The 120736-nt window shown below is 31.6% G+C and overlaps 11 protein-coding genes and 1 pseudogene across 13 annotated transcripts; 6 read left to right on the top strand and 6 right to left on the bottom strand.

Moving 5' to 3' along the window:
• Positions 1-1988: 1988 nt before the first annotated feature.
• Positions 1989-6406, bottom strand: LOC137818157 (pectinesterase). Its single transcript, XM_068621410.2, has 2 exons — positions 5204-6406; positions 1989-2960 (listed from the first exon to the last, which is right to left on the bottom strand). The coding sequence occupies exons 1-2, from the start codon at positions 6336-6338 to the stop codon at positions 2269-2271; spliced, it is 1827 nt and encodes a 608-aa protein (XP_068477511.2). The 5' UTR covers positions 6339-6406; the 3' UTR covers positions 1989-2268.
• Positions 6407-16456: 10050 nt separating this feature from the next.
• On the bottom strand, positions 16457-29923 carry SEC10 (exocyst complex component sec10). Its single transcript, XM_068621327.2, has 24 exons — positions 29380-29923; positions 29037-29270; positions 28869-28943; positions 28378-28479; positions 28176-28226; positions 27994-28099; positions 27794-27913; positions 26780-26871; positions 25715-25883; positions 25557-25633; positions 25359-25457; positions 25163-25253; positions 24341-24426; positions 21149-21322; positions 20702-20755; positions 20478-20606; positions 20281-20373; positions 20054-20200; positions 19777-19874; positions 19149-19233; positions 18181-18239; positions 17753-17851; positions 17580-17663; positions 16457-16948 (listed from the first exon to the last, which is right to left on the bottom strand). The coding sequence occupies exons 1-24, from the start codon at positions 29470-29472 to the stop codon at positions 16879-16881; spliced, it is 2487 nt and encodes an 828-aa protein (XP_068477428.1). The 5' UTR covers positions 29473-29923; the 3' UTR covers positions 16457-16878.
• A 6270-nt stretch (positions 29924-36193) lies between these two features.
• LOC137818144 (ubiquitin-conjugating enzyme E2 34) lies at positions 36194-40418 on the top strand. The gene is made up of 10 exons (XM_068621396.2): positions 36194-36449; positions 37637-37782; positions 38103-38157; positions 38554-38592; positions 38714-38777; positions 38872-38933; positions 39029-39068; positions 39242-39269; positions 39683-39774; positions 39886-40418. The coding sequence occupies exons 2-10, from the start codon at positions 37726-37728 to the stop codon at positions 40160-40162; spliced, it is 714 nt and encodes a 237-aa protein (XP_068477497.2). The 5' UTR covers positions 36194-36449; positions 37637-37725; the 3' UTR covers positions 40163-40418.
• Positions 40419-47547: 7129 nt separating this feature from the next.
• On the top strand, positions 47548-49339 carry LOC137819534 (uncharacterized). Its single transcript, XM_068623412.2, has 2 exons — positions 47548-48304; positions 48495-49339. The coding sequence occupies exons 1-2, from the start codon at positions 48221-48223 to the stop codon at positions 48909-48911; spliced, it is 501 nt and encodes a 166-aa protein (XP_068479513.2). The 5' UTR covers positions 47548-48220; the 3' UTR covers positions 48912-49339.
• A 1559-nt stretch (positions 49340-50898) lies between these two features.
• LOC137819297 (RING/U-box superfamily protein) lies at positions 50899-52462 on the bottom strand. The gene has a single exon (XM_068623098.2). It carries the CDS (start codon positions 52121-52123, stop codon positions 51176-51178), a length of 948 nt encoding a protein of 315 aa, XP_068479199.2. The 5' UTR covers positions 52124-52462; the 3' UTR covers positions 50899-51175.
• Positions 52463-59266: 6804 nt separating this feature from the next.
• Positions 59267-60042, bottom strand: LOC137818059 (RING-H2 finger protein ATL73). The gene has a single exon (XM_068621280.2). The coding sequence runs from the start codon at positions 59912-59914 to the stop codon at positions 59480-59482; it is 435 nt and encodes a 144-aa protein (XP_068477381.2). The 5' UTR covers positions 59915-60042; the 3' UTR covers positions 59267-59479.
• Positions 60043-74636: 14594 nt separating this feature from the next.
• On the top strand, positions 74637-77627 carry LOC137818514 (O-fucosyltransferase family protein). 2 transcript variants are annotated; one of them, XM_090296660.1, is made up of 4 exons: positions 75275-75407; positions 75520-76029; positions 76473-76722; positions 77222-77627. In XM_090296660.1, exons 2-4 carry the CDS (start codon positions 75635-75637, stop codon positions 77396-77398), a joined length of 822 nt encoding a protein of 273 aa, XP_090152786.1. In that variant the 5' UTR covers positions 75275-75407; positions 75520-75634; the 3' UTR covers positions 77399-77627. The 2 variants fall into 2 exon arrangements, with proteins under 2 accessions (XP_068478085.2, XP_090152786.1); XM_068621984.2 differs by having other exon boundaries at positions 74637-76029.
• Positions 77628-79315: 1688 nt separating this feature from the next.
• LOC137819708 (K+-H+ exchange-like protein) lies at positions 79316-82216 on the top strand. The gene is made up of 8 exons (XM_068623642.2): positions 79316-79600; positions 79677-79741; positions 79820-79918; positions 80347-80394; positions 80506-80575; positions 80696-80767; positions 81458-81589; positions 81864-82216. The coding sequence occupies exons 1-8, from the start codon at positions 79403-79405 to the stop codon at positions 82017-82019; spliced, it is 840 nt and encodes a 279-aa protein (XP_068479743.2). The 5' UTR covers positions 79316-79402; the 3' UTR covers positions 82020-82216.
• Positions 82217-83343: 1127 nt separating this feature from the next.
• On the top strand, positions 83344-87206 carry RPT1A (regulatory particle triple-A 1A). Its single transcript, XM_068623640.2, has 10 exons — positions 83344-83575; positions 84365-84446; positions 84880-84971; positions 85061-85138; positions 85339-85400; positions 85509-85653; positions 85732-85950; positions 86033-86214; positions 86480-86655; positions 86830-87206. The coding sequence occupies exons 1-10, from the start codon at positions 83489-83491 to the stop codon at positions 86985-86987; spliced, it is 1281 nt and encodes a 426-aa protein (XP_068479741.2). The 5' UTR covers positions 83344-83488; the 3' UTR covers positions 86988-87206.
• Positions 87207-88781: 1575 nt separating this feature from the next.
• SRF6 (STRUBBELIG-receptor family 6) lies at positions 88782-96995 on the bottom strand. Its single transcript, XM_068621383.2, has 16 exons — positions 96697-96995; positions 94616-94739; positions 94442-94513; positions 94306-94371; positions 94145-94216; positions 93971-94042; positions 93519-93590; positions 93364-93429; positions 93214-93276; positions 92817-93121; positions 91972-92276; positions 91366-91637; positions 90407-90539; positions 89760-89896; positions 89503-89659; positions 88782-89150 (listed from the first exon to the last, which is right to left on the bottom strand). Exons 1-16 carry the CDS (start codon positions 96782-96784, stop codon positions 88998-89000), a joined length of 2157 nt encoding a protein of 718 aa, XP_068477484.2. The 5' UTR covers positions 96785-96995; the 3' UTR covers positions 88782-88997.
• A 10944-nt stretch (positions 96996-107939) lies between these two features.
• Positions 107940-110229, bottom strand: ARP1 (RNA-binding (RRM/RBD/RNP motifs) family protein). Of its 2 annotated transcripts, none has more exons than XM_068623191.2 (6): positions 109702-110229; positions 109444-109597; positions 109091-109208; positions 108951-108999; positions 108599-108827; positions 107940-108285 (listed from the first exon to the last, which is right to left on the bottom strand). In XM_068623191.2, the coding sequence occupies exons 1-6, from the start codon at positions 109900-109902 to the stop codon at positions 108245-108247; spliced, it is 792 nt and encodes a 263-aa protein (XP_068479292.1). In that variant the 5' UTR covers positions 109903-110229; the 3' UTR covers positions 107940-108244. The 2 variants fall into 2 exon arrangements, with proteins under 2 accessions (XP_068479292.1, XP_068479293.1); XM_068623192.2 differs by having other exon boundaries at positions 107940-108279.
• Positions 110230-112639: 2410 nt separating this feature from the next.
• On the top strand, positions 112640-116320 carry LOC137818058 (protein FAR-RED ELONGATED HYPOCOTYL 3-like; annotated as a pseudogene).
• The last annotated feature ends 4416 nt before the right edge of the window (positions 116321-120736 follow it).

The following is a 120736-nucleotide window of genomic DNA, read 5'->3' as shown; positions in this document are numbered from 1 at the left end:
CATTCTGGATCCACCAATTCGTAATTTAAAATATGCATTTCGGATTCAAAAATCCATAATTGAAAAAAATCATTCCGGATCCACCAATCGATAATAGAAATTAGGCTCTAGATTCAACAATCCGGAAATCAACAATTTATGTAAACTTTGCTTCCAGAACACTCCCTCATCCAAAAAACAGCATGATTCACTTTCGGATTAATAAATCTGTAGCACACTCCCAGATTCCGAATTCAAATAACAGGTGAAGGTCAGTTTCGGAATTTACAAAATTATGGGGGTGCAGAAAGAAAAATGTAGAGGTGCAGGAAGAAATTGCCTAAATTTTATTAGTTTTGTATTTTGGGCCTTTGGACCACGTTTCATTCTTTGGCCCATTAAGTTTCTCCTCACTCTTATTTATTCTTCATCCACGTGTATGCCAAGTGTAGTTTTGAAAACATGAGAAATAATAGAAACTTCTTCTTCTTCCTTAGTGTGTCTGATCCCTTTTTCACCGCCTGTCACCGCTCTGCTCCGCCACCGCCAATCAATACGGTGCAAGAATTCATTAAATGGAATCTCATATGAGTATGGTTACTCATTTTGTTTTTGGATAACTTAATTGCATAAATGTTATCAAACATCATAGTAACTCATTACTTTACAATGTTTTCAAAACTCTTTTCATCTAAAAAGGTTGTTGTTATGAAATCAAGTCCAAGAAATCACACTATTGATGTAATTTTTTTCCAAAATAACACATTTTAACTTTTTTATTCTAATAATATATTGTGTGAAATAATCATCCAAAGAACAATTTGTTATAGTAGTTCAGAATTTAGTTATCAGAAATCGAATTTTAAACGTGATTGGGTATAATTTTACTAGAAAACCTCAAAATTTGGTTTTCAAATAATCGAATTCTGAGTTGTGTTTTAATTTTTTTTAATGAAGGAGAATTTATAATTATAGGTTATCAAAAACAACTGATTTAAAAAATTAATTTATAAAATTAATTATATAGAATGTAATAATTTGGAAAAGTAATTATGTGAAAAAATAATGATTTACAAAATGTGCATTGTTTGGTCTTATAGCTTTAAGGCTTCATTCAAGTTGTTTGAAATGAATGTTATCAACTTCCACTCATTTTTCTTATTTCTGCAACTTAATACCTTCAATACTATTAATCTATTAAATGTTTCACTAATTTATTTATTTTTTTCTAAATAAAAACTTTGTGTAGTCTTAAACTCTTCAAACATCATCTCATCATTGTTAATATATATGAGATTATTTATATAAACACGGTTAATATAATAATTAATTATTTTTTATCATAGTAGTCTTAAATGTTCTTCTTTGTTTTTAAAATAATTATTTTTTCTTATCTCATTTCTTAGTACGCCCCCTCATTTATTTATTTTTTTATATTGCACTGAAAAATAAAATTAGATAGATATGATGCAGTAATTGGTTTTTCAAACAACGCATTTGAGACATGTGATAAAAAAAAGGCTTAGCATTTACGCCGCAGCCCAATTGGGTGTAGTGTTTGGGTATGGGCAAGCACTAAATATTCCATTGGACGATTTCTTCCTGCACCTCCACGCCTTTCTTTCAACACCCATATTTTAAAAAATATCCAAATTACTATCATTTGATATTTTTCATTTAAACATTTTTTTTAATTCTAGAATGTAAAATTTGGAGACTCTCTGAATTTAGAAGTTAAAATTTATAAATTTTTGTATTTTATTAGAATACAAAATTTATATTATGAATTATACAATCCAAAATACAAAATTTATACAATTCATAGTATATATTTATAAAATACACAATCTAGAATGTAAATATGCATTAATTCAAAATACAAATTTTATATTTTTGGTAACTTAGTCCAAGCAATGTGTTTTGCCCAATCAATGCAGATTAATATGACATTAAGGCTTAAATATTTTTCATGTAACACTACCAATAAGCTTATTCTTGATACAATCATAAATAGTTAATATCTCCTAAAATTTATTAAATGGAAACGAAATAATCCAATATCAGAAGGATGAAGACCTTGAAATACACTTATTTTCACCATTATTTAGGCAGTGGGTGATAATAGCCTAAGGTAGAAGAAGATGGTGTGTTCCAAAACTCCTTTTTCTGCATCAATCACTCTCTTTCACCTTTTTCTTTTGTTCTAAATCTTTGGGGTGTGAGCTTTCTTTCTCTCTACCATCACAAACAATAATAGATAACAATTAAAACACTGAATCTCAACCTAATTTACAACCCAAGAGAGAAAGGAAAGCCTGTAGAGCCCAACCAGCTGGAGCCCCCAATGAAGCTTCCGGGGGTAAAAGCCCGGGCCTCACCAGCATCAGTGATGACCTGGAACCCTTTCCAAGAGACCCTACTGGAGGTTCCAGCACCAGGCCCAGTGTTCTGATACTCCCTATAGACCAAAGTGCTCAATGCAAAGTTCCCACTCCACTCATGCCACCCAACAGGGTCAATCACATCACTGATACTACTCTGCATGATCACAGTCCTGGAGTACTCCTTCCATGGCCTCCCAAGATACGTCTTGAAACTCTTCTTCACGGACTCCAAGTCCGAAGTGGCACCAATCCTGCACTTCTGGATCACAATGCCCGTGTTCTGGTTAGGGTCTACTCTTCCTTGAGCCGTCACCATGTTCTTCTGGCCCGAGTCAGGACGCCTCGCGTGGATGTCACAGTCTTGGAACACCACTGCCGAGTTTCCAAAGATGAAATCCACTGTTCCTGCAATCAGGCAATTCACAAAGAATTGACGGTTGTTGTGGACATAGAGGGTGTCTTGGTACGCTAAGATGTCACAGTTGTAGAATGCTGAGAGGTCCCCTCCTACTCTTAGGGCCACAGCTTGGTGCTTTGAGGCCCCTGCAGTGTTTTGGAATGTTATGTCTCTGGCTAGGAAGTTTCCACCCACCACAGCTGCATCACCAAAACAAAGCATAACTTCAAAATTCAAAATTGACTACACAAAAGAATCAAAGAGACAAAAATGAAAAGCCAAAAAGCATCTAACTAGACCCTATGATTGAGGTGCATTCACCTTTGTTTATATACTTTCAAGTCTTAATTTTGTTGGTGAATATTTCAGATTTATCAGAACAGTAAAACTCAATCATAGTATGCTACAGTTTTTTCCTCTAATAAACTATATACTAAGCGTGAAGTCTCTATATATATATATGCTCATTTTGTTTCTAGAAACGTATTTATATAAATAATGAATCTGATATTTAACCATGCAAAGTGGTTATAGCATAAATAGAATAGTATGATATTGAATAGTTTCAAAAGCATGTATGAAAGTTGGATTTTACTTATAATGAATCTTAGTTTGTTGGACGTTTCATAGGCATCACAGAAGATAATGACAGGTTAGCTAAACATATTAAGGAGAAGCAAATAGGTGCTTAGATTGTGTCTGGTGTGTCGTGCAAGGAAGAGGTTATGTATTATATTAGTAAAAAGTGTTATTTTTTAATTAAAGTTAAAGTTTTCATTCTGTAATAAACATAACAAAAAAAATAATGTCTAAATCGATTAGAGAAGAAAGCATGCATGATTGAAGAGAATATATAGGCAGAATGAAACATTGGCATCAAATTTAGGCTTTAAAGTGAAAAAGGAAAATGCCGAGAAAGACAGGATAACTACAATGCGTATATAAAGTCAAAATTATAAAGATGCTGATAAAAAAAAGTTGAATAATTTTTGTGTAGCTGTATCCCAACCCTTTCTCCGTTAAGAAATAATAGCTAAAAGAAAAGGTTTATTTGATAATACTAAAAGACAATCTACAAACATATTATATTATTTTACTTAGGTGTTAAGTGAATGAAGCTGGTGTGTTAAAAAATAAAATGAAAATTTAAAATAATTTTGTATATAAATTAAAATTTTCTCATAGGTAAATGTTAAGTTTTTTTAGATAATTTTTAAAAAAAATTAATTTTAACTTGTTCATAAGTTAATTTAAATTTACGGAAAAGTTTATTTTATCATCTTTTTCTTAAAGTATTTTATGGAGAAGTGCTGCAAACAGGTATAACTTTTGTTACTTTTTAGAAACATGTTTAACTTTTATAAAAAAAATGTAAACCTTTTTTATATTCAGGAAACTTTATCCTTTTAGAAAAAAAACAAATATAAACGCCCATAGAAAGAAGATAGTGTGTCCTTCACTCTGGGCAACCATAGTCCACAGTGCCCTTAGAAAAGTGAACAACACACAGAAACCTTTGAAAATTGGCAAGCTGAAGAAGAAAGCCATTTTGAAAATGTATTTAAAAGGATTTTGAAACAGAAATGAAAATTAAATCAGAATATAAAATGATAGAAAAGCATATGAGTAGAAAACAACAACAAAAAAATAGTTTTTGTGTTGAGTGTGGAAACCGACCCATGTGCATGCTGACCATATATACAGAAAATGATTGTTGAATTTGAAGAAAAAGGTTTCTAAATCATTGTTACAGTGAAAATTTAGGATCTCACCCGGAATTGTTGTTCCTGTTGTCTTCTTGAATTGGGACCTTAATATCCCGAAATTATAGGACTTAACATTGTTTATTTATGTTGTCGTTGGTCTAACCATATTCTAGACCAATCATAACTTATTATTCATTACACATGAATCAACCACTGAAAGAGCTTCACAACATTAATCTCTCTCCACTTAATTTTCAGACAGATACATTAGTACTAAAATAACACTAAACTTTTGCATTAGTTGTCACTTGTCAGAAACCTCACGTTCTGTCACCTTAAAAACTAAGATGTAACAAAAAATATCTTCAAGATCAATGAAAAGAATTTTCTGAGGACAACACGTGTACAATTTTTTTTTTTATTGAAATATGGATAAATGTGAGGAGATTTTTTGTTTTAAAAGGTCGTAAAGAGTAGAATTTATATAATTCTCAAATTAACATTTTTTTCAACAACATGCCAAAAGGACAAAATGAAAGACATTTTAGGATTTATGTTATGAAACATCCTTTTGTAGCCACACCTTTTTACTAATGGTAGGGTCGTTAATTCAAAAACTCACGTTACCGTTAACCCATCGTGTTATTTGAAACAAAGCATATGTTACGAAATAAATTTGTAGGGAAAATAAAAATGCAGTGGATAAAAAAAAATGAATGAAGGTTAGATAAACTCACCGACGGTGGCGGAGTGGAAGGTGGTGCTGCCGTCAACGACATTTCTACTGGCGGTGATGATGGTGCTTGTTCTTCCGTCACCCAAGAACATGATGTTAGTCTTCTTCTTAGGAACTTCCACATTCTCTCTGTAAACTCCAGCCTTTATCCTAATAACAAACCTCTTACTACTCTTCAACGGAGCGGCTTCCACGGCCTCCGACACCGTTTTGAAGTCTCCGCTACCGTCCGCCGCCACCACCACATCGGCATTCACCGCCGCGGCCTGAAGCAGGCGCCTGTCGGCACCAGAAATCCACTCCGGCCAGACAACACCGTCGCCATTGGCATTGCTCTCCTCCGCCAAGAGCTTTCTGTTTTGGCCAGCGTTGTTGTTTCGGAGCTTCGTGGTCTGTTCGAAGTTGGCAATGTCGGTGTCGGTCATGTTCTTGGTCATGGCGAGTGCGTTGCTGCACATGCGTTCCACGTGCACCTGTCCTTCTTCCAGAGCCTTCCGGACGCGCTTATCGGCGTCCTCGTGCGAGAAGCCGTCGAGGCACGTGACCTGGTTGGTTATGGCGGCGCTGATGAGGGTTTTGAGGTCGTCGGCGTGCTGGTACAGAGTTTTCTTGTTGGGGTAGAGCTCGAGATCGTGCTGAGCCTCTCTCAGCTCGTCGAGCGTCTCGTCGATGGTTTCGAGGCAGTCGTGGAGCGCCGTTTTCTCGCGCTTCGTGAGGCCGCCTTTGGTGGAGAGCTTCTTGACGGTGAAGTAGTTGTGCTCCACCGCGCGCGTGGTGATCTTGAGGGAGAGTTGGATGACGTCACGGTGAGAGGTTACTTTGTGGGTGACGTTGGGTTCTGAAGCCACTGCGGAGAAGCAGAGTTCTGAGTAGAATGTGGAGCTGCACGCGCTCTTGATGATCTCGTGGGATTGGTGGGAGAGGGTGAGAGGGGTGCTGCTGCTGCTGTCGGACTTTTGGTTTTTGTTTTTTACTCCGGCGACGATGGCCACGACGGATGCCGCCACCAGGAGGGTGGCGAAGAGTGTGAGGAAAAGCTTCTTCTTCTTGTTGTAGGTTTTTTTAGAGAGGGAAATGTGGTTGCCGGAATCACCGGAATCTCCGATTCCGGCGTAGGGAAGTTTTGGGTTAGTCATGGCTTAGTCTCAGAAGAAGAAAGAGAAGGTGAGAATGCCGAAACACACCGGAGCAACAATTACTTATAACGTTGGATTAGTGTTAATTTTACATTTTTAATTAAATTTTTAGTAATAATGACTATTTAGCATCTCATTTTTGGATATTAAAAAAATAAAATTAGGTGAATGTGGAAAATGATGTAATAAAAAATGAAAAGAAAAAAGGGAAAAGTTTAGAAGAAAGGACGAGTTCCCTTCAAAAGGACGAGTTTCCCTAAATAAGGGCAGGACCTATCACGCACTTCACATTTTTTCTTATCTAAAACAGTAAAAAAAAAACTGTAACTTTTAGAGCTGGTAATCATTGAAAATATTAATAAAAAGAATATTATTACTCTGTATAATTGTATTCGTTTTCTTTTTCTCTTTAATTTTGTTTAAGATTTAAGAATTAATAAGAGCACGACTTTTAAACAAAATAAAATAAAATAACTTTAAAAATTAAAATAATCTATTAAACATATGATTTTATTAAATATTAAAAGAATAAGAAATTAAGGTTGTATAATCAAAACATGAATTCTATTTTAATATAAAAGTTTTATTTTAAAAGCATTTTTTGATGATGATTAAGGAGATTATTTGATGTTAAGGTAGTTTGTGAGAATTGTGTCGTATTCAGTTGTTGAATGGCATGTAGCTGTTATATGTATGAAAAACAAAGAAAATAGAGAGATTCATGATTAGTAGTAAAAAGGAAAAGAAACAAAAAGACAAAAGAGATGAAAAAGAAGAGTTGTGAAAAAAATATTAAAATCCAATAATATTGCGGAATTTGACTTTTTTTCCTTTTAAACAGGAACTTTTAATTAATGGTCAAAATAAAATTAGATAGAGGTCTTGTATACCTATGACAGAGGTTATTATTCTTATATTCTCTAATTCTTTATATAATTATTTTATTCTGTTTATCTGTAAAGCTTTAAAGCAACACAAGTTGCAATACTTAATATGCTTATTTTCACTTTTGTTATTTAGTTAATTCAAATTATAATTGTCATTAATAATATATTCATTTTCTTTCATTTTTTTATATTATAACTGTCAACCTGCGTATTAAATTAGTCTATCAGCATGTTTTTCGAATAATTTTGCTTTCTTCCTCGTAAATAATCCAAAACAATTTAAATCTGTGTTTATGCACTTTCTCTTGGTTTAATTAGGACAAGAATCTCAACTTTTTTTAACACTATTTGTAGACTAATGATATGTCATTTTTAATTCATAATTTCCCATTTTTATTTGAGGTAATCATACCCAAAATTTACTACACAAAAGTTTAGTTAATTAGGATATGTAAACTAAAAAAAAAATTAGGTCAATAATGTATTTAATTTTAGTTATATCAGTTATTAATGTATCATTGTTGATAATTAATGTTAATTTCAATATGGGTATTAAGAAGTGGACTTTAAATCTAACTGAACTCCATACAACCGGTTCATGGGCACACCGAGACTGTCAACTCGTGCGTGGGACTATATATTATGGGTGGTCCGATAGCGGCCTGATAGCGGGTGGTACGATATGCCCAACAAATACTCGTTAAAATAGACTCGAAATGGCTCTGATACCATATAAAGAAGTGGACTTTAAGCCTAACTCAACTCCATAAAACCGGTTCATGAGGTGAGGTTTGCACCCACTTATATACTGTGAAAGACTCTAATCTCTCTCTAGTCGATGTGAGATCTCCAACAATAGAAGATACACATTTTCATCCCAATATAAATGAGATCATTAACATATCAAAATACACATATTATACTACTTTAGTTAAGTGAGGAAGATATTTTATTGATTCATAAGAAAACAAGAAGTAACTATAATTTAAGCTAAAAATAATAAAAGAAAAACAATAAATTAAAAAATGTTAGTATTTAATGATGAGATTATAGTATTATCATAATTTTTTTACATTAGGTTGTTCAACAAAAAAGTTTACGGTGAAAGAAGTAAAAAAAAACGAGTGCATGGGATAATTTAGTACGTTTTGATTTGGTGTTTTACGTTGATACTGATGGGAATGGGATTATACGAATGCAATGAAGTTAGAGTACGAAAAGTACATCTGAAAGGAAGTTACTGAGAACGTGATTATTTGTTGGAAGAGTTTAGGTCCAAACACAGTCTAAGTATATTTGGAGAAGCATCTTCCACGAATCAAACATAAATGGCTTCAATCCAAACTTAACCATTAAACACTTGAAGCAGCAACGTCATCATCTTCATTTTTTCAAACCCTACGTTTAGGTTGCATCACAATATTAATGACTTACTTATCAATTAATAATATCTATTTCAGGAGCATTTTATTAACCATATTTTTAATAATAAACATATATAATTCTTCATTAATATATATAAATATATAAATATAAGTACCACTACAAAAAAAAAAATCATTAAATAATAACCAGAAACAAAAAATAATTAATCACTATATTGAATAAATTAGATACTAATATAGAAAGTAAAAAATTATTGATATCTAATGTGATTGTGATTATTAATAAAATATTTTTAAAATTAGTTATCAAAGTTTTAGCTACTAATATTTTAGATTTTAAATTAGTCTTTAAAAAAAATACTAATAGAGACTAATTTAGAACAAAGTACTTAATAACTAATATTTAGTTACGAAACACTTTTATAATTTTTTATTAATAATATAAATTATTTTAGATATCAATAATTTTTTAGTTCATAAAAATGTCTCTAATTTAATTAGTATAATGACTAATTATTTTAATATATAAAATTATTTTCTATTTAATGATTTTTTTATAATATTCATATTTGTCTATTTAGACGTTTTTAAAAGATTTTTTTTCCATTTATAAGATACAAGTATTCGGTAAAAACTTAAATTGTGTTTATTTTCAAAATGTACAATACAAGAAAACATGAAAATAGAAACCAATTTTAAATAAAAAAATAATTAGTTGTTATAATGACTAAATTAGAGACTATTTTTTTGGTTTTGATATACTTTATATTTAAAGTATATATTATAGCGGATCTTAATTATTTCTTTTAGGAAAGTGAATAATTTCTATCCACAATTGTTTTTCTTTTTTTTTTCAGAAAAACATTTGGCAGGACACATTTTTTCATAAAAATCATTAAAAGAAAATAAAAAATAAAAAATATAATAAGTTTCTTTTAAAAGTTATTAAAACTAGTTTATATACAACAACAAAAAATATATGCTTTTTCTAATTTTTTTTAATTTGTGTACATATTAATTTTAACTTATAGAAAGGTTTGTAATTTTTTCAATAAAATCCTATAAAATTTGTTGAAAAAAACTCTTAAAATGTATTATATAAAGTATAAAAGCCGTTAATGTTATTATTTTTAATTATCAACATTTTTTTTTATCTGCAATGAATTAAATATGATACAGGTTCGATAAAGTATGTGCTAATTACTATAAATATCATATTCAGAATAACTTTTATTTGTTTATAATGGAAAAAAAAATATACTCTAAGAGTATATAAACTTTATTTATTCATTCATTATGCTCTTCTCATTTTAAATTAGAACACAAATTATTCTTTCTATTTGTAATGAAAGTGTTCATCGAAGAGATAAGTATGATGGCTGACAACCCAACTCACCATTATATATATATATATATATATATATATATATTAATTAATTAGAGAGGACCACTAATTGTTAATTTAGGAGTAATTAATATTAACAACCTACCAAGCACGTTGATGTGCAGTAGTAAAGTGAGTTGTTGAATTAACCTAATGCTTCTTTAATGAACAATCACAGTGCTAATTAGCCATGCAAATCTTCCTTAACATAATCATCTACTAATATTTATATAAAGAAGATATGTATATTAATTAGTAACAGATATCTGCACTCTTTCATACAGTTTTCTTTTTTCAACTCTATTATTGTTATCATGTGATTTTGATTTGGATTTCCTTAAATAAAGAGTGAACTCAATTATTTAAACAGTTTAATTGAATATATAATCATTGAGGCTTAATTAATCTCCCATGTTATTAATCCAATTGTAAAACGTGATCAACCACCCTTCAATTTCACTTTATTTTTATTTTCAAATCATTAAGCACTACAAGAAAATCATCAAATAGAAACTAATTTTTAGAGACCAAAATAATTAGTTGCAATAGTAACTAAATTAGAGACTATTTTAGAAACTAAAAAAGATTTTGGTTTCTAAAATAGTTTCTATTATTGTTAAATGGTTTCTAAATTGATATCTTATTAGCTACCAAGGTTTTAACTACCAATTATTTAGATTCTAAATTTGGTAGCAAAAACTTTGGTTGCTAATTAGATACCAATTTAGAAACCAAAAATTTATTTAGTTTATAAAATGCTCTCTAATTTAGTCATTATAGTAACTAATTATTTTTGTCTATAAAATCAGTTTCTATTTCATGATTTTCTTGTAGTGAAAGTTATTCAGAATAATAGAACAATGGGTTAAATATCTTTATGTTCTTACTTTCACGCAAAATTTATTTTTGTCTCTAGTCCGAATTTATGTTTTCGAAATAATTACACTAAAAAAATTATTGAAATAAATTACGTAACTAATGATAATATGAACGATGTTAATTATAATATTATAACATCTACATCAACATGAGTTAACATGAAATATTTTAACATCCTAGTAAAAATTTATTTGTCACATACACCGATAATAACTCATTCCAATAATTTTCTTATTATATATACTCAAAAAATGTTTTTAAGTTTGTATTACAAAAAAAAAAATCAATTTCACGTTATAATAAAAAACGAAAAACATATTTAATCTTATAATAATTCTTATTTAACTACACATAACACGAGTAGCATTTATTTTTCGCCTAATATAGTAAAATTTTCTTTTGTATGGACGTTGAACACAACCAACTGTAATAAAAAGATGAGTTAAGACAGTGAGAGTATTAATAATTAAAATTTATACTATTTTATTGTGTTTATTTTCTTATAGTACATTATTTATTAGCAGTACTTGTTATAATACGACGAAGGGAAATAAATACAAAAGACGATGTAGTTTACATTATTGTATATGTTGCTGTATATATATGTACTAATTTATTTTGGAAAAGCATGCACAACTTAATTGTCTTATTTTTTAAAAATGAACTTCTTGGCATTTATATCGAAGTGGTGTGGAGCTATATATTGCATAAATTTGCGTGATTGAATTTCGTTATTTAGTTAGTAATTAACTAATTATTTGGTAACCGATTAAATAATTTTAATTCGTTAGGTAATTAGTCTATTTTAATTAGTTAAATTTTCCTTAACTCTGTATTGCAACATTTATTTATTTATTTTATATAAGTAAAATGATTTTTGTCTAAAAAAAACAATTGAGAATTTTTAATTTATGGGTAGAATTATATATTTATTGATGATTTGTAATTTAATGAATGGTTATGCTTTTCTGATACTTTTGTCTTTGAAGGTACACTTTGAATATTCAGTTCTTCTTCATACTGTTAACCATGCGTATTCATTTTTTTATTGCACCGACCACGTGTTTAAATGGGCTTTTTAAAGTAATTATATTTCTTATAGAACTTAGTGATGCATAACTTTTACATAATCCAAGTAATACTAGTTAGATTTTTTAAATGAACACTTTATCACTAGATAAAAAAATAAAATAATTTATTTTAAAATGTGTTATCAATGAAAAAGACTATATATATAATAATAAATATATATCAAGTTAAATAAAAAATATAATAAAATAATTAATTATATAATATATATTAAGTTGGAGAATAAATGTCGATGATTCTTGATTTAGCAATGAAACATTTGAAGAAACTAGTATAAAGAACTTTTGTGAATATGTGAGTAAAAATGTGACAAATATATTTATGTTTGGATTTTTTTTATGATGGAAGATGTGTAAGTTACATGATGAATTTGTTATCATGGAACATCTTCATTGTATCAACTACAACTTTAAAATGTTTAAGTAATTCTTATAATAAAATTATTTTCAAATTATACGTGAACTTTTAATTAATTTATATATTATAACTTAATCATATATCATATTGACGTGAAATTTTTAATACATTCTCTTACATTAAAGATATTAAACATTTACATCGAATACATATTTTTTCTTTCCTTTCATGTAAACGGTCTTATCTTGTATCGAAAAGTTTTTAGTGTTATACACCATGTTAAAAAGGACCAATCTTCTTAATAGAGAATTCAGAGTCGATAATAATAAGTTTAAAAAACTTAACTTATGATATATTATTAATAATTCTGATATTACAAGAGATTTTTTTTATTAAATTAAGATATGTGATTTACATCAAACAAAAGAGTATATATAATAACAAATATTCTAAAAATGGAAAAAAATGGTGAATGCACTAACCCTAGTTAGATTTGGAATGGAGACTTAATAATATGGTGGCCATTGTGATGAGATTGAGACAAGTGGTAGTTAAGATCAGAAAGTTGTTGTGGAGAAAAAATATTGAAGTTAACATCTTCTGCACCTTCCTTTTCATTCTCCTACAAAAACAAGAACAATCGGAGATAACATAAAGAGCATTGTTGTGAAAATTTGAAATTGCTTTTGATTGGATGAATGATGCAACATGAATTTAACCAAAAAATAAAGTTAAAATGCAAAGCTTATATGAGACACACGTGTGAGCTGACTTTCACAATTATTAGAAACCAACAACAACGTTATATGTCATGGGCCATAGTATTTGACCTCATCTCTCAATCTATTTGCATACATTGCATCTGAGTGTATATCTGCATAAATAAAATACACACACAACACACAACACATTGTTCACAGATCTGACAGCTTCCAAACTGAAGGTTGGGAATGGCAAGTGTAATGTGTGTGATAAGATAATGGAATCATAAGATGATTCTTATAAGAATGTAAGATGTTTAATTAATTTTTCTATTCTATCACAAACTTTTGTAGTTCATTAAATGAAAGATTAATCTTGTTTACAATACTATGAATTTTCATATCAATAAAAATAAACTGTTAGAAACTTAACTGTGTCAAAACGTATGATATTTAATACTGGTCAACTGTCACTGGACCATCACAAGAAGAATGTATTAAGGTAAATAAAAGATTAACTTAGGATAAGTTGTACGGAAGATTATGTAATACACTCTTAATCATGATACATATCTTAATCTCGGTCCAACAATAAAACGTTCACAAAAACTATATAAATAGGAACAACAATCAAAACAAATTTACTTTGTTATTATAATAATTCATCTGAATACCAAATACTTACTTAAACGTCAGATAAATTTTTACAAATACACTTTAAACGAAGAGCCAAAATCCAAACTCTAGATAAAAGGTTAAAAGAGAATACAGGAATTACTATCTGATTATCTGATTCCCTTTACATGAAAAATTATATAATACACTAACCGATATGTTAACTCATCAGGTACATAGTATAGAGTATAAAATAAATTGAAAGTATAAGTAGATGCCTTAAAAGAGATTAAAGAATAGAGTTTAAAAAGAATCAAGTACAGAGTTATGAATGTAACGGATCTATTTGGTTCAGAGAAAAATACAAAATATAGAAAATATAGAGTAGAACGAATCCAGAACAGATTCTGCAGTGATATTAGAGAGTTTGTGCAGACACAACACATGGAGGATTTGGTATTTGCATATTATTAAATTAGTCCAATGTATTATTTATTGACAATAGAAGATAATGCAGACATAAAAAAAATAACATATATATATATATATATATATATATATATATATATATTCTCAATCAGCCAACTAAGAAGGGTTTTAATTATAGCACCAAAGTTCAATATTGCTTACCAATAATTCAGAACCAAATAAGGAATCAAACACTTATTTCGTTTACCATTAAGCTCCCACTATGCATTGCCATGCTAACAATGGCGCTAATTTCGGCAATCTCTGTCTCTTTCACTTTGGGAGATATATATACACACACACACTTATATATGCACATTAAATTCAAACTATTTTTTTAAGAATCAATTATTTTGGTTTAATTGGTTGAAAATGAAGAAATAAAACCGTGATTTGCGCTTCGTGTGTCTCTCTTTTTGGCACAAAATTAGAAGAAAATGAAATTTGAAGGAGATGATATTGTGAAAGTAAAATAAAATAAGAGTGTGTGCAGTGTTTGTTTCCTATTGGAGACCAGCTAGAAAGAGTAACTTTAATTTGGTGTTGCATTGAGAAAGGACATTGCATTACGTTGGACTAAGATGAGTGGGGCATTTTAATTACTTTCACTTTCACTTTACTCTTCTTCATCAGTGTGTATTAGATACTTTAGTGCTGGTTTTGATTGCTCTAGTAATCAAGCAATTAATCATCAAGTTCTGTTATAGGTAACATCAGCAATGTTTTATAGCTATCATTCAGTCTGCAATAACTTCTTTTCTTTTTTATTTAACCATTTCTAGACCACCCAGTTTTGGGGGAGTTTTACTTATGGGTGAAGTTATTGCACTAGATGTTGTGCTGTAAACAACAAATTCATAAAAAAATTATTTAGTTTACTAGTGTCACTTTATATTTAATAAGATTTTGTTTATATTTTTGTTAGTTATGAATGAGAATCTTTAGTTTCCCTGTGATATGTCAACGTCTGTTGAGGTGTACTATCAACATGGCAGCTTTAACTTTTAAGTGGTTTTTTTGGAAGTAATGATTATGTATGACTTTGATTTCAAAGCTTAATTTTGGCTTGTAACTAGTTTTGCTGCTAGTGTGCCTGCATAATGAGTATTAGAGAAAAAAATTCTACAGTTAGAGATAAATAAAAATTTATGTAAGCAAGAAGAAATCGGTCTGACCAACTGATTTTTCAAGTGCAGATTCATGTAAACAATGTGGCACATGGGTTATTTGAGTGAATATTTATTGAAAATAGGATTTTAAAAAGATGAGGTTGATAAGAATACGAGTAAAAGGAAAGAGGAAAAAGAATAACGAAAGAAAATCTTGTCTTCCAAGAAAGAATCCAATGGAGGTATTTGATTCATTAGTATGGTGGTGAGTATTTCTTCATGCACCCTTATATTTTTCTTTTCTTCTTGCACTTCTACATTTTTTTTGAAATACCAGAATTATCCTTAATAATTTTGAGTGATTCCAAAATAAGAGTTTTGTAAGCAAAGTATATTTTCGGAATAGGAAAGTATATTCTTTCCAGAACACATTTTTTTAATTTCTAAAATGAAAAGGTTATGAAAAGTATGTTTAGGAAATATTTGAGAAAGAGTAATCCAGAAGTACTTTTAAAATGTGTAAAATGATTTTTTAGAATGATTGGGTGCAGGAAGCCATTTGTTGAGAAATACCCTGGTATGGTATGCCCACACTCTGTCCACAAGTAATGCATACCACTTTGCATGTCAACTGTGGTTAAGCAGTTTGCCTGGTTGTAACTTGCATTTTGTTATTAATTCTAGCAACTTCAATCTTGGATAACTATCAAAATTTCTCAGAAATTAAAATTAATTTATATTTAAACTACTTTGTAGAAACTCATTAACTTCTTTAAAAAGTAGTATATAATTTGTATATACACTAATTTAGCTAATGAAAAATTATTTTATTTATTTATTTTTCTAAAAGTATTTCTAAAGTAGTTATCTCATTCATTCTTTAGTTTAGAACGGATTAACCGGTCTAAGCTAGTACACAAACAGCTTCCATGAAAATTGAAGAAAGGATCGAAGTTCATATTCATTTAATGTGAATGAATAATTTTGATTATATGAGATAGATAACATAAACATGAAATGATCCTAGAGTGTTGGACAATCTCTCCTTTACAAAGTCCTATAACAGCCGTTATATCATTCTTATTTTCAGTAATAACGGTTTACTTGAGTATGGGAGTTTTCTCCCTCTTCTACCTTTGGGTTCAATCAGAAATGAGATCTCAAGTCCGAGGTAAATGATTTCAACATACGACTAATTGGTCATCTTCCCCTAAGTTATGATTTGAATGTTCTTCAGAGAAGTCTGATCAACAGATGATACGTTGCATTCCATAAAAAAACTAATTTACACGACGAGTCCAAATATTTGACTATATTTACTCGGTCTAAGCCTGGTCCACTTAGCACCAAATATCAACAACTCCGCAAACAAAAACAAAAAAAATACAACTACATTCACAAAGGAAAACTATGCATAAAAAATAAATTACAAATCTACATGGTCTCCCTTCCTATTCATGCCTCCAAATATTCAGCAAGAAAGAACACTCAATTCTACTAAAACGGTCACTGAATAACCTCCTATGATTTTGTATAGAACAAATTGTTAAATCACTCTTCTAACACCGCCAATGAATTCAGTTCAAGCATCAGTACCCATAGCCAAGAAACAGGTGAATGTAGTCATACCCAGAGATTTTAAGATCAGATCACAAGCTGACTTTTGTTAAGACCACAAGGAACTTAGTTTGGACGCAAGTTTGGCTGCCTTGTAGTCATCCCGAAGTTGAATAAATCTGTTGCACAGCAGAGAAATGAACATTTTCATCACCAAACATACTCAACAACATTAATTAATTTGTTCACTGGGATGTTGTGTGTTGGAGAGGGGGGCTTACTAAAACCACCATCACCACCACCAAGACTTATCTTGACAGGTGGTGTGAACTACATATTCAGTAAACGTCATTAGACTATCAAAAACAAAGTTTTAGTCAAATCATTTAAACAGATAATTTCAACAGTTTTTCCTAACATTGTCCTTTATCACTTTTTATTGAATAATCTTCCATTTGATCCACTTATCTTCCTGGAATCCTTAATATGGTCATCTTAAATAACCAAATTACCGTAAGGCTACCCACAAAGGGTGGCTTCAGTTGTAACCAAGCTTGAATTCAATGGTTAAGTGTGAAGGGACAATCTTCACAATTAATATCCTGATCGGGGATTACTCTCACCCCAAAGACTCTTCATGAAACTATTTAAGAGTGTAAAGGAAATAGAACAGCAACAGGAAAATATATATTTTTTTTATATAAATGTCATTATGAGTCATTTTATACTGATGGTGAGGACAGTATAATAATAACAGCCAACAATAAAACATAAATCATTGCATTATTTACAGATCCAATGTAATTATACCTTTGAGCGTCTTTCCGTATGCTGGGTGTGCCCTCAAACAAAGTTGCAAGGCTCTCAGGAGCAACAATAAATACATTGGCCGTTCTAAAGAAAACCTTCAGAAATTAGTATGTAAAAATGGGAGAGGTGGGGGGTTTGAATTTTAAAAAAAAATTGCATGTCATTCAACTTACATGCCCAACAATTCAAACTTTTCATCAACAGAAGGAGCATTGAAACTACGCAGAAAATCTCCATATTCAGTAATGTCACGCTTCAGTCGCAACCCCCCACTGCAAAGCAATTCATGAGCATACAACAATCAACAGGATATTATAGAACCAGTTGGTGACAAATATAAACTTCATAAATTACTTTCAGCATAAATTTTGAAGTTGGAGACGAAAAGACTTCTCACAAAACCTAAAGTACACAAGTAGACGCGCATAGAGAAAATAATTCAAACATTATAATAAATACATAAGGTGACGAAAGAAAATTCAGAAGGATTAATTTGTGATTAGCTTATGAACATTTTTTTGCCATATCAAAGCAGTACTTGTTACAGTAATATGTATATACAAGCTAGAGAAAATAAGGAATGTAGGACCCAGACAATTACCTTGGATTAAAAGTATACTTCTGCCAATGGTTTTGTAGCACCTTGTGCAACCGATTCCCCTATAATGACAAAATTTATCATGTTATCAATGAAATTAGGACAAAGAGCCCAAGCAACATATAATATGTTACCATAGCCATCTCACAAACTGGTAAAATGGCGATGATGCACAATTAATAAAAATAGCATAATGCAAGTAAGGCAGGTAATAGAACAAACATTGAAGATCATTATTAATGCACAGTTGGCTCAAACAAAATTCTTTATTATTAACCATTTTTTAGTCAAATTTCATTTTATATTTTCTTGCCATATCTTGGTATAATTCTGTCTTGTTCTTACTCCCCAACAAATACATAAGGTCTTGTTTTTTTTCTCTCTAAAAAAGCAGCTCAGCTAAGTGTTATGGGTAGAGTCCATATCATGAATGTGAAAGATAATGTTTAAATGGTCCAGACACAAAAGAAAGCAGCAATCCCAATAACATTAGTGCTAACGAACTGGACAGATTCCAAATTTTGAAATAATTGAGTAATAAATATAAGTAGATGAAAGTATACTGTTGAAAGCAATAAAAAGTTTCAGGCAGAAGCAAATCAGTGTCACTTGCACCAAATTAACCACCCAAGACAGATTGGACTGACGTTACATGAAAGCTGGATCTTCCTTAGAAGCAACAAATGAATCAATAGTATGGCTCCTTCTCCATCAGTAAACATTGATTAGGAACTGAACTATCACAAACAAGTAAACAATCAAAAGAACCACTTTCCCCCAGTGAAAAAACAATGATAGACACTGTCAACTACAAGAAAAGAGACTTTCAACCGATTAAAGTTTGTTTTAAGATCCAAGAACCTTGTGAAAAGATCATCCTCCTAAATGATTCTGTACAAGCAGCCAACTCTTTCATTCAAAAAGTCATCAAATCAATATTATATTCAATGATCAGAAACACCATATCATACCAACTCAGTCAGGAATGCTTGTTTGTTAAGGCCTTCTAGAGCAGTAAATGCAGATTCCAACACACGGGAAAGATAAGCAACAACTCTGACACAGGAAACCAAAGTATACTTGTTAGTTAAGAATACAAAGTTGGAGGAATAAACTAAAAATTAAATGCTGATATCTATTTCAAATAAGATTAAAACTTGGTCCCTTAAATAACATTGACATCGGTAGTGTAGTGTCTGGAATCTATACAGCCTTGCTTGTTTTTCAAACCAACCAGTTTAGAAAGGGAGATCAAGAGTTTATGTTTTGACTAGTCTCTGGTCAACCCTTTAAAAGCAGAAGGTTAGAAACCAGTGAACCAGTGCTTTATTCTACTTGTTTACTAACATACATTATATTTTTATATAATTTCATGTATTCATAGGTATGTATGAAAACAAGCTCAGTTGGACCTTGAATCCTTGAACTGATCCAATTTTTGAAACCATGCTAAATATACATGAAGAATGAAATCATAAAATTTCAAATATTCAACAAAGTAAAAACAGCCTAGTTCACATGCGCAGAGATATAAATTACAGAAAATATCAAAATCATCAGTATTCAGTAGTTTCAGTTCAAGTTTCAAGAAACATCCACCTTGTGCAGGCACTGGTTGCCCGGTGGTCAGGAGCCATTCCATCATCAGGTGATCGATAATCTGTAGCCTTTTGTTCAGCTGAAAGCAACCGCTCCACCTGTCAAGGGGTTTAAAGTGAAATACTTAAGAGTTTAGGAGTTATGATTCCAACTTGAACAGCAAAAGAAAACACACCAGCCCCTTTCTATTAGATGGATAGTATGCAGACAGAGTAGCAATGATGTTTAATGTAGTTGACCACTGGTTATCACTCAAAATATTATAGGTACAACTGACCTCAGCCATGACAGTTTCAATGCACTGTTGTAATCCTTTATAAGCAGCTGCCTCTGCGCTTGACATTGCCGTAGCCATTTCCTCACAAGCAGCAGCATGTGCCCCATCAACAGGGAGCAAAAGCCGAGATATAGAATTAGAAAAATACTGCAGAGAATTACTCATTTCAGTTATAGAATTTGTTAATATCTAAAAATAGTAATTAAAAATCAAGGCTCAAATTGTACTTGTTGAATAATGGCTACACTGCTTCCAGATCGTTGTACAGATATCATGAAAGATCTGAAACTACTTTCACCAGCAGCTGCAGCTGCCTCTGCCTGCATATCAACAAATAAATGTTAAATTGTCTGGTGAAATGTACTCGTATTTTACACTTCTATATATACTTTAACAAGAGCATGCAAAAAGATCATGTATTTACAGCAGATGCAGCTGCAGCAGCCACTCTACGGGTAACACTGGTACCCAGCACAAATCTTTCCCTCAAATTAGCTGCTTCCGTCAGGCTGTCTCTAGCCCGTTCAAGCCCATCTGCTATATATTGACTAACCTGTAAAGTAGAAAGAAAATGACCCCTCAAAATGAACTCGAATGCACTAAAGGTATTATATATCTGAATGCTGACAAAGTGTGAAACTAACTTACTTGGTCTAGCAGGCAAGTAAACACTGCTTTTACATGGTTTGCAAGTGTTGCAGGCTGTAAAAGAATACTTTCAATTATTCATATAAAGGACTAAAATATTGATTTCAGATCAAAATATCAGAGCTTAACTACCTAAACATTGGTAAGTGCCAAACAAAAAACGCATTATTATGAAATGGTGAATTATTAAAAAAATGTTTTGATAAACTATAATATAAAGAAAAATCACATTTAGTATGAGCATAATAAGGCTCTTTGATTTTTATACTGGTCCAAATATGTATTTAGTTTACCAACATGAAATGAATTTGAACAAGCCTACAAAAAACAACCTCATTATGCTTCATTAATCCATATAAACAAAACTTACTTGGCCGAAGGTCCTTACTACAGTTACCCTAAGCAACTACTGCACTGCCCTGTAAAATAAAGCAAACAACTAATTACCTGGGAAGCAAATAGATTGCATCTTGAGATTGCTTCTTCATTCCAACGCACAAACTCGGTTACAACAGTAACAGATATTTGCTGTTGAGAAGAAACTACTGAAGCTCCTTTTGCGCGTCCAATTGACCCAGATGAATCAGAAATCTGCTGACTTTCGGCTCGCAATTCTTCCACCTGTATTTTTTAGGGACATAAATGTTATTGGAGTCCAATTGAATTAGTGTTGCAACATGTGTAAGATTTTTAGTCTCTACATTATTTATTTTTTTGTACAGATTTTATTAGATATATTCCCCTATTAGGGTTTATTGGTATAAATTTCCTTAATTGCAGTAACCAGGTTTGATTTGTCCATAATTCTAGCTTAGTTTTAAGTTCAAGTAGTATAAATTGTGAACTGTGTTTTATACCTTTGAATCATCAGAAAATAGTATTCACTTTCCTTCATAGACACATAAATCCTAGTCTCCACCTTCATTGTGACCAACTTAGGCAGGCTTCCTTGCTGCCATCAGTGCCTAAGTGGCACCTTCAGTTGCACTACAAGTTCTACAACCACTATCCCACCACCTACTTTTAATAGACCAGCAACTTCGACGAATTGACCACTGCCACGAGACTTGTTACTGGAAGCCACGTCACACTCTTTCAAGGACATTTTCCCATATTGTGCATACCACACGATTCCCTATTGGCATTCATTTGCATCACCACTGCCACAGTCAGTCATACCCAATTGCTGAAAGTGGCAGCCTTCAACTCCAACCCTCTCTTCACGTACAAAATGTGCATCATGCTCCTTCACTCCACAATTAATCTTGATTTGATATATAAAGTTACTCAAGATTTGATATGTGTAGTAAACAGTAGCATTCTTTCCTTCCTATTGTGTCATTCAAGATCTTGTCTCAGTGAGAACACATGGAACTGAACATTAATGGGGAAGGCTATACAATCTGCATTGTGTAGAAACAAAAGGCATTGCCAAACTGAATGTGTCCACTCCATGTCATTAGACTAGTTATGAGTTTGTGCCTTCCCAAATTAGACTTCAATGTCAATGTCTAGTGCGTCCTCCTTTAAGTAATCTTAACTCTTCAAGCATTGTTCCTCATATGTTTATTTTAGAGTTCATCGAGTCTTTTAATTGTGATTTACATCTATTTCAAAAAAGCTAATTTGTTGTCAATAATAGAAAAGATGAGCGTTCATTCTCATGTTTGGTTTGGGGGACCAGCTCCTATTTTTTATAATTTCTATTGCAAAATGGTTAGTTTCTTTTGTGAGTGACTAAATTAAGGTTTCATGAATTCACCAGATGAAAGATTGATTGGAGGTGTTTCAACTATTCTTGAACTTCTATTGGAAGATCAATTAAATGATTATGCTTGAACAGTGGAAAGGAATAGCTGAATCAGAATTGTCCTAATTTTCTACAACAAAACCATGTTATTCATAAACTAACATGTGTCAATATCCTACAGCAAAATGAGTCACTCAAACAGAAAAATTGCCTTTTCCTTGAAGTTATCAAGAATTTTCTATTTCAAATGTTTGTTCCAAAATCGTATTGGAGAGAAGTTGTTTCAGCCATACTTAGGTTCTCGATAGTGTTACCCCAATCCATTATGTGACTTCCCTTCTATTTCTATTTTGAAAGTATTTCACATTATGCCTTTGGTTCTGTTGCCTTCTCCATATTCGGAGTCAACATTGTCATGTATTGGATCTTAGGGCAGTCAAAATTTAACCCCTAAAGTTGCCAAATTTTATGTTTTTAATGGTGTTTTTTTGGAGATTCCACATTGACTACAGATAAAAGTCAAATTACAGAATATAATATGGTTGCAAACCTCATATGCTAGTTTTGTAGCATATGAGAATATAAAGTTACTTCCTAATATGATATTAGAATTTATTCTAACGAGGTTTATTAGGCTTGTCATCGGACCATCCATAAATATCTAGTCTCATGCTCGAGATGTCCAGTTTTCAACGTAAGAGGGTTAGTTTAAGATCTCACATCGACTAGAGATAAGACCGAATTACAATATAACTGGATACATATAATAAGTCAATTTTATAAGATTGAATTAGACTTAAAGTTTACTTTCTAATAGATGTCAAGTGTCACATGATAATATCGCTACCCCTTCAACTTCAGCCAGTGTTATTAATCATAGGGGCCTCATGTTGAGCTTTCGGTGAGCCTTTCTCTCTTCCTTATTGCTTTTGCTCATGTGCAGATTTGGCATCTTCCTCTCGCACTAACTACTAACAGCATATCAGAAGCATTTGAAGCAATTCAAAACAAAGCCAACAAGCCATTATTTATACACAATAGAAGGAGAAAACCCAACTAGGCTCAATAGCAACCCCAACTGTCAGGTAAGCACTCCTACTGTAGAGTCTTTAGAAATTATTTTTATTAATTATAATTCTAATACTGAATACTTGCTTGTTACCTTGAGCAAAAAAAAAAAATGTTATGTTAAATATCTGTTTGTGTCTAGTGTCGACTAAACACCTTTTTATGAAACACTACAGTTTTATATCAGCCATTATTCTATTAAGATCGCCAAACCAGTACAAGAAGCCTTAAAACAGGAAAAATGGATTCAAGACATGAATAAAAATCATATTTGATGACCTAGATGCTATGTGAACTATTATTGATAAAAATCATGCTTGGTGACCTTGGAATTATGTATGAAGTATCTATGACGTTGCTTTCTGCAACATCAAAACCATAATTTGGTTCAGATTGATGAGAAAACATGCAGAAATAGACCAGACCTTCATCAAGGAGACAACATATGTTCCTTTTGGAGATCAGTAGGCAGAAGTTCTAACAACAGGGCTACCCAATCAGCGATTACAAGATCTTACTAGCAAGCTATGGCACTAAAATTCCATTAACAAAGCTATGAAGTTTTGTAGCATATAAAGTATGAAGCACGCTGCCCGTGCATTATTTTTCTTCATTTAATTATATTTGCTTCTTTATTTGGAATGATTGGTCAAGGTTTAGTTGTTTACAGTAATCAGGTCTGGTTTGATGTCCATAGCTTAGTTTTTATAATCAAAGCTGTATAACTACAAATAGTGATCTTTATTATACTATTTGAATCATCATAAAATAATTTCCACATATTACAAGTGTAAGGGAAAAGAATTAAAACAATCACAAACCTTCATTTTATATAATTGCCTAAGAGATGCCTGCTCATATTCAGGATATTCGTCCTTGTGGCTTGAAAATAGGGACTCTGTTAGACCTGAATAAAGAGCGAACTTTTTGTTAAGTCACCTAATACTTTTTTTGAATATTCTAATTCAGCACAAAGCACATGTTACCATAAGACACATCAACATTTATTGAAAAACTACTTTATTAGTGGGAATGGAATTAATAATACAAGAATGAAGCATATATGTCATTACCACATATTTCTAAGATGGGTAAAATGCATTAAATTAAGAAAAAGTCAAAAGTCCTAGTTCAAAATTGCCATGAGGCAAGATTAGAGTCATATAATAATTATACTTCTAGGTCTAACACTTATATTGCACATCAATCACAAGTTATTGTCAAAGCAAGCAGAGCAGTATGAAAGCACAATTCAAAAGCATTCGCAATGATCATGCCCATTATATGACTAAGATTATGTTTGCTTAACTCAAATTCTGAATTCCAAGACAAATGCAACATAACTTCACTCTCACGTTGTTCTTCTGTTGAACGGAACCAGGTGAGAATTCAGACAGTCTAAATAATAAAGCCCCAACAACAACTGACACACACTGTATTATATGGTAGACAGATGACCAGCCTCAAGAAATCAAGAAAACATAATTGTCTTTTAAGTTTCACTACAAAACCATGTGTGTAATTGTCAAAAATACATCTAACAAACAAACATAAGTCCTTCTAATATCATTTGCATTTATGTTCCAAACCATTCACCAGATATCAATTAAGAAAATCATGCATATTTAGAGTTAACACATTACCCTCAACATCCAAGTCACCACATCCTACAGCTTGTAGATCTCTTGCTAGTTCTCGGGTCTTTTCATATGCCACTGCCAGCATTCGAAGATACTGAAACCTCAAATCAAATCAAATACAAATCACATTGGCATCAGCCTTCTGTCTAAACTGGCTCTTGGATGATAATAATGAAGGAAGTTGGATAATTGTACTCACTAATAGAAGCCCACCTTCCTCCATGGAAGGTAAATTGACAATAGATGGCTTCTCTAACAGTTTGTCCAAAAGGGCAGTGATTCGCTGCTCTAAAACTCGCTGCATACAGAATTATGAGAACATTGGTTTTTGTGAATACAGTAAACTATATAACCTGTTCAAGACCGCAATATTCATTGAAGACAGTTTTTTGGGTACCTGAACTAAAATTGACATAACTTCACTTGGTGTGGGGAATACAGCTGTGATTGTTGCAGCCTCTTTACGAACAGTATCTGTAAAAAACTACCATCAGTCATTGATTCTGTCAAGAAAATTTTCATTTTACTAACAGCAGCAGAAAGTATATTTCAAACCTGTGATTTCTTTGTACAAGGAGGACAGCCCACGAGCAACATTACTAGGGCTAACTTGGGCACCCTGGTCACCTAGAACCAGCTTAGTGTCTGCATTCATTACTTCAACATCAATGAACATTGGACGTGTTGCCACATAATGTTGCATGGCGCTTGTACCCCTGTTAAACTGCATTACAAATAGTAATTTAGCTAAATAGATGCATCATTTACTAAAAAATCAACATTTGATATGTAAGTAGATGCATTCAAAACCAGTGAATTTACTTATTTCCATTATAAGTAAGTAAAATATACTGCTAGCATAAGAGACAAAGTACAAACATTTGAAAGCAACCATTCAAACAACTACACTGTACAACCATAAATTGAAGCTTGGATTCTATTTAAAATGAGTTAAATTTCAAATACAATTTAATCAATACGCAGACCAACTAAAGTAACATTAAATTCCATTTAGTATTGGCAACTATACAACATCTAGCAAATCACAAAGTACAATGCAATTTAAGCAAAAGGAAGACCGATACACCTTTACTCTTAAATTTAAAATTTTTATTAATTAGTGCTGCAATTAACAAGAGGGAATTATCATAAACAATGGACAAAAGATGCATTTCAATTTGGCGAAAGAGAAGGATGAAAAAGGAAGCATCGTTGAAAATGAGATAATAGAGAAAGTGACAAACGATGACAAAAAAAGAATATCATCAGAGGTATGAGAAACGAGGAAGCAAGCACAGACTCAATTTGATGTACTGCCTATTAGACTGAAATTGATATTGACAAGTAAAACAAGAGATATCCAACTATAGGACTTAAGAATTATAAGCTATATAAAATAAAAACATAACACAAGGCCTCCAAAAACCCATGAACATGAGATATCGATGATATCAGGTACTATTTCTATGACCAACAATTCAGAATTTTTTTTTCTTGGTTTGGTTTTACCAGTAAAACAATCCAAGTTATCTGAATGGAAAATAGTAATATGGGAAAGTGACACGGGGATTATAGGGGAAAGGGAAAGGGATGTAATTATGTAAAACAAAACTTTATTACCTGAGACAAAATTTTGGCACACTCGGCCATGGTGGTCAATTCTCTTTTCTGTGATGCTGCATCAAAACGAGAGAGCAATCTATTCTCCAGTTCTGCAAAAATAGAGAAAGAATTATCAAACATTTATTACTTAAGAAATGCATAACACAGTTTTAACATTCATGGGTTGCCACTAAATATTTTGGTTGTAACCTTATGTAAGGTCAGGTAATCCAGAAATATCAGCATGTTCGTATATTCTAAAAGGCAAGAAGCAAAATTCTGAACATGCACCCTGTTAATGGGGAAAGGTAGAATTGAGCTAGTGTTGAATTGTGTCCCTCGAGGCTAAGTAAAGTCATTTGCTACCGATAATCTTATTGGATGAAAAAAAGGTAGTAAACAAAATTTCCATGCAATTTAAATCCTCAATATTGCTTACATTTGGTTCACATCACACCAAATGGAAGAAAGATAACACTTGATAAAAGCACATGTCCTTAAATGTGGACACTTGCATTCCAAGATAAAGCAGAACACAAAAAGGCAGAAATACCTCTGGAAAATTAAACATGAGCTCCACTCTGTTCAGTAAACTCATTTTGTATTTGGAATTCTAGATGGCCATAGTGACAAATACAGTAAAAGCCAGAAGATCATAAAAAGGTGTTACGTGACCAATAAGCCTAATTAGAGAGACCTTAGATGAAGAAGCTGTTTCATACGTACAGAAATATGTCAACATCATTGATAAATAAATTTGTGTTTTGATTAAGCGTAGTTATTAAGCTTTTAAAGGATGCTGACCATTCTATCTGCAACAAAAGAAAGCAGACATCCTCACAGATCACAAAATTCTTAGATTGAATAATGTATTTTGTCAGTCACAATATTCTTGATGAAAAAAGGACTATAATATTGCAGTTTTAACAAGAAATGCACATAACTATGATTCTCTTAATTATTCTGTTTGACAGAAACATGTGATATTAATAAGCTAACATGTCCCTGTTTTTCATAAAAAAAAATATTTACCATTGCAGTATTCCTGCAAATTAGCAACTGCAACTTCTAAGCCTCTGCTAGCAGTTGCATTTCCCATAGCTGATGGAACAGGTATTCCATGTCTTCCAATATCTTCTTCAGCAAATGACCCTGAAAATAAACATATTAGCATAGCGTTGACATAATTGGGTTAAAGCATCATATAAATTAAAAAGCATCTCAATTCTTACGTAATTTCTGGGCAATTGAAGCAGCCTCAGCAACACGGCTATCATCAGAAAAAAGAGGTGAAAGCTCCATCAGATCACCTGGGCTGCTATTGAACTCCATTAAATACTGCAGAAAAAACCAACCATTGGCAAACTTTCCTAACATGAATAATGGTAAAAACCACATGAATCAACTGAAATACTTTTATCAACTCAATTGTTTGACTGGCTGTTTCCCGCTGAGCATCTGCACTCTGAAAAATTAAACAGTATTGGAAATGAGATTATATTTCAAAGACAAAGGAGGAATTGACTTACCAATAAAACATAAAACATAATAATACAAACAAATGAGACTGCAATCCATCCCATGAAACATAGTCGGACCATGGAAGAACTCTCTACCTGAAGATGATCACCTATCTTTGCAGCTGTCTGCCCAACACTTGAAATTCGCGAATCTAACCTGGCAAAGCTATCAAACAATCCATCCACGCCTTTCTCTAGCTGAAAAGGAAATAAAAAAAAAAAAATGCACAAAATTTAAACATACGATCCCAACAGATCATTCTGACCTAGTTAGATAGCAAGGTATAAAAGATCTTCATTCTGAAAAAAGCAAAATAATAAAGCAGAAAAGAAGGAGCTCAGAACTAACAAATGTAATTTTTAAAAGAAATAATTACTATATTGCAATTTATTTTGGTTTGAGACCATGTTTAATAAGACTAAAGTGAACGATAAAGTTCTTCTTCCTCTGCAACCAAAATATACCTAAGGCTCAAACTGTAGAAGACCAATTAACCTACAACAACCTCACACCCATTGATCCAAATGCTCAGCAGGAACAATTGCAAATTTTAGCTTAACACAAACCAAGTAGATTCGAGACTCACCTCAGAAAGTGTCTTTCGATGCTTAGAGTCTTGAACTGAGACATCTTTCTTAAGATTGTAGAGTCTCCCATCAATCTTCCAACCAAAACACAACAACAATAAAATCAAGACCTCAAACAAATCAAATTCCAAAAAAAAAAAGTTACCAATCGGTAGAGGAAGGAAAACCTGTTTCCGAAGCTCAAGCAGCTCCTTGCAGGAATCCTTGAACAACGACAAGAGCTTCTCAACCTCGGGGAACAACGGACTCGCAAGTGCCTGCGAGGAGTACTTGGCCGCATCGGACGGCGCTCGGATATGCCCGTTCGGCTCGCCGCCGTCCGCTTCCGCTTCCTCCAATTTGAAGGACGGAAGAAGCTCGCCGACGAGGTTCCCGAACAACGCGTCAAACGAGAAGTCTCCCTAACACATAAACAGCAACATCAACATCAAGATCAACAACACGTTCCTTCAATCGAAACCGAAATTCTCTCTAAGCTGAAGGAAATAATCGCTGGAATTACGAACGTACCTTGAAATCGTCGATGTCGAGAATGAGAGGGAAGGTTGTACCCGACGATGAGGTTTTGGAGGGCTTGCTCGCTCCATCAGTAGGCTCTCTCATGACGGAGAAAGCAGTGCGAGTCAATGCGGTTGGATTTGGCGAAACTGCGATAACGGATTGGGAATAGCGATCTTCTTCTTCTTCTTTTTCTTCGGTTGTATCGTTATGTTATGGAGTTGGTTTGTTTGAAAGTGTTACTGGAAAAGTGAAAACCCTGGGTGGAGGGACACGTTGGAATGGATCGATCGATGATGAAGCAGCCACAACCAACACGCACGGTGGAAGGAAGCTCGATGGAATATCGCAACGGCAGAAAATTCTTAAAAAATTAAAATTCCACTATTTTAATCCAATATTTAATTCTTCCAAAAACTTTTATTTTTTTTTAAGTATTGATAATGTAATTTTATTATACACAAATATTTTTTTTTAAATCTATAATTATATTTCAGATTTATGTGCTGAAATCGTAAGAATTGTTCAAACACCCATCATACTTTTCTTGTGAACCAAATTCGAAGTATGACAAAAATTGTTGTTTATGAGGCAATCAATCAAAAGTTAACTTTTTTTTTTATCTCATGTTAGTGGATTATTATTTATTTTGTGGACTGATTAAAAAAAAATATTATGTATCCATTCTTTGTCACACTGATATACAATTTATTTATCAAAATGATACAATTTTGTATTTTGTATGATTTATTAAAATAGTTAAGTTTTTACTTTTCTTTTTGTCATGGATAAATTGTGTTTGAAAACATGCTTTCAAATGTATATCATTTTTTACACGATTATAAAATGTAAAAATCATGCTTTCAAATAGGAAATTTTAAGTCTCTTAATTTTTTTTTTACTGTAATCATATTTAAGCTTGCGATTATGTATAAAAATAATAAGAAGCACAACTTTTTCTAATTTTTTTCTTGAAGTCGTGACTTCAATCACAACTTTAGCATTGATTTTTTATTTATTTTAGTTTTGTTAAAACCGCGCTATCACCATTTTACCTAAATTTTTTACATAGTTAGAACTTATAAATACATAATGAAAAAAAATAATAATAATAATAATATTGAATGGGGTTATTTCAACTTTTAAGTTGGAACAAAAATCAATATATTAAATACACATCTTAATTTCAAATTAAAGTCTAAATATTTATTTTTAAGTTTTCAAATAAATACTACTTAACTTAAAAACAAAACATACATTAAATAAAAAACAATTTACAAAGTAAAGCAAATAAATCATAAACCATTAAATGAAAATTTTAAAAAACACATTTACGTATCAAACAAAAGCAACGTAAAATAAAAACTAAAAACAAAACATCACCACCTGCTACATAACACAATTTAAAAAAAATACTTAAATAATGATCCAAGTCATGGCTTAAAATAAAGAGTGGAGTAGTTATAGAGTAATTATTTTTATTATATTTGCAGTGTCAAATAAATTTTACTAAAAAAATTAAAGTGGTGCCGAGCTTAACGATTTCAATTAAAAAAGGAAGTTGTACTTTAATTTTGGAAAAAAAAATTATACAAAATTATAAGTTTAAGTACGATTTTAGTTAAAAAAAAATTAAAAAAATACAATAAACTGAGAATAAAAGCATCTTAATTGTTATCACACAAAAGCAAATAATATTAGTTTCTGAATCATTGATTAAACTTGAAGTGAACTGTTTATAAAACACAACTCATTAATGCATTACCAAACATGCTAATGCACACATTCAATGTGATTTTTCAAGTCTTTTAGTTCTTAGTTCCACGATTTTGGACTTCATAACGTGATCATCCACTTTATCAAATCATTTCCAACCACACTGTTACATGAGATTTTTAGCAAAATTTCACTTTCTACACTGATAGAATTTTCAGAAAAAAATCAAATCTCAGTACTAATATTCAATATCTTTGTCATCTTTTCAACTTGCTTCAGCAACCCTCATAATTTAACTTCTGAATATGTTCTTTGCTATAAATTTAGCAAATAAACAATCAATAAATTGTTTACTAAAATAACTTGTTTTAGTTTTCCTTTGGGGCTTCTGTTCATCCATGAATTGCATAGGGCAGAGAGAAAACAGAAAAGGAACAGATTTAAGTATATCAGTATGTCATATAAGTGAAGAAGCTTGACTAACAAAATTGTAAAGTAGTAAGCAAACACATGATGATTGGCAATTGATGAGAGACAGTTTTATCTGTAAATTTATCAGAACAATGAAAAACTAAAACTAAAAGTAAGAGAGTGCTAGTTCTGATACTGTTATTGCAGTGCATGCAACTGTATGAGTTACTTGTTTTGGGTTGGATTTGAATTGCTTGGGGGAATTGCTCTGAAGCATGACTCCACCTGCTTTGGAAGATCTCTTCTATGACCCCTCAAATCTTTCAGAGCTTGATGAGAAGGTGACCTTACTCTGAGTGGCAAAGAGGTAACCTCAGCAGTGGCATCTGATGTTGACAGCAGCAACAGTGTGAAAGCAAGAGGTGCCAGTGGCAAGGACCAGCCCTTCATTGTGGCTGAGAGTCTTCAAATCAATGAGGTTCAATTCAAGTGAATCAGTGTTCATCTATGCTTCTTCCTGGTACAGTTTGGAAATGAAATGGTAAAAATCTGAAATTTGGGATTTGATGCCATGGAATCACGTGCTGTTACTGATGTGTGTTGTACTGTGTAGCCTTGGGATTTGGTGAAAAACAGAAAAAAGGAGACAGAAAGTTCAGAGAGGTCATGTGATCAGCCACATGGTGACAAGTGTGTTTTGCATAACTATTTAGTGCATCTTCGGTTCCCCTGTCACAAAGAAAATCAATTTTTCACTTATAAAGACTTGTGTGGTGGTTCCTTCACAATGAAACTATAATTGGTTTTCTTCGGATCCAACTAAACATTATATTTAAAAAACTTTCACTTATCTGAAGTTATTTAAATTATTTGTTTGGACTGAGGGATGCATCCAAGGGAATTGAGAATAAAAGATAAGACTGTTTAAATTTAAAATAAAAATGTAAAAAGTGAAGAATTTTTTTATTGAAATTATGTAAAAGATATGATGGTTGTAATTAATAATTTTTTTAATTAATAAATTGTAAGATTATAATTATTTATTGTGATTAAAAGTAATTTAAAATAAAATTTGATTATTTATTTTCTAAAATGGTATGTGAACTTAATTGAAAAAATATATGAATTATATGGCATTGTGAGTATATGTAAAATTGTTGAAAATAAATTTTGATAAAATTAAATCAAATTGAAATATAAATAATTGTAAAATATTTAAGAGAAATTGTAAATTTGTAAAATTTAATAAAGTAAATCAAAATTGACATAAAAATTAATCACCTGTTTAATATTAAACATAGAACCGGATAATACAACATGTTTGTTAGGTATTACTTGAGGTTTTGTTTGGATTGGAGAAGAGATGTATGAGGATATGAAGAAGTGAATGTAATAATTCGAGAAAAAAGTATGAGGAAAATATAAAGAAATTGAGTGTGTTTAGATTAAGGTATCTTAGAGCAAATTTGTGAGCAAAGTTTATTTAAATCTGTGAGTAATGTGATAGTTATGAGAGTTTTTATTTTTTTTTAAAGATGTAAAATATAAGATTATAAATTTATTTTTATCTTTAAAAAATAGAATAATTAAATAGTAGGTATTTTTGTGTAGATTTGGATGAATTAAAATTATGTAAGTTATTTCCGATAATTAATTTTGAAAAAAAATACGAGTTACTTGACGAAAAATAATTTACATGTAAAATTATAGATATATGTAGAAATTATAAATTATTACATAGAAATAAATAATTAAAATATTCATAAATTTGAAATTATAATTAGAAAAGAATTTTATATTAAATTTAAATGGTATTATTATATTTATAATAATTATTATTATATTATATAATTTGTTTATTATAAATAACTAAATATTTTTGTTTTAATTTTTTTTATGTTATTATCAATTTTATTAATTATTATTATTTCATTTTATTAAAATATTTATGTTAGTTAAATTTATATAATAATTAATATATGTAAAAAGGGTCAAATTGAAAAGCTAACTTTTCCTGACCTTCTTTTGATTTTCAGGAACCAATGATATTTATTATTTACATATATATAATTTCCTTCTTATTGTGTTCATCTGTGATTCACCCTCCCATGTTAATAAACATTGTTGACTTTAATGATTGTTGACTTTAACGATATCAAATATGTTGTAATTAAGTAAATTTTAATATATTATTATTAAAAAAATTATAGAAAATAAAAAATTAATCTAAATGTAAATATGTAATTTACATTTGTTATCTTCCATATTGTCTAATTAAATTAATTGTACAGTTTTAAAAAATTGTTATACATTTTTTAATTTAAAAAAGTTGTACTAATAATATATATAAATTTGTTAAGTTTCATAATAACTAGTTAAATAGTTATGCTAGGATATTTATTAATTAAAGATATAAGAGAATGTATATATTGAGAATTTATGAAACTTGAAGTGATATTTGTTCATATAATAATTTATTATGTGATGGAGATCAATTTAATATTGTATATTTCTACCTTTTAAATCTATATATTAACCTAATTTCTCTTTCACTCTAATCAAATCCAAACACGTCATCTAAATAGACATGTAATCAATTTCACAAATAAGTTCAAAGAATGCTTACTTAGTGATGATAAAAAAAGATGTAGGAAGACCAAAAAACGATTATGACAAGATATCCTAGGTCAAAATGACTAGGTTAATATGAAAGCAAGAAGCTCAATAAAGCAAATACCTATAACATATCACACACATGTACGATGAACCTACTTTGATTTAGACGAGTCTCCAAACTCAACTCAGATAAACTATTATGATTATGGATCCAAATTTCCTTCGGAAGGTGATGTACATGATAAGATTCAACCAAAACTTCAGGCAACAGCTAAAGCAAATCGTGGATGTTCACACCTGGTTCCTTCCTTGCTGGAGCATGCTTGACACACGCTCTGTGAGAAAACATGACTTCCATCAAAAGGTGCAAGAGATGTTGTTGGCTGCTGCAATTATTGATATGGCATTTAAGTACACAATGAAGCTTGCATCAGAAGCACACTTCAGCTTTTCTTTCAGGTTTAGTTTTTCTAAGAAAGTAATAGTAGCTTTTGCACTGTTTGCCACCCAATTTGTTTCATTTAGGCAGACAAAAAGATGCAAGACTCAAAAGTTTCTTATCTTTTTTGCCTAATCATCACCATGAAAATTGAAAATAAAAAAGATCCAATAAAGGAAACACCAGATTTAGACTTTGTTCAGTGTACTGTGGTGAAGGAAGGAGAGGAGATGATTTGCATGGATGTAAAATTGTTTGCTTTGGTTGATTTCTATGAAAATGCATGGAAAGCTTGTGGTCTCAGAGCCAAATTCTCACTCTCAAACTCTCATATTTGGCTGAAAAGTCACTCTAATTTGTGAGCCTTTTCCATCTTTGAACACCACTCATATACCATCTCCTCTGAAAAGGAAAATTCAGAACTTCATTTGGCTTAAGTTAGCATTGGAGTGACTTCAAATTTGAACCCCCAAGTGGAACTTCTCTTCCCCTGCCATTCTTCTCAGTGTGAGACTGCTAGAACTTTCATTTTTCTTTGTTTTTAATAGATTATGATACATAAGTTCATACTTTTCTGCACTTTCTCCATGTTATTCAGATTAAAACTCTTGTTTTTACAAAAGGGTAACTCAAGAACCAGTAAAAATCTGTTGGTTGTTCATAGTTGGATCATATTCTAGAACCTCTTAAGAAATTCGCTATGCCATTGATGTATATGAGTCGTGTAGTACTTATAAACCATCAACGTGTAGGTGTTAACAGTTGGTCGTTATTAGATATATCATCAATGCATTGTCACAGTCACGTAATGCAGAAATAATGGACCATCCTTCATACATAGCCTTCTACAATTTTGTATTTATAATATACTTTTTATGATGATTTCATTCACCACATATTGTGACAAGTAGCAAAGGTTTGTTTATATCTATGCATTTTACCTTCACAAAAGAAAAGAACATTTGCGAGGTGAATTGCTGTTTCTGTTCTATTAGAAGATGGTTGAAACTTGAAATACACCTATTTAATGGCTCACGTGATGTGGTAAATTCTATCACTGTCTTTCTTTGTTATTTCTCACTTTTTTTTTTCTGCAAGAAGTTGCAAGAGTTGGTGTGGAGAATAGGAATTAGGTAGAAATAACAAATCCTTTATTAAAGTAGAGATTTCATTAAACAAATAAACTAAAATATATATAATTTGTTACTAACGTAAAGTGGTTGAAAATTAGTCTGTTATTGACCTAGTCGAGATACCTAATTAAAGGGTCATTAATTTAATCATTTAAATGTTAACATATATAAAATTGATAATATTATAAAAATTATAGCTAAAATAAAAAAAAATTCAAAGTAATTTTAAATTTGGTCTGAATGTTATTAATTAAGTAATTTTTCTGATTTTGATGATATATTTTTCATGCATCGTAATTGGGATTCTATTTCGGAAGAACGCGATCTTAGCCGTTCACGGTCCACTAAAAAAAATGTAACAGTAAAGAGATATCTGAGCCAGAGTCAAATTCTGGTACCACAAATCCTACGGCTAAGAAAATTCCATGAATGGACGGGACATGAAAGTACGGAAACACCCTCGGGTGTGAAAGCGACGTGGGAAGGGTAAAGAGGGATAAAATTGTGAATTAGAGAGGAAGGTTCAGTCTGAAAAATGTGATGGAGAAAGTGTTGTATAACACTCGATCCAGCGGAGCAATAATATAACTATGGAAACGCAGCTTCACGTCCTCTCTCTCTAGACTCTGCTCTAAACGCCGTCGTTTCGGAACTCTGTTCCCTTCGCTTCTCTGTCTTCGTAACCGAAAGGGGGAAAAATAATTAAACGCCGATTTCGTAACCAATTCTTCTGCGTCGAATTGGGACAACTAGAGATTGGATCTCAGGTCAATTTCCTCCCCCACCTCTTTCTCTCGACGCCGACTTACACGAATTAATCAATTCCGGTTTTCGTTTGTTTAATTTGCAGATTTCAATTTCTCGTGTATTCTTTTTATCGATTTATTTTTTTATTTTTTTTTTCATTTTGGGATTTGATCGGGGTTTGATCTTTATCATTTGATTGTGTTGGTTTTATTTATGGATGTATTCTTGATCTTAGAATTCGTGGTGGAAACAATGGGAAGTGCATCGCCCGGAGAATCAATTTATGGTTGTGTGGGTAGAATTAGTTCAGTGACATGGCGTTGAAGTTGTGGAATCGGAGTGGCGTAATATTTAAAGGAGGAATTCTAGGGAGATGCTGTAATTTAGGGTAGGACTTTTTCTGACAGTGATTGGGAGCAGAAATTGTTTGTTTAGCGTGTGCAGGGTTTGTACAATTAGAATTTGCCAATATATAGGTATATCTTGAGAAATAAAGAAATTTTGGTTGCTGTTGTTTGTTGGTTATTAGTGTAATTTACAGGAGCGGTCTGCTTTTAAGAACATATTCATGGGAATTTGGTGATAGTGTAATTCTAAAAGCATTCCTTAAAATTCTCGGGCTAGTGTAGGGGAGTATGTGTTGCTGTGTGTGAATTCAATAGATGCTGTTTTATGTTTCTGAAGGGACAGCCTATAGGCTTGTGAATTGTGATAATTCAAACCTTTTAAGGCTCTTGTATGGTTTTTGTAGAGAGAGAAATATATTTTTGTTCTGGCTCTTATGCGGCATATCTTCCTCCCCTTGTTCTTGCTCTTAGTGGATCTTTAGAGAGAGAAAGTTAGTCATATGACGAAACAGTTTACAAATTAGCGGGCCAATAGTGATGTGTTGAATTCTGTTTAAAAGAGAATTCAATGATTGGCTAGTTTTGTTCAAATTCCACTCCCGGCATCAAATAATAGTTTGATCCTTGAAATTAAATGATGACAGTTTGCAGTGTTTGTGTGTTTCAGTTTGTGCATTTGTGTATGTCAGTACACACGCATGAATGTGCGTCTCCATCCCCATTTTATTTACATAGAATATACTTCTTTTTGTTTTGTGGCGTTTTTTTTTTTTTAATTTTCATTTCTATTTTACAGTGGATTCTTATTGTGTCTTTCTCTATTATATATTCAATTTATTAATATTTATTTTCTTGATCAGTTTTTTCTGGAAACAAAAATTGCATTTGAGCATAAAATAACAGAGCATAGCGTAGGGCCTTGTTCTTGATACCGTGCTTAATTTGTTGGATGGCGGAGAAATCATGCATCAAGCGCCTTCAGAAGGAATATAGAGCTCTTTGTAAAGTACGTGTAGCATCTTTTGTCATTTAAAATTGTGCTTCACTATTTTATTTTGGGTTCAAAGTGTGTATGCTTATTACCTATTCTGTTGCTCGATCCATGTAGTTATTCTTGTCTGTTATGTCACTTCTTCTCCTTCTGTCTCATATTTTTTTTGGCATGATTAGTTAGTCTAAAATGCATAATTTACTATGGTGGATTGTTTGGGTCAGTTTCAATCATTGACATGGAATTTCCTTTTTATTGCAATAAAAAGATAAATAAATTATAGTATTTAAAAATATGTCAAGTGGATAATGCTTAACTTTAAATTGTATATGCAGGAGCCAGTTTCTCATGTTGTGGCTCGTCCTTCACCGAGTGATATTCTTGAGTGGCGTAAGTTTGTTTCACACGCTGCTACATTTCTTATATTAATTTATATTGAGCTTTAATGTTTAGAAAGAAGAAAATAAATGTTGAACCTTTAAGATATGACATCATATATATGTGTTTGGACCTTTGGATAGTTTGGCTACAAGTACTTATAGAAAAAAAGAAGAAGAAAGAAATGAAGTTTCCTCTATGATCTAAAAATAACTTGTGCATAAGATAAATTTAGCTTTTTTCAGAATCTAGATTTTGTTCATGAGAGAAATTTATTTCATTTTTTCTTATTTATTCTTCTTTTAAGTGCTTATTTCCATGCTAATGTCAGCAATTTTATTTTAAGTTGTTTGTTATGAAATGGTTGATACTTGATACTGACCTTATTGTATGCTAATGTATCATCAGATTATGTGTTGGAGGGAAGTGAAGGAACACCTTTTGCAGGTTTGGTTTGATCATTGCATATTGACCATTTCATTATGTGTTTTGTCATTCCGAAATATCCCAATTTAAGTAATCATATCTTCATTTATATAGTATTTATGTTTTTTTGGTCCATTTTTAGGTGGATATTACTATGGAAAAATCAAGTTTCCTCCTGAATATCCATATAAACCTCCTGGAATCAGGTGATCCTTCTTGCCGTAGCATGCTTGTTCATTCTATTTTTCATCTATCTATTTCATTTTAATTTTGACCAAGTTACAACTTTCTCTAATGTAGCATGACTACACCTAATGGACGGTTCATGACACAAAAAAAGATCTGTTTGTCTATGAGCGACTGTAAGTTCTTTTATCTGTTAGATCCCAAAACAAATAATATTACGAGTAACCCATATTACAATTTTATACTTACGTGGTATTTGTTGCGTATGCAGTTCATCCTGAAAGTTGGAATCCCATGTGGTCTGTATCAAGGTCAGAAAGCTCTAGTTATGAAGTTCTAGTTTTGTTTTCTTTTTCATTTTTCCGTTGACTTTTGAAAATGTTTATATATTCTTTTTCATGCAGAATTGATATATCTGTGAATAACAGTAGATGTTGATTTTTAATTATAGTTTTATACTGATGTTTTCAATTTACGAATGCAGCATATTAACAGGACTTCTTTCGTTCATGGTATGTTGTAGTTTCCTTATTGTAATTGAACTTTAGGTTTCTTCCATTTCATGTGGCTGCTTTTTGCTCTGAAGGCATTTCTCTCTTTTTATTGCTGATTTTCTGGGTTTTTTTATGTGGATGGTGGACTGGTGGGTGGGGCTAGAGTTAAACCTGTGACCTTCAACATTGCCATGGACTTATTCTACCACTGACACAAAACTCAAGAGTCCAACAATATCACTCTTTTTTTTGTATATATTGTAGCAAAAAAAAAAGCTAACTCAATTTTCCAATTTTACAAGTGCTAGGTGATCATAGCTAATAAAGTTCATTAGTAGACTCCTATGGTTAATCTGTGCAGTTGATACTTCACCATGTATGCAGTCTCCAGTCAAGAGCTTTTCGATATCTGACAGACTTCTGTTTTGCAGATGGACAACAGTCCAACCACTGGCAGCGTAAACACAACCACAGCTGAGAAGCAACGTCTAGCTAAATCTTCCCTTTCTTTCAACTCTAAGAAGTAAGTATTTTGCACCAGCTACTCAGATGGAACTCAAGATAGAAGTGAGCAATGTCTCTGTAATTTGTGTTTCACAACTGATTCCTGGTGTTTTGATAATTTTCCACGCAGCGCAACATTCAGGAAGATGTTCCCTGAGTATGTGGAGAAGTACAACCAGCAACAACTTTCTGAACAGGCTGCTGAGCGGGTCTCATCAGAGGCTTCTCCTGACAAGAGTTCAAAGTCAGTTTTGGAGAACAAATTAGAATCCTCAGGAGAAGACGTGAGAAGAGTAGATGGTTTGAAGGATATGAGGAAAAACAGAAAACCATTTCCAACATGGATGATGTTATTACTCTTCTCCATCTTTGGGGTTGTAATGGCGTTACCTCTGCTTCAGCTGTGATGATAGGTAAAAAAATCTTTATAGGAGGTAAAAGGGTCCACAAAGTGTTCTCCTGGAACTGGTTCTATATGTTCTGCTTAGGTTGTTCTGTCTAACAGAATTTGTATAGGGAAATGATGGACATGGAGGCTGCGTTTACTATGGGCTGATTTTACTCCTTTGTGTCTATTTTGCCAGCTTCTTGGTGCTGAATGTTAAGAAGTTACATGTTTGCTACTTGTGATTTTCTTCTAAATGTTTTGAGGTTTGTCCCTAAGTCTTTCTCACACTGCACATGCTGCTTGGCTACGTTATGCTTTTTAGAATGCCAAAATTATATCCGATTAAACCATTGACGTATCTAACAAAAACAAAAAGATACGTACAAACGTAATTTGCAGTAAAACTTTGATCCGATTAATGGCAATCTGCATATAAGAATGAAAAGTTAAAGATGAATGTGCCTACTTTTTGTGAAGAAATATGGAATATTAGCATTTTTATTTCTCATTTCTGATTTTGGCCAATTTTAGTAAACAATTTTTCTTCTAAAAGAAATTGGAATAAATTACATTTTTTAAAAAAAATTTGCCACAATAAATTTTAGCATTGGGTTTTATTTCTAATGGTCACGACTTATTTTTATATTTAAACAAGTTTTTGCAAAATGTTGTGGACATAATTTATTTTAATTTCTCAAAGCATACTATTTAAGAAAAAGGTTTAGTTAAAAAGTTGAAAACGAACAACTATAAAATATCATTTTATTTATTAATAATACTACTTTTTAATTATTCGTCATTATAATTATTAAAATAAAAAAGCAAAAGAAATAAAAAATAGTTTATAATCATTGAATGTGCAAAAAAATGGTAGCCCTAATTACAAGTTTTGGTTCTCTTCTCTTGAGATCTTTGCGTGAAAAAAATTGGTAGGTTTTTTTCTTCGGTTTTAACGTTTTCTCCTCTATTCTACCTATGAAATTACCTTCCTTTCTTCCTTCATTATTTACTCATGTCCTTCTTCTTCCTTTTCCCAATCAATCAATCCCTACATCTTTTAAAAGATGTATACAAATTAAAAGTCGTTTTTCAAATTGTCAACAAAGTATTCTTTATATTCCATAACTCTTCCCATATTTGTTAGTTTAAGACAATATATACACCTAAAAAAATTATAATTATATTAACTTTTTATAAGAATCCACTAAGAGAGATTATTATCACTATAACACATGTGACACCATTAAACAATAAACCAAAAATTAATTCTCAATTCTTCAATCAATATTAATCACGAAAAATATTATGTACAAAAGAAAAAAAAAATAATGAAATATGCTTATCTTTTTTTTTTGTCTTGGACGCGTAGATATTCTTAGTCAAATCGTTTCTATCATTTACCACCATTGTCAACCACTTCCCTTGTTCATCTTCACTTTTATCCCATCAAACACCTTTTTAGTTTTCTATTTTCATATTCAAAATATGAGAAGTCGTAGTTTTCTTCTAGAACCACGAAACCAACCAATAAGTGTTGTTTTTCAATTATAAAGTAGAAAGTACAAATGCAATGTCTGAATTTACTTTCATGTTTTGCATTACTTTGTTATTGGTTGTTTACTATCACCTGCAGAATTTTCTTTTTATTTTATTCACTAATCCTTTTCTTCTATATTATGTTATTGACTATTCTTCCTAAAGATACTGAATCTACTTAAGTGCTCTTTATTGTCCAAGACAGCTCTGTCAAATTTCTTCTTCGTAAACAAACCAATCTTGGAGACTCAAGTTTTCGTATCCCTTTCGCTGGATACCTAGTACTCTCCAAATCAAAGTGAAGATGGTTGTGAGAAAATCAAATAGGAAGATATTGTATGCAGAGGGGGCAGAAGATTTTGCCGACTTCCTTTCTAGTATTCTCTCACTTTACCTTTGGGAGGAGTAATGCGATTGTTGAAAACATATTCTTTTATGGGGAGTGTTGATAATTTATATATGTTTTCAACAATCGCATTACTCCTCCCAAAGGTAAAGTGAAAATACTAAAACGGAAGTCGACAAAATCTTTTGACCCCTCAGCAAACAATATCTTTCTATTTGATTTTTCTCACAACTATCTTCACTTTGATTTGGAAAGTACTAGGGTATCCAACAATGGAATAGGAAAACTTGAGTTCTCCAGGATTGGTTTGTTTACGAAGAAGAAATTTGACAGAGTTGTCTTGGACAATAAAGAGCACTTAAGTAGATCCAGTATCTGTAGAAAGAATAGTCAATAACATAATATAGGAGAAAACATTAGTAAATGAGTTAAAAAGAATTTTTTTGCAGGTGATAGTAAACAACCAATAACAAAGTAATGCAAAACATGAAAAATAACTTGCCTCTTGATATGATTAACATTGTTACTAATATGATTAATATTGTCATTATTAACACTAGCAGGAACATAGGCGCTTTCGCACTTGTGTATCCACATTTTTTATTTTTATCATTACAACATATGTGACACCATTAAGAAATAAACCAAAAAGTCATCCTCAATTCTTCAATCAATAGTAATCATGAAAAATATTATATACAAAAGAAAAAAAATAATGAAATATGTTTATCTTTTCTTTGTCTTGGACCTGCAAAGATACTTAGTCAAATCGTTTCTATCCTTTGCCACCACCGTCAACCACTTCCCTTGTCCATCTTCACTTTTATCCCATCAAACACCTTTTTAGTTTTCTATTTTCATATTCAAAATATGAGTAGTCGTAGTTTTCTTTTATAACCACGAAACCAACCAATAAGTGTTGTTTTTCAATTATAAAGTAGAAAGTGCAAATGCAATGTCTGAATTTACATTCCTGTTTTGCATTACTTTGTTATTGGTTGTTTACTATCACCTGCAAAATTTTCTTTTTAATTTATTCACTAATTCTTTTCTTCTATATTATGTTATTGACTATTCTTTCTAAAGATACTGAATCTACTTAAGTTCTCTGTATTGTTCAAGACAACTCTGTCAAATTTCTTCTTCGTAAACAAACCAATCTTGGAGACTCAAGTTTTCATATTCCATTCGTTGGATACCCTAGTACTCTCCAAATCAAAGTGAAGATAGTTGTGAGAAAAATCAAATAGAAAGATATTGTTTGCTGAGGGGTCAAAAGATTTTGTCGACTTCCTTTTTAGTATTCTCACTTTACCTTTGGGAGGAGTAGTGCGTTAGCAAACAATATCTTTCTATTTGATTTTTCTCACAACTATCTTCACTTTGATTTGGAGAGTACTAGGGTATCCAACGAATGGAATACGAAAACTTGAGTCCTCCAGGATTGGTTTGTTTACAAAGAAGAAATTTGACAGAGTTGTCTTGGACAGTAAAGAGCACTTAAGTAGATCCAGTATCTGTAGAAAGAATTGTCAATAACATAGTATAAGAGAAAAGGATTAGTGAATGAGTTAAAAAAGAAAATTTTGCATAGTAAACAGCCAATAACAAAGTAATACAAAACAGGAAATAAAAATAACATGTGTCTTGATATGATTAACATTGTTACTAATATGATTAATATTATTATTAATATGATTAATATTGTCATTATTAACACTAGCGGGAATATAGGCACTTTCGCGTCTGTGTATCCACATTTTTTATTTTTATCATTACAACATATTTGACACCATTAAGCAATAAACTAAAAAATCATCCTCAATTCTTCAATCAACAGTAATCATGAAAAATATTATATACAAAAGAAGAAAAAATAATGAAATATGCTTATCTTTTCTTTGTCTTGGACCCATAGAGAGACTTAGTCAAATCGTTCTTATCCTTTACCACCATCGTCAACTACTTCCCTTTCATATCCTCCATCATCGCCACCCACTTATTCTTAACCTTTCCAATGAAATCCAAAAATGAACCATTTTTTTTCCTATTCACAAACAAAACTACCAACCTTTCCCTACACTCTCCAGTGGATGTAGAAGCGCATGCAACTTTTTTTCGCCTCTTGTTGAGTCCTTCTTATTCCTCTAATCACATGCGCCAATCACAATTTCATAAGAAAAATGTCAAATTAATGTTTTACAAATTGAAACACACATAAAGAAAATTACTGATTGTTGTGATAGTGTCCCCAACTCCTTTTCTTAAGTCCTTCCCCTCCATCTAGTCACAAACTTCAATTACAATTTCATAAGACAAAGGTCAAATTAGGATTCCATAAAGATTAATAAAAACATAGAAAGAGAAAGAGAAGTGAGAATGATAATATGCTTTTACATGAAAGAGAAAAAAAAATGGGAAGTGGGGTATAGAAAAGAAAGTGGGAAGTAGGGTGTCAATAGATATTAAAGACTGGTTCTTAAATCAATTTGAAAACTATTCTTACATACATTTTTCCTAAAATATTTCAAATAAAAATTTTGTTTCCAATTTTTTACTTAATATATTTTAAAATTTCAAAAATTTAAATTTTTGAAAATTTTAAAAATTTGAATTTTTTTTTTAAATTTCTTGAAAATTGAATTTTTCAAAATTTAAAGTGTTTCGAAAAGGCTTTAGGGTTTGAAAATTTAAAAATTTAAATTTTTTGAAAAATTTAAAATTTAAAAAAAGAAAGAAAATGATGCAATGCTCATAATAATGAAATAAAATCAAATATTGATATAAGAATAAAATAGGAAAAAAATTGAGAGAAGTTAAAGAGGGGAATCCCTTTATATATAGGTATAAATATTAACACTAGCATGAACAAAGGCACGAGCTTGCGTATCTACATTTTTTTATTTTTTTCATTATAACATATGTGACACCATTAAGCAATAAACCAAAAATTCATCTTCAATTCTTCAATCAACATTAATCATGAAAAATATTATATACAAAAGAAGAAAAGATATGATCAATGGAGAAGCGCGCACCGAATCCAGATTACACATCGCTCTTAACAATGTTCCTTCACATTGGAATCTTGCACTTGAGGGTAAGCACGGCAATGATAGGAACGCGCACGAGAAATGTGTTTTGGGGTTCAATGTCTTCCTCATTCTATGTTTTTCCTCCTTTTCCGTTCTTCTAATTGAAGTTTCTCTCTGTTTCAAGATTGTGAATAAGTAAATCAGATTGGAAGTATTTTTTTCGTAAAACATGAGGAGGTGAGAATATATTTTAGTCACTATTTTGTATGATTTTATTTAAATCCATAAAATTGTTTTCAACGTCTTAAGATCAAGGATTTTCATCACTTACCCTATGTCTCCTCTTGTTGAGTCCTTATTCCTCCTCTAGTCACATGATTCAATCAAAATTTCATAAGAAAAATGTCAAATTAGTGTTTCACAAATTGAAATACACATAAAGAGAATTACCGATTGTTGTGATGGTGCCCCCAACTCTTTTTCTTAAGTCCTTCCCCTCCATCTAGTCACAAACTTCAATTACAATTTCATAAGACAAAGATCAAATTAGGATTCCACAAAGATTAATCAAAACATAGAAAGAGAGAGAACTGAAAATGAAAGTATGCTTTTACATGAAAGTGAAAAGGAAAGAGAAAAGAAAAAGGGAAGTGGTATATAGAAAAGAAAGTGAGAAGTAGGTGGGTTTATGCCTGGTGAAATATTTAGATCCAATAAAAATTAAAGACTACTTCTTAAATCAATTCAATTTGAAAATTATTCTTATATACATTTTTCATAAAATATTTCAAATAAAATTTTGTTTCCAATTTTGTACCTAATATATTTAAATTTTTTGAAAATTTTAAAATTTTGAAATTTAAAATTTCTTGAAAATTTAAACTTTTCAAAAATTTAAAGTGTTTCAAAAAGACTTTAGAGTTTGAAAATTTGAAAAATTTTAAATTTAAAAATTTTGAAAAATTTCAAATTTAAAAATTTTGAAAAATTTCAAATTTTAAGAAATAAAAATAAAAAATGACGGAAAATATATATATATATATATATAATCAAATCAAATATTAATATAAAAAAAAATTGAGAGTAGTTAAAAAGAGAATTTTCTTTATATATAAAAATTATAGGTTACAAGTATTAAACAAAATGTTGATAAATAGAAATATTATTAAGAAATAACCAATGCCCTTTTTATTTTCTAAAAAAGTAGTAGAAAACTTATTGCAAGAAGCTACAAATTGGAGGAATGGGGTGAGTGGCCCTAGACTCATAGGGCACTTCCCAAACATGCGGCGTAATTGACGCACCCATTCATCATGCTAATATTCACTTCCATTTTCACTTTAAATCAAACTCATCTTTTTATACTTCTGTTATACATTAATTTCATCGAATTAGGTTATGCCTTTGGAAAAATAGTGATTTTCCCTAATTGATAGATAAAGGAAAATACGATTAAAAAAAGCTTAATCAACCTAAAAAAATAAAGTAAAAGTTTTGTTAAAGAGAAATAAAGATGAACAGATTGAGATTAGAAAAAATCAAGTAAAAATAGTACAACAAACTCATTATTTATAAAATTATTTTCAATATTTTTTTACTAAAAGTGAATTAATTTTATTTTCAATTACCCCTTCCTTCTGATAACCAATGAAACTATAAAGTAGAAAGTAAGAAAAAATATATATAAAGAATGATATTATAATATAGAATATAAATAAATATAAAAATATTTTTTACCATAATTAGAAAAACATTAGAAGATTTATTAAAAATATTCAATTTGTTTATTAACTTTGTATTTTCTTAATTATATTTGATCATGACCTAACTTACATATATTCTTCTCTATGTCTTAAACCTGTACATTCTTGATATAAAAAAAAGTTAGGTGAAGTAGGAGTCAATGGAGGGGATTTTCATCCAAGAATAAAGCATACAAGTATATAAATGGATGTAAACTTCGATTTTGTAAGGTTGAGTTAGATTAAAGTTCACTCTTAATATGATATTAGAATCATTTAGAGTTTATCATAGTCAGAGTTTGTTGAACTGATTAGACAATCCTCATATCACTCATTATATAGTCTCACACATGAGTTGACATCTTTAACGTGAAAAGAGTGTGCTAGAGATCTCACCGACTAACGATAAAGACACTTCTTACTATATAAATAACTACAAATCTCATTTAAATAACTACAAATCTCATTTATGACCTGATCTTGTAAAATTGAGTTAAAGTTAAAATGATATTTCTTATTTATAAGATTATAAGATTATTGAAAGAATTAATTTAGGTGAAGAATGAGATTTTATTTATTTATTTGAAAAGGTGAAGATAAAGTGAAATGTAGTGATTAAGTATGGTCCCAGATGAGGAAAGAAATGGTTGTCATAATAATTATCGATATTTACCCACTTTTCTGTCAGGATATTTGGATGTTCGGTTACTATAAAAAACTAAACATTTTCTTCAATTGCTTCTTTAATTTCACTTCTACATTAAAAGTGAAGTTGGATTTATAACATGTTTGGTTTGGTGGAGAATCAAACTATGTGGATTTATGATTTATATTCAAGTTGAAATTATTCTGTGTAACTTTTTTCTTATATTACAATTGTAAATTTAAGAGTCTAAAGGCCAAATCAAATACTATTTGTAGTGGTCCTTTTTTTCAATTTGAATTTCTACTATTTTCCCATTGGCTTTATTAGCCTGTCTTGTGTTTAGTCTGAATTTGATGTACTATGTTATATGAGACAATCCCTTCTCATATGAATGCACCTTCTAATTTACGCCAATTCTTCCTGTATCAGAAAAATGTGAATGATAAGCCTAAAACTGCAATGCCATTTCAACCACCACAGTTACTGTCATCTCCATAACTGGCCATGTGACTTTGATATTTTTATGGGGAGTTGTTGAACTTTGCTGTTGGTGATCCAAGTTAGTAAATTCCCCCATGTGAACTAATTTTATGTAAAAGTTAGAAGCTATTGTTTTCCATTTGAAGGGACTTTCGCAATGAGCCACTGTTCTTGTCCCTAGGAAGAGTTATCTAGTCAATTTGGAAAATCTTTGAGACCTCATTCTTTTCCTTCTATTCGGGTCTTCTGCTTTTCATCTTGTTCATCTCAAAGTTTATGGTTTTTGTGGAAAATGATGAAATCTCCATCACAAGCAGCATATGAAGAATGTCATTTTGATGACTATGGATTTGATCTGCAACAAGACTTTTGCCAGGTATTGAGTACTTCACTTGTTGGTTCTTGAATTTTAACACAAATGCTGCTCTTTGTGAACTTGTTAACAAATGAGACAATGACAGAAAAGTTTTCAACAAATGTTGTACAATTTTGATGTTGTGTTGTGATAGTTTCTAGTTTATTTTGATGTTGTAAGTTGTGTTATGGTTTTTTGTGGTTTTGACTAGTTCTTGGAGGAAGCAAAGCAACATGGAAAGGAAGCAAAGCTAAAGTGTTCATCAGTGTACCCAGAGGAATCGAGGAAAGCAGGATCGGAGAAAGAGAAAAGGGGGAAGAAGTCATGGAAAAGTTCTCTGGCTTCATGGTGGAAATCTGATAGGAAAAGCAAGCATACTGAAAAAACCACCAACAATTCTAAATCAAAGGGTGGTACTGGTAAAAGACATGCTCATTCTTCTGGTCCAATGTATAAGTCCAGCAAAAGTTCTGATGGAAAACACTGGCGTCCTTCATCTGGTCCTCTTGTAAGCCTTTTCAAACCCACAAAGAGGGAGGAAAATGAGATACCCTATATTTCTCTCCAACAACAAAACAATAGCCCTCCTACTGATCAGAACTATGGACCCCTCTATGTGGTCACTTGACTTGTGCATAACTGGCACAGTTGCAAATTGTGGAGACACATTCTTCACTGGGAAAGGCTTTCTAATTTTATTGGTTGTCGAGACAATTTTGCTGGCCAATGTAGTACAACAACTTTGAGAAGAAGAATTTTAAGTTTTTAGTTTGTAATGAGTTGTAATTGCTGGTTGTTGGATATGATAGTGGACAAACGTAGTTCAACATAAGCAACCTTTGTTCCTTGTTCTAAAAACTCACCCTGTTTCCAATTTTCAACTTCCAAAACATTTGTAAGTAATGTTATGAGACTGCTGGAACCATGAGAATATTTGTAACACAGCAGTAGCAAAAATGCCAGTCACAGACAGGTTTCAATTATATGTAAGGATGTTAGTTTTTTTATCTTACTTAATCAGGAAAGCAAAGTATAAAAACTATCAATTATATGTAAGGCTGTTAGTCATTTATTCTCTACTCGCCAATTTCCAGACAAATTTGAAAAAACTGTCTCTCCTAACAGCTCTTTTGTTTTATGTTTTTAGTCAATGTTCCATTATCTCCTCCTAGACATTCTATTTTTCAAAGAAGTTGTTCCATTCTAGCATGTAGGTGGAAGAGGGATTTCTTACCTGCTAAGGTCTTACTAGTTCAGATGTCATTAGCTAGCAAAGTGAAAGCACAAAATCAGACAATGGCTTTGACAAAAAGCATATTAGGGTGCAAAAGGCTACACAAAAGCTATGCTTTCAACACTTTTCTGCTACATGTGATGTAAAAGGATAAATTATTTTCTGCTACATGTTATTCTCAGGGTGATAAGAAAATGAATAGAATGAGTAAAATTGAATTAGTAAAAAAAATATTGTAAGAAAAGAATAACATGTAAAAATCACACAATCTCAAGACCCCAAATGCCATTCTTTTCCCCATATTCAAGCCACTAAACTAGTGATGTGTGTGAATCCATGAACTAGTTTAAGCATGCCAAAAAAATGGGGATGTCCATGGAAAATGGCCTAAAGGGATGATGGACAATAAGTGAAGAGGTAAAAAGTAGAGAAGCATTGGGGGAAAAAGGTAAAAAAGCATTGGCCATCATGCCATGGGATGTGTGAAAAGGAAAACATGATTGAGAAAATTTAGGATTTGTGCCTGCCACTGTCTAGGCAACCGAACTAGCAGAATATTTGTCAATAAAACTTCTTTGTTGGGTTTGGATGGCTTGAGCAAAGGGCTAACTAACCAACCGAAAGTGGACTACTACCTTAAACATTAGCTTATCTGCTACATTGATAGTGAAATGCCTAATGATTTATTAATGTTTCGACCTTCTAACTAGCACAAAAGGATCTACTGGTAATTTCCCTAATATAAGAATTATGAAACTTCCTTTTCTCCTTTGAAAAAATTGGGTTACATCATGTCATCTAAAGATTACTGGAGACTAAAAACCTGATGATCTTGAATTTCATAATACTTTATTCTTTCTTTACCCCTTTTTTTTTTGCCTCCTTTTGGTACTTGGATGTTAATTAATATTTTTTTTTTCAAATCTTGGTCATACTTTTTGGCTTCCTTTTGGTAGTAAGATGTAGATTAATGTATATTTTATCAAATCCTGATCGCAGTTAGAAGCACCATCAACATCATATCGAGCTATGGATAGTGTTAACAGTAGAAAACATGCTTTATTCAAATTATATTATCAAACCAGTGACAGTGAGCCTCTGCTATTTGTAGCAATCGCATTCCAAACATTGATCACATCTGAAAATTAGAAAAACATACTCTCTATCTATAGTAGGGTCTGTTTTTTTACTCTGCAAAGAGCAGTTGCACGATTATCTAGATAACCACTTTTTATTTCATCAAAGAAAAAATGGTGCCCTTGGGTCAAACTCATTCATTGTATTTCATTCACCATTTTATATTTAAGATATAGCTTAGCATTAGGTCAGGCTAATTGCAAGTAAGAATCAAAATTAGGTCAATAATACTACAAAATTCATCTTGTGTAAAAGAAACTGGGTGATTTTACCCTTTCACTAGAAAGAAACTTGTCATTTATACAATATAAGCATAAGCATATTAAACAATTGGCTTAATGTGCTTCAAAGTTCAAGCACATACATTGAAAAAGAAGGAAAAAATGATTGTATAACAAGATACTGTAAAGCAACCATCCTTAGCCATTTATGTGCACAAGTATTGGAAAGGAAGTGGCATAACAATGGCTTTTTGAGAGCTCTTCTAAGAATAATAATTAATGAATTTCATCCACAAATTTCTAGCTCTGTGCGTGTTCCACATCTACAGAACTTGGACTGCAAGGACTTAACTTTTTGTCCCGGCTCAAAAGCCTCTTAAATGACCGCAATGTGGCAGCCATTGGTGATTTCATCTCATCTTCAGCACACCTACTTCCAGAAGGGGATAAAGAGGAGGAAGTGCACTCACTTGGAATATCAATCACCAACATTCCATGACATCTACCATTAACATTACCACAATCTGAAGAAGAAGATGGTGTAGATGATGGAGGAGAAGGTGGCTGCTGAGAACTCCCTTCTTCCTCTGCCAAGGAAACCCCAAAAGAACTAACCTGTGTCTGGTTTCCCCAAACCAACACATTTGTGGGAAAATTTGAAGACTGTGAGCCACTCACAGCACCTGAATTCTCTTCGTGAGCTAAAGATGATGGATCAATGTTCCCTGAGAAATTACTCTCTTCACTTGTTTTAGACGATTCAAAACCAACAGGGTTCCTACAAAGAGGGCAAGTGGAGTGCGAATGGAACCACATGTCAATGCAATCCACATGGAACCCATGATTGCATTTGGGCAAAAGCCTGGCCTTTTCCCCTTGAACAATCTCAGAGAGACAAACTGCACACTCCAAACCTTCTTTGAAGTCCTCAGGTTGGAACACCAACACCGGCAAGGACCTTAAAACTGAAGGGTCAAGCCCAACTTGGTGGGTCTCATAGACCACCGGGTCTTGCCCGGGGGCGAACACAAACCGGCGGCGCCTCCGCCGCCTCTGGCGAGGCTGAGGAGCGGCGTTCTCCCCCATGTTCCACCAGAACCATTTTGCATAGAGATGAAGCACAAGAACAAACACAACCACCATGAAAAGGAACACTATAGCCACCACCATGATCTTCCCTGTTATCTCAATTGTATTAGATTCACCCAATGGGTTGTCACTAGACACGGAGGTCGCAGTTGGACCCATGTTTAAAAAACGAGACTTTCTGACTCAGGTGAAGGTTTGAACACACCCAGACACAGAATTAGTCTTATGGGAGAGGGAGAGTGAAAAAGGTTGAAGCTTTGTATGGTTTGAGTGTTGGAATGGGAATGGGGAAGTGAGAGTGAAGAGATAAGGGAAAGTTGAAAGATGGGTTTTTTGGTTTGGCTTGTGAATGGGGTTTGGAACAAGAAGAAGTGAGGAAGGTGAGGGGAATAAGAAGAAGAAGAATAAGCCTCCACTTTGGGCTACAAAGACTTCAACTTTGGAAGAAAGGAGGGGAGAAGAAGAAGGTGGTGATTTTGGAGTCAATAGTCAATGGCTTAATTGTTGAGAAAAATAAAATTTAATTTGAATTTATTACAATTATTTAATTGAATAAAATGAAAAGATGGATTCAAAAATGTGGTTTTATTCAACTACTTGTATCCTAGAATATTGGTAGGACTTGTTTGTTTTGAAACCATTAGCTTTACCTTTTATTTATTGTTTTTATTTATTGTTAGAAAGACTTTTGAAAGTATAGAGATAGGTTCTTTGCTTTCCCCTTTGACCCGTCTATTGAATTTAACCACTAATGACTCAGATTCAGATGTCCCAAAAACAATTATAACTTTGGATTAAAAACCACACACTTGGATAAATGTTTTTAATGTTATCTTTTGTTATAATTTAAGTTTTTTTTTTTCATATTAATATGTGTTCACATTTAGTGAATTTTTTATTGTGTATTATTTTTGACAAAAGAATAACACTAAAAAAAATCCTTGTGAAACTGTATCCAGATTTTGCTTATGAGAAATATTGATAGTACTGATTTTGTAATCAAAATCTAATACAATCTTTTTTTCAGTTAAATGTCACATTGCACATTTGTTTTTCCTGTTGAATGTTTAATGTTTGGGATTTTGAGAGAACTCCACCAAGTATGCTATAATATAGAAAAGTTATTAGATGATTTAATAAAAAAAATCATAAAATTATTTCCAACCAAATCATAAATCATACTAAAACTATGAGAAAATAACTAAATAAAAACTAATTTAATTAATTATTATATTAATTAAATTAAATATTATTTTACATATTAATAAAATTATTAGTATTTAAAATAATTTTTATTATTAATAAATAAATTTTAAATTGATATCAATTAACTATCAAAATTTTAAATAACAACTTTAGAATCTATTTATTTAGAATCTATTTAGAGTGTATGATAATTATAGTTAAAATCAACTAACTAATTAAATATCAATTTAAAAATTATTTATTAATAATAAAAAATAATTTAAATATTAATAGTTTTTTAATTATTAAAATAATATTTAATTTAGTTAATATAATAACTAATTAATTTTTTTAGAATTAATTTTTATTTAATAATTTTTTTATAAAAATTACTAATACTAAATAATAAAACATCAAATATATAAATAAAAACATTAAGTCTAATAAGATAAATATCAAAATTATCAAACATTCTGAATAAAAAAAAAGGCACTTATTATTTAACATCTTATTTATTTATAATATATAAAAACTAAATAAAATTACTTATTATTTTCAATAATGACCTATTATTAAATATTGTTTGTAATATATGATGGTTTATCATATATATATATGTTCCACCGTGGTAAAGGAATAAAATAGTTATAATTTCTTAATTTTTTTTGTATAATATTTTGAAATCTTGTGATTTAATATTTTTTAAATATTATAAATTTAAATTTTAAAGTTTTAATCACAAAAACTTTTAAAACATTTGCCCCTAACATAATCTAAATCTATAACTTGTACATTGCAATGTTTCATTTGAATTATTTCCTGACGTTTTTAAGATTTTTTTTAATTTATATTTTATAAATAAACATTTATTAACACAAGAATTTTTATTCAGTGAACAGTATGTTTATGCAATATGAGACTATGTTTACATATTATTTATTTTGAAACGTATATTCACAAAGAAATTAAAATATACACATAAAAATATATTTGAATCCTAGTTTATATTTCTTTAATTTTGTAATCGATTATATCAATAAAGTAAGTTAATTTGATCTAAATTGAGATGGTTTAAATTTATATAAATGATCCCATTAAAAAGTTGAATCTGATAAAGACAAAATGAAACTATGCCAATTTGTTATAGAAACTGTTCATATTATTTTGTATTACTCGAAAGCAAGTTCTTGTTATCCCATTCTCTGGAATGCTCTGCATGCAGAATTTTAAACTACACTTTACCTAATTTTTGACCTTTAAACTTTCAAAATTGACCCTATTTTTTTTGGACACTATAAGCCATAATATTAATATTATAAAAGTTGTTGGAATCTCAAATCGACTAAAGATGAAGACAATTCATTATAGATAAATGATTGCAAATCTTACCTCATCAACTGATTTTATGGAATTGAATTAGACTTAAAATCCATTTTGTAATAAAAGTTAAATATACTTTTTCATTTATTTATTAAAATATAAAATTGGTTTTTCTCTTAATTCAAATTTTAAACAATTTTAGTAAATAAATTATTAAAATAAGTTTTTAATTCTTTTAAAATAATAAACGAATCTTTAACTAGAGCTCTATTATAATATTTACATTAACATAAAATATTTCAACATTCTAACTTCTACTTAAAAATTTGTTTATCTCTTAAAAAAATTGATAATTACTCATTATAATAGTTTTTTTTACTACAAATACTTAACAATTCTAAAGTTTGGAATAAAGTAAAAAATCAAAGTGTATCAACAAAAATATATATTTAATCTTAATATTATATTTATTAAGTGCAAAAAAAAAATATTAAAATACATAAACATCTTATCTAATACAAACTTTTAAATTTGCTAAAAGGAAACAGTAATACGAATTACGTGAGCATGAAATTTGAACGTCTAAATTAACCTTCATTATCGAGGAATAATTGAGGGTGTTTAATATCTAAATTTGGGTTTAGATTCTCTTTTTGCCTTGATTCTTCACCAAGGAGTTTTAATTATTTTATAATTATTGTTTTAATTCAATAATTTGAAGTTAAGTGTGGACTCTTCACCTAATTAACTACTTTAGCAATGGTGGATCCAAGTCACATTCTTCGTGCTAAAGAAGTCAAGTTCATATTGAAGAAGTCAAATTAAAATAAAAGAGCAACTTTGACTATAAGTTCTCAATTATTACTTAATTTACCAAGAGAAGAAGAAAATTGAAAATTACACTTATTTTAATGTTTTGGATTAGGAAGTAAAACTTCTAAGAAAGTGTGATGAAAGTAGAATTATTTAAATTAATATAAATAGGATAGAAGATGGAGAAAAAGTTTGTGATTAATTTGATAGATATAATAAATTTAAAAATATTATAAATATATATAATAATTAATTTACTTATATTATTATAAATTAATTTTAATTAAATAAAAGATAATAATTTTAATTTTATTATTACTGTTATTTAATTTATTTATTTTTATCATTATTGTTTATTATTTATAATTCTTTTAATTATTTTATTATAGTTGTTCTTTTCATAAATTTATTATTAAGTTTTTATTTTAATCATCATTTTATATATTTATTAATATATTTATTCTTTTATTAATAATTATTATTTATTATATTATATAAATAATTATATTTATTTTATTATAATTTAAATATAAATATGAATGAATTAATAATATAAAAATATAATAATTATAAAACCAAACCAAACCAAATAAATTACATAAGACGGAAGAGGAAACAAAAAGGTTAAAAAATAATGAAAATTATTTTTTGATTAAGCTCGTTAATCTATATTCGAACAACTTAATTACTACCAAATAAATTTTGAGATAAAGTTTCAAATTAAGACGCACTCTCAAAATACTTAATTTGTATCTTATATATTAAAAAAAGTTTAAATGAATCGTAAATTTAAAAAATGGTTAAACTTGAATGTTGTGAAACTTAATCTAATCTAAACTACTTTTGATCCCAAACTCTTGGTTATTACCACTTAACAAAAAACTATTTTGATTAATATATTGTGAGAAATATGGAACTAATTGCAGACAATATAATGAAGGAAGATTTGGTCCCTGTTAATTAATTATTAGCAATAATTCAAGAAAGATTCAACTACCAATTGGATTATTAATATTGAACATGGTTGTCTTTATTAATTACCCTTATTATCGTCATTATGTGAAAATAATAATTTACTCAAGAAAGTGGCAGATATTAGAAAAAATATATGAATGGAATTAAAAAGTATTGCCATATGCATGCATGGATTATAGATTGTGGATTATGATTTAGCATAATGTTGATGAAAAATATAAGAAAATCAGAAATTAATCTTAAAGATAAGAAATGATTAATTATTATATTAACTAAATTAAATATTATTTTAAAAATTTAAAAAATTTAAAAAATATTAATATTTAAAATAATTTTTATTATTAATAAATAATTTTTAAATTAATATCTAATTAATAAAATTTTAATTATCAAAATTTAAACTACTAACTAATTAGATAATAAGATTGACAACTAAATTTTTTTAATAGCTAGATACTAATTTATAAATTATTTATTAATTAATAACAAAAATATATACCAATAATAAAGGCATTAATTTTCCAATAAAATAATGTGAAATTAATTAAGCTCTATGTATGATCTTTGAAAATATTGTAACTATAGGCATATTAATTAACGCGTTTTTCGCCCATGATTTGGGGATTAATTGCCCTAAACAAATACAAACTTAGACACAATGATTTTTCCTCCTCATTATGACTACTGATGGTATAATTTTAACTTTTTTAATGCTTTTATTTTTCTCAAAAATTTGTTTTATATTTTTTATATTGAAGTTGGGTCACTCAAAAGTTGATGTTATTAGTTACCCACATTGAGGGTATCTTGGAGATGTTTTAAATTTACTTATTTATTTATTAAAAATTAACAGTTGAAAAAAAAAATTTAATTTGCATTTAATTTTTTTAAAATTTAAGAATAACACATTTTACTGTCATGTCAAATAAAAAACAATTAAATAAATGGTTAATCCAAAAATTATTGTAACAAACTGACATGAGAGTATAATTTTTGGATAAAATATAATATTTTAAGTGTGGGCTCTTTGATTTTTTAGGTTGTAAAAAGTTGAAGTGTGAATAAAAATTTCTAAAAGTGTGTGTTATTATAAAACATCATTTGAAACAAAATTTGTAAAAGAATAATGAGAGTAGTTTAGAAGTTATGTGACACGATAAGACTATTTTAAAAGAATAAAACTGTCACTTTCTTAATTGTATATACTTTGTTTAGATTGAGTTTACCAATTTTTTTTTTTACAATTATATTCAATCATAATTAAAATTGGTTAAAAATATTGTTGGAGATCCACATTAATTAGAGATTAAAAATTTACATAATATAATAATATATAAGTGTGGATGTACATCTCACCCCATCAATCAATTTTATGAGGTTGAGTTGGACTTAAAGTTAGTTCACTTTATAATATAGTATCAGAGTCATTTTGAACCTATCCTATCAGACCACCCACTTTCATAGTGCAAACTTTATCGTATCAGTCAGTTTTATGGAGTTAGTTAGACTTAAAGTTCACTTTATAATAAATATATTTTATTGATTTTTTATAAAACATGTTAAAATACAGCCATATCCAGTAACTAATATAGATTATCATAAGTTAGATTTGAATTGAGTTAAAAAATATATAATTTTTTAAAATATGGACCAAATTGAATCCGACTCATTTGAATCAGACTGAGTTAAAAATTTATAATTTCCTTAAATATGATTTAAATTAAACTCAACTTACTTAACATATGTTGAGTGGGTATAAACCAAGTTGATTTGAAACCATCTTCCAACAAACTTTATAATTGTTTTAATCATCTTTCCTTATAACTATTTACTACTTTTAATTATTTTTAATTATGTAGATTGAAAATTTAAACTTTTTATAGTTATACTATTCTTTACTAGTATTTGAGAAAATCAAAATATACTTAAACGAGTTAATTCACTTAATTCATAAATTAAATAATAAAATTTCTAATCCATAAAGTTAAGTCATTTTTAGTTCAAACTAGTAGTTGAGTAATTTTTATAAAATAAAATTATTTTTAAAGGAAGAGTTTTAAGTTATTTTGAGATTTTTTTTCTTACTCAATTGAAGATTTTGTATTAAATTAAGTCTAAATTCCATTAACTTGTTTTTCTTTCTCTAATTAGTGTCTTATCTTCTGGTATGTTTTTACTTGCTTTAATTTCGTGATGCAGTTTGTTTTTGTCAAATATTTTTAATAACTGTTTGAAAGGTGTTAGAAAGTCAAATATTCTTATTTTTTATATAAGGTTAAATCATTTCTGAAGTGATTGATATATATATAATCTTTTATTAGAAGTAAGTAAAAAAACACTGATATAAACTCTTATAACGGAAATCTAAACAGTATTTACATAATAAAACATAAAATTATTTTTTATAATGAAACCAATAATATAAAATGGTTACGTAAAAGAAAAAAGTTAAGAAAAAATTAAAAGGATTTGGTTTAACAATTACACCTGCTTCTTGCAATTTGTCTTCTTGAGAATAGCTCCTATCATTTGTCATCTACGAATTCCGTAGCTGGAATAATTGGAATTAAGCCATTTGTTTCATATTTAGTCATATGCTTTATGGCCTGCCAAAGAACACTGCCCAATGTTCTTTTTGGATAAAAAACCCGACATAATTATTCTTCTTTTCAATGAAAATGCTTAGAATAACAAAACCTTAAAAACCCATAATAGCTTTTTTAAAATAAATAAGATATATTTATCAGTTGCAAGTTACGAACGAACAAAATTGTTGAGAAGTATTGCAGATAAACATGTGGAATCCATCACAGAAACTTTTTTCTGAAAAAAGACAAAGAAAAGTACCGAAATTGTGTTGCAAAAGATTATATAATTAATTAGAAGAAGCTGATTTAAAGTCTCTTCTTAATATTTTTTTAACATAGACCACAGAGGAAATAGATTAAGAATTTAAGGTTAATGGCATTAGCATGAAAATGACCTCTTACCACCCTATAACAGTTATACTTCTTGAGCGGGAATAAGAATACTGCATATTACATTTCCCAAAATAAGCTATGCATAATAACTGCATACATTTGGAAGAACTTTCAAATCATTTTGAACTAACCAAAAAAATCTGTAATGAAGGAATCTTAGTTAGGCACAACACAGTTCTAAGAACATTATCTGCATATTGCATACATAATTACAATACAAATCACAGTGAGAAGAAAAGTATCAATGAACCAAAGGGAAACTCTCAGTGATGCTGGATGGAAGTACCATGTAGAGAATAGATACCAAAAGATCTGAGAAACTCTGTATGAGATTGAACACAGATTCTCCTAAGCTCTTCACCTGTCTGTGCTTTTGGACGAAATGATCAGTGATTTTGTTTCTGCAAAGAGGGCATGTGGTATGGTTCTTAAGCCAAGCACCAATACAATCAGCATGGTACCTGTGATTGCATACTGGTAGAGACCTAACCTTTTCCCCCTCACAAATTTGGCTCAGACACACTGAACAATAGTCCATTTCATCATCTCCTTTTTCCTTCACTGCATCACCATATCCCCAATGCTTGCAGATTTTGTGCAGCCTCTGGATGATGTAGTTTTGCAATGATTGAGCCACAAAAGCAATGGCTGTGAGGATGGTGAGAATGGTATTCATGTTGATGATTGAGCTTGGAGAAACCACAAAGGAAGTTGGCTTTAAATTGGCCTTTTTCCTTTTATATGATGTGTCAAGAAACCTCACAGACCCCAGTTGGTTTTAAAAGCATTGAAAAATGTTCCAATTTGATTAATTATTAGAGCCTATTATATTGCATCATGTGGCAAAAAACATCGAATTATAAAACCAGTAGTCATTGTTGTTATCATCTTTGGTTCTTTATGCAGGGAATAGATTGAGGTTTGAAGGGCTACTAAAATAAAATAGAAAGCTGACTTGGATAGTTGTTTGGTATTATCAAAATTATATAACAATTTTGACTCACTTATATATTATTTTTCTTATATTATAATGCAAAATTAACTAACTACTTATAAAAAAAAAACTAGATTAGATTTTATCAATGCTTTTTTATCTAACAAACCAATTTTTAATATGTGAATTATATTATAATACTCATGTCAATTGACATAATATTTTAATATCTTAATTGGTATAGTAGTTGATCATATAAAAAAATTAACAATAATTTATTTTAATAATTTTTTTACGATAAGTACTCAAATTTAAAGTTTAGACTAAAAGACGATAAAAATCAGTTTTGCGTGAAAATTTATGAATAAAAAGTATATTTAATCTTAATTTTTAACATGTAACATTATTAAAATACTTTTAAAAAAGATTGATGTTTATGGTAATTCTATTCTCGAATAAAACTGTCTCTTGCATTAAAAAAATCTACATTATATTCACGTTTTGTAATTAGACAAGTGATTATCTGTCTTTTGTATGTATTAAGTATTTTGTAAAACGATTTGATGTGATCCCATGTCATGGCTTGTTTTTAACAACTTTTTTGGTTCAGATTACTTTTACAACGTGTTTGGCTTACAAGGTTAGAAAACAGCTTAAAAAGTCAGAAGCACTTAACAACTTGCCTTTTGCTTCTGCCTTTTGTTAAAGGAGTTCTTATCGGTGAGTCAGTGGAGAAGAAGAGGAAGCGTCTAACTTGGAAACATATAAGATGACTGCCATAAATTACCATTGAAAATTCTTCATATTATTTCTTTTTTTTTTCTTAACCTTTATCTCATACGTTAACATATATATAAATCAGGGAATAAGATATTTGACTTTATATTATTTGTTAAACCATAAAAAATTCTTTCAAATCATAGTTAACTATATATATACTTTGTCACATGTTATTTTTTTTTCTATTTCTTCTAGATAAATAAATTTTTTAAAAAATATTTTTATTACGAAGTGGGCTTTAAGTTTTAACTCAACCTCATAAAATTGACTCATGAGGTGAGGTTTGAGTGTGTGATAACATATTATGGATGATCCGATAACGGTCGAATAGCGGGTGGTCTGAAAAGCCAACAAACACAAACACTTGCTAGGATATGTTCGAAATGATCTGATACCATATTACGAAATGAACTTTAAGCCTAACTCAATATCATAAAACTGGTTTATGAGGTGAGGTTTGCACCTCACTTATATACAATGAATTGTCCTCATTTCTAGGTAGGATCTCCAACAATTTTCCTTTTTAATTAATACTATTATTTCCTTTTTAAAAAATTTTAACACCAAAAAAAATATTACAGATGATTTTATTCATAGTGTACACAATTAGCTATAAAAGTGTAACTTAGGAAGTATTAAAAGATTTCAAAGCAAGGTTTCTTGTTTGAGAATGTTACAAGGACGTTGATTTCGTATTAACATTGTTGCCTTGAAGCCACAACTACCTCTCTAAAATTCTTAATTATGTATTATATACCTAAATTGTGTTTTTCCCTTTAACATACGTACACTTAATTTTCTCAATACTTATTTTTGCGTCTACAAAAAGTTATATAGCTTTATATGTTGATACAAGTTTGGTTAATTATTACTATTATTAATTATGCTTGCAGTGAAGTATAATTCACTACAAGTATGTGAAATATCTATTAAGTGTTTTAACGAAAAATTAAATGTAATTGTAGGTTTCTTTAAATGTTTTACAATTTCCAACTTAAATTGTGTTTTTTCTTTAAGATTTTATAATTTAAATGAACATAGTTAAGATAAATATTAAATTTATTATCATAAGAATGAAAGTTTATATATATTTATGATTATCATATTTATGAATATCACTTGTGTTATTATCTCTTCAATCTCTTGTTTAATTTTATATGGTGGAGGATCCCGCACGGCATAACTATAACAATAGTAACGCATAAAATTTTGAAATTATAATGATAATAAATTACCCATATAAATAAAATAGTAATTTTAATTTTTTAATTTTTTAATTTTATTTAATGCTTTTTTTTCCTTTTAGAAACTATTGTGAAAGCACCTTACCTTTTTAAGAATTAAAATAGTAGTTTATTTACTTTTTATTTAAGCTCAATCTAATTTTTGTAGTCTCTTACAAAAACTTAGCAGAATATTTTATTCCAATAAATTCCTTTAAAAAAGTTAGGCACTTTCTTTTGGACCGTTTGGTTGGAAATATGTCCGAAGTCTGCAATAATGTCTGTTTTTTCATCGTTGTTACAATTTTTTTCACTAAATTATTACCTTTTTTAACATTTTTTTTATTTTTTTATTTTTTTATTTATAGATGTGAATACACAATTTTAAATATAATCTTATTTTCGTTCTTTCAATTAATTGATCAAGTAAATGTTTAATACATTAATTCTCTAAACTATTTAACCGACAATAAAATATTAAATTCTACGGTTTAACGTATCTAAGTACTCAACTATTTAACCAACAATAAAATATTAAATTCTACGGTTTAACGTATCTAAGTACTCAACTATAGAGTCTAAAACTCCAAGAATCCAATTATAGCATTCTTTTAGGAATTTAATAAAAAAATGTCGAAAAATTCCACTTAACAAAAAACTATTTGATTAATATATTTGGAGAAATATGGAACTAATTGCAGACAATATAATGAAGGAAGATTTGGTCTCTGTTAATTAATTATTAGCAATAATGCAAGAAAGATTCAACTACCAGTTGGGTTATTAATATTGAACATGGTTGTCTTTGTTAATTACCCTTGATTATCGTCATTATGTGAAAATAACAATTTACTCAAGGAAGTGGCAGAGATTAGGAAAATAAAATATGAATGGAATTAAAAGTATCGTCATATGCATGGATTATGATTTAGCATAATGTTGATGAAAAATATTCTAAACACTATAAGAAAAAGTCATTAAATAAAAAATAATTTTAAAATAAAAAGTAATTAATTATTATATTAATTAAATTAGATATTATTTTAAAAAATAAAAAATTATTAGTATTTAAAGTCGATTTTATTATTAAAAAATAATTTTTAAATAGATATCTAATTAGGTACCAAAATTTTAATTCTGAATCTTAAAATTTTGGTATCTAATTAAATATTAATTTACAAATTATTTATTACATAATAATAAAAACTATTTTAAATATTAATAATTTTTTAATTTTTTAAAATAATATTTAATTTAATTAATATAGTAACTAATTATTTCTTGTTTTTAAAACTATTTTAACAAAATAATTATTCTTTATTTATAATTACTAAAAGTTTATAAAAGAATTACAGAAAATGATAAATATATATAAATTAAAATTACTTGAGAAAAAAGTGACAGTTGTAAAGTAATGCACATAAGTTTTTAAAAAATATAAAGAGATTGAGAGCCAATGAAAAGAGTTACAAAAATTGCATAACATAAATTATAAAAAGCAAATAAATGACTTAAAACAATCACATAAGAATAAATTAGATCCAAGTTTAATAAAATGAAACCAAGACATGATAAAAATATTATTACAAACTAAAAACAAACAAAATTAACAAAGGAATGCATAGAAAATAAAAATAATACTAACATATAACCTTAAACAGTATAACTATTCCCGATAGTTGTGTAATATATTTTCACATAGAATATATTTATGAATATATTTTATTCTAAAAACTTAAATATTGAAGCATGTTAAAAAAAATATCCTTGTAGAGTATAAGCTGAAGATGTGCAGAATAACATGGTTGAATATATCTCAATCCCATGAGACTGTACGAACACAATTACATGATTCAATATATCTATATCTAGACCTTTTGAGACAATATCTGTATAACCAACAAATTTAATGTAATTAACTATAAATACGAACAATGAAATTCGTGTTAATTGGATCAACACTGAACTTATAAAGATGATGATAATCCTTAATCTTCGAATATCGAACACTAACTTAAACGATAAAAAATTTCTACAGATATCTTTACTCTTGACCGAAAGTCAAAGATCGAGACTCGTGATCAAGAAGACGAGACTTTGTCAGCCCATACAAGAACAATCTTTATATAATTTAATAAACTATTTTATTAGTGACATGTTTTAATCCAAAATCTTGAATATCTTATCTTAGTAATTTTATTACGGTACTTCGTTTAAAATTTTATATTATTGGACTTGTATCTTTCTTATGGGCCTTGTTCCAAAGCCCAAGTTTTTTTTCCTTTAGTATGTATAAAACATTAGCTATGTAAGAGTCACGGTAATGAAAAAGAAAGAATGAGAATACAATTTTGTTTCTTCCAAAATAGTCTTTCTTCTTCCTTGCCCACACTATCATGTTCTTTTCTTTCTTCATGAAATCATGAAATTCAAGATGGTATTAGAACGGGTTGGACCCGGTCTGACTTGCGCTCGCTCTGATATTTCATTTCTTCTTCATTTTCTTTTTGTTCTTGTATCCTCTTGTTTTGTTTCTTCCATGGCTTCCGAGGACCCTTCACAAGACCTAACGAGTCCCTACTACCTTCATCTCGGAGAGAATCCACAAGCAGTGCTAGTTTCGCCTCAATTTGATGGTAGTAACTATCATTCATGGAGTCGTGCGATGAAAAGGGTTTTGCTCTCGAAGAACAAATTTAATTTTGTTAGTGGAGAGATTTTAGAACCAACACTCAAGAGCAATCAATACGAAGCATGAGAACACTGCAATATCATTGTGATTTTGTGGATAAATCGGAGTCTTATCACACAAATTGCTCAAAGCGCCATTTACATTGACGGTGCAAGGGATTTATGGGAAGATCTGAAGGAGAAATTTTCCAAAAGCAACCATTTTCACACTTCTGATCTCCTTCAAGAAATAAATTTGATCAGGTAGGGAGAGAGAAACATTCTGGAATAGGGGAGATGGGGGTTCTCGGCGCTGGGAAGGTTCGTAGGCCACATCCTTCATCAAGCAGTATAACAACCTTCTTCTTCTCAAATTTCCTGGACAACTATGGTGAATATGATATGATCAAGGTCTTTCAATGTTGGGCCAGAGTCAAGGAAGTCTTCATATCTCGTAGGTGTAATAGATGGGGAAGGAGATTTGGTTTTGTAAGGTTGTTTGACGAGGAGAATGCGAGCAGGTTGGAGAGGGAGATGGACCAGGCGTGGGTAGGTAGGATGAAGTTGTACGTTAATATCCCACGATATAGAAGGGTTGAGCAAGAGAGAATCGTCTATCAAACTAAGGATAAGGAGGGGAAGGCGGTGGGAAAAACCAATGAAGAAAGGAATCGTTATACACATGAACAAAGGGTGAGAAGCAACAAAGAGGAGTGGAGAGGTAACAAGGGGAAGAAGAAGATGGAATGGAGAGTGTCAAGTGGAAAATAAACATACGCAAGTGTGGTGAAAAAATCACCACAAGGAGAGTGGAAGGGGACCATCATTGAAACTAAGCAAGTTACCTTACCTTGGATGAGTAACAGTGTAGTGGGGTTCTTTGCAGCTGGCTTAAGCTATAATCAACTATGTGAAGAGTTCATAGTGGGAGGTATGAATACGGTTAAAGTAAGGTACTTGGGTGATAATATGGCACTGTTAACGCCTACTGAAGGGGAAAGGATGGAAGATGTCATTGGTCTCAATAAGTTGTGGTTCGAAAGTGTCTTTGAGGCTATTGAGCCATGGACAAATGCATGTGTTGCAGGTCATAAAATAACTTGGGTCAGATGTTACGGGCTCCCCATTTCGCTTCTGGAACAAAGATTGTTTTTCTCAAGTTGTAAGTGAAATAGCTTCTTTGGTGGATATTGACAAGGCAACGGAAGCATGGGATAATTTGGAATATGCCAGACTCCAAGTGCGTGCCCTCAAATCGTGTAGTGCTAGACTAGCCAAGGGAATGAAGATTAACGGCCAAGTGTACAACATTTGCATTGAAGAAGAACAACCTTATCTATTCGGAGAAAAATGCAAGTGCACGTTCAATCACTACGAGTCATCAGATAGTGTGACTTCATTAGAAATCATTTGTGGAGGAATCAATGTTATCAGAAAAGAGTGACGAGGGAATGGGTATGTATGTAACGGAGGAGGTGCGGCGACCGGCGGTAGTAGGGGAAAGCGGGAAAGTTGGAAGCTCGTATAAGATAAAAAAAAGTCGAGGAAGGGTCTGCACAATGTAAACGTGGGCAAGAGATCAGTGTGAGTGTTTACACAAATAAGGAAAAAGAAAAGCTGGTAGAGCAGGTAGGGGAACTAGCTATCTCCGTAGCCCATTTGGTCCATGTTGCATGTAGAAGCAACTCTGTCCAAGTGGCGCTGATCAATCTCCTTGTAGCTATGGAGGCATCGAGTGGTGCAAATGTCAATAAAGGTATGGGCCATGAGGGGAGCGCGGAGGAGGCCCATAGTGAGAGAGGGGTACATTTTTTAGGCAAGGAAGTTGGGCCCAACAGCGATATGTGTGGCCAAATCGCAATAATGCCTGGCCCAGCCCGAATAGAGTCTGAAGGGATAGGGGAGAGTGTTTTGTCCTCTAGTGCTAGATTCGACGGTGTGGATGATGAAGGGCGTCCGAAGCGAGAAAGCAATACAGAAACTACTAGTGTGGAACACGAGTGCATGAAACACAGCTACACAACTGGGGAGAAGGTGTGAATGGGCACAGTAGCAGTATTAACGAGAAAGGAGATAAAAGACAGTCACAGTCTAATAGTGATGAATGTTGTAGTAGGGTAGACCCCGAACTGGCGGAGAAGATGGAATCAACACAGTATGTTGCCGCAAGGGAAGGCTCAAATCGGAGCAGGAAACCTTTATATCGGCAGTGGGACATAGTCAAGGGTGAGTACAAATTTTAATTCTCTATCTGATGGGGATATAGCTAATTGCATTAGCAGATTTCGAAGTGTTGGAAAAGGTGAGGATCAGAGAATGGTATGGGAAGCAGGGAAACAAATTGGGGCTGTCTGTCACAAGATTGAGCATGATGTCATCAAGGAATTAGAGAGAATGGAAGCAAGAGACACTGAGGTTATGAAGAAGTACGAGGAGGGAAATAAGGGGAGTTTCTCATGATCATCTTGAATCTGAATATAAGAGGTCTAGGGGGAGCGAAGGCCAGATACTTGAGGAACATTATAGCCAATGACAGTATGGAGGTGGTATGTCTACAGGAAACCAAATCAGTAGAATTTTTGGATTCTATATGCTTTTCACTATGGGGGAACAATGAAGTAGGCTGGATTCATAATGAAGGGTTAAGAGGAGCTGGAAGCTTGCTGGTTATGTGGCATAAGCAAACGTTCCAGTACGAAAGTCATGTGGTGGGTACAGGTTCCATTGTCATACTTGGGCTGCATACCAAATCCAATCTAAGATGTGCGGTGGTCAGCGTATATGCGGCATATAATATAAGCAATAAGGAGTCACTCTGGGAGGGTCTTACGGTCTTGATAAACTCCCATCTGAACTGGGCATGGTGTTTGTGTGGTGATTTTAATGCGGTGAGGGTAGAAGTGAAAGGAAAAGTGCACGTGAAAGGGGGAGTAAGAAGAAAGAGATCAGTGGCTTCAATAACTTTATTGAAAATAACTATCTGGTGGAGTTGTCGTTAGTGGGCAAGAAGTATACATGGTATAAGGCAAACGGCACAGCAAAGAGTAGATTGGACAGAGTGTTGGTGTCGAAAGAGTGGCTGCGGAAATGGCCAATGGCTAAGCAATGCATTTTAGCAAGAGAGGTGTTGGATCACTGTGCCATAGTGGTCAAGTACATGTCAAGAGACTGGGGACCAAGGCCGTTCAGGACAATTGATGCATGGCAGTTGGAACCAGGGTTCAAGGAGATGGTGAGAGCTAAGTGGAATACGTATGTTCCTCAAGGCAACAATATAACTAAGTTAAAGGATAAGCTTAAATGCCTTAAGTTTGATTTCAAAGTATGAAATAGAGAGGTGTTTGGGCATGTGGAAACTGAGAGGAAATTTTTTTTGAAGGAAATAGAGGTTCTTGATGCGATAGATGAAACAGATAATCTGGAGGAATATGACAGGTTGAAGAGACTGGATCTTATTGGCCAATTGAGAGAGGCTAACAAGAAAATTGAGTCTATATTCAGACAGAAAGCCAGAACCAATTGGTTAGTGCATGGGGATGCAAACTCTAAGTACTACCATTCGGTAATAAGATGGAGAAGGCTAAGAAACGAGGTAAAAGGTGTCTATGTGGGGGTACGACTAGAAAATGTCCAATTCAGAAAGCTGTCTGCGGAGGTTAGTGAGAGCATGATATCTAATATAACAGAACAAAAGGTGAAGGAGGCGGTGCGGATGTGTGAGGGGTCCAAAAGCCCAGGCCCAGACGGGTTTAACTTCAATTTCATTAAGCACAATTGGGAGGCCCTTAAGCACGATATCCTCACCGCAGTTCAATCTTTTCAAGTAGATGGAAACATACCGAAAGGTTGTAATGCGTCGTTTATTGCTTTGGTTCCTAAAGTAAGGGATCCATCAAAGCTTGATGAGTATAGGCCTATCTCACTAGTGGGATCCATGTATAAAATCATATCAAAGGTGTTGTCTTGTTGTATGAAGAAAGTGTTATCCTTGGTCATCGATGAATGTCAATCAACATTTTTGAAGGATAGAGGGTTACTTGATAGTGTTGTTGTAGCCAATGAGGTTGTGGAAGAGCTAAGGAGGTGTGGAAAGAGGGGTCTATGCCTGAAAGTGGACTACGAGAAAGCGTATGATTCGATAAGCTGGGTATTTCTCATTGATATGTTGCAGAGACTTGGGTTCCATAGGAGATAGATCTTGTGGATTAATGCCTGTTTGGAGTCTGCATCGGTATCAGTATTGGTTAATGGTAGCCCCACATCGGAGTTTAAAATCACAAGGGGATTGAGACAAGGAGATCCTCTAGCTCCCTTTCTGTTAATTGTGGCCGCAGAAGGTTTGTCTGGACTTGTGAGGCAGGCGCTTACAGCCAACTTGTTGACAGGCATCAAGGTAGGTAGGAAGGAGGTTGAGGTTGGTGTTCTACCATTCGCGGATGATACGTTGTTCTTTTGTGAAGACACTTTTTCTAATGTGTTTACCATAAAGGCCATTCTCAGATGCTATGAAATTGCATCGGGGTTAAAGATTAATTTCCATAAATCAAAGTTGGCAGGAGTGAATGTAAGTAGAGAGACACTGGAGGTGTATGCAAAAACCCTGCATTGCAATCTAATGAGGGTACCCTTTAAGTATCTGAGATTTGAAGTTGGAGGTAATCCTACAAAGAAACTGTTTTGGGAACCGATCATTGATAGACTAAGTGCAAAATTGAATGTATGGAAGGGGAGATTTCTGTCTCTGGCGGGTAGGATATGCTTAGTCAAGTCGGTCTTCACGTCCCTCCCGCTTTTCTATCTCTCCTTCTTCAAAGCACCAGAAGCGGTATGTGATAAAATAATTAGTATCCAAAGAAGATTCTTATGGGATGGGGGAGGGAGAAAAGGACCATACCATGGGTGAGTTGGGAGAATTTGTGTAAACCCAAGGAGGAAGGTGGGTTGGGAATTAAAAATGTAAGACATTTCAATAGGGCGCTTCTCGCAAAGTGGAAGTGGAGGCTTATGGGTGAAGAAAAGGGTATGTGGAAACAAATACTGACATCAAAATATGAAACAGACATAGATCAAAGTTGCAAAAATAAGAAGAATCTTTCTTGGTGGTGGAAAGACCTAGGTAAGTGTTGTGGGGAGGGAGAAGAAGCAAGTTGGTTCCATGGTGAAATTGGTTGGAAGGTGGAAAGAGGGGACAAAGTGAGGTTTTGGGAGGATGCTTAGCTAGGTGGAATTCCTTTAAGCATCAAATACCCAAGATTGTACTCCGTGTCATCGGATAAGGGTAGGAAGGTGAGTGAAGTAGGCGTATGGGAGGAAGATGTATGGATTTGGAATTTGAGATGGAGAAGGACAAGGTTCCAATGGGAATTGGAACAAGAAAAGGAGATGATAACAGTGGTAGAAAGAATCCACTTGAATATGGAAAATCAGGATTCTCTGACCTGGGGTGACGATAGACAAAGCATTTTTACGGTAAAAGCAACATATGAGTGCCTAAGTAAACGTACCAGAGGCAGCCCAAGTCGGGTGTTTCAGCAATTACGGCAGACTAAAGCCTTCCCTAATGTGTTGGTAATAACATGAAGGGTTATGTTAGATAGATTACCGACTAGAGTTTGCCTGATGAGAAGAGGAGTAATGGTTCCTTCGCCTCTATGTGTGATGTGCTGCAGTGACAATGAGTCGACACAACATCTCTTCGTGGCATGTAAAGTTGCCCAATGTGTATGGGACCGCTGTCTTAGATGGGTGGGAGTACAATTTGTTCAACATAATGACTTGCAATGTCACTTTGAACAATTCTGTCTGCCCCAAATCAACCAGAAATAGAATTATGTTTGGAAAGGCATGTGGGTGGCGATAGTAAGGTGCTTATGGGAGCAAAGGAATATAATAGTCTTCAGATAAAGGGTAGTTGATGAGGAAGAAATTTTCCACTTGGCCCAAATCAAAGCGTGGTTGTGGATGAAACACAAACTACATTGTTCAACTATTCTTTAGCAGAATGGCACATTAACCCAGTTCAGTGTCTACTTAGTTAATTGTATCAAGAACAGTGAGGTGAGGAGCATGGAGGGTACTAGAAGGTAGAGTAGATTTAAGTTTGAGGAACCCCAACAAAAAGGTATCCTTCAAGTGGCATGAGCAGGGATAAAAAACATCCAACACAAGATTATATTATCAGAAAATAGATGTTACGAGGCAGTGAAAGGTGGAAAGGAAAGTGGCAGTATTAAGTTGAGAGCTGGGGGGTGGAAACAACTTGGCCAAATTGGTAGCTGAGGTGGTGGGCACGTATTTCTTGATATTCGCAGGGTGTGCTTCAGTGGTTGTGAACAAGAGCAAAGAAAACGTGGTAACACTTCCTGGGATATCAATTGTACTTCCATCTAGTACTCACGTCCAAGCTTTCGTGGTTGAATTCATAATCACATTTTTCCCTATGCTTGTCATATCTAGGGTTACCACTGATAACAGAGCGATCGGTGAGTTGGTAGGGATTGCCATTGGGGCCACCGTGCTGTTGAATGTGATGTTGGCAGGACCAATCACAGGAGCATCAATGAACCCAACAAGAAGTTTAGGCCCTGCGTTGGTGCACAATGAATTCAGAGGTATATGGATATATTTAGTGTCTCCAACGTTTGAGGTTTGGTTGGTGCATGGGTGTATAACACTATTCGTTACACAGATAAGCCACTGCGGGAGATCACCCAAAATGCCTCTTTCCTTAAAGGAAAAAGGCTTAGTGATGCCTCTACCTGATTTATATCAACTGTAACTCTTGCATGCAGAGTAGTTCTCACCAATTTTTATTATCTTCAACATCTCACCAATTGTATCAAGAATAGTGAGGTGAGGAGCATGGGGGTTCTAGAAGGCATAGTAGATTTAAGTTTGGGGGATCCCAACAGAAGGGTATCTTTCAAGCGGCATGAGCAGGGATAAAAAGCATCCAGCACAAGTTTATATTATCAAAAAATAGATGTTACGAGGCAGTGAAAGGTGGAAAGGAAAGTGGTAGTATTAAGTTAAGAGCTGGGGGTAGAAACGACTTGGCCAAGGTGAATGTAATTACTGGGATGATCTTGCTAGTTATGTCTATGTTATGTTGAGTTGGTTTTTATGCAGGTATAAACTAAATGTGCAGCCCAAATCGAAAAAACGTATAGGTAGTAGCTGGAGGGAGTGGGAACCTGTGAGAGATTACGCAGAGTTGCTGGGAAACTTGAAGAAAATTTGTTAAAACAGATAAGGGTTATTGGGTTGTGATCATAAGAATTGAGGAGTTGTATAGGATCGTATAAGGGAAGACTGAAGTGCACTAAGGCTCTAAGGAGTTGGGTAAATCATGAAGTGGGAGGTGGTGGTTGGAAACTACTAAAGTGGAAATATTAAATTAATGCACTATGGGTGAGGGATGAGATGCAGAACACGACTTGGGGGTCTGGGACTTGGGTCAACCTAATGGTAGTGGTTTGGCAGTATATGTTTTAGTAATGCTATGCCCAAGTGTGTGCTCTTGTTGTTGTATCTTTTGTATAAGGGTTTTGGGACACCCCTTAAGTGTCCCGTTAATATTAATTAATTCTTTGATGATAAAAAAAAGAGAATATTACACAGATTCTAGAATATTGTGGGAAGAATTGGATTCATTGCGACCCATTCCTACATGCTTCTGTAGTGTCAAATGCACCTACAAATTGTTCAAGACCATCCTCGAGTACGAAGAATCAGATAGAGTTATGTCTTTTCTAAAATGCCCCAGAGATACTTATAACAGTACAAAGACCCAAATTTTTCTCATGGAACCGTTACCAGGTATAAACAAAGTTTTTTCTCTTGCTCTGCAACAAGAGAAGTATATATGGAAGTTCCTCCTGGAATCATCAATGCAAAATCAAATCAAGTTTGTCATCTCACCAAATCTTTATATGGTTTGAAACAAGCCAGTAGATAGGGGTATGAAAAACTTGTCTAATATCTTTTAACCATAGGTTTCATCCAATCTCAAGCTGATAATTCTCTCTTTATCAAAAAATTAGAAAAAGAAATTATTGCTTTATTAGTTTATGTAGATGACATTATTTTAATCGGTGATGATATGCATGAAATAAATATTGTGAAGAACTTGTTGAATGTTACTTTTAAAATCAAAGACCTAGGTATATTGAAATATTTTCTTGGCTTAGAGATAGCACAAATACATGAAGGTATTCATCTTTGTCCAAAGAAATATGCTCTAGAGATCCTTGATGATGCAGGGATGCTAGGTGCCAAACCAACAACCACACCCATGCAGAAAAAGGAAGATAATATGTTTGAAGAAGTTGACATTCACGAACCTTCAAGTTATAGAAGATTCGTTGAACGTCTTTTGTATCTTGTAAATTCTAGATCAGATATATGCTTTGTAGTTCAACATCTGAGTCAATTTGTTCATAAGCCTACAATCCATCATCATCGTGTCATGTGCTACAACATGTGCTACAATACATAAAAGTTGCCCTTGCACAAGGTTTGTTCTATTCAAAGAAATTTGTTTTACATTTAAAAGATTTTAGTGACTCTGACTGGGCGTCATGTTCCATGACTCGACGCTCAACAACTGGTTTCTGCATTTTTTTGGGAGAATCATTGATTTCATGGAAAATCAAGAAGCAAAGCACGGTTTCTAGATCATCCCCAGAGTCAGAATACCGCGCCTTGGCTTCAACCTCATGTGAGCTGCAATGGTTGACCTTTCTTCTATGAGATCACCATGTCACCACCTCCAACACTGCATGTCTTTACTGCGACTCACAAGAAATCAGACATATTGCTCTTAATAGTAGCTTTTATGAACGTACAAAACACATTGACATCGACTGTCATGTTTGTAAAAGGCTGCAGCAGAATTTATTCCATCTCTTGCCCGTTCGATTTGTAGAACAACCTACAAATGTTCTAAGAAAAGCTCTCAAGCGAAATAGTTTTCAGAAACTTATTAGCAAGCTTGGAGTTCTTTGCATACATGCTCCAGCTTGAAGGAAGGTTTTAAGTTTTATGTTACTGGACTTGTATCTTTCTTATGGTCGTTGTTCCAAAGCCCAAATTTTTCTTCTCCCTTTAATATGTATGAAACATATAATGAAAAAAAATAATGAAAATAGAGTTTCGTTTCTTCTACGCTATCATGTTCTTTTCGTTCTTCATGAAATCCAAGACTTCGATATGTTCCCTTTCATGAGTAGTTTGTTTCATCTTTTACTGATTTTTGTTTTCTCTCACAAGTTTTGATACTTATGAATAACACGTGTATTGTGTCTTTAATCTCTTCTTTAATTTTATATAGTAGAGGATCCCGCACGGCATAACCATAACAAAAGCATTCCGCACGGCATAACTATAACAACAGCAACACATAAAATTTTCAAATTATAACGATAGTAAATTACACATATAAATAAATTAGTAATTTTAATTTTTGAATTTTATTTAATGTTTTTTTTTTCTTTTAGAAACTATTGTGAAAACACCTTACCTTTTTAAGAATTAAAATAGTAGTTTATTTACCTTTTATCAAAACTCAATCTAATATCTTTTGGATATGTGTTTTTCGAAATGTATTTTCAATATCGAATTTTATTTCCAAAATAAAGGGTATTTTCGGAAATTTAAGTGTGTAGGGTGAAGAATCATAAAGGTTGGGTGTAGGAAGAATTTTCCTTATAATTTCAGAAGTTGGGCTGGGCTAACCCAACAACCAGTGGTTGAAACGTCGATTGGGGCCCACACACTGTTCCTGTGTGCAATCATTTCCAACTACCGACTCACTTACCTTGCTTACTCTGTTGGCATCTCCTCCACGCACGCTCACACGTTTTCTTTTTTATCATCGCTTACTGCCACGCGCAACCGACACACCCCGAACGAGTTACCGACTCACTTCGTTCACTCGCCCCCCAACTCAGTCGCCGCCGTGGCCAACAACACAGTAATGCATATGGACTCCTCCTCCGACGAGGAGGAGGACGACCGCCGCAACCTCGTCGACCAGAACCACCGCAAACCTCCGTCCCCGCACCTCGCCGCCGCCTTCCACGTCGAAGATCCCTCCTCGCGCTTCTCCCACGTGAATTCCAGATTCCAGAAGAAGTACATTGTCGCAATTCTCGCTATCCTCCTCGTTATCCTCTTCTTCTCCGTCGCCGATTTCCACAGCCTTTCCTCAAGCTCTTCCTTCCAATTCGATTCCATCACCGATCGAATGAAGGAATCAGAATTGCGCGCCATTAACCTCTTGCGTCGACAGCAGCTAGGACTCTTAACCGCGTGGAACACCACGCGCCAGTCCAACGTGTCGGATCCGAACCAATTGGAGGATCTGAAATCCGCATTGTTCAAGCAGATTTCTCTCAACCGTGAGATTGAGCAGATTCTGTTGAATCCGCATTCCATGGGGAACATTGTTGAGCCTGAATTCGATTTAAACGCTACTCTGAACGGCGTCATTTACGATAGGTGTAGAACGGTGGATCAGAATTTGTCAGAGAGGAGAACCATCCAGTGGAACCCTAGGGATGGTAAATTTTTACTTGCTATATGCGTTTCGGGGCAAATGTCTAACCATTTGATTTGTTTGGAGAAACACATATTTTTCGCTGCTTTGCTAAATAGGATTTTGGTGATTCCTAGTTCCAAGGTGGATTACCGGTTCGATAGAGTCGTGGACATTGATCGCATTAACAAGTGCTTGGGGAAGAAAGTGGTGGTTTCCTTTGAGGACTTTTCGAATTTGAAGAAGGGTCACATGCATATTGATAAGTTTTTGTGTTACTTTTCGAAGCCTTCGCCTTGTTATTTGGATGATGAATGGTTGAAGAAGTTGGAGGGTTTAGGTTTGACTATGAATAAACCTGAGGTCGTGTGGGATGAGGATACCCGGAATCCGAAGAACAAGACGGTTCAGGATGTGCTGGGGAAGTTTAGCTATGATGATGATGTTATGGCAATTGGGGATGTGTTCTACGCTGAAGTGGAACCAGAATGGGTGATGCAACCTGGTGGGCCAATTGCTCACCAATGCAAGACTCTCATTGAACCTAATCGCCTTATTTCACTCACTGCCCAACGGTTTATTCAGACGTTTCTGGGAAAGAACTTCGTTGCATTGCATTTCCGAAGACACGGGTTTTTGAAATTCTGGTATACCCTCTCTTTCTTTCATTTCCCCTTTGTAATCTATCGTAACCCATATAAAGTTAGAATTTAATTTTTATGTGTTGTCGATTTAAAAAGTTTTGAACTATCCAACCAGTAAGAAATCATGATAACTAACTTTTTAATGTAGCTATTGCAAATGTCAGCAAAATTACCAAATTTGAGACAGTGCAAAATTTCTCTACATTGATAGTGCATGCACCATTTTCTCATAAATTTATAAATTTATTGCGTGAGTATGATATGCATCTTGTATGTATTATGTAAGGTCTCCAAACTTTCCCTGCGTGACATGGTTGTTTGCGACAAGTTGCTAGCTGCATTTTCATGGCTCAATGTCATCAACATTTGTGAATTCTGCAATTTGGTGTTCATCCTTTTTTTTTTCTACCATTATGTTCTCTGATGATACGTTTTCGTGCTTGCAGTAATGCTAAAAAGCCAAGTTGCTTTTTCCCCATACCTCAAGCTGCAGAGTGCATCTTGAGGGTGGTTGAGAGGGCTGATGCACCTATAGTTTATCTTTCTACGGATGCAGCAGAAAGTGAGACTGGTCTGCTTCAGTCACTGGTCGTGCTGAATGGCAGGCCTGTTCCTCTTGTAATACGACCAGCTCGAAATTCAGCAGAAAAATGGGATGCTCTGTTGTACAGGCATGGTTTGGATGGAGATACACAGGTGAGATGACAGCGTTTCATTTTACTTTATGTGCTTTTAAGTCTAAGTCCAGCTCTGTTAGTGACCTCAATATACCTTCCATGTCTGGTCTTCTTGTTTGTTTTAAATAAATAAATAAAACTGTTTACAGGACTATAATTGATCATGCTTGCTTTTTTTCACTGCTTAATTGTCTGTGGTCTACGTCTGGAAAAATCCTCGATGTTTTATCCCAAATTCCATGACAACCGTTGATTTGTCGTAGATGTAACTATTCTCATTCTATCATTCAAAGCCCACCTTTTGCATTCAGAAAAAAAAAAAAGTTTAAGAACTTAGGCATTATTCAATTTGTTGGTTTCAGTAGCAGTTAATTTAGTGCAATCACTGAAAATATGCCGTGGCTCGTAATACAAGTTTGTACTACAAGCTTCTAATTGCACGGTTCTTTCCTCTCTACAACAATTGTTTCTTTACCACTCTTAATTTCTTTGCTGATGTGAATATTTTCATGCTGAAGGTGGAAGCTATGCTGGACAAGACTATTTGTGCCATGTCTAGCGTGTTCATTGGAGCCCCTGGTTCCACTTTCACCGAAGACATTCTGCGGCTGAGAAGGGGCTGGGAAACGGCATCGATATGTGATGAGTATCTTTGCCAAGGTGAGGAACCAGACATTGTAGCGGAAAATGAATAACACAAAAACACAAAAACGGTTTTCTCGGGACCAACACGTATTTGTTGTGCCATGATTGGAATTTGGAGATTTGTGAATGTGAGTAGTCATGTAAGATAATAGAAATAGGGATGTTATGGATAAGTTTTGCTTGTTATACATTCTTTCTCATAATGATTATAATTTGTATTATCCACACATTGATCCAGAGTTTGCCCTAAAGAAGCAATTGTGGCATTTCAACGTTCCATTTCTCGTTCCTCGTCCTTTTGTATACTAATTAGAAGACACATACTAACCAGAAATCAATAACGAGTAGCCGTGCGTTGGAATGGATTATCAAAGTTTAAATGTCTGCTAAGCATTTCTAAGAAACTTCTTCTATGGACTGCTGGTAACAACATATTTACTAATAGGGTTTTTGTTATTGATTAAAAAGCTAACAAAATCACATGATCACGGCTAAAATTTACTAAAATAGGAAGTGAATTCACTAGAAAAAGTTATTTTCAATGATTTTCGATCAATGATGTGTTTATAATATTTTTCTTCATTGAGATCAATCCACGAAAACAAACATAAGTTAGTCTGTACTCTACTTGCTCTGAAAGTGTAAATTAGAACCCTACTTTACTTATTTTATTGTTTTGAATTATATTAATAGTGGAAAGGATTTATACTGATAAAATGATGCATTGTATTTTCAATTATTAATTATAATTCATTAAAACAAGGGGATCAAATAGGGAAAGTTTCTTTAAAAACTTGGATGCTGTGACTTTTATAGGTAAAAAGTTGTGATTTTCCCTTGAAGGAGATGGAGAAAACTAGGAAATTGGCGCAGTTATTTGCCGCATATGACACTATCATTTATGTGGAAATGTCTAATATCGCTTGAATGGAATTGGTCTTTTTTTCACAAGAGAAATTCTATATATATATAGTATATAAAAGAGTTTGTTCAGACAAACTCAAAATATAAATATATTTGTATTACTGATAAATTATCAGATTTTTTTAACATGTTATAAAACTTTTTATTTTTATCCTAAAACTAATTTAGACAATATTTCAAACTATGAAATAAGTTATTACAATGTTTTTGGGATAAAAGAAAAAATATATTAGGAAACAAATGTTAGAAATCAATAATTTATTAAGGAGTGAATATATAATTTAAAATTCATATTTATATTGAATTTCATAAATTTTACTAAAGACGTGATAATTAAATTTTTAGACTTTGAAAAAGGTATATTTTTTTACTTACATACACTAAACTGTACTATTTTATCACAATTAATTAGTAATTTTAATTTTTTTTAAATCTCTTAATTTAATTTTCTAGATCTTTTATCAGTTGCTACATTCACATTTAAAAAAAGAGAGAATCATATGCTTTCACTCATGATAATAAATAAATTTGACATTTCAAATCTGTTCCATTGTTCATAACTTTTTTTTTTTCATGCCACACTTTTGCCAATTTTCTTCCATTTTGATTCAAAGACACAAGTGTTAGTTTCATAATAAAAAAAATGTCTCCCCTAGTAATGTGTTGGATAAAGTGATTGCTTCATCTCCAATGATGTAATGTTACCTAGATACCAACCAATGAAAGCTTAGAAGAATTTGCCACCATGTTCACAGATGCAAAGAATAACCAAAAAAAGTGCACCACCTTTGTTTTTTTATTACTTTCTTTCCATTAAATACTTTTAAATCTTTATTTTTCATTTAAAATCTTCAGACCATTAAACTTATCAAATCACTTTATTTTTGTAGTTAAATTTTATCAAGTTAACACACAAATTAATTTTTATTTTGAATATTTTTCAAATTAATTACTGTAATCTTCTTAATTATTTATCTTACATGAATATCATTTGTTGAACTCAGCTTAAATTAATTCAGTGTTTATAAAATTAAAATAATATTTTTCAAGCATCTCAACCTTTTCATTTTCCTAGGGTTTTACTTCATCAAAGGCTTCTTCTTGCATTCCTTTCTCGCAATCACATCACCATGAGAGCCAAATTAGTCGTCTTCCCAGTACGAGGTAGGAACTGGTGCTTCACCCGAACCATCGATCACTCTATCTCAGCCACCCCTGTTTCCTCTCAATCCCCTTCAACCCTCAAGGAATTGTGGACCAATGTCAAGGTTCCTACCAAACCCCTTAACGCCAAAGCTGAGCTCTTTGTGGATTTCATTGCCAACAAGGTGACATTCTCTTATTTTCTTGTGAGTTTCTCCTTCTGGGTATATTGTTTTTAATCTCTGGTTATCTGGGTCGTAGATGAATCAAGCTTGGATTGTCTTGGAGAAAGCGCAAGATGGGTCTTTGAAGAAGAAGATTCACGGGTGGGTTTTGCATTGTTGTTTAGTGGTGGTTGGTGAAGTTGTTTCTCACGGCTGTTCCTGATTTTAAGCTTTTCGCAGGTTGGGGTTGTGGCTCTTGTCGCGGGTTCACCCGTCGGAGATATTTTTGAAGTCTATATCGAAAGAAATCACCAGTGTTGAAGTCGTATTCCCATCGAGGTTGGCCTTGTGTACTTGCATTGTGGATGTGCTATTTGGTTTGAGTTTAACTTGTATGCACTAGTGTTGAAACTTTTTTACATTGTTCAATTCTTGGACATTTTCTTCAATGTGGATAAAGGAGCAGTGTGAAGTGTGGTGTGTGAAATGAGAGATGAAGTTATGTCTGCTTTGTATCCAGAGACCTTTCATGATGGTTTTATCTTTTACCTTCTTTTTAAATATTGCAGTTATCCTTGCTTGACAGAATCATTTTGCATTACTGCACTTCATATTTTTACCTTAGCTTGCCGTTTTTTAGTTCTATCCAATAATCTGCACTTGAAAGTCATGTGGGAATGTAACGTGAATGAAGAGGACAATTTAGCAGAAATACAGAGATAGTTTTTCAAGCTTGTATAACAATAGCAATTATAACATATTTGCAGTTTGAATGCTCAACTTGTTCGTCGAAGACTGAGAGATATTGCTTTGAGGTAATTCGTGGTCCTTCTTTTGTACGGGTGATGCCGGAATAAATCACTTTCTGTGCTAACTTAGAACATGTTACTGTTTCTTGTGATTTAATTCTAAGTTACAATCTGCAGGGGATCAATCGTCCACCGGAAATACTTCTATGGTTCTATTTCACTAATTCCATTGACTTCTGCACTTAGCGTAAGAATGTTAACTACCAGTACTTTATTGCTTTGTTATGTTTGTGGGTCATTTTTCGCTTTGCTATTTCATTCATTTTTTCTTGTCAATTGATATCCATGTTTTATTTTTGGATTGCAGATATTACCCTTGCCAAACGTGCCCTTCTTCTGGATTTTATTTCGTGCTTATTCTCATTGGAGAGCCATGCAGGTTTGTGCTATCTCTGTACAATACTTGCCATCCATTCTTTTCCTTCTCCTGTCATTGTGTTTATATGTCTGTTTTGCATTACAATCAAGGACTCTCTATTGTTCATGTCAGTCTCAATTTTCTAATTATCAGAAGAGTTCCTTGTTTTATATAGATGTCATATTCTTGTCAAGCTTGTTAAGGTTGTAAAATTGGCAAAGGACATTGCTTACTCATAGACATCTTGAGGGACTGAGATATAACTATACCTGATTCCACGTTATGTATATTGAAGCTTACTTTTTTCAAAGGTTAAGTTACTCTGTTGATCCTTATAGTTAAACCAACTTTACCCTTTAATCTGCATACTAACCATCACTCTAAATCATATGTATAAATACTAAAATAAATGATTTCAAGTATTTATAGGGACTACAAGATAGAGTTCCTATAACTATAAAAATGAATGAGTTATTAAACCATTTTTTAATTCATGAATGTCAAGGGATGTCTGTTTGTAAATTGTAAATTGTAAATCATGGTGGACATCACTTGGTTTGAGAGAAATTAAAAGAGTTACATGGTTGTTTGTTTCATAGTTGTCAATTTACATGTTTGTTTGTTTCATAATTGTCAATTTACAGTGGAACTACCTATAATTTTTAATGTCCTTCTTATCCTTAGGTTTTTCTTTTATATAATTTTGTTCAGGGAGGTGAGAACCTGCTTGGACTGGTCTCAAACAGTAGCAATACTTCACAAACACATAGAGAGAAAAACAAAACTGAGCCTACAGACTCTAACAATCAAAGCCATCATGATTCACAACATGAACAAAATTGTGTAAGTATTTACACTTTCTGCCTAGAGATATTAGGATGTAAAAGTGTGAATTTGAAAACTGGGTCGAAAACATTAAATACATTTTTTCGTTCTATTCATACATTTTTCAATCTATCAGTTCTAGTCTCAATTCAAAATTCAAATACTAGTCAAAGTATCTACTTATTTTTTTGTCTGGTTTTTCATACCTAAACAATACTTTGATTTGAATTATGTTGTACATATTCATTGATATGTCTCACTTTGTTTATTATTTCACACATATCAATATCAGGTATTGAGGTCATCCAAAGAACTGGACCATCTGATTCATGTAGAAGATGGAGTACACGACGGACTCAGTAGACAAACTATCATGAAAATCTGCAAGATCTATAGCTTAAACACACAAGATGTTATAAAATACAAGGAAGCCAAATCATATATGTAGTTACATTTGGATTTTTGCTCAAATTCTTTCCCATTCTTAAATTGCAAAATTCTCACCTAGCTCACAAATTTCCATGGTCTCAGCCAAATATAGCTTATTAAGTATACATTAGTTCCATATTCACATGTTTTGGTTTATGTAGAAGATTTCAAATAAAAATGTATGGCCAACTTTAAGTCATGCAAATTCTTCCTCCACCCATATGAAAATATTTTCTTTATGTACCTTCATATTAATTATAAAATGTTACTCTTTTTTTAAAATTTTTAAATAATCTTAAATAAAACATATCTTCAACTGTACCTTATATCTCTTCCTGCTACAATACTTTATTCTTCTTTTGAAAATGCTTTATTCTTCTCTTGAAAGAAGATTCAATAATTTGAGTTAATAAGAGGGTTGAGGTGAGATTAGTTGTATTACATTATTCACGAAGATAATTTTTTTTAGTTTTGTATTATATTTTTGTATTTTGTTTTGTTTTGTGACTTTTAAATAAATGAAAAAAAACAAAAGAACAAAAACATAATTATTATTAGTGCAAAAATATCACAAAACTTATCTGGACCACTAACTACTTTTTTATCTAATTGTGAATTCTTTGATTTGATTTTAAAATAAAAATGCATTTCTACAATTATCATAAAAAAAGAGTAAATAAATACTTTTCATTAAAAAATTATAATTTATTAATATTTATTTTTAAGCCTAAATATTGTTGATATGATTTAATCAAATTACAAAATTTCCTAATAATTACAAGTTTATTTCTTTAAGGAAATTAAAACTTCACTAAACTATGATTATTCATTGTTAATTTGATAATCCTCTCATTTCTGTTATTGCATGATCGTTTAGTTGTTTTCTTAACCACTTTTATTCATCTTTTTGAAAGAATATCATTCAAAATTACAGAGTAACACAATTTTCATGACTCTCTTATTTTCAAATTATTAATGATCTTTTTTAACAATATATAATTTAAGTTTATTTTTGTGCATTGTTTGTGTCAATCTTTTATTTAAAATAAACTGGAATAGTCAGAATTTTAACATTATGGAAGTTAAAAAAATTATTTATGATTTTTATGTCAGATTATAAATGATAAAATATTTTTTTTATTGTAATCATACTTTTGGTAATAAAATGACAATTCTATTTATTCTTTGAATACTTATATTTAATTTTTAAAATATACAAAGTTGAAAATTCAATATTTTTTTTACTATTGATAAAACATAAATACTACCCTTACAAAACAACGTAAAAATATTTGATTTAATTTCCTAAAAATGATATATTTAATATGAATTTATTTTGGTCTGGTTTATTCCATTTCTTACTTCATATAAAAGGGGCTGAACCTCTTTGCAACTTCAACTCAAATCCCTTTCTTTTGGTTTTCTTTGGCTTCTCTCGGAAGAAAACTTTGAGCAGAAACCAATTCACAATCGGAGGAAGAATAATCAATGGCGATTGAACACGAAGACGATCTCAAGGACGAGAAGAACCCTCGACCCCTCGACGAGGATGACATCGCACTCCTCAAAACCTACGTAATTTTCTTTCTCACTCTCTCTCAAAAACCCTAATTTCCCAATATCCCCCTTTTCTCTTTTAGGCTTATCAGATCTTCGTTTTTGTGAGCATCGTACAATATTGTAGTTCTTATTTTCTTGTTCCATTTCCCATGACATCCCAAATGAATCACAAGTCTAGTATGCTTTCGACTCTTCTGTTACTGGGCTTCGTTTGCTTAGCCTTTTGGGGGAAATTTACTGGCCTTGAGCTACTTTCTCGTAATTCTGATTCTAGATCGTGGGGTTGGTTAAAGTCTGTAGCTTTGAGCTTTTTAATAATTATGGAGCCCTAGGAAGTTTAAGGTTTTTGATCGTGAAAAAGAGAGAAATAAAGATTTCGACACGTTTTATGAATGTTTAGAATTTGAGTTACTGGTGCGCTAGTTGTTGTGGTAGTTACGTGGTAAGGTAATTGTCCATAAATTTTGATATAGATGTCAAAGTTTTATTCGGGTTTTAGCCTTCTTGTCGAGGTAAATCTTGCATGGGTATGTAGATTTATTCGGGGTTGCTCGGGTGCTACTGATGTGTCTGGCGAAATATGAAAGTACTGATGATGCCGAGTCTCTTTACTCTGTAATTACAAAACTGCTGAGTCATAGTTATGTCTCTCTAGATGTTTTACTCGTGTAGTGGTTATTGGTTCCCGTACTCAGTATCTTATAATTTCTGGGTAGAGAATATTTTTCTGTGATCGGTGGTGTTTGCTAATCGTAGTATATTTAAAATTATATAGTCTCTGATAGTATATTTTGGTTTACTCAGGGTTTGGGACCTTATTCCACAAGCATAAAAAAGGCAGAGAAGGAAATCAAAGACATGGCTAAGAAAGTGAATGACTTGTGTGGTATGTGCAGAAGGTTTAATTTGTTACTGCATTCCATTATTGTGCTTGCTAGATCATTTTAGTTGTTCAATTTAAAGAAAGATATATCTTTGCCCTTTTTTTTCTGCTTGCATTTCGTTAGTGTGCAAAAGATTTAGCCAGTGCACTTCTACTCTCCGTTTATTTTTTATGGGATAAAATTTTGATACTTAATTGCGTAATTTTGCTTTCGTTAAATTTATCATGTGTTATCTTATAGCTGATAAAATTAGTTTGTGGCTTAGCAGTCATTAACCAAGGGAAAAACTGAAGGGAAGGGATTCATAATTGTTATTGTGTAGAGGTTTTGTTTTCGTTGTATTTATAGTTTAGACAGGTGTTCTAGTTGGAACGACTGAATGCTGTTAACACTTGCGTACCTCCTTATATGTTTGCTTCCTTTTGCTATAAATAGGAATCAAGGAGTCTGATACTGGTTTAGCTGCACCAAGCCAATGGGATCTTGTTTCTGATAAGCAAATGATGCAGGAGGAGCAGCCTCTTCAGGTGATTGTTATTTTTATTTGATAGAGTTTGCTCTAAGTGTGTTTTTTAGTATATGTGAGAGTTTCTAATTATGGTTATTTGTTGAACAGGTGGCACGATGCACCAAGATTATAAATCCAAACTCTGAAGATGCTAAATATGTTATCAATGTGAAGCAGATTGCAAAGGTGCCTATATTTTTATTTTTTAACAATCTTTTCATGTTTCCCTTTTTTTATCTCATAGTTGTTTCTTTGAAGATTTCTGGCATCACTTGTTGCTTAAGATATCACATGTTGATCAATTGTTTTGTGTTTTGTAAATTGCCAAATTTTTTCTGTTTCGGAGTTGCCATGTTGAATCTAACCTTCTGCTTTGATGTTGACAGTTTGTTGTTGGGTTAGGAGACAAGGTTTCCCCCACTGACATAGAGGAAGGGATGCGTGTTGGGTATGTATCCTTTATGTAATTTGCTGCTAGAATATTAACTTTATAAAGAAGAGGAACCCTTTAGCTATGTTGTCTGCTAGTTGTTTGACATTCATTTTATCATTGCAGGGTTGATAGAAACAAATATCAGATTCAGATACCTTTACCTCCAAAAATTGATCCAAGTGTAACCATGATGACAGTTGAAGAGAAGCCAGATGTGACATATAATGATGTTGGTGGATGTAAGGAGCAGATTGAAAAGATGCGTGAGGTAAGTCATTGAAATTTCACTTATCATCATACATTATAATGAAGTTGTGCAGCACTAAATTTTTAATTTCAATGCAAGGTTGTTGAACTTCCCATGCTTCACCCTGAGAAATTCGTCAAGCTTGGGATTGATCCTCCAAAGGGTGTTCTTTGTTATGGTCCCCCAGGAACTGGGAAAACACTTCTGGCCAGGGCTGTGGCTAATAGAACTGATGCTTGTTTTATAAGAGTTATTGGAAGTGAGCTAGTTCAGAAATATGTTGGTGAGGGGGCTAGGATGGTTCGTGAACTATTTCAGGTAAAAAGACATCAGACCTCCTAGATTTTGGTAAATTTTTCCATGAAATTCAACCATTTACCTACAATTTTATCTCTTGTAGATGGCTCGTTCAAAGAAGGCCTGCATTGTGTTTTTTGATGAAGTTGATGCAATTGGAGGTGCACGATTTGATGATGGTGTAGGTGGTGACAATGAGGTTCAACGCACCATGCTTGAAATTGTGAATCAGCTTGATGGATTTGATGCTCGTGGAAACATCAAAGTTTTGATGGCAACAAACAGGTTGGTACATTTTATCACTAGAGCATCTCAGGTTTACTGTGCCAGTTTTGTTATTATAATCATGATGCATTCCAAATACCCTTTTAATCCATTTTTAATTGTAAGGTTGTATCCCTAAGTGACAGTTTTGTAAGGAAAAAAATTACAAATCTAGGTTTGCATTGCAAATGTAACATGGTTCTGTGGATGCATTTCTTCAATTTTGAAGTTTAAGCGCTACTGTAAGCTGGGCTTATCGTTAGGTCTTTTTGTCCACAATTTCCAGGCCTGACACTCTAGATCCTGCACTACTACGACCCGGGCGATTGGACCGTAAAGTTGAATTTGGCCTTCCTGATTTAGAGAGCAGGACACAGATATTCAAGATACACACGAGAACCATGAACTGTGAAAGGGATATCCGATTTGAACTTTTGGCTCGGCTTTGCCCAAATTCCACTGGTATGTTATCTTGTACTTGTTTACCATCAATGATTCAAGGACCAGTATTAAGCAATTATACTTTCTGGTCAAACTTGTTCTGGTTTTGAGGAATTTTTTGGTATCTGACATTGTGAGCCTGAATTATCTCTAGACATTAGTTTTCTGATAGATACTTTTTGTTGTCTCATCCAGGAGCTGACATAAGGAGTGTATGCACGGAAGCTGGAATGTATGCTATCCGCGCCAGGAGGAAGACTGTAACAGAGAAAGACTTCCTTGATGCAGTAAATAAAGTCATCAAAGGATACCAGAAGTTCAGTGCTACTCCCAAATATATGGTCTACAATTGAGTTATTCTTTCATCTTTTTTCGAGACCATATTAGAACGTACAATCTTTATTTTCCCCTGACTGAGAAAATTGAAGGACGTGTGATTCTTTATGTGAAACTGCTGTTTGAATGCATCCTTGCTATTCCTTGCTTTTGGATCCAAAGTTAAGACCAAGTCCTTTTATGCTTTGAAGATTATACTTATTATTAATGGAAGTTTTTCGTCACTGGGGGAAAAACAATCCTCGTCTTGTCATATGTATGGAGATTGATTAGGAAACTTGATTTTACTTGTTCGATGGAACTGTTGGTTACTATAAAAAAATAAAAACAATAGATCGGATTTTAGTAGTTCAGATTAAAATATCTTATTTATACGCTGAAATCATTTTCATTTGCAATGATATATATTGTTGTGATTATAATGTTTATATTTATAATTACTTATTCCTATAAACAAGAATTGTTTTCGCTATTTACTCTTGAAAGCCAATGACAGTGCATTCTTTGTAATATTTAAATTGTTGAATAATTTTATATCCTCATAAATTTTTATGAGCTTTTTAAATATTTTCAGAGTTTAGTAATTGAGGAAATTAAGAATAAAATGAATATTTAGTACTATGTTTTTTCTATTTTTACGAGTAAATTTAAAATATAATTTATCATTTTATTTACGTCATATGAATGCATTATCAACTTTTCCATTATAACTAGCAATAAATGAAAGAAATGAAAAGTGTTAAAATATGAAACAACTTTGGTATGAATAGCAATTAATTACATTTGTTGGAAAAATAATTTTATTTATATATTAAACGGAGGGAAGAAATATAATGCAAACACACATGATAAGATACTTTTCTTCCTATAACCCTCAGAAAATAATTTTGCCTCCTTCATATTAAACAAAAAGCTTTATCTTCATCCCTTATCCAAAAATTTCAAAAATTGTGTTATTGATTCAGCGATGACGTTTGATTTTATGACATTAAAATAAAGAGCAGTGATAAAAAATGAGAAGGGTAGCTGATTCATTCCTCGGTATTTTTATTAATTTGATACAATTTCATCTTCTAATTATTAAATTTTTTAAGAATTTTTAAAATGTTTCACATTGTCACAATTTTATTTAAAATTTGATTATACGTACAATTCTAATTCAAAATATATTAAAATTGTGTTACAATAATTTTCTAATTTTTTCATAATTAAATGACGTATCTATTTGATATAATTTTATTTAAAATTTAATTATATTGAAATCTTGTATAATTCTAATTCAAATACATTAAAATTGAGAGTCACAATAAACTAATTTCTTCACAGTTAAAATTAAATTACGTGACATTTTGATACAATTTTCTTTTACTGAAATTGTGTACAACTCTAATACATTAAAGTCATATGGCATTAACTTAATTATCGTGTCATTACTTATTCATTTCAATATTTTTTTAAATTTTTATATAAAATTTCATATTTTTGGTAAAAAAAAATCGCATTCCTCGTTTGAACTTAGTAGGTGCAACTTAAGTATTCACCATTAGAACTAATCATTCAAACCGTTCATATCAGTAACAGAGGCCACGAGTATTTTGAAATTAGTGAACTGACACCCTTTGACAAATTGAGAATATGGTTTGATAGAGGAACCAAAGGATTGTTATAGAACATTATAGATGTGTTGTGGTGAAGATTAAGCAGTGGTGTGGTCGAGTATTTATTTAGACTAACACAAAATATGATGAAAAGCTTCTTAGGATTCCTACTTATCACAAGATGGCAACCATCAATTTTCACCGAGCTTCAACTTGCAAAAGGTTAAATTATTGAAATTTATAAGACCGATTAAATAAATAGCTCAGAAACATACACCAACAGGTATCTAGATTCAATAATCAAAAGTGCAATCCATCTAACTTATAAGAAAAACTGGCTGAAGGTGGTGTTAAAAAGGAATTATGAAACTCTGAAGAATATTATTTTTCTTTTCTGCCATTCTATCAACACAAGGCTTTTCTTCCCATTTACATGTCTTGTGATTCTTGGTTATCTCCCCCTCGGTTGGATCCTCCTTGATCAGTTCCAAACGTTGTCCTCTTACTCATGTTAGTTCGCTGCACTAATCGAACCAGCGCTTGAACCACTTCTGACATAGGTGGTCGGAACTCCGGCTCCGGCTGCCCCAAAAGTAAAATCAGAACAACATAATAACAAGTTAATACATTGAGAATAAAACAATCTATGCAATGATAGTGAACAACAGTAGCATGCATGTATGTTTGTTGGCTTTTGTAACAACAGTTTTAGAAGTCATATTATTTAATCAGTTCTAATTGGTTAAAATGTAAACTTTTACACTATACTATGTTCCTATTAAACTCATACATTTCAATGTTCTTCATCCCCAAGTATACCTCACTGCTTGAGCAACTATTATTGTGTAAGAGTTAAAATGGATCCCCAAAACAAGGATTCATTGCCAATTCGCTAAAACAATAAAAACTTTCGATGAAACAAGGCTGACATTACCTGAACACAAAGAGCAATAACATCTGCAAATCGAGAAAGAGACTTCACAGGGTATAGTCCTTCTAATGCAGGATCAACCATTTTAGCCAGAGCATCGATATCATGGAGTTGAGGTGTTGCCCATCGAACCAAACCCTGCTCAGACCTTGGCCTTGAGCTGTAGAAAGTACGTTTTAACAACTATGCATGAGTCCATGTATGTTTGAATGAATTTACATGTAAAAGCTGTCATGTTAAAAGGTATATCAATCTTTCACCTATCAAATGGTTTCCGTCCACTAAGAAGTTCCAACATGATAACTCCAAAGCTAAAGACATCACTCTTAAGAGTATATTGGCCAGACATGCCAACTTCGGGAGCTTCATATCCAGATCCAGAATTATTGTTCAATACCTGAACATGAGAGAAACAGGTTAGAGCTTCTAATACTTTTTGTATAAAAGTGTCAGTGGAAAAAAAAGGAGAAATAGCATTCTGTAAGAAAACTTTAGCCAATGACACAAACACAATGTGTATCCAATCTTGAGAACACTTGTCAAACATTTTAGGATAATTAGTTTTTGACACGGTATTAGATTCTCTATGACTGAGTGGTCTGAAATTCAATCGTTGTTCGTTCTTCATAATTAGGTTAAATTTATTTTTTATTAGAATGATGGCAATAAGGTTCAAGCTTATGACGTCATGCCAATTTCCCGAGCCCCTCACTACTAGCCAACAAAGATAGGGTGGCTTGTGCATTGTCTATGCTTTAAGTGCAAATATTGAGCCTCCACCTAACATGTTTTAAGTAAACAAATACTTCAAAACTGAAAAGTGAGAATGAGTAGTTAAACCTATAACGTTCAATTATAAACATTAATTCATAGCATAAAACCATCAAGTACCAAAAAACTAATGCACCTGATTTGCATTTGGAATATTGCTTGCCAATCCACTGTCGGAAAGATGAGGATTAAGATCTGTATCAAGCAATATGTTGGCTGACTTTATATTCTTATGCACAACAGATGGTGAACAAACTTCATGGAGGTACCTGGGAAAAAAGTAAGTAGAGTTAAGTTGTCGATTTTCGGGGCAAAAGTTTACATTGATGCTTGAAGTCTAGCCCTATGTTGTCTTGTATTAGGTTTGTTTAAACTTCTAGTAGTAGTAAAAGTCCTTAATTTCTTCCGCAAAGTGGCAATAAATGTCCTTTGTTTCTACAGCAAAGTAGCGGTTTCTTACTTGCTGATAGTATGTTCACTAAAGATCTGATAGTGTATGAAATTTAAATTTACATACAAATTTTATAATCTCAATCTATTGCATCCTATTTTTTCATTTTCAAATTTGAACATAGATTTAGTAATTGTTAGATATAAAACCACTCAAAAGATTTTACATTAAAAACTAATCTTTTATAATAACCAGTTATTGTCAGTATATTGTAGTCTATTATATAACCCCAAATGAACAGGAGTTTGATCCTTGCTGGTCCTATTCTTATAAACAAAAGTAGAATTTTGTCCCAGGGTAGGGTGATGCCCACACTTTAAGCCCAAAAAGGCTACTGTATAATATAAAAAGGATGCATAAGCCTTAACCTAACAACTAAGCTTTTGGGATAGTTGGTTCTTGACAGTAATAATCTAAACATTTTAACCTTTAAGAAAACAAATAGATGGTTATAAAGATCTATTTACAAGGAGACAATGCACAAATATATGAAAAATGAAAAATATCAAACCAAACAAAACAGGTGGGCATGCAAAAGCCAAAAAATATGACTCAAGAAGAAAGATTAGAGAGAAAGAGGAGCTAATAAGCAAATAGAAAACTGGATTCAGTTGAGAGTTAACATTAACGAACAACTAACTTACTCTAAAGCCCGTGCAATCCCCAAAGCAATCTTCACACGTGAATTCCATATCAATGGTTTACTATACTCATCAGGTAGGTGAAGGAAGTCATGCAGTGATCCATTTTGATGAAACTCATAGACTAGTAGGTGTTGTCCATGCTCTGAACAATAACCTGCAAGCTCTGTCACATTGGGATGGTGCAAATTAGATATGCTTGAAACCAGTTCCAGAAAATCGTCAGACAAATCATTGGGAAGGACAGATGAATCTATCTTCTTGACAGCAAGAACCTACAACATTTGCAGAGGAAAAACAAGATCAAAACCATCAATAAGCATGTCCATAGATTTTAGACTCAATCTACAATAGAAAATGAATAGCATTTATTGTGGTCTATATTGGTTGTACATGTGGCATATACATGCAGCAGGACTTCTCAGACCTTTTATTTTATTTTATTCGTGTAAAACCATAGTGCTTTATATACGGACAAAAAAACATACATTCACATGCATTTAGATTTGAGTCATTCATACGAAAATTATGTAGTGATGCTATTTAGGAATTATATATCTACCACTAGCATTGGATAAGTCCTTGCAGCCAAAAAAAGGTTAGGAATACCTTTCCATCATCAAATTGAGCCCGATACACACGTCCAAAAGACCCCTCACCAAGAAGTTGATCCACACTGAAGCTTCCAGTAGCAATCTGTAGGTCAGCTATAGAATAAGATTTTACATTTGTAGGAGCTGTGACGGTCTTCTTTACTGTAGTGGGCTTAATGACTGTAGTGGGCTTCTTTGAAAACTCATCCTCGTCAAATGACTTATGACGATCAATAGGTGGAGGTTTAAGACTTATTGGGGCCGCAGGTGTATCAAATGTATTCAAGTCAATTACAGATGAGGTTTGCATTGAATTCACTTCTGCATTAAGACAGATTAATAAGTCAATTTCAATCAGAACATGATGAATGCGGAAAGACTTAACGGCTAAAAATTAAACTGAAAGCATAAAAACAAGGCACTCATATTCCCTAGGAGAAAGAAAAATGTAGTTAGCCTAGTCATTTTCCAATTAGAGTTGCAGTTTGGCACAACTAATTAATTATAATAAAAATATGCTTTCTCTGGTGTAATCACATCCATGGTGCTGAGCATGCATCAGTCCCTGAAAAAGGTGTTGAAGTAATTGCTACTAACTGGCCTACTGTTAAAAAACAGATTATCTTTTAATACTACAGGTTGAATCACCACATTCATTTATCAAAAGCAGAATTAGATATTTCATAGTTGTGCATATCTGCCAACTGCCAATAGAGAAGGTAAGTTTAGAAGAATGAAGGGTGAACCTAAAAATATTGAAATACTATGAATACAATATATACAAGTGATCTAAAATAAGAGAGACCTTATATAATAGAATAAAATTGATTTTTCAATAGCATACAAGAATAACATGCAGACCATGATGACGTGAAGTATGAGGAGCCAAGGGCTGATTGTCAAGCTTTTCAATATCACTAAACGACTTCTTGGATCTTTTCTTCACCAGAAAGAATGCTACTATTGCCCCAACAACCAAGATGGAGATCACTATTCCAGCAATGCCACCACCTCCAATACCAGATTTTTTGCCTCCATCGCTGCTTGAGCCAGCATCTGATGGGGTCTGTCCACCAGATCTGTGATTTCGATTTCTTGTTGCTACTGGAGGTGTCCCGGGAGGAGGTGGGGGTGCAGGTCCTGAGCTCCAATCATTACCATCCTTTCTGTCATTAAATTTGACCATTTTACAAGATTTATAGAATGTATGACGAAAAATTGATTCTTGGGAAAAAGTGCTGATAATGGTAATGCTTACTGCAGGTTTATGTTATTCAATTGTTCTGGTATCCAGCCAGTAAAATGATTATTTCCCACATTCCTGAGATAAATTATAGAACATAAATTCAACTGAAAAGATACTTCTATTGAAATATAGGAAAGAACATTCCGAGAAACAGAAACACACAGAGTTTCCAGAGGCAGATTAGCAAGGACATTAATGGTGCCTGTAAACTGGTTGTTTTGCAGATACCTACATAAACGTAAACAATTCAACTCAGAGTGCAATCAATATCATGTAAACATTAGCAGAAAAATGAAAAAAAAAAGTAGAACATTTACATGGTGCTTATGCTGGAAAGTGAGCTCAGAGTCTGAGGCAGGTTACCAGTCAAAGAATTGAATGAGAGATCCCTGCAAAAAATACTAGATATTATAACCTGGCCCTGAATTGTCACTGAACCAATTCTAGCATACTTAACAAACATACCTCCACTGTTACTTATCACAAAAGCGTGGATATTTTAAATTAACAGAAGCACATGTGAAATACAATGCAATCATCAATATATATGAATATATTTTTTTGCAGAAGAATAACATAAATTGTCTTATCCGTGGGATTAAAAGTAATATTGTGAAATTATCAAATGCAACATGGAAAATAATTCATAGCAAAAAGCATAAAATCTCAGAATGAAAATAAAAAAGATCATTATGTTACGGTTAACATAAACTTGATAGACACCTATACTTTTATATTGTCAAAGTGCAAGAGAAATAGGAAATCTCACAATGTAGAGAGGGAAGAAAGCTTTTGAAAATCAACATTAAGTGCTTGCTGGAGCTGATTGTGACCAAGATTCCTACATTAAAAATATTAACTTTTAAAAAAATATAACTCCAGTTGATTGTGAAGGAGGTTTATACAATAAGTAGTTGACAAGAAGTCAAGATGAATTACACACACGACTACAAGCGAAGTCTTCTGAGAAAGAGAATAAGGGACTTCCCCATTGAAATTATTATTGGCAAGATTTCTGCATCAAAAGAAACAAGAATGTTAGAAATTAATAAATTATAAAATGGAAAAAACAAAAACAAGTAGTAAAAGATAGTAGAAACATACAAGTACTGTAGATTAGGAGGAAGTTGGTATGGTATGGTGCCACCAAGATTATTGTTACTCAAGTCTCTGTAGAATTTTACATGGTCACAACTTAACTACAATACATATAAAACTAGTTAAATGAAGAATAACTTACAGGTTTGTAACCGATGACAAGGATTCTAGCTGGTAACCCAAAGATCCGGAAAGTGAACGACCAGGTAACTTACTGATAAGATGTGAAAAATAACCAAATAATGAATCAGATTCCACAGCACCAAAAGCAATAACAATCAAGTCATATAAAGTGAAAGGGAGATTGTGACTTCACATCTCTGTGACTCGATTGCCAGAGCAAGTGATGCCTTGCCAAGACTGTCCACAAGGATCATCACCATTCCAATTTAGCTGGGGTGGTGAGTTCATACTTTGAAACATAACCTTCAGAGAAGCAACTGCATCGAACATTCAGAAAAAGATAATTGGCAACCCAGACATGTAAAATAGAAAGTTGTATGATAAATTTCTATTAATTTAGTGTCTTCACCACCATCATTTTTACATATTTAAAGATATGTACAGTACTTGCCGACTATTGAACCTATTATGATAGCATTTATAAATATATCACTTCTAACTTATAAGCATAAGGTAACAGATTAAATCATTAATGTTTGAAGCTCAAGTTCAGAAAATGTTCACACTGAAGAATTTATTATTTGTGATGCTGACTTTAATCCATTAAACATAAAAAAAAATAACAATTAAGAAACTCAGGTTCATTGAGAAATCTTAAAATGATGCATTGCAATCTGTTGGGCCGAAATACATGATACATGATTAAATTAATGGGTGAATGGGAGTTCACAAAAAAATAATATTACTGACTACAGAGAAGATGAAGAAAATACATTCACATAAATATCAGCTATCCACTAACCAGATCAGAGTAAATATGCAAGGATTTTAAACCATCACATGTTTAAGTTTACAATAGTTCATCATTGGCGGTTTAGTAGAAATTTAAACATCAGATGTTCACGATGCAAACATTTATATATTTTAAGTGTCATAAAAGAGAGCAAGTTGCTGGTGTAGTACGTGGATGTGGATAACAAAAGAAGAATAACTATATGATAGGATTGCATCAGACAAGAAAAATAAGGTGAAAAAATTAGTAAAATAAGCTTATTTATTCCATGCAAGCATTCTCAAACCTTACATTGATAGCTGGAGCCAATGAGACTTTAGTGATAGGTATATCAGATATTGCATATAGCTCAAGATAGAATCTAGCATGCTAGTGGAATTGTTTCAATCAATGTGTAATAATTCAAACTCAGAAATATGGTAGGTCAAAATTCATTATACAAGCCCAAAACAAAATTGAGTAGGATTTTGGAATTAAGAAGATATGCAGTTAACATAGTTCAAGGTTACTGTTATTGGTAATAAAGCATCCAACCTCATGATACAAGTGAATGCTGAAACCTATTACAAATGATGGAGAGAAGCCACAGAGTGGTGAGCTTGTAACAGCCCCAGATGTCAGTAAAACGAGGTCTAAGTACTTTATTAAGTTTGTTACATACCCCCGTAGGGAGATCAGAAACAACATTAACCTGCAATTTTTGTAGTTGAATCTTCTCATAAAATTTCTAGGTTTCAATGTATTAGATATCACAAAAAAAGACGAAAAAAATCTGAACATCAAACAGAAAAAACAAAAATGATCGAAGACAACAAGAACATGGTAGAGGATTGAAGTCGAAGATTAGGGGTCCCACTCAGCTGTTACAATTTGTTTTAGTGCAGGTTGAGTGGATATTATTCTAACTGGTATTTCCTTTTTTATAAACTTGGAAATTCCTTCAACTGTACAATAAGAAGAAAATATAAGAAAACAGGAACTGTATAATTACATCAAACTCCTGATGTTCAATCAGTCCTTATTCTTTGACAACATTCTCTACAGTAAAGAAGTGAGAATTGCATCAATCGGCTACACAGAGACAGAACACACAGCTCAAACATAACTGAAAACAAAAAGAGAAAAGCAAACATAAAAACAAAACAAAAAAAATACCTTCTATTTGCTGAAATCATTGAGTGACCAGTTTCATTCAGGGTAACTAAATTAAACAAGTGTCACTCAAGAGATCAGCTGGAAAACTTCACAGTGGTTCAAAAACCAATAAAACCAGACACAAAACATAGGCCAAATCAAACTAATCTGCTGAGTAATTGGCAGAGTTGTCCACACAACATGATTGGCAATCAAACATAAACATCTAAGCAATAAGGGGAGAAAACAGAGAAAGAAGTAGTCTTAACTAACAGTAGCACAATGCAATACACAGAAAGAGTGATGAAAAGTGCAAAGCTGAGAGTGAAATCAGAGAACACACTAACCGTCATTTGGATCTGTTTCGCCGCCATTGATGGCCAAAATGCAAGTGCTGATGAACAGTACCAGCACCAGCCTTGGATCCAACACCATCTTTCTTGTGAATCAGTCTTTGCTCGGAAAAATTCTTGTAACCCAGAAAGCCAAAAAGGTGTGCAATGAACCCCTTTTCGCCAATTTTTAATTTTTTCATTAAATTATTTTATGAGTTGATGGCTATATATGTTGCCACCATTGCCGAGTAAAGCTGGCAAGCACGAATCGCCTTATCACATTATTTTGGAAATTATTTATTATCTTCCTTACCGTCTTCTCTAATAAAGGAAATAAATTATTACAAACTTATTTTTCGGTAATTAAAAAAATATTACATAAATAATTTACTCCATTCTTTATTTTTTTCTCCTCTTTTTAATTAACTTATGACATCTTTTCTCTTTTCCTTTTTTAAAATAATTCCATTGAATTAAGATTATTATTTGGTAAAATTAATTAAAGAGCTCGTTTTGTTTCTCCTCTCTTTTTCCTTTCGAACTAAATATTGAAATCTGTTCTCTTTTTCTTTTATTCAATTTTCTTCTATTTTTTAGACCATATTTAATAAGAGAAATTAAAAATATAGCTAAAATAGAAAAACTAATTAATAAACTTTTAAGGTAACTTGTTAAATTATTAGTATTCAGGAAAATCATATGCTTAATTAAGTTTGAAATAAAGTAAATATATATTTGAATTTATATCGTACTTTTGATAATTTTATTGACATGCCAATTTCATTAAATATTGGCATCCACATAATTTTGATATTTTGAAATGCAATGCCAAAATAACAAAACAAATAATGTATTTTTCGAAATAAACAAAGTGATATGAAATTATTTTAAATAAAATAATATAGTAATAAGAAAATTTATTTTATGTAAATGCAATAAAATGTAAAGTTAATAAATTTTTAAAGATAAAAAAAATAAAATAGAAACAACTATTAGTTAATATATATAAAAAAAACTACTTAAATTGGGTCTCGCAAAATTTTATCAACTATAACAAAAATTCTGTATCAAACAATTATAATATGGTCAAACATTCTTTTAAAGAAAACATGCAATTAAAAGAAGAGTTATAACTAATTTTACTCAATAAGGAGATAATCAATTTTAAAGAAAACACGCAATCAAAACAAAAGTTATAATTAATTTTACAAAAAGAAATAAAAGAAAAACAAAATATATTGAATATGTATATCATATAAATGAAAAATACCCTTTAGGTTTTCTTATTTATAATAAATTTAATTTAATTTTATATCTTTCTAATACATACCAGTTGTGTATCTACATCTTTATTATGTAACTAAAACAACTATTATTACTATAATTAAAAAATATTAAAATAAAGTTTAATTCTAAATGGTGTGGCTTATTTTTCAGAAAAAGTGTACTTCTTTTCTTTAATTATTACATAAATATATATATATATATATATATATATATATATATATATATATATATCATCAATATAAGCAAGAAGAGACACACGTGGCATTTATGACAATTGCTGAGACGAAACCGGAGAAATAATTACTATTAGCACCGTCAATAAAACAAATTGACATTTACGAGAAAAACAAAAATGACAATTTCTTCGTTATTGCAAAATAATTAATCTAAAAATATTTTTTTTAATGAATTTTAGTTTTCGAAGTTTATAAATAAAAAAAAAAACAAATAGACGTTGTAATTAAGAATTTTGTCTTTTTTTTAAATAAGTCTACTATAATTTCAACTACTATTGAGAATATTGGGAGGGAGGGAGATTCAATGATTAATCTTCTATCATGGTAGAATGATTGAAAGTGATTTAAATTAATGTAAGTTTATTAAAAATGGCATGAACCTTTTTGTAATAAAAAACAAGAATTAGGGTTTGATTATGTTGACTTATTGGCCATTGAAACCATAGTAATGGGGGCCATAATGTTTATAATATATGGTGTTAATGTGTAATGTGAAGAAGATGAAGTTTTTTTAGTGATTATTAGATCCAAAATGTCAGCATTGTACTTAAATGTTTGGTGTAAGGGATTCTTTCAAAAGTATTTTAAAAAAATGTTTTATGATAATAGTTTTTTTTTTACCAAATTTGTCATGAAATTACTTTTATGAGAAGTTGAGAATTTAAATTTCTCAAATTAAAATAAGATTTTCATTTTTAAAGTTATGATTGTTCTTTAATTAAATTATTTATCGCAGTTACGAATTAGATACTTTAGTAAAAGTAATATAGTACTTTTTATTTCTAAAAACACATTAAACGTTTTTCGGTAATAATTGTTATCAACTAAACAAAAATCATATTTTTGGGAATCACAAGTTTCAAAGCATTATATAAAAAGTAAATTTAATATTGTCATTAATAAATTTGTAACATTTATGTAATTAATAAAATACTATATTAACATTTAAGTTGAATTTTTCCAAGTCCTATTGCAACGTTAAAAGATGGTCACGTGACAATTTTATTGTTCTAGACAAGTTTAGCAAAAAAAATGGTCACGTGGCAAATTTAATACCAACTTTTTAAATACATTTTTTGCCAATTTTATTTTTCAACTGCTATTAGTATATTATTATAGCTATATACCATGCACTCTTTTATTTCAATTTCCTTTCTTTTAATTAAATAGTTTTATATTATAAATTGTATTTTTTATTGAAAAGTTAACTTTAAACCTAACACAATCTTATAAAACTGATTTATAAGCTGATGTTTATTTATATATTATGAAATCTTCAACACTTCTTTCATGTTGAGGTTGTCAACTCGAGCATATAGATGATCCAATAACAGCTCGATAGCGGGTTGCTTGATAAACCTAATAAAATTCTCTCGCTAAAATAGATTTAAAATGACTTTATTAAAAAATGACTTCAAAACTAACTTAACCTTATAAATTGACCTATAAGATTTTGCAACAACTTATATATTATGAAAAATCCTCTATAGTAATCAATGAGGTATGAAAGTATATAAATAGCGTAATTTTTAAAGAGATGTAGTCGATGTGTTAGAAGTGTTTGCCTTGGTTCAATTAAAGATTTTGTTATGGGTTACATCCAAGTCACATTCTGCGTATTTCTCCTTTTCTAAATGGTGTATCGACCCTCTGGCTTGTATGAGGATGACTTCATGATATACTTTCTCAGGTGTTTATTTGTCTTAAGTGATTTTTTTAAAATTTAGTTAGGAGTGTTTCTCTTTATAGACATTTATGGGAGCATGTATAAAAGGAGAGACTAAAAGTTATTTATTTCTTTATATAGGTTGAACCACTTCTAAAGTAGTTTGCATTTATTTATTTATTTATTTCGATAAAAAAAACTATGAAAATCCTTATTAAAATGTAAAAAAACATATAGGCCGACAAAGACCAATGTCACATATTTTAATAAAACGGGAATTAGATGCTAAGTAAAACATGTTGGTTATTTTATAAATATAAACACTATATAACCAAGTAAAGAATTTTGAAAATTATTTTGGACACTTTTCTTTAAGTTAAAGGCATTAGATTAAAAATGATATATGTATGCACGTCATCGTGTGAAAAATAAGTCACAACTGTTTGCACCAACATCGTAATAGACAACAACTATGATATGATATATAATATATCATTCATTTTACTTTTGTCAAATGCTCACTCAAACGCAATCTCTTTTTAGATCCAAACACTTTCTCTTTGATGTTGACAAAGAAGACTTTTCACAAAGGAAACCAAATCTGCAAATATACGTGTTCACCATTGCTTATTTAGGAGACAAAATCCATGTTTTTTTAAAATTACTATGAAATATTGTTATGTTATTCATAAATTGGTACCAAAGTGAACTAGAAAATTAATGACAATTTCTGTGTTGTTGATAAGGTTGTTGAAAATGTGAGGGTAAAGGAAAAGAAAAGCATAATTTATGGTGTGCCCCATTTTGTTGAATGGAAGAAAAGCATTTACCGTATTTGGAACACTGATAGTGAAATGATAAAATTCTCTATCTGAAAAATTATATTTTAGATTGTAAATTTTAAAACAATATTTTAGATTTAGAATATATTTTCAAATTTAAAAATATTTATAAATTATAAATTATGTAATACAAATAAAAAACACATTACAAAATTAATATTATATATTTAAGATTCTACATTCCAAAATATAAAATAAAATATACTTTCTGAAATGTGTATGCTTGAATATAAATTAAAAATATATAATTTGTATCCTGAAATAAATGTTTTTTCGGAGATATCACATCGACTAGAAGAAAATTCATTATATATAAATGAGTGCAAATTTCACCTCTTGAGTTTGGTTTTATGGGGTTGAGTTAGACTTAAAGTCTACTTTGTAATATGGTATTAGAGTCATTTTGAACCTATCCTAACAAGTGTTTGTTGACCTTATCAGGCCACCACGGTATATAAGTGGATTCAAACATCATCTTATATACCTAAAATTAAATAAAAGTAAATAAATTTACTGATAATTTATTTTTAAAAGGATAAATTTAAAATTTAATTTTGATGGGATGGTGGAAAGTATGAGTTGGAGAATGCAATGACCCTTCATTGTCAGACATTATGTGATGAGGTGCCAACCACCGCCAAGTGAATCACCTGTACCTTAAAATCTGAGTCATGTGTGTCGGTGTTCGTTTTAATGCAAGTGTTTTCGTTGAATTTCAATTAAGAAATCAGAGGGAGTTGAAAAATAGATAGTTATTATTTTCTATATAAACTAAAATCTGATATTTTAAACCAAATTAAAGAATATTATAAATATAATAATATTGTGCTTGGTAGAAAGTAGGTGGATTGGAGTATTTATTTTGATATTGTTATCAAATTATCATAAGTCTGTTCATTTTTATAATAAATATTGTTGAAGTCACACTGATTAGTCAATGATGTAAAAGTTAATATATTTACTTTAACTTTTACTGTAATTATTTTCCAAAATAACTATACAAGTGTTAATTGTTTTAAAAAATAATCATTATAGATATAATAATTATAAAATAATACATATTGCCATCACATTCTAGAATATGCGAAAGTGTAAAATCTAAATAGATCTAGAAAATATAGAAAGTTTAAATTGTTCGTGTTGGTCAAAAGAATTGTCATAATGAATCTAATTTACTAGATCAATTGTAAATTTTAATAAAAATTATTTTTTAATACAATTTATGACGTTTTGAGTCACTTTTTTTATATATGATATAATTGATATAGAAAGGGTATTTTTCATTTAAAAAGGTTGTTTTTTGAATGTCATTTTTTAATTAATATAAGAAAATTGTAACTTTCAATATTTATTGTTATAATGCAAACGAGATAAAAAGATATTTCAACCAAAATGAAAAAAATATAGGTATAAAGATTTTAGAGTAAAAATTGATAACAGAAAATTAGTTGTTATATGTTAGAATGTTAAATTCTTAAAAGTAGTGTAATTTTTTATAAATGAATAAGTACTACTAATACGATTGAAGTCGTGTTAGTTTGAGATGACTTTATATTGTAGTGTAATTGTATGAATCATGTATAACTTCAGTGATAAAGAAATCGCGTGGACCAACCACGACTTTGTTTAGCGTAATGTTTTTTTTTTCTGAAATTTTAAGTGAAGTTGTGTTATAGTATAACAAGTTTAGGTCGTGGCAATTAGAAGTGAAGTTGTGTCATCAAACTTCAGTTATATGAAATTTGCATTGAAGTCGTGTAGGATTCACATGACTTTAGTTGTTTGTGCAGTACACTCAAGTTGTGAACCATTGGCATGACTTTGCCTTTATTACAATGTTTAATTTGTTTTTAACGAAATCTAGAAAAAAATATTTATGTATTTAATCATTTGTAAAAAAATTAGGAAAATATTTTTAAGAAAATTTGAATACTTAGCAAATGTGTTATTTATTTTATAATTAATAGTTAATTTAATATAATTGTTGTATTAAATGAAGAGGAATAATTAATGTATGATATTTGATGTGTAAAAAAATGACTAAATAAAAGTTAAGGAAACAAAATAGTTAAGCATTTTAAGTTATGTAAAGATATTTGAAATTAGTTTGGAGAAAATATTACCGTAGTGGGCATGACAATCCCCCTATTATGACATTCATTATGATAATGTGATTTTTTTTTTTTACTTATTTAGAATTAGATCATCCATTTTGTTATGGATACGAGTATTAGTTGGTCTTTTGGATTTTTTTCGTCACATGTGTGTTAGGTATCAAATTTGAACAATGTAAGAAGACCAATAGTCTTCTTTTTTGAAAATAATATGGAGATTATAGATTGGGGCAACAAATGTCCTTAACTGTAAATGACAATAGGGACAAACAACGATGACATGCTGACAAGATAGTCACAAAGCATGAAAGTCCATATAATCACACCACCATTCATTTAGTTTAACTATGCATGACATAGGTCAATGTCAAAGTTGGGGAGTGAGTATCTCCTAAACATCAAACTTTGAGTTTTGTTAATTATAACTTATGTACGTAAAACATAATAAATTGTTGCTCATTTTTTTTCTTCTATAAGGCAGTAATATCTTTAGGATATACATGGTTTACTCATAACTTGTATTATGTCTTGGTCCCTTGTTCAATGAACATATATTTTGTTCTTTCAAACATTGTCTTTACAAAAACACAAATGAGTAGTGATTATGCTCCATTCAAAACAAAGTTTGTGCATTAAACTAAATTTGTTGTCATATGTTTGAACCTCTTACCTTCGTCATATGTCAAAGTCCATTTTTCTGACAGTATTTAATCTATTCAAGAGACTCCTTGTTGGATTTTTTTTTATCTCATTACTGATAATTTCGCTTGAAGAGTGAGCTGTTTCATTTCATAATATGTGGCAATGTAATAAATAAAATGACTTAAGTGACTTTAATTATTTGATTTCAATATGCATGAATAAAGTAAAAGAATCAACAAATCAATGTTTATTAATTGTCTTTTCAACTTAGAGTCTTTAAGTTTTTTTTGTTAAAATTCGATGCAATATGTTGTATGCAATACACTGATGCTAGCTTGCCCCTTTCCCAACCAACTTTTAGAGATTGTAATGCGAACAAAATGATTACTCCTGTATTAATAGTGAGACATACATTTGGCTGAGGCGTGGCATACGCTTACAAAAATTGGAAGAACCATATCATGATTTCCTTTGTTTCACCTTCGACAATGACAAAAGCAAGAGGAAATATGTTTTGATTTCCATCTTTACCAAATGTTGTCAACAAAGTCCCATGATATTTTCAATTAAGAATGTCTCATCAACTTGTATTGTAGGCTTGCATTAGTTGAATCCGTCAATGCAAGACTTGAAAGTTCAAAACACACCCTCTAATATGTAAGTAGAGTTGTCTCGAACACCGTCCACAACAAAAATTGTATCAAAACACCTTGTTGGACAACTTCTAACCATCTTGAAAGATGATTATGTGATTTGTCCTAATCATCAAATTTCATTGCTATAGCCCTTTTGCTTTTCAATCCAAGTTTTCCTATATGTCACTACAATGGTGGTTTTGGATTTCTACAATTAATTAAACTCTTAATCGGAATGGATGAATTTTGCCTTAATCAAATTAACCACGCTTGCGGTAGTTTGGCTAGAGTCCAAATTTATGTGATCACGAGACAAAACAATTGACAAGCATATATGTATGAGGTGCTTTAGTTTTTTTTATTTCTCATTGATGACCAATTTGGCCGAAGGATGTCAAGAATCGTCATTGACACCTAATCCGCCTTGCATAATCACAAATTAATAACATTTAAGATGTTTTAATGGTAATTATAGATAACACTTATATGGATCTAAACTTTCTTGATTTTATATGATTCTTCATGACAAATTTAAATCTCCTTAATTTATAGTATGAGACATTCACCTAAATTTTCTCAATTTATATATTCATATAATATACTTATCTCAAGTTAAACAAATCTATTATGAGTGTTAAAAGAAAAAAATAATATTATGAGATCCATAAAATACAAATAAAATATATTATTTTGAACCTGAGATTTAGAAGGACTTAAACAATTAGGACAATTAGGATCTTGATTAATTCATGAATTTCCAAACTTAATAGAGTTTTTGGAAGACATGTGGTTCAATCAATTCATCATTGGTAGCTAATTCAGTGGTTTGGTGGCTAATTATTAAAACGTTGATGTAACACATTAGATCACCCTACTTCACCCATCCACATATTATTGTATATCTATACACGTGTGTCATCTTAATTGTTTTCTCCTTTTTAGTAAAATTAAAATCAGAATTTTAGGGTGATGCATCCTTTTCACAATACTCCAAAGACGTGGCTTATGTGTTTAATTTAACGTCAAACTTAATCTTATGTATTTTTAAATTATACAATTATAATATTTTATATAGGTTATAAATTAATTATCACAATTACCCAAAATAATACAAATGAAACAAATTATTAATATTATAAGGCCAACTCAGTAACAACTATATGGTAGCAGGCACGTTCTTTTATTAATTAACTTAGCATTCACATTAATATAATAAAACATATTCTAATTACTTTCTATGTCATCTAGTCACGTTTATTTTTTAACATTAATTCCACTGAATTTGATTCCATAATTTCAATTCTTAAAAATTGTAAATATAAATATTGTTTTGACTAAATTTTAATCCGAATTTTTTTATTACATTTAACTCAGGCGTTATTATCTCCTTTTACATTTTCTTTAATAAAAAAATATTGATTTTGAGTTACTTACAAATACATTAGTTAATCATTACCAACACGAGAGTTATAAATTTAAAATTTATATTTTATAAGATATTCTTATTGAAGGATGTTCACATCATTTGAAATTTAAAATCTTGAAGTATAAAAATTATAAAAAAAACTTACTTTTAGTTTTAAAATTTGAAATATAAAGTTTGAGTTACATTTGCATTAGAAATTATCTTACTACTTAAATATTAGATGGCATTTTAAAATTATCTTGTCTTTCATAAGATTTTTAATTGTTCCTTATAGTATTTGTTTTCACCTTGATTATTTTTTCTCACAAATAAAAAAGGACGTAAATTGTTTCTCTCTCTTGTGAAAATGGAAGAATTGAAAAGTTGATTTCAGAATTAAAACTCTACTACTACTACTATTGTTATTATTATTATTATTATTATTATTAATTATTTAAAATTAATTTAAAAAAATATCATAATTAAAGACAATTTTAGTATTTATATTTAAATTAATAATTTTGTTAATAATAATAGTAAGAAATATTTGGTTATAAACGTCCAGGCAAGAAGCATTTGATAAATTGTTCAACAATCAACCAAACAAAGTTAGTCAAAATTGTTATTTAAAGCATAAAAAGTCAACATTCATATTAACAGAGACTTTTGATCAGAATATATTAATTGTGTTTGGTAGAGGTTGATTTTGGGACATTAAAAAGGCTTATGTGAAAGAGTTGATTATTAGAGAATATGTTACCAAGATCAACATTAAAATCACCATTTTTAAGAAAATATTAACCAATGCCTTTAATGTAACAAGTTACTTATAAAAACTATAAAAAAAAGTATCATTCAAATAAAATATATTTTTATATTTAAAATCACGAGAGAATATGTAAAAAACTCATTTCGAAGGTGAAAAACAGTTTCAATCTTGGGCTCACTCCAGATGGCCCATATGTTCGTTGGTCTTGAGATGAAAGGGTTGATTGGATCACATTGGGGCCTCCATGTTAAGGATTCGGCTTCTTCTTCCTGCACTCCTACGTTTTTCTTCCTGCACCCCCACAATTTTAAAAATTCCAAAACTGGGCTTGAACTTTTATTTGGAAAAGGGCACCGTGGTGGAGTGTGATACGAATTCATCAATCCGGAAGTGAATCATGTTGTTTTCCGGATGTGGAGATGTTCCATAAATAAATTGTTGATTTCTGGATTGTTGAATCTGAAAGTCTAATTCTGTTACAAATTGATGGACCTGAAAGATTTACGGATTTTCCAATCTGGAAGATTTGCGGATTCTCCAATCCAGAAGATTTATGGATTTCCAAATTTGAATGTGAAAAAAGAAATGCGGATTTCTGATTCCGTAAAATTACCGATCTGCATTGTCCAGAATATTAGATATAAACTGCAAAAATGATAATCCGAGACACTATCGAACACCACAAAAAAAAACACCTTCTTGTGCTAAGACAGCTGTTCAGAGAGAAATGGAATCCGTGTGACAAAGGAAGAAGAATGAGTAGTGTGAGTCTTATGTGCATTTTAGGATTTTTTAAAAAATAATAAGGTTATTTTGTCTTTACATAATATTTTGGGGTTGCAGGAAGAAACTGCCTAAGGGTTTTTACTTTTTTCTACTACATTTTTTTTATCAATTATAACATTTTCTATGACTTATATTCAAAATATATTAATAATTTATTAAGAAATTTATTTGTAAAATTTATTTATGCTGATCTGATTTTTAAAATACTTTAATTTTTTTTTTTGAATTTTCTTACAAATTATATGGGTTTCTCTGGTTTAAACAGTGTAATTAAGTTCTATAAAGACTTTTCTCACCTTCCAGCAATTTTTTATAATTTTTTGATACGAGAATAACGTGACAGACAATTCACATGATGTTAGAGTTAAGTGGCTATCTACTGTTAAGACTAACATGGAAGCCAATAGAACACTTAAACTGTTAAGGTATTTGGTACACACACACATATAAAAACTGTAAGCATATACACTTTTCTGATAATAAATAATATATTATAAAATTAAGAATATTTAATATTGTAATTAAATTTAAAATAGCCTTTCTAATAAAATTAAAAAAAATATTTTTGATATATTTTTTATTTCACTATTATTAAAAGGTGGGAAAGATTGTGTGAATTTCCAGTTTCTACAACTCTATGGGTGAGGTGAGATGAAGAAGATAAATTAAAAGCTGGAAAGTTTAGTGCTATGCTGCATGTGATCTACACGTGTCATTAGTTGGCATTCTTAAAAAAATAGATCATCATACAGCTTTTGTTTTCTTACTTATTATACAACTTTTGTCGTTGCAGTACACAGTTTTATGGAATCCAGATAGAATCAAACATGTTTCTAAGATGAAATCTGACTGTTCCAATTTTAGTCTGAAGAGTAATAAAAATTGTCTAGTATGATATATATATATATAGAGGCAGTTTGAATTGAATGTAAGGTGTTCACAGCAGAAGCTGAGGTGTTAGACAGAAGAGAATGAAAGAATCTGATCTCACCAATCAACAAAATGCCTAAATTAACAATTAATAATGAAATGAAACAATATTCAAAGAAGAACAAAGAAAAAAAATGAAAGTGAAAAAGCCATGACAGATCAGATAATAATGTTGGTCTGCGAGGCCACCACCACCCCCTCCCTCTGCACCCTCCTGTTCTTTTGCCAACTAAGCTCATCTCAGCTCCTCAGACAACCCTTTTAAAGCACTCACCTGTGCCAACTGTACCTGTCACAAAAGTTCATATTTTATCATTCAAAAAGAAAAAAACTGACCAAAGAATGATTCAAAGTAGCAGTGATAACATGGTTTGGCAGTTGTATTTTTACACAACTGTCTCCCTTATATAATAACAACAACATTAACAGAACATGAACTTTTATATATCATAATCAAGTTGTAACTTAAAAAACTATAAATCAAAGTATATATAATTCAATAGGGATTCATAATATTAACTAATGCTGTTAAACTAAGTGAAGAGAATAATTTACAAGTACACATGATCTGGCTGGACCTATGATGCTATCATGTGACACACCTGTATGAGGAATGATAGAAGATGGTTTGGAAATGATGGTGAATGGGGCCCAGGGTGCCGTTGGATAAAAGTTGTGTGCTGGTAGGCCTATGGTCTCCGTTGGATGATGATACTGATAGAGAGGGTACACTGGCATTACTGTGTTGCCACCCACAATACCCTGCCTAGGGTACACATGGGACAACTGCTGCCCATTCAGGTATGCCCCACCGTTGCCATAGCTCAGTTTCTGTCCACAAAAGTGCACTATTGGTGTTACTAATTACACACAATAATAATTATTCACTTTCTATGAAAAAAACTATTTTTTACTTGATCTGAATGATGTAGAATGAAGAAACAATTGCATTACCTGGTTGTAATTGTAGTTCATGTCTGTCACAATGTAGGTTGGAGTGTAGCTGAATGAAAAGATGGAAGAAAAAAGTATGTTACTTGAGTGGAGAGAGGTTTTTGAGTTGATGATGGGTAGAGGAGAAGCACATGACATACCCATAGTAAGGAAGAGGGTGATTGTGGAAGGGCATAGCAGTCGTCCTCAGTGGATGATAATATGGCTGCACGTGATTCCCTGCTGCATTGTTCTTCACCACTCCACTGTTTGATCCTCCTGCAGTGGCATATCAACGTTAGACCCCCATGATGTTCATAATCACCAAAAGGTCATTCTTTCAGATTCATCAATTCATCACTCATTCAAGAATAATTTCACATGAACTGATAAATGTTACATTGAATACACATAAATTGTTCTGAATATGCAAGTCTATGTATGTATCATAGAATGTATATTTATATTCTACCAAATTAGCTAAAAAGGAAAAAGAAGATGCATTTGTGTGTACCTTGCGGCTGTGGAGGTGGTGAAGCAGTGGAAGAAGACCTTGGACGACGAGCACCTAAGAAAGCCAGATTGCAGTTGGCTCGACGGCCATTGATAACAAGAGTTGCTGAGTCCTCGCAAGCCTTCTTGGCAGCCTCAGCCTCTTTGAAAGTCACCTTTTTTTCACACAAATCAAAACATAAACTGATTAATTGATTCCAAGCTAGCTTCATTCAACCAATATATAAACAAATTATGAAAAAAAATTGTGTATACTTACAAAGCCATAGCCTTTGGATTTGGCAGTAAGCTTATCAGAAATGATGACAGCTTCAAGGATCTCACCATACTTTTCAAAATGGTCTCTAAGGGCATCCTTGGGAGTCTCCCATGCTAAGCCCCCAACAAAAACCTTGGTGAGAGTGGTGTCCCCAAATTCTCCAACGTTGTTGTTTTTGACACTGGTGTTGGTGGTCATCATGCTGATAGACTCTGCTACTGTTGTTTGAGGAAGATCTTTGTTTGTAGGAAAGAAGAAAGGTAGGTGTAGGTGAAGGTGAGTTGAGTAGACGTTAAGTTTGATGAAGAGAATTTGGAGGAAGGTGAGGAGTTAATTTTATAGAGAAGAGTGAAATAAAAAAAGTGAAGAGAGAGAGAGAGGCATGCATGACAGAAAGAACAGATAGACTATGATGAGGCATTAGACCGTCATCAACGTGACTGATCACACCAATCACTCAAATCTCTCTTCTCTTCTCTTTCTCCTATTTTGTCTCTCTCTTTTTTTTCTCACCATTCACTGTACCTTAGCTGGATTTCTAATATGCTTACCACTAATGTTAATTAGCATTTATTAACATACAAACATGCCTATCCAAGGACTCTCCAACTAGGACAAATTATTACAACCAAATGCTAAGATTCTTTAAGAACATAATAGTCTTGGATCACTCGTGATTTCCAAGGATAGATTTACATAAGACATTATTTCTAATGTTGGAAATAGGAACCACCTAAGATTAAATTTAAGGTAGTAAAAGCGTAAGCGTTAATCACTCCAAAATAGGATAAGTTTGGTAGAGGGAAATGAAAGAGAATGATTGTGAAAGTTAGAAAAAAAATAATGGGTCCACAGAGGAAGAATTCACTGTAAAATAGGAAAGAGTCTACATAAGTTTTTATTTTTTGCTTGTGCTTTCTTATTATAGTAAGAGAATGAATAAATAGAAAAAGAAGAAGAGAAAATGAAGAAGATAGTGGTGTTTTGTTTGTGGTTATTACACATAAAGATGAATGTTGTAGCAGAATTATGGGCGTTGTGTGTTAGAATGAGGTGAAGAAGAAGTAAGAATGGAATAAGATGAGGCAGAAGAAGCAGAACTGAAACGTGATACACATACCGTGGCCAGCTATTCATTCTCATTTACAAATAATAACTTAAACTCTTTTTTTATATAAATTAACATCAAATATTAATATTAATACCACAATTATACAAAGCACATTCATCAATCATGTACCCAAGAGTTAAAGTATGCCTTCTGCTTTTGGCACATTGTGCACTTGCTCCATCAAGATCAATTGGGACTAGCTCACCCACACAAGGCTCTCTTGCATAAATTAAAAAATAATAATTAAGTTGTTTATAATTTTTAATCTTAAATTTGAATTCTTATACAAATTAGTGATTTGTTGCAAGTATAACAATTTAAAAAACTTAAAAGATTCATAATTTATTATTTATTATAAATACCGCAATATATCACTACAAGAAAATCATGAAATAGAAACCAATTTCTAGAAACCAAAATAATTAGTTGCAATAATAATTAAATTAGAGACCATTTTAGAAACTAAAAAGAAATTTAGTTTCTAAATTAGTTTATATTATTTTCTATTATTGTTAAATAGTTTCTAAATTGGTATCTAATTAGCAACTAAGGTTTTAGAAACCAAATTTAGAAACTAAATAATTGGTATCTAAAACCTTAGTTGCTAATTAGATACCAATTTAGAAACTATTTAACAATAATAGAAAATAATAGAAACTATTTTAGAAACCAATTTTCTTTTTAGTTTCTAAAATGGTCTCTATTTTAGTTTCTATTGTAATTAATTATTTTGGTCTCTAAAAATTGGTTTCTATTTCATGATTTTCTTGTAGTGTATACATTAAAGATTTGTTATTAGTTTCTAGGATGTAAAATGTTTTGGAACTGGTTAGGTGTAATCCCGCACAACATGATGATCATAAATGTTAATTTGAATGGTTTAATATTTTTTTTATGTTAATCACAAACAGAACATGGTATGGAAATAGTTATGGATAACAATATTTTTGAGTATTTGTGATCATAGGAATAATGTAATTTTTAAATCAGGGAAGGTGGATGCAGATGAAACTTTTTATTTGGTCCAGTTAAAGATTTGGACTTGGTTGTTAGCTAAAATACATTTTTTAATTACTTTTAGGTGGTTGGGAAAAAAATTTCTTAAGACTGTAAAGGCAAGGTAAACTTTGCAGTTTTTGGTTTCTTTCAACAACTTTATACATCATTAAGAGTTGTTTTGATTTGGTTTGGTTGAGTGTAATGCAATCGAGGGATGGTAATCTTTTATGTAAATGTGAGGGATTGATGTATGCATGAGTTGGGTGATGGATGAATGTTAGGTTTTGATGTATAAATGATTGATTTATACATGTTTCAATGTATAAATGGTTGATTTATAGATGATTTTAGTTTTTTTGGTACACAACATTTATATGTAATAAGATTGAGACATTCCTAGAATATTTCCTATTTATTTTATTTTTTATTTATGGATAAAAATAAATAAATATTATGAAAAATATTTTAAATGAACTATAAAATAACATTTAATTGTATATATAAATATATAATGTTGATAAAATATAAATGAAAATATTTAATTTATTTAACACAAATAATTATAGACAATAATAAAATATTAAGAAAATTAATACAGATGAAATGGGTAATCCACACTTTATATAAGTGACGAATTAATACAAACGGGTAATCCACACTTTAGCAGTCAAGACTCATTAGAGATTTGTCTTTAGTTTTTAGGATGTAAAATAACATAATGTGTATGGACATATGTTGGAACTGGTTAGGTGTAACCCTGTACAACATGATGATCTTAAATGTTATTTTAAATTGTTTAATATCCTTCATGTTAATCACAAACAGAACATGGTATATAATGAGTTATGGGTAACATGAATTTAAAGTATTTGTGATCATAAGAATAAATTCATTTTTAAACCAGAAAAGGTGGATGCAGATGAAACTTTTTATTCAGCCCAGTTAAAGATTTGGACTTGGTTGTCAGCTAAAATAACTTATTTTAATTATTTTTGTTTTGATTCACGGTTGAACCCTTACATTTGCTTAAACAATCTTAAGGTGAAATATTATGTTATATTTGTTTACTTGTTCTGGATTTAAAAGACTTTCTATCAAACTGATCTTTTAACATTGGGTGTTGTGAAAGGTATTTCTTGAAGGCTTGTTCTTCCTGCACCCCCACGTTTTTCTTCCTGCACCCCCACAATTTCAAATATTCCAACATTAACCTTGAGCAAAATTTTGAAAAGGGCAACGTTCAGCACTTCCACAATCATTGCTCATCTTCATCCTTGGGTTTCAAGTGTTGTGGAGGTTCTTCATAATTGTTGGAAGCAAGGCGGAGGAGTACACAACGTTGCCGAAGTGTTGTCTGCGTTATAGAGGTAAGAGTAAAGGTTTTTTTTTAAGAAACACGGTGGTTATGGAAATTTCGGGATTACCGGATATCGGGATCCGGTAATACCTTCCGGATTCATGAATCCAGAATAAATGAAATAATGTGTTCCGGAAGAGGGGTGTTCCGGAATTAAAAAGCCATAATATGTTGTTCTCCGGATTTCTGAATCCGGAAGCTTAAATTTCATTACGGATGGGTTGATCTGGTACAGTATTTTGTGTTATGGATTCATGAATTCAGAATACTTTACTTGCATTATGGATTTATGAATCCGGAATGGTTTTTTTGTGTTATGGATTCCTGAATCCAGAATAGTCTTTTTGAGTTATGGATTGCTGGATCCGGAATCATTTTTTTAACTTATGGATTCATGGATCCGGAATGCAATAATTTTGTTTTATTTTTTTTTATTTGTAGAAGCATAGTAGTGAAGAATTTGAACAACAATTATATGATGGTGTGAATGTGTGGGATGATGATGATATTGAGAAGTCATTATCTAAATCGAAGGGATATGAATCTACAAATGCGTTTACTACAGATGAGGTAAAGTTAAGTTTGTAAAGTATTTTTAAGTTGTTTGTTAATTAGTAAATAATTTGTTATGATAACTTTTGTAGGTATTTCGTACTCGAGATGAGCTCTTAAAGTGGGTTAGAAAAGTTGCGTTTGACATTGGTTTTTGTATTGTGATATTGAGATCGGATACTTCAACTGGCCAACGAGGAAGGAAAACATTTGTGTTATTAGGTTGTGAGAGAGGAGGTCAATACAAACCATATAAGAAGGATTTACAGGTTACTGAGAGTGGAACTAGGAAATGTGGTTGTCCTTTCAGATTACGAGGGTATCCAGTAAAGAGTGATGAAGGGTGGATATTGAAATTAATTTGTGGGTCTCATAATCATGAGTTGGCAAATACATTGGTTGTTCATCCATATGCTGGTAGGTTCACATGTAGTGAGAAGTCAATGCTTATGGACATGACAGACAGTTTGGTGAAGCCTAGAAATATTTTGCTGACAATGAAAGAGCATAATGAGAAAAATGTGAGCACAATAAAGCAAGTTTATAATGCACGATATATGTACAAAAAAACAGTACGAGGTGATAGAACTGAAATGCAACAATTGATGATGTTACTTGAGCGTGATATGTATGTCCATTGGTCTAGGTTTGAAGAAGGGACGAATGTTATGCAAGATTTATTTTGGACACACCCTGATTCAGTGAAGCTATTGAATGCCTTTAACATTGTATTGATGATGGACAGTACCTATAAAACTAATAGGTATAGGATGCCCTTGTTTGAAGTTGTTGGTGTAACCTCAACGGGATTGACCTTCAGTGCTGCATTTATGTTACTCGCACCAGAACGTCATCATAACTTTGTATGGGCCCTTGAGAAGCTGAAAGGTTTGTTTTTTGAGATTTGATTCATACCCGAAGGTTGTGGTTAGTGATAGAGATATTGCTCTAATGAATGCAATAAATGTTGTGTTTCCCGAAGCTGCTAATTTGTTATGTCGTTTTCACATTGATAAAAATGTTAAAGCTAAATGTAAAATGATTGTTCATCCAAAAGAGGCATGGGATCAAGTGATGGAATCTTGGGGAGCAATTGTTGATTGTGAAAATGAAGAGTCCTATGAACATCGTGTTGAGGCATTTAATGTTGTTTGTTCACCATGGCCTATATTTACTGAATATGTGATTAGTACTTGGTTAAATCCACATAAAGAAAAGTTTGTTAAGGCTTGGACGGATAAAGTCATGCACTTAGGCAACACGACAAGTAACAGGGTTGAGGCTGCACATTGGAGTTTAAAGAGGATCCTTGAGACGTCAATGTGGGACTTATGCTTTTGTTGGGAATCCATTAATAAGATGATCATCTTGCAACATAATGCAATTAAATCTTCATTTGAAAAGAGTTTGCATGTAGTGAGTCATGTCTTCAATGTAACAAGATATAAGAAATTGGTTGGCTTCGTATCGAAATATGCCTTGCAGTATATTGCAGAAGAAAGTGATCGAGTTCAATATGTTGGTTTAGATAAATCTCATTGTGGATGCACCATTAGATCTACTCATGGCCTTCCTTGTGCTTGTGAATTGGCTTCCTTTGGTGTGGGTAGCATACCATTGCAGTCAATGCATCTCATTTGGACACGATTAAGTTTTTTAGATATTTCAAGTGATGATACTTCAGTAGAGTTGTCCATCCAACAAGAGTGGGCTGTCATCATGAATCGTTTCAAGGAGGTTGACATGGCTGGTAAGATTAACATCAAAGCCAAATTACGTGAGATTGCCTATCCAGATAACACATCTTTATGTCCACCAAGGGAGAAAGTCAAAACAAAAGGTGCACTAAAAGGGCGTCAGAGTAAATTTGGTAGATCAACGAAGCGAATTCCTTCTTACTTTGAACATGTTGATGCCATTCTTTCACAACATGATAGTTCATCTAGTTTGAAATGTAGCAAGAGATTTATTTCAGAGACTCCTCCGACCAAATCAATACCAATGCTACAACAATTTCCGGTGGGAATTCATCCTTACATTGTTGATATTGTTGATGTTAAGGCTGATGGTCATTGTGGCTATCGTGCGGTTGGTGCATTATTGGGTATGAGAGAGGAGTCATGGGCTATTGTACGCATGAACTTGCATAAAGAACTTTGTCAATGGCGTCAAGAATATATTGATTTGTTTGGCGGGGATGAACGATTTGAATTTTTGAAAAATTCACTTCTAGTTTGTATTTATTCTAAATGATGTTATTAATTGTAAAAAGGAGTATAAGTGGATTAACTTGTTACATTTTCTTCTGTTTGCAGATAAGTACAGATAAGTGGATGACAATACCAGATATGGGATACGTTATTGCAAATCGATATAATGTGATTGTTGTGTGTTTATCTCTTAAACAATCATTGACTATTTTTCCATTAAGATCCCAACCTCCAACAGATTTTAATCATCACCGCATCATCTGTATTGGACATGTTCATGGAAATCATTTTGTTCAGGTTTGTTACTCATTTTTCGGCCATGAGACACCAATTTTAACTCTCCTCGATCCTAATTTAACCAACCAAAATCATATACAGTTTAATGAATGAAAGTCATATCAAATTAACAATGAACAAGTATCATATTACAACATATTTACTTACCACACCATTCCATAATTGCATGGCCACATGGTCTTCATAACCTGTCAATAGCGTCCCATCCCGTGGACCTCCAGGATAACCTTCACCTTCTATTTCAGGTGCGTCTTCATCCTCCACCTCCATTTGGGGTTCAGCTTCTTCAAGTTTAACATCAACATCTTCTGCATCTTCATGTTCAACATGTTCTTCATCTTCATTAACATGTCTTCTTCTTCTTCTAACAGAGGCTGTGGGACGTAGACGGTCACCTTGTGAACCTCCTCCCCTAGTCTTCACCATTTCTGTTCAATTACACCATTCAAGTTAGATTCAACTTATATTCATAAACCTGCAGAAATTTGCATGTGGTACCCTGCACTAACAGTGTACATGTCATCTAATTCTAATCTTTTATAAAGTATACATGAACATTTGATGAACCTTTCCTTGGTTGCCGAAAATGCTTAGCTAATTTTAGAGGTAAAGGAGAAGTTCCAAGCAAAAAAAACGAAGCAAAAAAAATAGAGGAATAGTAAACAGAGGTCTAATAGGTTTTGCTACATATAAACACTACCGGATTCTTAAATCCAGAATACTACCGGATTCCTAAATCCGGAATACTACCGGATTCCTAAATCCGGAATACTACCGGATTCCTAAATCCGAACTATTACCGGATCCTCACATCCGGGAAACTAACGGATCCACAAATCCGGGAAAGTACCGGATCCCCAAATTCGAAAACCTACCGGATTCTGTGATTTGGAATGTGAAATAACATTTACGGAAACAACAATCCATGAAAAAAACGAATATCAAAGTCCAGAACACATGAATGTACTTACCTTTATGAATGAGAGATGGATGAGATTTGGAAGAAGAAGCTATTGCAAAACCGAGATTCAATGTTGCGTCGCTGAAGAAGACGGCCTCCACGCACAAATGGCAATCATTTTAACTTTTTAGGGTTTTATTACATCAAGGGTAATTTTGCAATTTCAAAAATTTTAAAGGGTAATTTTGTCTTTGCACAAGAGTGTGGGGGTGCAGGAAGAAAAATGTGGGGATGCAGGAAGAAACTCCCTTTCTTGAAACTGTAGAGGCAGTATAACGGTCAAACCAAAACAAAATACTTTTTTTTTTCGTAATTGTGATCCATTGGGCATAGATCCAATTTTTCATTTTTTTTATCCTTTTGATTTTTTTTTAAATTTAAAAAAAAAAAGGATGTGGAATTTTTTTTGCAAAGGATACAAACGAAACAAAAAAGATAGTTCCGTTGAGACTTCTGTGTCGTCTGCGGATTCTCTAGTAGCTGCTCTAGCGCATGCTTCGTCGGGTGCTGAATCATATGCTTTATCTACGCGGTTTGAAACTCTTTGGAAAAGAAAATGCTTTGCCCAGGAATTCTAAGTTGAAAGCCCTCTCTTAAGGATCGCATAAAACTCGGGGCTCGATCTTCCAACACTGTCGTTTCACACTTTACAGCTTTTAGATTGTTGGAAAAAATATTGTAAGACTGCAGACGCAAGATAAACTTTGCAGTTTTTAGGTGACTGGAAAATGTATTTATTGAGACTGCAGGAACAAGTAAACTTTGCAGCTTTTAGGTGGTTGAGAAATATATTTCTTGAGACTGTAGGGACAAGGTAAACTTTGCAACTTTTAAGTGGTTCATTGTACTTGTAATTTTGTACGCAACAGAAAACAAATAAAACCTAATAGTTGTCTGTGTGAATGTAAGTTGCAGTTGGCGGCAGAACCACGTTAGATCCTGTATTGTTTATTTTCTGCAATGGGTTCGTGATTTTGTGTGTTATTTCTGCGTGTGTTTTTTCCATCAATACATTCTTGAGGGTTGCTGGTTTTTTAAAAGTCCAAAACAACTATTCTAGTTAAATTGTGATAAATTTATTTGAAGTCGTTTTGGATTTCTTGTGTTTTGTTGTTTTGATTTGGTTTGGTTGAGTGTAATGCAATCGAGAAGATGTCAATCTTTTTTGTAAATATGAGGGATTGATGTAGGCATGAGTTTTATGATGGATGAATGTTAGGTTTTGATATATAAATGATTGATTTATACAAGTTTCGATGTATAAATGTTTGATTTATAGATGATTTTAGTTTTTTTGTTACACAACATTTATATGTAATAGGATTGAGACATCCTAGAATATTTTCTATTTATTTTATTTTTTATTTATGGATAAAAATAAATAAATATTATGAAAAAATATTTTAAATGAACTATAAAATAACATTTAATTGTATATATAAATATATTATATTGATAAAATATAAATAAAAATATTTAATTTATTTAACACAAATAATTATACACAATAATAAAATATTACGAAAATTAATACAGATGAAACGGGTAATCCACACTTTATATAAGTGACGAATTAATACAGATGAAACGAGTAATCCACACTTTATTAGTCAGACTCATTAGAGATTTGTCATTAGTTCTTAGGATGTAAAATAACATAATGTGTATGGACATATGTTGGAATTGGTTAGGTAACCTGTACAACATGATGATCTTAAATGTTATTTTAAATTGTTTAATATCTTTCATGTTAATTACAAACTGAACATGGTATAGAATGAGTAATGGGTAACAGTAATTTGAAGTATTTGTGATCATAAGAATAAAGTCATTTTTAAACCAGGGAGGTGGATGCAGATGAACCTTTTTATTAGGCCCAGTTAAAGATTTGGACTTGGTTGTCAGCTAAAAAACCTTCTTTTAATTATTTCTATTTTGATTGACGGTTTGCTTAAACAATCTTAAGGTGATTTTGATGTCGATCCAAGCTTATTGGGTCATATTTGTGAATGTAAAATATTATGTTATGTTTGTTTACTTGGATTTAAAAGACTTCTTATCAAAATGATTTTTTATACGTTGGTTGGGGGTTGTGAAATGTATTTCTTGAAACTGTAGAGGCAATATAAACTTTGCAGCTTTTAGATTGTTGGGAAAGATATTTTGAGACTTCAGGAGCAAGGTAAATTTTACAGTTTTTAGGTGACTGGGAAATGTATTTATTAAGACTGCAAGAACAAGGTAATTTTGCAACTTTTATGTGGTTGAGAAATATATTTCTTGAGATTGTAGGAGCAAGGTAAACTTTGCAGCTTTTAGATGGTTGAGAAATGTAATTATTGAGAGTTTAGGGAAAAGGTAAACTTTGCAGTTTTTTTGTTTCTTTCAGCAACTTTATACATGTTGAGTGTGAAGCGAGGACCAATTGGGTTAGACTGACTAGAGACCATGTTTTAGTGAATGGGCTTAATCATTGTGCCCCTTTATAATCTCTATTTAAAGAGATAATTGTACTTGTAATTTTGTACGCAACAGAAAACAAATAAAACCTAATAGTTGTCCGTGTGGATGTAGGTTGCAGTTGGCGACCGAACCACGTTAAATCCTGTGTTGCTTATTTTCTGCAGTGGATTTGTGATTTTGTGTGTTATTTCCGCGTGTTTTTTTTTCATCAATACATCCTTGAGGGTTGCTGGTTTTTTTAAAGTTCAAAACAACTAGTCTAGTTAAATCTTGATAAATTTATTTGAAGTCGTTTTGAATTTCTTGTGTTTTGTTGTTTTGATTTGGTTTGGTTGATTGTAATGCAATCTAGGGGATGTTAATTTTTTTGTAAATGTGAGGGATTGACGTAGACATGAGTTTTGTGATGGGTGAATGTTAGGTTTCAATATATAAATGATTGATTTAAACAGGTTTCGATGTATAAATGGTTGATTTATAGATGAATTTAGTTTTTTTGTTACACGACATTTATATGTAATAGGATTGGGACATCCCTAGAATATTTCTTATTTATTTTATTTTTATTTATAGATAAAAATAAATAAATATTATGAAAAAATATTTTAAATGAACTATAAAATAACATTTAATTGTATATATAAATATATTATGTTGATAAAATATAAATGAAAATATTTAATTTATTTAACACAAATAATTATACACAATAATAAAATATTACGAAAAATAATACAGATGAAACGGGTAATCCACATTTTATCAGTCAGGCTCATTAGAGATTTGTCATTAGTTCTTATGATGTAAAATAACAGAATGTGTATTGAATAAATGTTGGAACTGGTTAGGTGTAACCCTGTACAACATGATGATCTTAAATGTTACTTTAAATTGTTTAATATCTTTCATATTAATCACAACCAGAACATGGTATAGAATGAGTTATGGGTAACAGTAATTTGAAGTATTTTTTATCATAAGAATAAAGTCATTTTTAAACTAGGGAAGGTGGATGCAGATGAAGCTTTTTATTTGGTCCAGTTAAAGATTTGGACTTGGTATCAACTAAAATACCTTCTTTTAAT

This window comes from Phaseolus vulgaris, chromosome 10 (assembly GCF_051622355.1).
Source record: "Phaseolus vulgaris cultivar YP4 chromosome 10, ASM5162235v1, whole genome shotgun sequence".
Lineage (NCBI taxonomy): Eukaryota > Viridiplantae > Streptophyta > Magnoliopsida > Fabales > Fabaceae > Phaseolus > Phaseolus vulgaris.
Note: the sequence above shows the minus strand (reverse complement) of the source record. Positions and strands in the feature narration are given on the sequence as shown.

Bases quoted from the DNA above. Each gene is read 5' to 3' on its own strand.
- LOC137819534 (XM_068623412.2), top strand. From the start codon at position 48,221: ATGATGAAATCTCCATCACAAGCAGCATATGAAGAATGTCATTTTGAT. The intron at 48,305-48,494 runs GTATTGAGTACT...GGTTTTGACTAG, and splicing joins TGCAACAAGACTTTTGCCAG to TTCTTGGAGGAAGCAAAGCA.
- LOC137819297 (XM_068623098.2), bottom strand. From the start codon at position 52,123: ATGGGTCCAACTGCGACCTCCGTGTCTAGTGACAACCCATTGGGTGAA.
- LOC137818059 (XM_068621280.2), bottom strand. From the start codon at position 59,914: ATGAATACCATTCTCACCATCCTCACAGCCATTGCTTTTGTGGCTCAA.
- LOC137818144 (XM_068621396.2), top strand. From the start codon at position 37,726: ATGGCGGAGAAATCATGCATCAAGCGCCTTCAGAAGGAATATAGAGCT. The intron at 38,593-38,713 runs GTTTGGTTTGAT...GTCCATTTTTAG, and splicing joins TGAAGGAACACCTTTTGCAG to GTGGATATTACTATGGAAAA. The intron at 39,775-39,885 runs GTAAGTATTTTG...TTTTCCACGCAG, and splicing joins CTTTCTTTCAACTCTAAGAA to CGCAACATTCAGGAAGATGT.
- ARP1 (XM_068623191.2), bottom strand. From the start codon at position 109,902: ATGATGACCACCAACACCAGTGTCAAAAACAACAACGTTGGAGAATTT. The intron at 109,209-109,443 runs GTACACACAAAT...ATGCCACTGCAG, and splicing joins ACCACCTCCACAGCCGCAAG to GAGGATCAAACAGTGGAGTG. The intron at 108,286-108,598 runs GTGTGTCACATG...CTTTTGTGACAG, and splicing joins TTCTATCATTCCTCATACAG to GTACAGTTGGCACAGGTGAG.
- LOC137819708 (XM_068623642.2), top strand. From the start codon at position 79,403: ATGAGAGCCAAATTAGTCGTCTTCCCAGTACGAGGTAGGAACTGGTGC. The intron at 79,601-79,676 runs GTGACATTCTCT...TCTGGGTCGTAG, and splicing joins TGGATTTCATTGCCAACAAG to ATGAATCAAGCTTGGATTGT. The intron at 80,395-80,505 runs GTAATTCGTGGT...TACAATCTGCAG, and splicing joins CTGAGAGATATTGCTTTGAG to GGGATCAATCGTCCACCGGA.
- SEC10 (XM_068621327.2), bottom strand. From the start codon at position 29,472: ATGAGAGAGCCTACTGATGGAGCGAGCAAGCCCTCCAAAACCTCATCG. The intron at 25,458-25,556 runs GTACCCAAAAAA...TTCTGTATGCAG, and splicing joins TTATGTCAATTTTAGTTCAG to CGAGTTTTAGAGCAGCGAAT. The intron at 17,664-17,752 runs GTAAGTTGAATG...GGTTTTCTTTAG, and splicing joins AAGTTTGAATTGTTGGGCAT to AACGGCCAATGTATTTATTG.
- RPT1A (XM_068623640.2), top strand. From the start codon at position 83,489: ATGGCGATTGAACACGAAGACGATCTCAAGGACGAGAAGAACCCTCGA. The intron at 84,447-84,879 runs GTATGTGCAGAA...TGCTATAAATAG, and splicing joins GAAAGTGAATGACTTGTGTG to GAATCAAGGAGTCTGATACT. The intron at 85,654-85,731 runs GTAAGTCATTGA...TTTCAATGCAAG, and splicing joins AGATTGAAAAGATGCGTGAG to GTTGTTGAACTTCCCATGCT.
- LOC137818157 (XM_068621410.2), bottom strand. From the start codon at position 6,338: ATGACTAACCCAAAACTTCCCTACGCCGGAATCGGAGATTCCGGTGAT. The intron at 2,961-5,203 runs GTGAGTTTATCT...TTGGTGATGCAG, and splicing joins CTTCCACTCCGCCACCGTCG to CTGTGGTGGGTGGAAACTTC.
- LOC137818514 (XM_068621984.2), top strand. From the start codon at position 74,822: ATGCATATGGACTCCTCCTCCGACGAGGAGGAGGACGACCGCCGCAAC. The intron at 76,030-76,472 runs GTATACCCTCTC...TCGTGCTTGCAG, and splicing joins CACGGGTTTTTGAAATTCTG to TAATGCTAAAAAGCCAAGTT. The intron at 76,723-77,221 runs GTGAGATGACAG...TTCATGCTGAAG, and splicing joins GTTTGGATGGAGATACACAG to GTGGAAGCTATGCTGGACAA.
- SRF6 (XM_068621383.2), bottom strand. From the start codon at position 96,784: ATGGTGTTGGATCCAAGGCTGGTGCTGGTACTGTTCATCAGCACTTGC. The intron at 93,430-93,518 runs GTAAATGTTCTA...ACGTTTATGTAG, and splicing joins CTTTCCAGCATAAGCACCAT to GTATCTGCAAAACAACCAGT. The intron at 89,897-90,406 runs GTGCATTAGTTT...TCTCATGTTCAG, and splicing joins ATATTCCAAATGCAAATCAG to GTATTGAACAATAATTCTGG.